The sequence below is a fragment of the Schistocerca serialis genome, chromosome 7 (genome assembly GCF_023864345.2).
Source record: "Schistocerca serialis cubense isolate TAMUIC-IGC-003099 chromosome 7, iqSchSeri2.2, whole genome shotgun sequence".
Taxonomy (NCBI): domain Eukaryota; kingdom Metazoa; phylum Arthropoda; class Insecta; order Orthoptera; family Acrididae; genus Schistocerca; species Schistocerca serialis.
The window spans coordinates 450,714,977-450,859,155 of record NC_064644.1 but is presented as its reverse complement, the minus strand read 5'-3'; positions in this window follow the sequence as shown (position 1 = coordinate 450,859,155).

Sequence of the window (144,179 nt, the reverse complement as noted above, 5' to 3'; positions counted from 1 at the left end):
AATGAAGGCACCAGAGGATCAAGTAGGTAAAAAGAAGAGGGCTAAGCAGGGATTGCTAGAGGACAAGTGTAAGGATGTAGATGCTTATCTCACTAGGGGTAAGATAGCTACTGCCTACAGGAAAATTAAAGAGACCTTTGGAGAAAAGAGAACCACTTGCATGAATATCAAGAGCTCAGATGGGAACCCAGTTCTACGCAAAGAAGGGAAAGCAGAAAGGTGGAAGGAGTAAATAGAGGGTCTATACAAGGGCGATGTACTTGAGGATAATATTATGGAAATGGAAGAGAATGAAGATGAAATGGGAGATATGATACTGCGTGAAGAGTTTGACAGAGCACTGAAAGACCTAAGTCGAAACAAGCCCCCGGGAGTAGACAAGATTCCATTAGAACTACTGACAGCCTTGGGAGAGCCAGTCCTGACAAAACTCTATTATCTGGTGAGCAAGATGTATGAGACAGGCGAAATTCCCTCAGACTTCAAGAAGAATATAATAATTCCAATCCCAAAGAAAGCAGGTTTTGACAGATGTGAAAATTACCGAACTATCAGTTTAATAAGTCACAGCTGCAAAATACTAACGCGAATTCTTTACAGACGAATGGAAAAAATGGTAGAAGCCGACCTCGGGGAAGATCAGTTTGGATTCATCAGAATTGTTGGAACACGTTAGGCAATACTGACCCTACGACTCATCTTAGAAGAAAGATTAAGGAAAGGCAAATCTACGTTTCTAACATTTGTAAACTTAGAGAAAGCTTTTGACAATGTTGACTGGAATACTCTCTTTCAAATTCTGAAGGTGGCAGGGGTAAAATACAGGAAGCGAAAGGCTATTTACAATTTGCACAGAAACCAGATGGCAGTTACAAGTGTCGAGGGGCATAAAAGGGAAGCAGTGGTTGGGAATGGAGTGAGACAGGGTTGTAGCCTATCCCCGATGCTATTCAATCCGTACATTGAGCAAGCACTAAAGGAAACAAAAGAAAAGTTCGGAGTGGGTATTAAAATCAATGGACAAGAAATAAAATATTAAGGTTCGCCGATGACATTGTAATTCTGTCGAGACAGCAAAGGACCTGGAAGAGCAGTTGAACGGAATGGACAGTGTCTTGAAAGGAGGGTATAAGATGAACATAAACAAAAGCAAAACGAGGATAATGGAATGTAGTCGAGTTAACTCGGGTGATGCTGAGGGAATTAGATTAGGAAATGAGACACTTAAAGTAGTATAGGAGTTTTGCTATTTAGGGAGCAAAATAACTGAGAATATAAAATGTAGACTGGCAATGGCAACGGAAGCGTTTCTGAAGAAGAGAAATTTGTTAACTTCGAGTAGTGATTTAAGTGTTAGGTAGTCGTTTCTGAAAGTATTTCTATGGAGTGTAGCCATGTATGGAAGTGAAACATGGACGATAAATAGTTTAGACAAGAAGAGAATAGAAGCTTTCGAAATGTGGTGCTACAGAAGAATGCTGAAGGTTAGATGGGTAGATCACATAACTAAAGATGTGGTATTGCATAGAATTGGGGAAAAGAGGAGTTTGTGGCACAACTTGACTAGAAGAAGGGATCGGTTGGTAGGACATGTTCTGAGGCATCAAGGGATCACCAATTTAATACTGGAGGGCAGTGTGGAGGGTAAAAATCGTAGAGGGAGACCAAGAGATGAATACACTAAGCAGATTCAGAAGGATGTAGGCAGCAGCAGGTACTGGGAGATGAAGCAGCTTGCACAGGATAGAGTAGCATGGAGAGCTGCATGAAACCAGTCTCAGGACTGAAGACCACAACAACAACAACAGATACTATACTGACGTGCAATACTTAGAAACGAAAGGTTCTTTCGTATTATGTGTCCATGCTAGGTAACATAGCTCGATGAATTTTCGGCCATACATAATAAGTGCTACAGTGTAGTACAGAATGGATGAAAATAAGCGGCAACATGGAACAGCGCAGTTGGAGGGTCTCTTGAAAGGAGAGTGTATTCAGCGAATGGAGTAGCCTGCTTCTCCCCCCAAACTCAATCCCATGAATCACGTGCGGGAGATGCGTTGGGGACACACATCACATCATGTCTGCATGCTTCAACGAACATCCTGCTGTTGTCAATCGGACCATCCAAAAATTGATTTCATACGTCAATGAAAACAAATTCTGTGCACTAAAGGTGAATTGTTAGGTCACTCTTTTACAGAAATCGGGTACAATGAACTGAGGAAAAATCTCAGTGCGCTTGAAGCTGAAACACACTGTCTAATGGGCAGAGTGAAAGATGAATATCAAAGTTCGGTTGAAGTGTTGACTATATATATGAAGTGTTTGTTCTTTCGGTCATGTCCAGAAGAACACACATCATTTTGATCCTACAGCTACAATGAATCAAGATACGAACGAATTAAAGACATTAGCGTATTTATTTGTGCCAATGGGGCAAGTGAAAAATATATGCTGGACCAGGATATGAACCAGGTCTCCTGCTTATTAGGCCAATGTGTTGACCACTACACCAGCAGGATACAGTAGTCAACACAACTGCGCATAGACACACACACACACACACAGTGATCCCTTCAGCGGAAATCCGCACCAAGATCGAACTCCTATGGGAATATGCCAGATGCTGCGAGTAATAAGGCTAATGAGCAGCAGAACATCAGTAGTGTGAGGATAACTCGAGATTTGGGTCTGGTGGGAGGCATGCTAGGACAGTCAGAAGTGTTGTTTTAGCCACTGTGCCCGGATGGCGTTGTGGTCAGTGTAACTGCCTAAAAAGCAGGAGGCCCGCCTACGATTCCCACTCCAGCACAAATTTTCTACTTCCCTCACTGATATAAATCAATACACTCTAGCAGCTGATATCTTTAATTTTTTTGTGTCTTGATTCATAGTAGCTGCAGGATCGAGATGGTGTTTTTGGATGTGACCAAAACAACAGATACCGTATAAACGATGACAGCCAATGATTCCTTCAGTGCAGATGCACAAGCTCGAAATCTTACGGAAATCGGCGAAATGCCGCAAGTTAATGAAGCTAGGTAGAGAATTTTAGTCTGATGTGGGCTGTGCTAGGGTAGTCTGTGCCGTTGTGTTGACCACTGGTCCAGACGGTGAATTGGTCAGCGCACCTGCCTAGTAACCAGGATATCCAGGCTCGAATCTCGGTCTGGCACGAATTTTCATCGTTCTCCATTGGTATAATTCGATGCTCACTGGCAGCTAATGTCTTTAATTTCTTTGTGTCTTGATTAATGGTGGCTGCGGCATCAAAATAGTGTCAGTTCTTTCAGATATGTTCGTAAGCACGCACACCACACATTCAGTACATAATTAAGGCGACGACGCCCAATGATACCTTCAGTGCAGACGCACACCAAGCTCTAACTCTTACGAGAATCGTCGAGATGCCACAAGTAATTAGGCTAATGAACGTGGACACCACATCAGTAGCGTGTGGCAAGGTTAGAATTTGCGTATGAGATGAGGCGTGCTGTGGTGGTCCGTGTAGTTACGTTCATCGCTCTGTCCGGATGGCGTAGTGGTCAGTGAATCTGCCTACTGAGCAGGAGATCTGGGTTCGAATGCCAGTCCGACACAGATTTTCATCTTGCCCCGTTGATATAACTCAAAGCAGCTAACATCTTTAATTCCTTTGTGTCTTAAAGCGTTAACATTTGATGATTAATGAGGAATTGTATGTGTGGTGGGTGTAAAGGCGATTGTCCCATTACAGTGCACTCAAAGCAACATACTTTACAATAAAAAATGGTACAAACTGACATTATCTGCAGTGAGACGTGGTACTCACTGGAATTAAGGGAAACGTGGAAGAGAGGACCAACAGACCAACCAATATAACTTTCATTTCATACAATCTGTTTATTTAACGATACATAACCACCATTGTTTTCTACAGAATGAAAAAAATTGTAAAATGAATAAGCTTTTGCAAGAGAAATCAAAACACCAAACAATGTTACAATAGTTACAAGACGACCCGACCTGCAGCCCACCTGCAGGGGGCTGTGGCCGAGCGGTTCTAGGCGCTTCAACAAAGATGGGACTGGATCCCAACCCATCCATTTTGGCAATTTTGTTTTACCTACAGCCCTGTTAATATTTTCCGAGTTAAGCTGATTGTCAGTTATTAAGATCGCTCTGAAGGAAGGTCTTAAAACGTTATTTGTGAACACTTATTACAAGAGAACTCACTCGGCGGAACCACAAGATCCAATAAAAATACACTAATAATGACCCGGTCTTTCAAAGACAGCAACGTAAAGCTTAGTACAAGAGCTTGTTCAGATTAAAACTAATGCAGCTACAATCAAAGAACTGAACCGGTTTACATCTAAGTCTAACCACAAGATCGCTGTTTTGTTTAACGACAACCTGTACCTTAGTACAGTTGTTACGGCTGTACTTAAGACCAGGAGCTATTCATTAGAACATTAACGATCGAGTATTAACCAGAAACGAAACGCAATATAATAGGTGGACAAATTTTTAAACCACAACTAGTGTCTTAGTGCAATACTACGGTCTATATTTACGACCAAAGAGCCAATCGATATTCCATATTTAGTTTGTTCAGTATGAGATACTACACATTATTCTTGACCATACAAATGAATTTCACAACCTGACCGGTACAAGTCCATGCTACAACGCCATTGCCTTTCAGAAACAAAACTCCTACAAAATTGGTCGCAGATTTACATAGATGTTAAAGATTTTACTTTCACTACCATAAATGTTAATCTATAAATAAACTATTCAGAATCTAGAATCTTTTATGTCATTAACCTGTATTCAAACGTATGTAAACAAAAATGAGGTAATTATGCAAAACATTTTCATTTTACATTACAATTCGAAAAATGTAAGGAATACTGATTTTCGGTTCAAATGCCAAGGAGACGTAAACATAAACTTTACTTATTCAAACATTGCTTCCAAAGGTTATCTATTAAAATGCAACTGAATACATAAGAAAATAGAAAATGAACTGATTGGTACCACACTACGACACCAAATGAAGGCCTCATACTCGACTAAATGAACTCCCATATCTCCACTAATTTTACAGATTCGGTAAAGACACAAATCTGAAGCACTCCTCTCATTTGTTTTCAGTCGGAATTGATAAACCAATTTCTTTCGGCCGAATTCAAGCATTGCCTGCAGGAAACTATTCATCACTCAGAAGATACGTTTTGCTCACTGTTGTTATAGCAGAAGGACACAGTTGAAGGTCGCAACACAGTAAGACATCAATACTCAATGACAGACAATAACTGGTATTTTCAGTTGTCTCGTTTTATGTGTCATACCTCGTAGACGATATCTATTCTTCAGTATAAGTAAGTCATTTTCTCCGAGTATATTTGTGACATGGTAATATGTGTAGGTAAGTTCTACAACCAAATAATGAAGAAAGTTGCCTTTCTTTATTGCGTATTGTTGTTCAGAATAGTTTGTTTTAACGTTTGTGTACCTTTCTACCATATATAAGAATTGGCTTGAATGTTAGATTAATTGATAGATGACCGATTTATTAAACATATCAGTCTTATTAGTAGTTGCGTATATTAAAATTTATCGGTATAAGATTTGCCTTTCAGGTATACCACCTGCATACTCCGGTGGTATTAGAAGTTGTGTATATTAAAATGAATTGGTATAAGATTGCCTTTCAGGTATACCACCTGCATATTCGATTTTCTTCTGTTTTCCCAACCCTTACTGTAAATAGGAACGTATTAATTACGTTTGTGTGTAAGGTCTTGTTCCTTGTCGTCGGCTATGTTAACGTTTATCCCCAACTCTTCTGAGATATTACTGTATATTGCGCTGTGTCAGCCATCCGCGTTGTGTCGTTAGCGTACCTGAATATTGCAACAGGCACAGAAGTTTGTCATTCTCTGATTGCAGCACGCTCTTCATTATGCGGCGTTTGCCATTGTATTGCGATTGAGTTTACCGAAGCGCCAAGTCACGGTGTTCTGAAGGCAATACTGCAAGCGTCGCATGTTGATTTAACTGTGCCCGTATACATTTTCGAAACTTTCTCTGAGCTCAGATTTCTTACTTTAAGATATCCACGTGGACTCTAAATTTTGAGTATAAGCGGAACGTGTACAATAGTTTATAGTATATCGTACTTCTACAGCGTTAAGCGTTTTTTGTATTCGTAAATAGACGTTCATTGTGTATTGCACACGTCTATTAGCAAAATTCCCTAATGTTCTTCTTAGGCAGTTTATGTAATTTATTGTCACATACAGGAGAAAATCACAGATGACTCTTTGTAACGTATGGAGTCAAACTCACACTGGATAGTTTCGAAAACGTGTCAGATACTGCCATCTAAAAAGAACGTATAATATCAGTCACAGCGTCACTTGATACTAGGTATATTTGTAGTAATTTTTGGTGTTTCATAGTAATTTTGCATGTCATTTCTTTTCTAGAATTTTAGTTCCGATGACAACTCAACCGACTCGGGACCGGTTGTCTATAATGTATCAAACAAATGTGAAGAAGGCATTTCTGAATAAAAGAGGATTTTGGGAAAGAAGTGTGTTTCCTTAGGCTGTGCACACAAGCATGAAAAGCTATGCTGCATAATATGCATGAAGCAGCAAGTAATGTGGGCCAAAGAAGCGTAAATTTTGTTGTACGCTGAATAATCGTAATTTTTAATGCGTAGCAAATCGATGAATGCGTTGTAATACACTCAATCAAGCAGTATTAGAGGAGAAAATTCTGTAGTAAGAAATTTTGTATAGTGGTAGGAGGGAAGACAATGAACAACATACTAATAATCCTGACCGACGGCGTGCGGGCGTGAAGGTGTAAGGGGGTTTAAAGGCAACTTTTTAATTTTTCCTTAAATAATACGAAAACAGCGGTTTACAAAAATTACAGTACAGTAAAGATACTTCCAGAATGAGATTTTCACTCTGCAGTGGAGTGTGCGCTGATATTAAACTTCCTGGCAGATTAAAACTGTGTGCCCGACCGAGACTCGAAAGGTCCCGAGTTCGAGTCTAGGTCGGGCACATAGTTTTAATCTGCCAGGAAGTTTCAGTAAAGATACTATTTATTTTTTCTCGAAGACTACTGGTTTCCGCATTACAGGAGATGGAAAAATCAACATAACATTAAAAACAGTTTTTAGTGATATAAAATTAATGTTTATAGGTAAATGAAGTACAAATATCTAGTGTCTGTGGAACATCTAAATACAGTAGAGTCGCATAATTAAATGAAGTAAAATATCTAGAGTCTGTGGAACATCTAAACATAGTAGAGTTGCATAACGGGTAAAACCGTGTGCTAGGGGTGTAACATGGTTGAGGGGGGGGGGGGGGGGAGGTTGAGGAGGGGAAGGGAGGTGGTGGAGGGTAAAAGCGTTTGTGAACGAAGGTCGCCGGATTGTGATAATCTATTTCCCTTCTTCATAGGTCTGCAAACTAAAGAGCGATGAGTTGATTCCCCATTCTACCTATCCAAGTACGTCACGGGAAGCAACTAAAGGGTATTTCGCAAAGTTTAACGCAGTCTTTTATATTCAATTTTTAACTACTGGCTAGGTAATGAATAAGAGTTTTTGAACTGGAATTGTCTTCTGAATGTTAATTGCGACGTCATAAACGGAAGTTAATGAAATATTTTTACGGCTGGCTCCTGAATGGACGCCATGAAATACATTTCAAATAAACTTTCTAGGAAATTTAGTAGTATATGGTCTTAGTTGTATTTTTTTCTCAGTAGGAAACGTTACCTTTTTCTTTCTGCTCCGATAGCCGCCTGGAAAACAGCCGTCGTAGAAGTTGCTAATTGTTGACTGTATATCCTTATGAAGGAGTCTCATATATGGATGCGATGAGATGAAATGTTTCTGAAATAAATAGTCAGACACTGTAATTCACTTCATGTTATTTATGTTAATCTAAAATCCAATACTATTAACAAAACTGTTAAAATAAGAACAGCGTTAAAAATTTTGGCGTCCTCTCTTCATCAAGATACATCACAGACTCCTCTCTTTTTGCTGACTTTAAAAAAAGGGAGAGTCACATTACTATCACTTAACAGCATCTCTGCTGCAGAGCATCGCTTCATTTTTTTTCTTACGTATACCCCTTTGGAAACGTCTACCAAGTGTCATTACAACAGTGCACAGACATGCGCAGGGGGGTATTCATTTTCGGTAGAGTGCATCAACACAGCGTCGAATGCAGATGTGGGTTACAAATAATAATGACGCAAGAAACACATATGGACAGAATCTATATAAATGCCTGCAAACTGGTTTACACTATTATAAAGGAAATTAACTCTTAGGCGTCCTTTACTGCAGTTGTAACGTTCTTCCAGGGAAGGTGACTTTTCCCACTACGAGCGCTGCTTGCTTTTCAGTTTACAGATAGCCTGTACTTCGAGAGCATTCCCTGTCCAATTCTCTTACGCGATTAGGCCAAATAAGTACATGGAGCTCGAGCTTGTATAGTGATTTTCAGTTTATTAAATGAGTACTTATTTGCAATCGTTAAGTGAGGTGTTATGTAAAGGGAGCTCAACAACTGGCGCTGTTAGCTGTCTACCACACTGAATAGCCTGACCCACTTGTTTTCAGAATGTATTCGACAATATCGTTTTCATTGTCTCCAGTACAAATATCTAAATACGTTTCACAGCATGAGGTGTATCGAGTTCATCTCCCCAACCTCAGCACTTCCAACACCTGAAGGAGCTACATGTCCCCCTCAGCAACAGATGCAGGTCATCTACTTGTTGAGGAAATCCATATACTTTAATGTAAGTCAAGCAATGGCCTAACGCAGGTTAATGTTGTAGATGTGAACAAGATCACTCCCATTCCATCACACATATTCACACACACCTGCGGATTTATGATAAGTGATTCGACTCAGTTCGGCCCACTCTACAAGTGCCAGGAATTCCTGAGCTGAAGAGACTGATGTCATCTACCAGTGACGCAATTAATAGTCACAAAAATGCTCTAATTTTTTGATAGTTCATCATTTCACCACCAAGTGACTAGGTTTCAGCAATATGCTGTCAACGATAGGCAACAGAATGTTGGCACATTTAATAATCCCATCCATTTCACGCCAACACTACATAAGTCATACTTACAAATTAAACACTTCCCAGCCATCGTTTATAGGGACTTATTTTAAACAAAATTTCGCTTAATAATTGCAAATGAATACTGTATTAATAACCTGAAAATAATTTCTCTATGTATAAGTGAGCTAAGTGAAGCTATTTTCCCTATTCAAATAAGGGATCTGAACAGGAAATGCTGTCTGTAAACTGGAAAGTGAGCATCCGTAGAGGTGAGAGAGATCACATTTACTGGAAGAACGCTACACTTGCCGTACAGGATGACTAATAATCAACTTCCTGTTTAGCAGTTTAAAACATTGACTAGAGATGTACGTAGAACCTGTCCACATGCGTACCTGTGTTGACGTTATTAGTAACTCATACCCCTGTGTTCATTATCGGGTACATGCACTTAATTAAAAATAAACACACCAGGTGTGTAACCACCCTGCGTAGCCAGTGTTTCAAGAGGCGAGATACAAAAGGCTTTGTATAACTTTGTGAAGTGGTAGGGTAGAGAAAGTGAGGAATCGTCTGCAAGTTCCTGCTATTGCAAACCTGCGAAGGAGGGAAGTACACGACCAAAATCCGGCGAACCACCTTCCCTCATGTGTCTATTCTCCACCTTGCCAGCCTACCACTCCCCCAGAACACAGTTCATTCCTTCAAACGGTTCTACTACACTTAGGTGTGTTACATATACTTAATATTTGCTCACAGTCAACTCCAGTTGACAATAAACAATAAACTGAACAACATATTTGAAGTGAAAGTGTGTAAATTGCATGATTTTGAGTTAGTAATGTTTATTTCAGTATAAAATGATGCAAAATCATCATCTTCTTAAATATTTACCTCTAGTTTTTTTAAAGAGTAATCTGCATTTTTGTATAAATAACTCACTAACTAGTATACCTGTTATCTGGTCGTAGTGCACAAGACAACATGGAGTCGCCAATCAACTCACTAACTATATATGCATTCATGTTCCAAGATTCAGCAGAACATATTTTAAATGTATAATTTCTTGAATTATGTGTTATACAGTGATAAATTTCTGTGCCTTTCTGGAAGTAGAAAAGTAAAATTTTAAGAAAAAACTAAAATAATATTACATCAGTGAGAATACTTTCTAAGTCTACTTTGTACCAGAACTAATCACAAAATAAAATATATAAATTAACTGGTCACAAACATATATAAAGTAGTAGAAATGTTACATATCCATTCTATATGTACAGTATATGCAATTACATATTTTGTTCAGAGATGAATTCATGCATCACTTAAGTAAGGGAATTTTTGCCATAAGTACTTAATCGTATCACCATCTTTGTTCTAAGAAAGTTTTTCATGAGACCCAACATGATGTGCAAGGGCAGGAGCAGAAACTTTATATGGTTTACTAGAGGTTCACTCTTAATGCTCTTTATACCTGGTTGAAGAGATTTTCTGGTGGGCCATTCATGTTTACTGTAATAAGATGCACGAGCTTGGCTATCCCATCCACAGAGAAAGCAACAATATCTAGTACACCCTAACTGCATACCTAATAACAGTGCAACCACTTTCAAGTCTCCACAGATCTGCCATTGAGAGTCATTATACTTGAGGGCTTCTAGTAAAATATTCATCTTTTGGTATGACTCTCTCATATGCACCCTATTCCCAACTGGAATAGGGGAAAGCTCATTGACAGTATGTAAAAACACTGCTTTTAAGCTGAACTTTAATGAATCAATAAAGAATCTCCACTCATCAGCGTTGTAATTAATTCTGAGAGTCTTCATAGACCATTTATGTCCACACATATCACAAGACTATCTTGTACGTAAGGAAAGCGGTGAATTGTTCCTCTCTTCTGTGGTAGAATGAAACATTTACATTTCTTTCCAGAAATTTTGCGCCACTGCAATCTTGATGATAAAAGCTCAGGCTTATCTTTAGAGAGCTCCAAATTTCTAATGAGTTGACGTAACTCATTTCGAGACAATTTTTATGGATCATCAGTTGATGATTTATTTGAAAGAAACTCTGGATCTTGTGATGTACATGGTTCAGGACATTCAGAATCCCCATCAGAAGTAATCTCGTACTCTGTAGGTGATTCAGGTATTGGAAATCATTCCCCTTGTGGAACTGGACATATGGCAGATGGAATGTTAGGATAGATCACTGTCCGCTTTTCTTCTCAAATATTCCCTTCTTGATAGGAGGAACCATACAAAACCATGAAAAAGTCACTGTCATGGTTAGTTGGCTCACGCCAGATCATGGGCACTGCAAAGGGCAGTGAATGTCCTTCCCCATGCATCCAATTCCTGAGGTTGCTGGCACGAGTGTTGCAAATCAGATGTGGAGCCCAGGGTTTTTCCTGATCACCTACTTTTGTTTATTGTAGTACATTTATACTGTAGTTTCTGCTTAGCGTTTCATTTCTGCATATTCAAGTGGGAATTTGTGTGTTCTGGTTACTATTGATCAGTATGCGGCTTTTTTGAGCTGTGTGCTCTGATTATTGAGCAACTTTTCGAGCAGAGTTGTGTGTGTAGAGGAGATTGGTGTATTGATCTCTGTAGAGGTAGGATACCTGTCAACACTGATAGACACTAGCTGGTTCCGTTTTGGTACTTACATGCACAGAAAAGTTATGTATTGGTCTCGTCATTGTCGATGGTAAAATTGATAATTTTATGCAGAATAATCAAGTTATTAACAAGGTTTGTTACTTCATCAGCTCTTACACGAAATAGAATGAAGGTGTCATCCTTATGCCTCTTACAGAATACAACGTTGTTTATGACACTGCATTTTAGTGTCAACAATTTATTGTGTCTGTGATTCATGAATAATTTATCTATTAGAGTCTAAGAAGTCATCCCATTGCCAATTCTAGGTCTTGATTCTAAATTTTGTTGGTGAGAGAGGAGTAACCAAGTGTGAGTACTAACTCAGCTACATCTACAAACTTCATTATTTCTGATCTGCTTATTGTCTTAATTTTCATGAGGTTCCTTCTTATTACGACAACTGTCTCATCTACAGTTATAATACCTCCAGCTATACTGCTGTGTAAATTTACATAGAGAATAAAATTTAGGTTGAGGTGATAAATTTATATTGGCAATTAAATTTAGCTTGAGGTGGTACAGTAACTCTTTTGCGCTGTTAACAAGCTATAACTACTTGTTGCAGAATAATAATATTTGAATGTGTATCTCATAACTAGTAAATCGTGTACTTCCATCAGTAATTTGTAGGCTGAACTATTAACTGAGTTCACAAGAAACTTAATAACAAGTGCTGAACTTACGAACATTTGACTTTCATCTAAATTTAGGGGTTGTGTAATACATTTAATAAGACACTATACTTCATTCTTTGTGAAGAAGCTACTGTTGTTGAGGAAATTTCCTATTGCAGTTTGGAATTTTGCTGTGGAGACAACATAAACCTCTTGTATGTCGTTATATGAAAGGAATCCAGATATTTTCGGCATACAGTCATGCCAGAGTGTGGTTATGGATCATTTACCAGCTCTTATTGGTAGTGTATCATGTCTTTTTTTACTTTTTATTAGTGGATTTAAGTACAATTATTTCAGCATTCTTTGTTTTTGCTGCTTTAGTGGCAATATGTTTTCATGTAAACTTGTTATTCTTGTAGCCTGGTAGTTTTTGTTCAATTCTGTTAATTTCTGCATCATCTGCAGCTACCTGTAGTGGGAATATGTTGTCATCTTTATTATTTGGATTTAGATTGAGCTTCATGCCCTTACTTAGCAATGTGCATCTTTTTTATTGAACTGTATGTCAATCGTATTTACAACTTGTGGAAAATTTGTAAGGTACTGTCCTTGTTTACGTATGCTGTATGTGCTTTCTATTATATTTGTGAGTGTATCATGAAGTAATAAGATTTGTACTGGGTGTCCTACTAATATTAATTGCACGTAGTAGGCACAAGATAGAGATGTTATTTCTTCTTATGGAACCATTTTGCTCCACAACTGAGCCAGAATTTCTCAACCCGAAGTTAGCAATTAGTGCTAATGTTAAGTCTGCAGTTCAACTTTATGTTTACATCGAATAAACATCCGACTACTTGATGATATCCTTGAACTCATAATGCAAATTATAACTCTAATAAAAAGGATGTAGATAATCTGAGAAAGAAAAACATATACCTATAAATAAATGTGAATAGTAGCCCCACAAACATTTTCGCAAGAGCTGTAAAAGAAACCAACACTTCATTAAATTTGAATGACATGGCACTGCCAAATGAAGTTATGGGGCATAGTCTACAGCCACATAACCATCAGAATAAGGCAATACATGATCAATTAAGAGATCTGTAGATTTTGCAAATTTTAACATCGCTCAACAGACAGTACTCGGCCCAATGACTATTAACAATACACATAAACACATAGTCACTAATGTGACATAATTAAGCAATGGTGAAATACATGAATCCATTAACACATATCTACAAACCATGATGACCTAGCAGTAGAGCCGAGATAAGTTCCACAGGAGTTATTACGCTGTAAGATGATTATATAACAAAGCACTTCATTTCTTTACAAAGAATCACATACAAGAAGTTTAAGTTGACACCATCTAAAACTCCAAGAGAAGAAAATGCCTCAACAAAAGTGACTTCCTCTTAACTAAAAATGAAGTGGAGAAACTTATTGTAATGTGTTCCAAAACCCCTAAACTTAGAGCACAGCCAAAAGTTCATAGGATCAACTGACTGATCAGGGCTATTTTGTACTCAAGCAATAGGCAAGTCTACAAATTAATGAGAGGCTATTCGAATTACTAGCTGAAAAATACGCATTCAAAATTTCTTATTTTGTAACAAATAGTGATGAACGTATAAACAGTGTGGATGGTATGAGTGTACCATCTCAAACTCAATTTCAATTCTTAGACTTTGTAATTTTATATAGCTGTATTCTGTAGGTGAACTAGTTGAGGTGATAAGAAGGAACCTAATATACAACAAGACAATGAGCAGACCAAAGCTAATAGAGTTTACAGGCCTACTTATGTTATTACTCTCGCACAGTTACTTCTCTTCCAACACCTTAAATTACGAGCAAGACCTTAGGCTTCCAATGGAAAACATTCTAAGTTCTCTAATAGCTTAAATACTCATAAACGATACAGAGAATAAACTGCTGACACTAAAATATAGTACCAAGAAACTACTCTAAGAGGTCTAATAGCTTAAATACTCATCAATGATATAGAGAATAAACTACTGATACTAAAATATAGTACCGAGAAACTAAGTTAAATTCTGTAAGGGGTATGTAGTTGATACCATCATTCAACTTGGTGGAACAGATGAAAACATAATGACCCATTTTAATAAACCAAACAGTCTGCATTAAATTATCCATTACCCCTTTGAAAATCAAAATAACTAGACTATACCCTTTCATCCTAGTTGTCCAGACACCACTGTACAAAACTCCTCAACACATCTCACCTCCCACAAGAAAGTACATGTGTATCATTGCTACACAGAGCCCACAAGTTTCCACTTTAACATGCAGAACTGCAGCAAAACAGAGAAACCATACAATGTATTTCAATAGATGATGTTTACCACCTTTCACGCATTAACATGTTGTCACAAGAGCTAAAAAAACGAATTGAACAAAAAAACAACTATTTACATTCACTTCTGACAGCACCACAGCTGTATGCTATGTAAAAATACCGTGAAGTAGTGCCTGATAAACTCCTACGTTATTCGGAACCAGAGACGTAAAAACCAGCATTAACACCATCAACTTCCTAAGTAGGAGACTTATTCATAACTTAAAACCGCTGGATACAAATGTTGAAGAATCTGGAATTTACAAAGTAGTCTGTAGTCAATGCAATAAGTGTTATATAGGTCTGACATGTAGAAATTTCAGAACTTGATTTATAGAGCATAGAGGTTGCTTCAAATCAGAGAAATGTAACAAATCAGCAGTAGCAACGCGTAATAATTAAACAGACGACACAGTTCGACTTGAAAATCAAAGACAACCTCGAAATTTGGCCAAAAATCGGATAATAAAAGTTTTGATGTCATGGAGGAAAAGGATTTTCCAGCATACGAAGAGCAGTGAGAATATTCTAAATGTGATATCTGAATTCAAAAAGTCCGAATTCCTTCATAGCCTTCAACCAATATTAATAGAACAGATTTAAGATGTGCCACTGTGAAACAAAGGAGTACCAGACTGTCAGTATTGCGAATGTCTCTTGAAAGAAACGATAACTGATACACATTCATATGCTGCAGTACCACCGTATTCTATTTACGGCATACTCTTTATAGCTATGGAGAAACGATTGTGCAGTGAAAGTACGGAAAGAACAGTGTTTAACCAAGCAGTTCATTAATAATATTGAACAAAACCTCCGCCGTTTTTACAACGATGGAGATGAAGCTCGGAACATCGAAATCGTTAGTAAAGACTCAACATACAAAAAGTATATCAAACTATTATCACCCCATAAAGACTGAGCCAAAGCTGTTTGCATACGGCACAGGCTGTGTCAACAATTACAACAGTCAGGCACAGCTCCACACCTGCATAGGACAACACTATACACCGATTCCGTGCCCTCTGCCTACCCCTACGTACCCCGCCGCCAAAATACCCTCAAATACTCCAATAGCAGAACAGTGCACATAACAGTTGTACGTAAATTTATACTAAGACATTTTATCTGTAAGTTAGCATGTCTGTGTATAAAAGCCTGATGATATGCAAAATATGCTTCAAACAATTTGCAATTCTTCCAATTAAAAATTAATTAAATAAATCTGAGTAGTAGCATAAATACACAAGTTCTCTGTATTTAGGGTTTGCCAGTCAGAAAGTCGGCATACAATGAAGGCTTTCGCGACCGGATGTTTCAGCTGCCGAGGATTCTTCCGGGTTGTATGGCCATGGCCCATGGAACTCTTCTATCGCTGACGTTTCGTCCAAGGCTGCGTTTGACATCCTCAGAGGTACTCCTGGTTTTGCTGAGTCGTGCTGACTGACTCAGCACAATGAGATAGAAATCAGGGATAGAAGAGTTCCATGGACCACGGCCATACAACCCGGAAGAATTCTCAGCAGCTGAAAGTCGGCATAAATAGTGTCATAAACAGTTGAAATCAGTGTAGCACTTTGTTGTTGAGAACCGGAAACGAGTGCACTGCGTCCACGGATTCAGCTTCGGAAAATGGCGGGTGAGTGATGGTCAGAAGCAGAATTCTTAAAATGATATGATTGTGGAGCGATTTGCAAGAAGTTCGCTGTAACGTTGTATAATCCACGGCGCGATCGATATGTTTGTCACCCCACATTCAGCCGAAAGATTTGTTGAGTGAACAGGATTTAAGTGCCTCAGTTCAGAGAGCATACGTGTGTAGAGCATCAATGGGAAGGTAAAGTGAGGCTTTTGAGAATGGAATGCCTACGTAAAATCAAATGTGATGGTACCAATAATATAAAATTCCACGTTTCGCTACGATAAATTAAACTGCTGGTTACAGCGACGATATCTTTATGCATAACTGGCGCTGTTCCACTCTGGACATATGCAAATCCTCATCACTCCACTGGTAAGAAACCAATCCTGACAATGTACAAAGTGCTTATTGGCTTCCTGTAAAATATATCCCATCTGTTATTGCAAATCAGTTGGTAATTCGGTGATAGTTAACTGAAACAGAAAATTGGAAGTTATATTCACGACCCAAGTGGCAAAAGTGCTGGAATTGCGGAAGCTAATTTTCTCATCAAACTGCATACAAGACCCAGGCGACAGCAACTGCAAAGCATACAGAATTTACAAGATTATCAAAGTAATTTGAATTTCTGTGTTACAGTACACTGTACAGTATCAGTCCAAAAAGGTAAACAACGAAATTCATAACCAACAATTATTTTTTCAGCCTATTAGGTTACAAGAATTTTACACTGAAGAGGCAAAAAAAGTACGTTTATCTAATATTGTCTAGGGACCCTGCGAGTACCCAGAAGTGCTGCAACACGACATGGGATTGACTCGACTAATGTCTGAAGTAGTGCTGGAGGGAACTGACACCATGAATCCTTCAGTGCTGTAAGAGTGCGAGGGGGTGGAGATCTCTTCTGAACAGTACGTTGCCAGGCATCCAAAATATGATCAACGATGTTTATGTCTGAGGAGTTTGTTAGCCAGCGGAAGAGTTTAAACTCGGAAGAGTTTTCCTGGAGCCACTCTGTAGCAGTTCTGGACGGTTGGGCTGTCGCACTGTCCTGCTGGAAATGCCGAATAATTTCGGAATTTTCAATGGATGTGAATGAATGCAGGTGATCAAACAGGATGCTTGCTTACATGTCACCTCTGAGAGTTGTGTCTAGGCGTATTAGGGGTCCCATATCATTCCAACTGCACATGCCCAACGCCATTACAGATCCTTCACCAGCTGTAAGAGACTCCTGTTGACATGCAGGGTCCATCGATTCATAATGTTGTCTCCATACCCGTACACGTCCATCTGCTCGATGAAATTTGGAACGAGACTCGTCCGATCAGGCAACTTGTTTCAAGCCATCAACAGTCCAATGTCGGTGTTCACTGACCCAGGCGAGGCATAGAGCTTTGTGTCGTGCAGTCATCAAGGGTACATGAGACGTCCTTTAGCTCCGAAAGCGCATATAAATTGTGTTTGTTGAATGGTTCGCACGATGACACTTGTTGATGGCCCAGCATTGAAATCTGCAGCAGTTTGCGGAAGCGTTGCATTTCTTTCACCTTGAACGATTCTCTTCTGTCGTCGTGGGGACCGTTCTTGCAGGATCTTTTTCCGGCAGCAGCGATGTCGGAGATTCGATGTTTGACCGGATTCAAAAATTGTTCAAATGGCTATGAGCACTATGGGACTTAACATCTATGGTCATCAGTCCCCTAGAACTTAGAACTACTTAAACCTAACTAACCTAAGGACATCACACAACACCCAGTCATCAAGAGGCAGAGAAAATCCCTGACCCCGCCGGGAATTGATCGGATTCCTGATATTTACGGTACACTCTTGAGTCGGTCGTACGGGAAAATCCCCACCACATCGCTAGCTCAGAGATGATGTGTCCCAGCGCTCGTGCGCCAAACTCACTTAAATCTTGATAACCTGCCATTGTGGCATCAGTGACCGATTTAACACCTGCGTCAGACTCTTGTCGTCTTAAATAGAGGCGTTGCCGACCGCAGCGCCGTATTCTGCTTGTTTACACACACTATGTGATCAAAAGTACCCAGACACCTGCCTCAAAATGGATTACAAGTTCGTGGCACACTCCATCGGTAATGCTGGAATTCAGTGTGGTATTGGACCACCCTTAGCCGTGATGACAGCTTCCACTCTCGCAGTCATACGTTCAATCAGGTGCTGGAAGGTTTCTTGGGGAATAACCCGTTCTTCGCGGAGTGTTGAACTGAGGAGAGACCTGGCACGAAGTCGGCGTTCCAAAACATCCCAAAGGTGTTCTACAGAATTCAGGTCAGGACTCTGTGCAGCCGGCCGGTGTGGTCGTGCGGGTCTAGGCGCTTCAGTCTGGAACCACGTGACCGCTACGGTCGCAGGTTCGAATCCTGCCTCGGGCATGGATGTGTGTGAATTCCTTAGGTTAGTTAGGTTTAAGTAGTTCTAAGTTCTAGGGGACTGATGACCACAGATGTTAAGTCCCATAGTGCTCAGAGCCATTTGAACCATTGTTTGACTGTGCAGGCCAGTCCATTACAGGGGTGTTACTGTCGTGTAACCACTCCGCCACAGTCCGCGATTTATGAACAGGTGCTCGATCGTGTTGAAAGATGCAATCGCCATCCTCGAACTGCTCTTCAACAGTGGGAAGCCAGAATGACCTTGAAACATCAATGTAGTCCTATGCTGTGATAGTAACAGGCAGAACAACAAGAGGTACAAGCACTCTCCATGAAAAACACGACCACAACATAGCGCCACCGCCTCTGAATTTTACTGTTGGCAATACACACGCTGGCAGATGTTCACCAGGCATTCGCTACACCCACACCCTGCCATCGGATCGCCACATTGTGTACCGTGTTTCGTCACTCCACACAACTTTTTTTCACTGTTCAGTCGACCACTGTTTACGCTACTTACACCAAGCGACGCGTCGTTTGACATTTACTGGCGTGATGTGTTGTTTATGAGCAGTGGTCGACCATGAAATCCAAGTTTTCTCACATCCCGCGTAACTCTCTATGTACTTGCAGTGGATCCTGATGTAATTTGGAATTCCTGTGTAATAGTGTGAATAGATGTCTGCCTATTACACATTACGACCCTCTTCAACTGCTCGCGGTCCCTGTCAGTCAACAGACGAGGTCAGCCTCTACGTTTTTGTGCTGTACGTGTCCCTTGATGTTTCCACTTCACTATCACATAGGAAACAGTGGACATAGGGATGTTTCGGAGTGTGGAAATCTCGTGTACAGACGTATGACACAAGTAACACCCAATCATCTGACCGTGTTCGTAGTCCGTGAGTTCCACAGAGCGCCCCATTCTGCTCTCTCACAATGTCTAATGACTACTGAGGCCGCAGATACGGAGTACCTGGCAGTAGGTGGCAGCAGAAATGCACCTAATGTGAAAAACGTTTTTTTTCTGGGTGTCAGGATACTTTTGATCACATAGTATATCTCTTTACTTGAATAAGCATGCCTATATCATTTTCATTGGCGCTTCAGTGTACGTGGCACAGCTGTAGAAAAATGAAAACCCTGCCATTGGTATCACAAGAGCCTCTTGGAAAAGGGTCAGACCATGGACAAACAGATCAGGAGCGACCTGTCGATAAAACAAGTACTGGCAAACTGGCGCTGAGAAATTAGCACCTAGACGTACGTAGCAGAGCATCGAGTGGTAAAATCATCGAGACAGCAGGTAGGCAGAGCGGCTGTGGCATGTGTGACGTCATTGCTACGTGTCCGAGTTGAGATTCGTTTTTGGCCTACTTCGCAGGAACTGATACCTTGGCAAAACATGGAAGGGCCAAGCCTACATAAAAGCTATTTGTTTTTAGACAGGGTTGTTGCATCTGACAGATACCAGCTCCAGGGAATGGGAACGGGGAAGGAAAGCAGGGAGACACCTACACCATTTTGCGAGTCAGCATTAATATACTAGATGCCCCTCGAGATTCTATCGCCGGTAGCTGTGGCTCTGCTATTCACAATGTGTCTGATGTTGCTGAAGTAACAGCCTCTAGAGCAGGGATGGCCGAGATCTCAGTTATGTGTCCATGCTCAAGCCAAGTGCCAAATCAGTCAATCTCACTTCACATTTGCCCCACCATTATGCCCTGCTGTCTGAATTCAAGGAGGGGAAAGAGGTGATATCTGGGAATGTGCACCAATTAAATCGCAGTGCAGCTGCACTGTGCGCTAGTTGGCTTTATGTTTCACGTTTATCAGAATCATAGGATGAAAGTATCATGGATAAAATTTTCTTTAAAAGTGAAAGTATCTAACCCAAAATTGTTTCTTTTTTAATCAGTGAAAGTATCAAAGATAAAATTGTTCCAAATTAATTATTCAACAAACCTGCATCTGACTGTGTCTTTGAACTTGGCTGTTGCAGTCCTCCGTTTTTGTCGGTAATGAAACATATATTGAACTCAGCTATCAAGTTTAATAGAATAATGCCATTTGTGCAATCGCATTAAGATGGTACTGAAATATAAACTTTTTGCCCTGACGTTTACTTAATGAAATTATATCTTGCCTTGGATAATACCAGTTGTGCAATGGCATAAAATAAGTTATTTGAAATAACTTTGCTCTGATAACATTAGTTATACCAAAATCCATTTCAAACCGTGAACTGCACATCTATATGGCATAGAGGCCTCATTTTCTTTACATTCTTTCATTGGCAGGTAACTTTACTTTACTAATCATTTTTATATTGAATATTATTCAGGCTGTTAGATTTAAACACAATTGTTGGTCTCTCTCTCTCTCTCTCTCTCTCTCTCTCTCTCTCTCTATATATATATATATATATATATATATATATATATATATATATATATATAGTCAAAATTTTAAGTCATACACAAAAACTACCATTTCCAACATTTTTGTAGCATGAATGACTCTTACAAAAAAAATTATAAAACGCTTACTGCGTCAAACCTTGGACATACAAATCCTAACTCTGAACAATACCTAACAAAAAGCATTTTGAAGTCATTATATAGCTCAGTGTAAACTGTGCAGCGCGAATCCTACGTTAAAGCTGTCACCACATGTCAGCTTCCTCCGGACACCCAGCTCGACCCTCGAGTTGTTTACTGCTCTCGCCCGGGTCTCTTAACCATCAAACATCCTCCTACTCAAAGATATACTCATTCCACCTTGCGGTTGGCAACTATCAACTTTATATTCTGGATCTACCCTGATCAGACATTAGTACACACCTTTCAATGTCACAAAGAAACAAAAATAATTTCAGTATTATCTAATTATTTTTGGCCTTCTGAAGACGTAATATACTTCTTATCTCCTACAAACTGCTAGCATACGGACAGAAACAGACAGTTTCACAGCATTTCACACTCACATTGCCACATAGTCGTGATTTGTTTAGTTTCATAGCACAAAAAAGGTCTTATATATCGATCGAAATATTGTAGCACTTCTGAAAAGTCAGTAGCAAGATGTGGAAACTCTACCTGAGGAAAGAAAGGTGGACGCCTGGACAGTTGAAACAATAATATTTTCCATTGGTGGAATTACCTTGCAGGCTAATCAGTCACATCTGCACATTCACAGGGGCTCTTTCAATTGAAGTGGCAAATAGTCTCGAAAGCAACTAGGAAATAGATGTAACATTGACAGTGTCCTCGAAATCACTATAAAACTGTGCTTCTAATTCTTTCTAGCCCACATTCAGTTTTTCGAACTTCGCATTTTCTTTAACGACAGTGACTTTAGGGAACTGGACTGCCTTTGACGTAATGTGTCCCTTCTACAACGCGGTTTGCCTTGTAAATGCATCCCATCAAACCAGAAAGACGTTACTTGCAATGTCTTACTGTGGGCAGTGTGCACTCAAGTCCACTTAAAATGTGAAGTCTGCATTCCATTCCAATTTTATAATTTACGTTCCTGCATTCCTTTTTCCTTCAAAAAGTAAACAGTGTCCGGTTTTAAATGGAAATATTGTTCAAGGCATGCCCCTTAACTTAACCTACGTACTTTTCAGTAATATACAGAGTGTCCTTCAAAGGACTCCCTGATTTCAAAATTAAATATCTCGAAAACAAAGATCGATAGAGGAATGCAGTAAACGGTATGTTTATTTTGAAAGCTGTAAGAAGTTTATACAGCAGTTTGAAATAATAGTTACAAAAGCTGCTAACAGATGGCGCTGCAATCGCCACGCGTAATGCCTAGTATAAATAGTGATCCGAAGCCCAGGGCGATCAGTTCCACTATTGAAACGTGAAAGGAGGTTAGCGTACCGAAGGAAGGGATTAAAACCATGTACTCCATTGAACAACGCGTTTTTCTGGTGCTAGAGTACCACAGGTTAGAAGAGAGTCCTACGGCAACAAGGCGAAGTTTTCAAGCATTATTTAATGTTCCAAAAGGACCCGATGCGAAAACCATTCGTACGGTCTTCGCAAAATTTCAACGAACAGGCAGCGTAACTGCTGATCTAGTGGGGCATGTTGGCCGCAGGCAAACCGCAGTTACGCCTGAAAATATCGCCGCAGTTTCTGGAATTATTCAGCGAAATCCAATGTCATCCGTCCGTAGAATTGCATCTGAGACTGGTTTGAAGCGTTCCAGCACGCAGAAAATACTGAGAAAGAGCCTACACATGTTTCCATTCAAAATTCAAACGCACCAGGCCATACCCGTACGAGCTGTGCAACAAAGGGTTGCCTTTGCTAATCAGATGCTCACAATGATTGATAGTGAAGGATTTGATGTTGGCTGCATCTGGTTTACAGATGAAGCACACTTCCACCTGAATGGATACGTGAATAAGCAGACCTGGCGATTTTGGGGTTCCGAAAAGCCATATTGGTGTGAAGCGAAACCCCTGTATTCTCCTGAAGTTACTGCACGCTACGTTGCAATTTTGGAACAATTTGTCGCCACACAGTAAGCGTTAGAGGATCGACCAGGTACTGAATGGTTTATGCAGATGGAGCCTGACTACATGGGACCGAACAAGTGTTTCGCTTTCTTGAGGAATACTTCGGGAATCGAGTCATTGCTTTGGAATATCCCAAATTTACTGGTGCAGGCATGGATTGGCCTCGATATTCGCCGGATTTGACTCCCTGTGACTTTTTTTTGTGGGGCACAGCGAAAGACATGGTCTACCCGAAGCATCCCACCACACTGGACGAGCTTGAATCGGCGATGTCTGTGGCATGTGAATCCATTTCGGCTGAGACACTACGAAATGTGATGGCGAATTTCATTCTTCGTTTGCGCCACCTCTGTAGTGCCAATGGTGAACATTTTGAAAACATTGTGATGTGATTGTTTGCAAAGATTGTTTTCATATGATTATTTCACTATGTATGCTGATATGAGCTGTACAGCGCACAGCGCCATCTGTTAGCAGCTTTTGTAACTATTATTTCAAACTGCTGTATAAACTTCTTACAGCTTTCACAATAAACATACGGTTTACTGCATTCCTCTATCGATCTTTGTTTTCGAGATATTTAATTTTGAAATCAGGGAGCCATTTTATGGACACCCTGTATGAAGTTTCCATACTCTACATTGAGTCCCACTGAAAACTGTTGCTACTGACAATGCGTGTCACTTCAGAAATTTTACTATCGGTACCACCAATTCCTTCACGTGCTCCAGGCCTGCAAATTTAGCACAAAGTGCTTTTTCATGTACAGAACAATGAACCCCATCTATCGGTCTTCGTATTTTTTTGCTCTTTCATTCTAATCTGAATCTTTAAATTGTTGCTGCTTGGTACTGTAATGTACTTTTATAGAAAATACACATTACGTGTCACTAACACGAACTGCGAATTCTGATCCATCTCTCCTGTCATTGCCATTCATTTTAAAAGATTCCGAGGGTAAGTCGCCAGACTGCCTCCTTAATGCAGACTGAATCAGTGAAAATCCTTCAGAACACGAACAAATAACAAAGATTAATCAGCTCTGACAGCACTATTCTGCCGAACTGGACTTGTGCCGACGAAGGATGCCACACCGCAGTGCTAAGTGAAGTGTCGACCTGTTCTGGGTACTTCCGAGAAGGACCTAGGAAAGCCGAGTAACAGGCCGGACGTGCCCCGCCCATGGCCCGCACACATGGTAGGTGTGAAGTTTGCCATGCCATGACCAGCCTTGCTGTAAACGGTGGGCCTCCTGAGGGCCTACTTCAGCTGCTGCAGGCCTCCTTCCCCAGTGATCTACAGTTCGTGCCAGATACCACGTAGCCATTCAGCTGCCATTGCATTTTTGGGCAAACTCCTTGATGTCTGCCTCCGTTTGAGTGAGCAGCCACTGCTGCTGAGACCAACCCCACCGCTTTCACGTTGAGTCCATGGTATGATTCTGCGAGACTTGACACGCACTGCCCCCAGTTGCGTGGTTGCTTCTAACTCATGTGGTCGTTGTGTTGGGATGCTGTCCAGTGCTTGAGTCAGTGCCTTTGCTGAGTCGCTGAAGTCATTAGTTCGCAGCTGTGTGCTGCTGCGAATGGCCAAAGACAACAGTCTGCTCGCTAACTGCAACATTTTACCGCTAATCATGTAAAGGTTATGCTTTGGGGGCGCTGATTTCTCTGCGGATCGTCACGACCATTGTAGTTTGATGAGCAATAAATGAATGCCTTAATAATGCTGATTTCTTGCCGAAAGTGGGACGACGGCCAAGGTTCACTCACCGTTGCACCCTTATGTAACCTTGGCTTTCTGACCTTTGACAACCCAGCTCCACGAACCACCACTGAGTCTACCCGCCCCCGCTTCCTAGAGGATAGTTTGACAGTTCTCTTAATAAAATAAGAAAAAATATGTTTCTTTAAAAACTCATGTCACTTCTCTACATAGTTCCCTTTGGGGGATACGCACATGGTTCGTCAATTTTCCAGTTTTTTCATCCCATCAGAATATCAAACTCTGCAAAACACTTTATGACTGCAACTATCATTTCCTCAATTGAGGAAAAGTTCTTCCAGCAAGCCAAAGCTTCAAATTACAGTCACTTGGAGGTATGCCTGGTAAACAGGTGAGCGAGGAAACAATTCAAAGCCAAATTCATGCACTTTCGCCATTGTTATTGCTGATGTGTGCAATGGTGCATTATCCTAGTGTAAGAGCAAATTTTGTGTGCCAACCTTGCTTCTTTTTCAGCCGACGTACGTCTCAAATGATCCAACAATGAAGCGTAATAGGGTGCACTTACGGCTCTGCCTCTTTCCATGTAATCTATGAGGATTATTCTTTCGCAATCCCAAAAAACAGTGGCCATCACCATACCCGCTGATGAAATGGCCTCTGCCTTCTTCAGTGCATTGTCATCAGCTTTCTTCTATTGTTTTGATTGACAGTTTGACTCCAGTGAGTAATGATGGATCAAGATTTCATCAACAGTCATAAATCGACGAGAAAATCCTTCGAGTTGCAGCTGAACATCAGCAGACATTGTGTTGAAGGATTGTGCCAGATACGCAGTTGAGATACGTACAGTACAGTATCAAGAGTTCCACGAGTTTTTATTCGGCGGTTTTTCGTTACTATCACACGGATTTTGTCGATGTTTTCATTTGTGGTGACCTCAACTGGACAGCCAGAGCACACTTCATTTTTGGTGCTTGTTCGACCACGTTTAAGTTAAATAACCCAAAAAAATGGTCTTCAATGTCGATCGTCCAGTAGTTCAAATGAAAATGTTTAGTAACAGCATGAAATTCGGTTTTATCCATCTTCAATCACAGTCGACACCCTGCCGAATTCAGCTGACTATCAAGAATAGTAAGTACACTGGTGCAGTTTAGAAATTCTTTTACTACCCTTGGAATAATCAAGATTACCAACCACGAAGGCACAAAAAATGTTCCCTATTTTCATGGAAAGTTACCAGACTTATCAAATCACCCTTGTACGTTATGTGACAGAAGCGGCTAGTAGAAATGGAATCAGGATTTCTTTTCCAGCAGTAATGCGATGTTTCAACGGTGTTAGTATGCTGAATGAGTATTTTTTAACTTTTGTGTAATATTTTTTTCTTTTGTAAACAACGAGGGTGGATAGAACTGATGCAGATGGAAACATAAAGCTACCATTTGTGGAACCAGTGGGACTTGCAGATACGTCACGGCTTAAGAGACGCTGCAGTGAGTCAGATGAGATGCCAGCAGTGTAACGTGACAGGATGTGAACCACCTTGTATGCAATCGGTACCAGCTGTGCATAGTACTAGCCCACATTATGACGTGAATAATTCTGAATCTAAATGAGCAAGAATCAGAGGTAGAAATTTATATGGTTCCTTGTTCTTAAGCCTGAGAGTTAATAAATGGCTCTTAGCACTATGGGATTTAATTGCTGTGGTCATCAGTCCCCTAGAACTTAGAACTACTTAAACCTAACTAACCTAAGGACATTACACACATCCATGTCCGAGGCAGGATTCGAACCCGCGACCGTATCGGTCACGCGATTCCAGACTGTAGCGCGTAGAACCGCACAGCCACTCCGGCCGGCTGAGAGTTAATAGTTGCTGTCCTTATTTCATTAATTTGCGATACTGAGACGCCCGCTAAACCCAATGAGCAGAACAGGTGATTAGGATTGTGGAAAGGGCCAGATAAGGTTGGGGTCAGTTTCACCTTAAAACTGTAATTTATTGTAATTTAATAACACATTTACAACCAAAGCAACACATAGCCGAACTTTTACAACTACGAGTTTCAAACTCCACTGCTGGAAGTCCTACAAACACGAAATCTTAAAGATCAACAAGGTAAATTTCAAGTGACTAAAGACACGCAGCTACAACTACAAATAAAATAATTACAATATATATATATATATATATATATATATATATATATATATGTATATATATATCACAGCTAGGCTGACAGTCTCAAGGCAAAAGTGGATAGACAAACGTAAACAAGATGCAATACAAACTGCTGAAGGCCCACAATAAAATTTTCAAGATTTTATAATAAATTACCATAACCTTTCAAAGGCAAAAGGCCGCAATATGTTTGCTTGTAGGGTAATTTTAAGAATAAGGTTCCAAGGCGCAATGTTTAAGATTGAAAGGTAATTTTAAGAATAAGGTTGCAAGTGGCTGAAAGCACACAATTAATTTTCCAAAATTTTTAAAGAATATAATCACAAGCCTTAAGTTTTAAGTAGCTGAAACCGCACTAAAAGAAAGATAACACAACGGCAAAAACCTTTCAGCAAATATCCACTTGCTGAAATTCAAACTTACTTATAAGCGGATGATGACCTTTAATTTAGATAAAACACAGTAAAACCAAGAATTTTTTAATCATTGGCAATAATAAATTATAAACAGACGATTAAACACCGGTGAGAAAGACAGGTTAGACAACGGCACAGAAGCCTCCAGGGGTCGCTCTGCCCTTGTTCACTTAGGTGAGACAGGTGGTGAGCACAACTATACTTGATCCGTCGGAACCCAACCAAGTGACAGCCATGACCGACCGACAAACGACTTGCTTGCCACCAGTCGGTGCATGACAACTCAAACACAAAATATTACAGGCGTAATCATCCACAATCAAATATGTATATGTATTACGCTGTCAAAATTACACACCATGTTGGACAGTGAGAACAGGTGAGGAAAGGACACTGCCTGATATTACGTTAGTGGTCAGGACAGGTAACCGGAACACTAACGGCCACAAGGCAGGAAATTCCGCTGGTGCACTTGAATTGTAGTCAACCAATATAATTAATTCCACCGCATGGCGGCTAGATTTCAGCAATACAAACACTCGGTGTTGCTCACAGGGAAACCACCCCAACAACGAACCACCGAAACGAAACCCCCAACATGAATGGACGTGGCTTGGGTACTTAAAACACCAGTCAACTTTGACGTCCTGGGTCGGTGAGCCACGAAGCCCGTAGCGATCGGACAGCTCCACACACAGTCCGACACTAAGCAGGGACCGCAAGCGGATCCAGCCGACTGCACCGCGCGGAGGTACCTTCTCTGATCCGCACCGACCGACCGACTACCCGCAGAATGCCAACATCTAAAATAGTCGTCAGTGGAAATAACGCCAACTACACACACAACCTGACAAACACTGCACGAAGACCTGAACGGTACCCAACAGTAACTAAGCACACACAAATACGAGCCATGTCGAGGTAGACTTCACTGCTGCTCCAACCCGACTGCCCTAGTGCCGCATTGCAACTCTCCGACTGGCAAGTCCGGACTGCGCTCCAGACGCGTTCCAACTGACTGGCAGACTCGAACTCGCGACCCGAACTTGCTTACGACAGACAATGACCGGGAAGTAATAGCAGTCGAGCAAAGATACTACGAGAGAGGATATATTGATATGCGCTGCTAGCGCCGCTCACGATCAGGCAAAGCAGCAACTCAGTGACACCACTCATTTAAATTAACGTAGTAAGGTGGAAGTACATTAAAAACAGGGTGTAAAATACACGAAGGCAGGAACATGAGCTACGCGCGGCTCAGATATACTTAAAGTGCGTTGTGATTTGCTAGACAGAGACTGCGCAAATGCCAGTATCACAAGCACGAGGCACGGCGACTCTGCAAGCAATTCAGTCTTAGGTGTAAGAGGAAGCGAGACTGAAGGACAGTAATCTTGCTTTGCAAAGGCAAGTCAATACTGTAACGGCAAATGACATGTGTAGACTGGGTGAATCGGCTGGGCAGTTGCACCTACATGTAAAATGTACATCAAACTATTGTCACACTATAGCAACTAATATAAAACTATGTGCGTCCTGCACAGGCTATGCTATAAAGCACAATAACGAGGCACTATTCCCCGCCAGCAGGCGGGAACATTGGACACCGATTTCTGGACAACCAGACAACTACTGCCTACTCCTTGCACATCCCCCCCCCCCCCTTCTTCTCCAAACAGCCGCAAATACTCCAGTAACTGGTGGAGCTCCATTCTGAGCATCCGCTCCTTTTGTGGATTCAACTCCATCTATTCCCCTTTTGGGGAATACGGCTGAGGACGTGTCAGTATTTATCGACAGTATGTAAGTCTGGGTGGTTCGTCGGTTGAACATTTGCACATACCGAAGTTATGATTGGTGGGTGTGGCAAAAACATACGTTCTGTATCCTTTGGGGTTGAGCAAGGCACACACAATCAAACTAGAGTGGACTCTTGCATCGGTACCACAAGCAGAACCATAGCAGGTTCTCCACGCTGCAGTTCAGTGGTATGCCAGAAATGAAACGAATAGGTGGAAACTTTGTTGGGTAGAAATAGAAGAACTAATGCACAAATATATGAGACCCGCTTGGAGTGACCGCTTGGTTGAAGGCGCCATGCCACAGATTGCGCAGCCCCTCCCACTAGAGGTTCGAGTCCTCCCTCGGGCATGTGTGTGTGTGTGTGTTTTGTTCGTAGCATAAGTTAGTTTAAATGGTGTGTAAGTCTATGGACCGATGACCTCAGCAGTTTGGTCCCTTAGAAACTCACGCACATTTGAACATTTTGAAATATATGAGATAACACAGAATGAGAGATGGATAAAATTATCTTGCAAAAGACAGAACACTGGCATTATTTGGGTTTTTTGGTTTCTCCCATCCGATACGTCAAGAAGAGTACAGATGAAGAATAGTTAGGATTCGCCTGTTGCCGCTAACTTTACTACCCAGCTAGAGATAGTGGACATGGCAGCAGTGGTACAGGAAACCACAGTGTTTTTCCCTTAGTGGTAAAGAGATTTAGGTGTGGACACGTTGGCCACATCCATATACATTGCTGCCAGACGCAGTCCTATATAGGCAGGATTGCCAGAATCAAAGCGGAATGGGCGACATCATGGTAAGCGTTCGTTAAAAGTTAACGGGAAATTCTCAACCACAGGACGGCATCTCCGGTAAAACGCAATGCTACAAAGGCATACGCAATGGCAGAGTGTCGTTTAGTGGGAACAGTAAATGGAATGGAACAGAAGTTTATGGTGGACGCATGGGCACATGTGTTGGGAACAAGTCTGGACCTTTTGTGTAGCAAGATAATTCTCCATGATATAGAGTATGTGGAGTAGGGAACAATGACGTGGCACCATTGGGGGTCACTGCCGCTTAATTTCCGTATTGGAGCAGCTACTTTTCAATAATATATACAAGTAGTGCGTCATGATGGTGATGGGTTCTGTACAATCCTAGGGCTGGATTTTCTGAATTAGCATCATGGAAAACCTAATATTTCACACCACACTATTAATCTCAGTGGGAGATTGCTCTGACTAGGTACGACCACTGCAATGATCCATTGTTGTAAGGCTGGCTGATCATGAAGTTGAAACAAGAAACACTGTGGATACATTCATTAAAATACTGTTCGCATGGTATTGTACCCAGAGGAGCAGGAAAATTACTCTTTTTGAATGTAGGCATTGACCTGCTAAACGATGTTTTGTGTATTATAGTTCCATTGGACACAATGACAAACTGCATATTTCACACTGTTTTCCACATAGGAGAACGGCATGTCTGCAGGATGTGATGGAGGTCATGTACTTCTGGTTAGCGTGGATAATTTTGGCTCTGATGAAGTAGATCTGCCAAAAGGATTTATGATCGCCAGTTTAGACATTGTAAACTAGGACACTTTATATAGAGTGGAAACCTTTGCCAGAGTGAAACCATTAGTTCACATGTATTACATGAAAAATTACAGGACTTTAAGGGAAAGACAGGGCAGCTATAAGAACTGTTGATGCAATTGGTAGATTTTTTTCACTCCCAGAGGACCAGCATAAAAACCCGACAGGGGAATACCCTCCTGTGTATAAGAAACCGTATAGTGTTACTCAGTACTTACAAATGATAGTGGAGGAACTCATCAGTTAGCAGCTGGCTGATGGATGTTATTGAGGAGCTTCTCAGTCATCACCAGCTAACTCTTGAGACGGGCGCCGAGACACGAAGAAAACGCGCGAGGCGTCCGTGCCGCTGCTGTGGCTCACGGAACGCACCGGCGCGCTGTTCACGGCGGGAGGGGGGGGGGGGGGGGCGGCTTCCCTGCCGCTGTCACCGCCCACCACCTGCGTCGCACACAGATGTGTGGCAGGCCAAGAAGCCTTCCCGCCATGCCCCGGCCGAGATGTCTGCGTCGCAGGCTCAGCTGTTGCCGCCCAGCTGCGCTGCCCCCCTGCCGCCGCACCGCCCAGAGGCGCCGCCCTCGTTCGCCGCCGGTCAGCTCCCTATTGCCAGCTCCGTTAGGGTCCTGGCCTCAAGGCCCAGCGTACGCACTTACGCGGCCGTGCAGCCAGCCACCTGGAAGGCCATGCCGCTGCTAAGCGGGTACCGCATGCGTATGGCCCATAGTATTTTTCTATGTTCAAACTAAACGTTCGTTGTTTGGTGGGATGGTCAGTTTTTGAGGTGTCGATTACATGAGACTATCCGAATACCAGAACCGTTCCTAGTCTAGAAAACTGTTTTCAGTCTTTTCTAATGCGCGTAGAGTTTCACTTATTTAACTGTTTCTCTTGTGGTGACATGCTATACCATGTGCTTCACACACAGACGATTATGTGCTTTATTGTAGCCATTAATATGCTTTAGGTGAAATAATAATCACTTGAAATTGTTGAGATTTATTTGAAATCCCTTGTCAATGAAGATTTTATTATTTTGACGGTAGTATATGGACTTTACAATCTGCATCGACTTCGTAATGGAATTTCGCCCACAACGAGGTTATCACTCTTAGTGAGCCACTACGACCGTCTGCATGCTGTGGCACTCCTTTTACTAATTTTGAGCAGTTTAGTACTGTTAGTAATTACCTGATTTTGCGTGTGTTAAATAAGAGGTATAAAATCTTCGAAGTATCGGCATAGTGCCTTATATGACATTGCCATTTACCAAAGAAAAGGAACCACAATCTAAAGAAACTATTATGTAATGTTCATTATCGTACCGAGTCTGTTTTTCATGCAATGATAACGAAACTATGATACATTATCATTTCTCTCTCTCTCTCTCTTTCTCTCTATCTCTCCAGTCTCTCTCTCTCTCCCTGACGCTTCGATCTGGTACATGTAATCCTTTTGCAGTCGTAAGCTGCCTTATTTCAATAATACCGTAAAAAGAACCTCGTTTTTCATTTTTAAGTAATCTGATCACTCTGAGTTGCCTTTCAAGTTGAAGTCATTTTAACCACTGCGTTGGACCTTATTAATTGTACCAACTGACGCTTCTTGTGGAAGTGTGGACGATCGGTCGGCATTCTTGACCGAACGTAATTTCAGCACTTGCAAATAATAATCTGCCTTATTTGTTAGTAACTTTAAGGGTTCGATGTTTTTATTGGTGACGTTGAACAAGTTTATTTACACATTTCGACGCGGTCTTATTGCAACCACACGGAACATATACTATTCAGCATACAGTATTCACTATTGAAAGACAGCAACCTAAAGGGACAGAGATCCCATTAAACTACAATATCAGGTTAAACAATTGAAACAATATAAATTTTCCTCCCGTAGTATTACACGAAGGCGTGTCACTCACGTAAGATATGTATTAGGTAGGAGGAAGTTACAACACGCGTTTCTCAAAATTGAATCGGTAGTACGCTTCAGCCATTTCTTTGCATGTTTTGCAATTCAGAAGGTAATGTCATCACCTGGAGATGTGGAGATGTGGTGCATCAATTTATGCATGTCATAATATCTATGTGTCTTTAGATCGGAGGATTCTAAAACACATAAGATTAGAGTAATGGATTGAGCCAAGTTAGTACGATCACACGATTCATTTAAATGTTCATTCCTGCCCGCTATTCTTTCGATGCGCAAAGTAAGTTCGCATAACCTTCATCAAGTTCTATACCTGTTAAAATTTCAGTCATCTGGTGTTGTTACCTCATTTTTTTGGTATAAAATTTTGTAGCGGATGCCTTTTGTCCTGGTCATGTTCCAGGTTACATATTTGCACGTAATCCAAATAAGTAGCACAAGGTAGGCAGCTTACAAGGTTTTTCATATCAGTTACTGCTGTCGGATAGTAAAAGGACGTTAAAGTCTTCTGCATAAAAAAAGAAAAGAAAAGAAAAACGAGAGCAGAGAGCAGAATTGCCAAGCACCAAATAATCTTCCATCGGGTCAACGTGACTGCTGAGTAAAGTTCTTTGTCAAAGAAAAAAATTAAGAAATTGAGGGATTTAAACACCGACAAAAAGTACTGGTGGGAAATATTGCGATACGAATGAAGTGGTTACGGGTGTCGTACATGGTTATTTTACCTCCTTTCCGGAGTTACATTTTTTTACTGTAAATACGTAGAACTAAAGAAACAAGTTATCAATGCCAGGTCGAGAATTGTTCACGTTGAATTACCCAAGAACAGCAAGAACAGAGAACCTATTTACTAGACGAAACTTCTTTCCAGCAAGAGATTAGAACTCATCGGTATAGCCCTCCACTATTTCGCCCAAAGTTATTTGGTGCAACATGTTGTATGGGATAATTTCGTTTACTGGTTGCTGCCTGAAGATGGTTGTAGGTGACTGTGTTCAGGAACAACATTTAATTAGGGAGTTCACATCTGTAATGCAGGTACTTTTCTAGTTTCCTCTTTAGATCATACATACACTTTTCAAGGAAAACGTAATTTTCACTAAGCTGTTAGAGACAGAGCCCAAGAATACGGAAGGAAAGTGGACGATCACTTCCAAAAGAATTTACGGACTGGGGTTAGAGTGAGATTTCTGCGCCACGTCGCTCGGTAAACTAGATGTAATTCAGTTTACAAAAACTTAATATGATTTCTTGCAAAGAACAAATTGAAATTAGTTTTACAGAGTTCTTAAGTTTCAATTAACTCACGCTGCCCTACTGGTTTTCAAGTTGGGTTACTAGATGGGTTAGGTATGTTATTTGTCGTATTGTCGTTGTTGTATTTAATTTACTCCTGTAGTGGGACCAAATAAATAAACGGCAATATTTTACTGCTTATGTTGTTTTATAATTTGTCTTTCAAGCATCTTTAGGTGCAAGAGAAGCAGATGTTATGTAATTTAATGTTTTACAGCATTTTCATTTAGTGCAGTAAGTTTCTGTGTGAGTCATATTTCAAACTATAACTTTCAGGAAAATCAGAAGTCCAACTAGTATCAGAAGTTCAACTAGTATCATTACTATTCGAGAAATTTTAGAGACTGATACTGTGATCCACATTGCCACTCAAACTGGGAAATGTCACCATGTTATATTTCCACGCGTGATCGCGTTGCGATTTGTATAGCCGCAAATATGTGTCATACCTCGTTAGCTGGTTTTGCCGATGTCAGCAGCTCTCAGCTTCCACTCGCTAGCACTCTGCTGACAGCGCATTGGCACTTCCGTTTCAGTCTCTGCCGCTGGTTCTGTAGTACAGCTAGTTCAGCAGAAGTACCGTGCTGCTGGTCGTATGTTTGCTGCGCTCTGTGGCAGGGTACATGCACTTGTACCGAGTGCTGCGGGTTTCGTATCCGTAACGTGAGGGCGCCACTGTGGAGCACGTGGTCCCAGCGACCAATAGCGACGTACCCTGTCGTGTATTTAGGTGGCTGACTCTCAGTCAGCGAGTCAGTCTGGTATTTGCGCTGTGTCGGTTCGTATCTCGCTTACAGACATCGTGTTTAAGTTGCGTGTACGTACTTCTCGGTTACGAGTGGACGATGTTTTGATTTCGCGAGGTTATCTCTTGTGGCCCCTTTACTTAATACTTTGTTGTTGGTATTGGTGTCTTGCTCGGCTGTCCGTCGTCATGCTTGTCCTTCCGTTCCCATTCGTCCGTCTTGTTTGTTCGTGGGCCGCTCTCGTTCGGTCCCGCCGCGTTTTCGTTAGCGGCAATCCCGCGACCATTCCTGTCGCAGTTACAACGTGCACCACTGTTTGAAGCACTCCTCTGAAAATTTCTGGCTCTACAGAATGTTATTTTTGGCATATTTAACTAACTTGACTTCGATAGGACCTGGTATGATTTTCGATCCAGTGACGTCTTCTGTGCATTGCGTCAGTTTCAGATACACGATGTCTAAAAAAAATGTTTCAATTACTTTAAGGGTTTATTTTTGACATTTGATTGTTACAAAAAGTTCATACGAACACGGGTTCGAAAATGATTCGTTAGAGTATTATGAGACGCATTCCCTGCAGTGGCTCCTAGTTGTGTGGTTTACCCCAAATGTGCATTCTTATTTCTTTACGTTTTCCTTTGTTCCTAAATGGTCTTACGATTCGTTTTGTTTGGTTTGATATCCGTTTGTTCTGCGCTAAACGAACTTCTATAACAACAAAACACAACGAGACATTCCGAGTACGAATGCGCTACATGAGTAGGTGAGAATGCAGACAGAGCATTTCAACTTTATGCTGAACGTTATCCAAGAAGGCTGTTATCCTATGCATGAACAATTTTACGACTTCACGAATGCTTTAGACAGGCAGATTCATTTGAGAAGAAATTAGCAGACTGTGAGAGAACGCGAGATGTACGCATGCCTTAGCTAGAAGGGTGGATTCTTCGTAGCATGGATGAAATTCCATAAACTACTACAAGAAGAGTAGCGATAAAACAAGGTTCAAATGGCTCTGAGCACTATGGGACTCAACTGCTGAGGTCATTAGTCCCCTAGAACTTAGAACTAGTTAAACCTAACTAACCTAAGGACATCACAAACATCTATGCTCGAGGCAGGATTCGAACCTGCGACCGTAGCGGTCTGGCGGTTCCAGACTGCAGCGCCTTTAATCGCACGGCCACTTCGGCCGGCGATAAAACAAGGTGTCAGTCACATAACAATCTGGGGCATTATGCACGAAAGTCACTTGTACTCGTCTCACATTCAACGGGTGTGAAGGTTCAATGGGGCAGACTTTCTGCCAAAAATAACTTTGTCAGCACATATAAGGATAATGTGCTGTGTTCTAGTAGTCCTTATCGTGTACATTATTCGCTGACGAGGCAGTCTTTTTCTCGTTATGGGGTCTTCAATTATTATAGTCTAACTATGAAGACTGGGCTCACGGGAATCCTCATGAAGTGTGACAAGACAGATATGAATAATGGAGTAGAATGGTTCAACACCATCTCACTGGCCACTACTTCTTTCCTCTACGTCTAATTGGACGCACGCATTTGTAGATTCATGGACAGGAATTGTTTAATTTATTTCAAGATATACCTGTCGACCTCATCCGACGAACGTGATTTTTGCATGATCATGCTCCGCTCATTTTACGCGTCGAGCTAGCTGGTATCTAGGTAAGTAGTTTCCAAAGAATTGGTTTGGTCTTCAGAGATCCAGTACATGGCCTGCCCGATCGTCAGATTTGAATTAGTTGATCCTTTTTTTCCTATAGAGACATTTAAAATCTGTCACATATTCAACTCCTCGACTCAAAGTCAAAGATCTAAGTGATCATATCCAAAATATATTTCATCAAGTATGGAATACACCAAGAGTTATACACAATGAACGACGAAGCATTGTGTAAGCGAAAGGAGGTCACTTGGAGCAATTTCTGTAAATTTAAATTCTTCAATAAATGTGTAATTTTTGTGCCCAGAATAATAAAGCTTTTCATATACACAAATGTGTTGCTCAATGCATCTCTCTTGTGCTACGAATAAAAAACCTCATATCTACCAAATGAACGATTTTCGCTCCCATGTTCATGTGACCACTAGTCATGTCTGGACACACGTGCGGCTACAGCATTAGCCGCCGACAGACAAAGGTTCTCGGTTAGAGTCCCCATCACGCATACAGAGAGTAAGAGGGGATTTCATTAACACATTTTCTGTTGCCGATAGAAAATTCATTCTACGTTATCGTCATTGATATTAATTCATACAAGTGTGTGACTGGTTCTGATCTATCTTGCTACCATTATTCCACAACGACGCTCTGTGAGTCTGTTAGAAATGTGGTTTTGAACCTATGGCCTGCAAGGTAGGAAGACACCGTGTCACACATACAGATTGCAGAAGAGCGCAGCAGTAAGGGCAGTCATGTAATCAGACAATGATCTCAATGTCGGTTCCACTACACTCCCTGTAATGGAAACGTTATCACTAACAGAAATTATGGTATAGGTTCAGCAAAAAATAAAAATTTTAATTATTTCTTATTAACGTTTAGTTTTACTCTAAGCATGACATCATGACATAGTAATGTTAACAAAATTACGTACAGGATGCTAAAATATTGATACTGGCTGTTGCCAACACTGAAGCGAAATTCCTAACTATTATAAAGTTCTTTAATGTTAAGATGGTTGGTGACCATGTCTGGAGGTCGTTAAAAAACAAACAAATTAAATACAATTGGGGCCATAGATAGTAACTATACTAAAAGGCACAATGAAAATGCCAAAAATTGAATGGGTGTTGGTAAAGAGCAATCAAAAAGAAGTACGCAATTAAAGCAATTCATAACTCTACAGTGGCTGATCAATTGACTTCGTCAGATCGGACATCTAGCATTTCTGCTTCTATTAGTTTCGACAATCGTGAATATGTTTGACTACAGGTCATGGTTGAATGTACAAAAAAATAGGAGAGATGGAGGTGACCACAGTTGTGAGTGTCAATTGAATATCACTAGCCGGCGTGCCATGGGCACGCGTGTGTTTACCTTACGTCGGTGGGGCCAGTGGTGGCTGTCAATGCGAGCTGTGAACCTGATAATCGCTTCTAAATCTCTCTCTCTCGACTGTTAAATACCTGTCAGATATATTTCCTACATCTTCGGTGAAGTCGAGACTCCTAGTTGTTCCTTACCCATGTTAACTGGCATGGTACACACTATTTGCCTGGAATAAATTAGATTAGATTAGATTAGATTTACTTTCATTCCAATTGATCCGTAGTGAGGAGGTCCTCCAGGATGTGGAACATGTCAGAAAAACAACAATACATGACAAATATTTAAACTAAAACAAATAAGCTAATGTACCATTCCACAGGTCCCAAGTGGAATGATCGTCATTTTTTAATGAACACTAAGAGTCATTTTACAAATACTATTGCACTGAATTTAAAATAAAAAAGTTTTATATTTATTTATAAGGTAAGAAACATGTAATACAACTACTGTAATACTTATTTACAATGAACACATTACTGCACTGAAATGGTGCAGAAGTTAGATTATACTTACTTACACACACACACACACACACACACACACACACACACACACACACACACAAATTTTCAGTGAACACATTACTGCACTGAAATTGTGCAGAAGTTATGTTGTACTTATATACAAATCAGTTGGTTTTCCTCAGAAATTCATCAATGGAGTAGAAGGAGTTGGCCACCAATAAATCCTTTAGGCTTCTCTTAAACTGAATTTCATTGGTTGTGAAGCTTTTTATGGCTGCTGGCAAGTTATTGAAAATGTGTGTTCCTGAATAATGCACACCTTTTTGTACAAGACTAAGTGACTTTAAATCCTTGTGAAGATTATTCTTATTTCTAGTATTGATTCCATGAATTGAGCTGTTGGTTTGAAAAAGTGATATATTTTTAATGACAAATTTCATTAAGGAATAAATATATTGGGAAGCTGTAGTTAGTATCCCTAGTTCCCTAAACAGGCTTATGCAGGATGTTCTTGAGTTCACACCACATATAATTCTTACTGCACGTTTTTGTGCCCGGAAAACTTTAGCTTGGCTTGATGAATTACCCCAGAAAATAATCCCATATGACATTATGGAATGAAAGTAAGCATAGTATGCCAGCTTTTTCATTTTTATATCCCCTATGTCTGACAAAATTCGCATTGCAAACAGAGATTTGTTAAGACGCTTCAGCAGTTCTGTGGTGTGCTCCTCCCAGTTGAATTTATTATCAAGCTGTAATCCCAAGAATTTAACACCGTCCACTTCTTCTATCTTCTTGTCATCATATGTTAGACATATACTCTTGGGACACCCCTTACAAGTTCTGAACTGCATGTAGTGTGTTTTTTCAAAGTTTAGTGACAAAGAATTGGCTAGGAACCAGTGATTAATGTCTACAAATATTTTATTGGCTGATCTTTCTAAGACTACACTTGATTTGCTATTTATTGCAATGTTTGTATCATCAGCAAACAAAACAAACTTGGCATCTGGTAATGTTACTGATGAAAGGTCATTGATATACACAAGAAAAAGTAAGGGCCCCAAAATGGAACCTTGTGGGACCCCACATGTAATTAGTTCCCAGTTGGATGATGCCTGATAGCTTGATACATGTCTCTTTCCTAATAACACCCTTTGTTTCCTGCCAGAGATATAAGATTTGAACCATTTTGCAGCATTTCCTGTTACACTATAATATTCTAGTTTACTTAAAAGGATATTGTGATTTACACAGTCAAATGCCTTTGACAGATCACAAAATATACCAGTTGCCTGCAATTTTTTGTCTAATGAATTAAGTACATTTTCACTGTAAGTGTAGATAGCCTTCTCAATATCAGAACCTTTTAGAAATCCAAACTGTGACTTTGACAGTATGTTATTTGAGATAAGATGGTTATAAAGACGACTGTACATTACTTTTTCGAAAATTTTTGAGAATGCTGGCAACAGTGAAATCGGACGGAAATTTGATGCTATTTCTTTATCTCCCTTCTTAAACAGTGGCTTAACTTCAGCATATTTCAGCCATTCGGGAAATATTCCACTGATAAACGACTGGTTACACAGATATCTTAATATGTTACTTAGCTCAGAATCACATTCTTTAATTAACTTTGTTGATATTTCATCATACCCACTAGATGTTTTTGATTTTAAAGATTTTATGATGGACATTATTTCTGTTGGGGTAGTGAGGGTCAAATTCATATTATGGAAGTTACTTGAAATGTCTGGTCTAAGGTAAAGTGTACGTCGCTGCCCTCAAATCGTTCGTAAGCATTAACTGTCAGTGCTCGGTTCGATTCTCCGTAAAGGAAGACTTTACAGTTTAACTCCTTACAAGTTAAGACGATTCTGTGACCAGGTGTTCACACAATGACTCTCGCAATCGTCTCAGCATAGCGCGAGTCACCTTGCTCAAATACTCGAAGATTTCTGCAAGGGAAGAGTCAATCACTCTGTCTGCAATTTGCCTGTATAAAATAGCTGGTGGCCACGCATTTTCTTTGTGGGCAATCAGAGTGAGTCGTGGTAAAAATTGTTGTTTTGAAGAGCGCGCCGCAGCCTTTAGTGTGAAGCAGTCGCCCTCCGTTTCTGGCGGTGGCGCCGCTGTGGCAGTCGCAGCTTTGGTGTCTCCCTCTGGTGGGAAACGGGAAAGGTTACCTGTTCAAGTGCATTTAAGGGGTGCTATGAGCTTGCCAGTCGAGCAGTCTGGATCAGTCTGGGGTCAGTCTGGGGTCAGTCTCTCGTCCCCAGCTTGCTAGTCTGTCCCTCGTCCGCATTTGTTAGGCAGTTAGTGTCTGTCTGTCGTCCGGAGTGCTAGTATGTCTTTTGTTCGGACCTACCTTTGAAGGCCGCAAAATTAGAGTCTTTCCACTCTTCCAGTAATGAACTCAGCGAGTGGTCGCCCGGTCGGAGCTTAGTTCCTGCATCTGAGTCTGCGCGTCAGGCCGCCAGTCTGCTCGACATTGCTCAGGCAATGGTCATTGTCGGTTGGATCGATCGGTTGGTCGGTCGCGCACTGAGACACTAGATGACTTGTCCGTCTTGAGCGTCGGCGCATGTGAGGTCGCCACGTGAGTCCAGTTGGCCGCGCAGTGTAGTGGGGGGTAGTGACTTCGCGGTCGACACGAGAGCAACGGGAATCAACCCACGACTGCGGTCTGGCCGGTGCGAGATGCGACGCCGTGAGACGGGGGATCGGTGCGCCTTCCTGCGTCCGTTAAAGCGGCTGGCAGCGGACGGTTTGGGAGAGCGATTTGGGGGTGCTGCGCCAGGTCTTCACGAGAAATCGCAGGTTATTAGAAGTGACTGGTGATATGTTGTGTGATTTACTCTTGTTAAATTCTACTTGTTTTCTTGGTCAGTCTCTCGTCCCCAGCTTGCTCGTCTGTCTCTCGTCCGCATTTGTTAGGCAGTTAGTGTCTGTCTGTCGTTCGTACCTACCTCTGTCATTTGGTGTGTTAACGAATTTATTGCTTGGAGTGTAACGGCCTAAAACCTGAAATATGTTTTGATCTGACCTATCATCTTGAGAGGCGGTATCTGTGTAGTGTAGGGCATCTTAACTTGTTTGGTCAACCTTGTAGAATTTTATATAAGGTTGCATTTCACGGGCTTTTATTTAAATGATCATTCTAGTATATAAAGCTGCCACCCTTTCACCATAAGACTTTTCTTGGAAATTAAAATCAAGATGCACTTTCTGTGGCAAAGTCAATATTTTAATTCTTAGTGTTTTGTGCGATTTCCACCCTCCTACGGGGGTGCATAGTTAGTGTGCTTGTGTAAATTGTTAAAACTTTTAGTTTAAAGTAGTCTGGTGTGTTGCAGATTTGCACCAGAGTAGTCTTTCAGAGGCTGCTGCGAGAGGTCGTAACTACGGCTGTATCAAAAGGGAGCGGCAAGGTTTTCTGCCCGAAAGTTCATACAGTTAAAACTTATTTCCTTCTGCCTCTGAATATATTGTAACTTGATATTTAGAGGGTGCTTTCTGATTATAATTTTAAAACTGTTTCTTGTAAAAAAAAGGCTTTTAGGCCCTAATACAGTGAGTAATAGTCTCATTTGTTAACAGGAATTTGATTATGATTTCATCAGTTACTCCCTGGCAACTACTTCCACTCTTACATAGTGTGATTAAATGTGTTAATGTTTTTGATGAATCACTAGTAAATAAAATAAATTCTTAACAATGTTCTTTGAAAATAAATCACGGTTCACAGAGCATTTGTTCATAGTTAGAACTCCATCCACTACAATTTTTGTAGGCTGTTACAGGCATTGTATCTTTTGAAGGGCAGAGTTTAACTTTTGCTACGTAATACTGAGATAAACAGCTTTTCCTTTCATGTGAGTTTTTAATGCAGGTGGTTACAATGAGTCGCCTTTGTTATGAGTTGGGTTTCTCTGGACGTTTCATATCCAGACATTTTATCGGGAATCTCCCGCCGTGTTACTGTTGAAAGGCTTTCTGAAAGGTCATCACTGAAAGCAGGGACAAGGGGCGACGTTTGCCGACGGCCTACACAGTGGCGACAGGCATCTCAATGGGGCCGCTGGATGTCCCGTGGCGAAAGGTGACGGCCTACATGGATGGGCGTTGCCGTCATAAAATTCTCTTTCCATCAGAGCTTCCTCTCATAGCTCGGTTTGGGAAAGTTATTTGCGTGAAATTGCTAGCGTGAGTGCTAGTGGTTTATATTCACAAAATGCTGGCTCATTTATTACATCAGCATTTTAATAAGATGCGTTCAGTTTCATGTAACTATGTCATGGGACATATCGAATTAACCGGGTGGTTTCAAGAATTCAGTGTAAGGTGTATTATTTGTTTGACACCTTACTGAATTATAGGACTGTGGATGACAAAATAATCCCTCCTGTGTCATAAAAAACCGAATAATGAGAGCATAACAGCAGAGTTAATAAAGATCACAGCCTTAACTCTCGTCTTCATAACATTAGCGTTAGCCATGGGCACCAAGAATTTGTACACGTTTGCACAATCGTTGAGTCCGGGCATGAAAGCTAGTTTATAAAAATTCGTGACTTTGCTTCTTGATCCACGTTTTTAAAGCTGTTGTGATCTCATTCTTGAAGCAAGTGTATGTGGAAACTGTAGTGGACGTTAGCAACATGCGATGTTCGCGAATAAGTTGTTAACGGAGTGGCGGAATTTGTAGATAAAGTACTCAGTGGCTGGCCTTCAGCACCTGTCACAGATGGCAGTCAAAATCGTACTGATGAAGTGACTCGAGGGAGTGGACGTGTTAGATTTTACAGTCCACATCGAAAGCTGTATAGCACGCTTAAGAATCTTAAGGAGGGGCCGGCCGGAGTGGCCGTGCGGTTCCAGGCGCTACAGTCTGGAGCCGAGCGACCGCTACGGTCGCAGGTTCGAATCCTGCCTCGGGCATGGATGTGTGTGATGTCCTTAGGCTAGTTAGGTTTAGCTAGTTCTAAGTTTTAGGCGACTGATGACCTTAGAAGTTTAATCGCATAGTGCTCAGAGCACCATTTGAACTTAAGGAGGCGATAATGTATGCCCACAACATGTCATTTTTCACAACTCAAGCAACTGCAAAAATGGGCTGGTCACCAGTGCCTCCTGCACATTACAGTCCTGATTTGGTCATGTATGACTTCCACCTATCTGAAACTATGAAGGACAACGTTTGTGGTTACAAAGTCAATGAACTTGATGAAGTTCAAACAGCTTTAAAATCACAGGTCAAGAAGAAAAATCCTAACATTTACCAAACAGGTTTAGATACCTGGCTTTAGCAATGGCGCAAATGTGTAGAAACACATGGCGCTTTGTTGAACGTTAGTAATGTGTACAGGACAGTACACACTATGATTCTACAAATGTCGCCTTTACATGTTCACAGCAAAAGATTTTATGACACAAGAGTCTTTAATTGCTGATCCACCCCTATACCTCCATCTTCTGGAATGCAGCATTATATACACATGAATCAGAATCATCAGGATTTCAGAGAATTTTGGAGTATTTAATCAACTAAGAGTACACACAGGAATTATAACATAAAATATTGGTGTACGAGTATGTATCATAGATTACTGAGAGTGGGTGGAGTAGGACTCAGAAACCGGGGGGTAGAGGATGAAGGAAATCTGGTGGAAGACTTATGATGCCTCAGGATTTCACTGCTTCCCCTCTAGAGATTTTGTAGTCCTTTTGTAATCTTGTCTCTGAGTGGCGTATCATCGCCTAGTCTAGTGGATACGCCCATGTAAACTCTGGAGAGGGCAGGTGACATCCTCTTATTTGTCGCAGTATCTCATGTGAAAGGAGACTGCACTTCCTTCCTAGCCAATATACGTTCTCTTATGCTAGGAGGAAATTGAGACGCGAATAGCGCATGTGGCGCGGCACAGCGCAGTGCGCAAATTTGTAACTTTGCAGGTTCAAGAGCGACCCCGCAAACTGGGACGCGACGCTGTGGGGACGCGACACGTGGCTGTGCCAGGTCGCATGTAATGCCGCGGGCTACGATGGCACCGAAGGGGAGGTGAGGCTGGGAGCGGGTAAGCAGTCCTCCGGTCGCTCCCCTCGGCACCGTGCATATGGCAAGTGGTAGCATTAGCCATCCCAAGAACTACAGTAGGAAGTAATATTATAAAATAAAGTGTTTAAGAAGTAAGGCCGGAAATTTTAAATATTACACAGTGAAACGAGGTTGTCTTCGTGCTGCCTGTGTTGACATTTCTGTGCGACCTTTTGGGAATTTCCATACCTGTATCAACTTTGTGCTCCTGCTAAAAAGCTTCCAAGATCTGAAGTATATGTGTATCAGAGTTTCACTATGATTACTACGATATGGATGTAATGAGAGACTTCATGCTGCGCCGGCCGCGGTGGTCTAGCGCTTCTAGGCGCTCAGTCCGTAACCACGCGACTGCTACGGTCGCAGGTTCGAATCTTGCCTCGGGCATGGATGTGTGTGATGTCCTTAGGTTAGTTAGGTCTAAGTAGTTCTAAGATCTAGGGGACTGATAACCACAGTTGTTAAGTCCCTTAGTGCTCAGAACTATTTGAACTTCATGCTGCATGCATGCAGACATCACATTTTCGCTGTAAGTTAGAAAGAGTCGGGAAACTCCCATGAATGACGGTGTCTTAATTGGCGCGTAGTGTAGAGACAAAGCATTTCAGTCCTTACATATCATACGGTATCAGAATCGATAAACTAATTACACAACAGGCTACCCAAATGAAGAGTACAGTCGGTACTATTCAGACAGTACGAGTACCCTGAAAGTCTCTGCTGATATGAAGTATTTAATTTGCTGATATGTTTTCCTGACAAAGCTAGGTCTACATCCATTACAATGTTTGTTCGATAGACGTGAACACATTGCTACACAAAAAATGGCTCTTAGCACTATGGGACGTAATATCTGAGGTCATCAGTCCCCTAGAACTTAAAACTACTTAAACCTAACTAACCTAAGGACATCACACACATCCATGCCTGAGGCAGGATTCGAACCTGCGACCGTAATGGTCGTGCGGTTCTAGACTGAAGCGCCTAGAACCGCCCTGCCACTCCGGCCGGCTCGCCACACAAGGCACACCTGTCTAGCTACTGCATTCGTGTCACGCAGCATTATTCTCAGCTGCAGACAGTACACTGCCTACTGTGTTGTGTGATGAATCGATCGTTTACTTTTCTCGATAACTATTTCATTCGCGAATCAAATACTAATATTTTGGCAAGCCGTAGGTGAGTAACCAGCATCTGTCATGCGTGCTTCGCTCTGCCTAAAGTGCGCAATCGCCACTAGTTCCATATTGTTCAGAAGGAGGACAGGACGAATATCCTTTGGTAATTTTCAATTCCAGTCGTTCAGTGTTAAAAATACGATGAGTTACGAAGCTTCCACCAAAATCGCACCAGAATTGGCGCTTTATTTTTGTGTCAATTGTTAACCTTTTCTCATTCTAAGAAGCATCAACAATTTACGACTAACAGCTACATTTCTCTTGCTGACAGAATAATTGTGCTGCTTTTGCCAAAGCATGGTATAATTTGCACGAACTCACCTTGTAGCAGATATTACGACAGAATTCTGAAACAGTGTCCTATTTAACAAGCAATCGGCGACCAGAGAGGTCAGTAGCTTGCAGAAAACCTCATTGCTTCGGTTTGGAGGAACATAAGAGAAGAAGTTTCATATTTATTTTCCTAATAGTAAATTCTTGTTCCACTAGCTGTCGATCACTTCCAAGAAAATTAGTCACTGGAGTAAAAAAAGAAAATAAAATGTATAACTTCTGATATATCGCCATACGTAAGAAAGCTCAGTGTGTTAACGATGTGTCGAAATATTTCCCAAAATCTCATTTCTATAGCTCGGGTGGCTTATGAGATACGAGGGATGTTATGAATATTTCATTCTCGCGAGATATGTGAGGGAAGTTATGGATATTTCATTCTCGCGGGGGAGCTATCGGCAGTGAACGCGCTACATTGATTCATTGCGCCGAGATAGGAGACACAGACCTCGTCCCCATTCTACAGAAAAATTCAATATGTTAGCTAAATCTCCGAGGAAACAACATATGGTGTCATATTCACCAAACGCAAAGTCATAGTGACCCTTGTTTTCATTACAAACTTTTCGGATTTTGCGCTGTGTCTTCCTAGAATGTGTAGGCCTATTTCACAATGAGTATGACCATTAGCCAGATGATGAGCACCTCACGATGAACCTGACATATAACGCTACAAGTAACGCAAAAATGAATAGTTGCTGCAAACTCGTTTGAGAATGATTAAAGGGAGCGCTCTTCGATTCTGTCATCGCAGCGCGTCGCCAACAGGTGCGGGCAAAAAGTGTTCACGCGTCTCAACATGTGGCAGGACCTGCGCGGTACATCCAGAACGTGCGCGCCGCTCTACATCACATCACAAAGTACGCGTCATAATTTGCTCTTAGCCTTACAATAAGAAAAAATCAAGGTGGTCGATGCTCAGCTTACGTCAGTCAATGGTCCTGCTGAATGTCTCATGATGTACCTGCTGCTTTTGCTGTGGGTATCGCATTCGAATGGCTATACCGTCTTACTCTAGCTCGTTGCAAGGGGAACCAAAACAAACTTACGTAACGCAATTTATCAGTGAGTAGTACCATTTTGTTTTTGCGTCTGTAGCGGCGAACTATAATACGACGAGGCGAAGATTTCACTGTCTACCATGGATGCAGACATGTACCGTACCTGCAGACAAACTTAATATTAAACACGAAAATTCATTTTTCGAAGTTTATAAAGAAAACATTATGACTAACCCTCTTATATACTCAGTCCAGTCACATTAGTGTGGGCACTGCCTATGTTCGACTTCACCATAAAATAACCACTTACAGACGCAAGTTAGCAGCACTAGCAGTGTAAGGTAGGCCTATATAAAGTGTGTAAGGGGATGTAAAACAGTGCAGTCGTCCTCTACAGGTAGAAATGAGCTATCTGACGTCCAAAAGGGAATGATCATTGGCTCTCGGGCCAAGGGTGGAAGCATTTCCGAAACGGCTGAGTTGGTAAACTGTTCACATGCCATCGTCGCTGAGGTACACCGAGCATGGCAAAGTGGTGCAATCCCAAACAACCGCCAAGGCAACTGTGGTGTACCATGGACCAAAGAAGACAGGGGTGAATGATGTTTGTGGAGATGTGTACACGCGAACAGATATGCAACTGTTGAGCACATGGACCAAGGGGCTTCCAACAATGTCTCCTCAACGACCGTTCAGTGAGCGTTGCTGCATATGGGCCTCAGCACAAGGTGCCTGAATCATTCTACCATGCTGGCTGCTTTTCATGAAGATGAAGGTTGAACTAGCACGCCTGTGCCGAAACTGGACGACCACTGAGTGACGACAGGTGGCCTTTTCAGATGAACCACGTTTTATGCTCCATCGGACAGATGGCCGTGGGAGTGTATGGCGTGAAATGTGTGAAAGCAAGCATCCTGCAATAATCGTTAGGAGGATCGAGGCCGAAGGTAATCCCTGGAAGACATCATTCTGGAGGGCACAATGGATCAACACAACTGTGCATCTGTGCATGGGGACCATGACCATTCCTACACGGAGTTCCTTTTCTTCGGGCATGTACCAGCAGGACAATGCTACGTGTCACACAGCTCACAGTGAACTATTATGGGGTGTGTTGATGGGGGTGGTCGAATCCAGAACTCCAGATGGACGAGGTGAGGCCTGGACCCACTGCGCTGCCTTTTGTCAGAGGCCGAGCAAGTTCAATAGCGTCCAGAGGCAGTGCAGAGTGATACAGCGGTATTTGGTGGCATACTTTACTCTCATAATTTATAGTGCTTCGATGAGTGCAGCGTAGTGTCGGCGGCCGCCCGTGTGCTGTGCCGCAAGTCCAGCCAGTTCAGCAACTCTTGGTATACCGACACCGCTGCTGGTGTCAACAAGGCCGCCCGCCGCTGTAAGTCGACCGCGCTCTTCCCGGTCGCCGCCCGCCGGACGTTGTGCTGCCCGCTATTCCGGAGACTGTTATAGTCCCTGGTCCTCGCCGCCGTCTGCCCCGTTTGGCCTGCTCTGTCCCACCATAGGACGAAGGTGGATCTACTGGCCACCCGTGGCCCTAAGGCCGCCGCTGCTTCCAGAACAGGACCGGACTCTAACCCGCGCCCTTCTGGATGCGATGCCGCTACTTGCCGCTAATGATGCTTGCCGGGGGCAACACCCGCCGCCGTCTCCATTGCTCACCCAGAGCCTAGTACGCCATGTGAGAAACGAACGTGGCCCGTCCTGGACCCGCTGCAGACCGCTGTCACTGCCCTCCTTCAGGCAGACCGTGCAGTCTCCGAGTATCCAGCTGCCATTCCGTCCCGCACCAGTGTTGAGTCCCTGGAGGCGGAATACAGCCCGAACAAGTACATAGAAATAAAGAACATCGCTGCCAGACTGGCCCCTATAAGTGTAGACCAGCACAGGTCCGACCCGACTCTCGACTGACCTGACACACACTTGTCTCTAGCTAAAAGTACCTGATTATTTAAACTCCTTTTCCTCCTCGCTTGTGACGTAGTGTCAGAGAGAGACAGAAGCTATGGCAGGGATAATTTCCCACACGTCAGCCATCTGCAAATTGCCACTTGGCTCTGGCCTAGTACCTCGTCTCATATCGCAATAAATTCAAGCAACGGTGCGGTTTGCTGCCTCGTTGTTGCTTCACACAAAGCAAATCGTGCGCGCGATACCAACGTCGCAGCATCACGCTCGCGAGTGCCATGTTTGCGTTGCCTGGCCTATTAGCTCTCGACTGTTACACAACACTCTGGCAACGGCACCAGATTCCATCCTCCAACCGCGCCTTCATTGATTTTCAATAAAATTTCCTCTTTCCTACGACTAAGATTAATACTGGCGCAGCTGAACGTATGTATTTGAAGAGCACCTGGATGCGTTTGCCTTACTTCCTGGTCAACAAAACTCCCCTGATTTAAGCCCAATCTAGAATCTGTATCAGCATGTAACTGTATGGTGGGAAGGATACAAAATTGCTCAATTCTATATTTTATAAATTGAGCTCAGTAACCAAAATATTGCACAAATTGAATTTTTTTGGCCTATAAAAATAGATGAAAGTAGAAACTCTATAAATATTACAGGTTACTCAAGTTCCCAATATTCTATATCCTTCCAATTCTGTCATGAGTGAAATTATCGAGCCAGTTTTTAAAAGGGGGGAAAATGGAATTTTTTTTAAATGTGTGTCACATTAAGCCTATGAAGGTAAAACACAAATTCAAGACGTGCTGTTTGTGGAATATGCGGCAGGCACACCAGTGTTGGACGAATTGTCCCTTGCAACTTTTTCCATATCGACGTATTTTGATTCCCTGTTATTAACATTAGAAATCAGCTAAGAGCAACACGGTTTGAGAGATTCCAAAGCAATCAGAATCCTTTACCCTCTTCCAAAAAAAAAAAAAAAAAAAAAATATCTGTTTGTGTTCATCCTGATTAATAGGACCTGTCAGTGGTTGCAGGAGGAGCTCTTCTCCTTAGGTTAAGACAAACTTTTCTGTCTATGAAAATGAGTATGAGGACCGTCTGACATATTGGTGACCCATCACCTAAATAGAAAACGGTGTCTCTTAACATACTGTGAGAATAAAAGTGGCCAGAGTTGGTTTTTTTGGTTCACTTAATCTCAAAATGCCCAAAAACGCAAAAGTAGGCGTAAATTTCACAAAAAGGTCTAAAACTCATCAAAATCATTAAAAATACACAATATTATCAAAAAGTCAGTTTTTATAAGAAAGCACAGTGAGACAGACGTGTACAAAGAAAAATATACACCTGTTATCAATTCTTCACCCTTATTACAATTTTCCGACGGTTTTCATCATTTTTCAAGCACTATTTACTATTTTGCGACCGTTTCTCTATTAATTTGGAAGCTTTGCATCATTTGTCATATTCTTTTTTGTACCTATATGTCAAAGAATGCAACATATGTGCCAAAGATTTTCTGGAAAAATCGTAATAATTCAAGCCACATATCTAGGTATAAAAGTTTCTAATAATCTTTTCTCTTGAACATGTGGATAATAAAAGGAAAAAACTCAGCAAAACTAGAAATCATGTTTTTTCAATTCTCTCCCTCATTTATTAGCTAAATTTGTAGCACTTAATATGAAAGAAGCAAATGTTGTAATATCTCAACAAAAACAGTATTATAAATTCATTATGTTCATCCCATTTATTTATTCTTTTGTATATTAATTTAATATTCTCATTTTTAAAATAACTGAAATTGTAACCACTAACTAATTTATAATATCTGTTTGGCAGAATAAAGTGAAACTAATTAATAACCTCCATACAATTTTTTCTCCACATCTACCATTCAAGAACTCACATCGAGTAATGCTATACAAAACATGTACTTGAAGCACACTAATTTTTTACACAACTTAGAACTACTTGTGTTGTTGAACTTCTTCAGTAGAGCTTACATTTATACAGAGAGATTTCTTAACAGGGTCAAAAGAATTTATTCCAAAGAGTAAAACCTGTCCTATCAAATACCTTCCACTGAATCATCACCTATGGACCAAGTTGTCAGCCTCTTACCACCTATATGTCACTGCATTGTGGAGACTAACTACTGAATTAACTGAAGAATTCTGTTTATTTGGCCTGAAGGACACAAATCCTTCATCAGGGTAGGCCTCAAACCCACATTGGGGACGGTAATGGAAGTGAGCGTAGAAAACGTTTTGTCAAATGGCTAGCTCTGCCCAGACATATGATACACTATATGACACTACGAGGTAGTGGCCAAAATAGTGAAAGTCTGCCGTCTACCTCCTTGCCTGGGGACGCCAGATGAAAGTTGATGTCATCAAGCCCTGAATCAAAATTGCGCAATGGATAACTGGGTAGAGGAGCTTGAGAGCGCTACCTAGAGAGCGTGTCCTTTCTGTACGATACTAGGCAAGGGGCTGGAGGGCTCACACGCTGATGTGTGGGACCCTGTATTCTATAGCTTTTATTTCAAATAAATTCCTTTAACTTGACTTGTTTGTGAGTTTTAAGGTATGTTAAAGATTTATGACAGTTGATTTCCTATTTATTTTAAATATTATCACTCGACTTTACAGCGATAGCAGCAATTGTTTCAGTTTATGGATATTACAATTTTACAACTTATAGCTCGGGTATATTGTATACTAATCTGCACGCACATTTCTACGGGTAAGACGGAATTGCGTTGGCCAAATGTATACCACAAAGTCTCCCATTATTTTACATAGGACATTCGCTATGTGAGGAGGATAACAGGCAAACTGGGGACCAGATACTTTAACATAGGGGTTAAATTTTCGGAATTAAACGAGCACATTCATTACCTTATACAATCCGAAGCTGGAAATAAAATAATTAATACAAATATTCAAATACCTCTCTTCCATGCGTGAACATTGAGGCAGACGCACTGAAGGGACGTCTGCTCACTTACCCATCTTCTGTAACACCTCCAGAATATGGCGGGCACCTGGAGGTCTTCCTGGTCCCCGGTGGAGGGGGTGGTCGAACCACTTGGCCGTGACCAACCTCTCCACCCCAAATCTTGTACACTGGAAAGTCTTTGACTTTAACCTGCCTGTGCTGTCTCTCTGATCCACTAGCCAGGAGTAAGGTTGGCACTACTATTCTACAGAACTACTTCCCAACAAAGATTTGGCCACACTTTACGGAAAGGTGTGAGGAGGATTAGGAATGTTCATGTGCAGATTCACATCCACGTACAAGACATGCATAATACACGACACATATAAATACGTATTATGGAGCCTGACACATTTCTTTCCACCCATCCACATGGGTTCTGAGGCACCCGCGGCCGGCCGCGTCGTGTAATAAAATTGTCTGCGGAGCCGCCTCTGTTTCTGTTTCCCAGTGCGAGCGAGCAGCGAAACCTGCTGCTTATAGAGCGGAAACTACTGTACCGTTTCAATAGTTCAGTCGACATAATCGTGTACAGTTTGACACAGAAGAGAGAATTGTAGCTGGTATATATAGTTGGCATTCGAGTAACAAACTTCATTCAAATTACTGTTTTCCATCAGTTTATTTTGGATGAAAATACCTTATTTGCGTCACATTACTACTTTTTTTGGAAGAGATGAATTGTAAGTAGTATACACATGTGAATGTGAACCTGTCAGTCAAATTAGAAAAGAATATTTAGCATTTAAAACGACATTTGTTCTCATGCTAATTTAAATGAAGGTTGCTGCAACGCCATCTGTGAATGGAGCTAATAGCTGCTTCCTCGATGTATGCATCTAAAACAGAGAACTGTGGAAGAGTGACAAAGATAAGGAGCCAGAGGGAAGCTGAACGTATGATTTGCTAACAAGAGGAAGTGCAAGTGCTACATACGCTGTGCCCACCTCCTGCTTCAAACACTCTGGATATTAAGACATCCAAAAAAACAACAGAAAACATTTGTGAGGGTACTTTCATGAGTAACTGGTTAACTGAGAATGTGAATGTCAAGGAGTACACCATAAAACTGTGTCAGGTATTGTCAATGCATCAGAGGTCATACTATCCTTTGTTTTCCCCTGCTTAAGAGATAGGGTCCTTGGTTGTTCTGACTGACATACTATGTATGTATTTCAACACTCTTATTTAGACTTACTTCATAGATTATGGTTTTGTATATCGCCTGGCCATACACCTGATATCCAGCAGACTTGTCACCTCCATGAATACATTATTATGTCCTTTTCCATATATTTCAATACTTACTGCTTAGTGGGAGTTCATTATGGAAAATTGCATTGGATTCATAGTTCAGTTCATTAAAAAGGTTTATTGAATAGGTTCTATCTTATGAGTCTATGACTGATAAATTGCATGTTTGTAGCTTCATTTCTCGTTTTGTTAGTTATTATCAGTTATTATTTGTGTATGGAATATGATGATATTGATAGTTACGGGGTTGACCTCCAGTAAGTGGTTTATGTAACAAGATGTAATAAAATATTGTAATTTCAAACTGTATTCATCGCTATATAACTATATTGTTTTACTCCAGTTCTTTCATGGGCAACAAATTAGCGTCAGGCTGAGATTACCTATGCATGACATACAGTACTGACATCTGTTTAGTAGGTTCTGTTTTATGATTATAAGACAGATAAATTTTGCTCCTAATTTCATATTAATATGGTGTGCAACTGTTCTCTTATTTAAATCCTTTATATACCTATAACTTTGATGTAACTTCCTGCACACTTTGGTACTGTTACGTTACTACATATTGCCACTGTATATAAGACTTGCCCCACACCTTTCTGCTATCTGTTTCATGCTGTTACCATTGTTGTCTGTACACAGGGACCAGAAGATGGTTTAATATTTCGCCAAAAATAGTAGACCAATAAGATAAGTTTGGAAATTAGATGGCTGAAAGACATTTCATTTGACACTGATGTTGAAAAATAAATATAATTGCAAGAACAATAAAAAGTATTAAGAGACGTGGTGGTGACATTTTTGGATTAAAACCTGTTCCTATGTGTAAATATTTAGTAACTTATCACTAATATTTGATTGGTGAAAGAGGTACAGATGGATCAATTAATCTTTTAACAAAAATAATGTATTACTATAGATGATATAGATTCGAGATATGATTCTCTCGATTTATCAAATTATGGTGATATATTTTTTGATTCAGAAGCATTTTATTCTGAAAACAATGCTAATTAAATAAATGAAGTAGAAGAATTAAATGCAGCAATTTGATGAAATAAAATGTGTAGTTTATTTTCCAAAATTAGCAGTAGTGTTTACAAATGACGACAAAGTAGATGAAGTATTAAGAAAAGAAGAAAATACACAGAGAAGACAGTTAAATATATTTGGATGAAAGATGTCAGAGGTTTTATGAGCAGAGTAGTGGTTAGTCAATGTGAAGAACTGGCTGGAAATAATAACTATCGTAATGAAAAAGTAGGAATACTAGAAATGTTAATTATTAAATTTACTGGACTCATTATCAGCAATCCAAAAGGAATTGCATATTCGATGTCGTTTCTCAACAATTTTTCGCACACACTTAAGAAAAGTGAAAACTGTGATAAAGTCTTGTGAATACATTTACCAATAAACTTCCATCCGAAATTTGTCTACACACAGAGACGGTATCTGATGCTTCAGTAAGAGAAAAATTAGCTGCAACTGCAGTAAGATGAATAATACATGGCAAATGAAAAATATGAGTAGGTTGGATAAACCTGAATGACTGAGTATTAAGTATAAAATTATTGGTATCACTAAATGAATAACTTCAGCATTGACTGTAGTTAGCTGTCTAGCAGTAAGACAAAAGTTAAATCAATTATAATTAAATTCAATAATAAACAATTGCATAATAGAGATAATTATTTGACTGATGCTCAGAAAGGAAAAAAAGGAACAAGACAATTGGTGGAAATTTGCTCATAATGCCAGGCATATCTGTGGTGAGAAAAACTTGTGAATATCTAAGAAATAAGGAAGAAATTTCTGGACTAACAAAACATGATAGAGGATTTCTTCCTTTATTATTGCCTGCACTAGTTGCTTTGGCTGCTCCAAGCTTGGTGCCTGGAGCAGCAGCTGCTGTAGCAAATATAGTAATAAACAAGAAGAAACATCTTCAGGATTTTGCAGAACAAAAAGTCAGAGCATAGCCATAGAGAATAGTGTTTCTGAAACAAAAAATTCCCAAAAATTTAAAAACGGCATTAAATAATCCAAATATAGGAATAATTCCTAAACAGAAAATATCAAGTATTTTCGTTGTAGTTTAAAAATTTATGAATTATCTAATGAACCAAAGAAATTTGATGGTGGAGTAGTTAATATAGAGATATTTAGGATGATGTGGGCCCACATTGGACCTGCTACTGTAAGAGTAATGATAAATTTTTTTTTTGTTTGACTCATTTGGAAGAAACATTGCAGAAGAATTGACTAAATATCATGGTTCGTGACAGCTCTGTAATGGATCAGCAAACACAAAATTTTAATGCTGTGAAAGGCCATTTTTTTGTTTATCTGTGCTAAAGCTGTTTTAGATTATTATGAATTGAATAATACTTTAAATCTAATAATGGAAATTTTTGGAAATAAAACAAATGAGCAAAATGCTGTAAATATAAAATCTGAAAAATCATAAAAAATAAAAAACAGTGGAATCAGATATTAAATAAGAAGTTTAATTCATGAATCAAATATATAGTTAAACATCTTAACAATGAGTAAGGTAAAATTCTTAAAACCACCGTATAATTAAAGTCATCAATAGATCTAAAAATCAGAATGTGTTTAACATGTTTGTAAAGACTTAGTAAATTTCTAAAACAACTAAGAGGTTATAAATTTTAAAGGTGCAAAATTAGTAGATATAAATGATATTGATGCCAAAAAAGATGTCACAAATGAAAGATATTTACAATAATAATTAAATCTTGTTACAAAACCTGAATATATGCAGGTGACCTATGCATTCAACCATTATGTTACCAAAAAGCATTAAGCAAATATTACATGAACAAGGTAATGCAGAAGGTGTTTTCATATTGTCACACAAGAATTAGCTCTATATATTAATCAGACAGACTAATTAGAGGGAAATGGTAAATATGTTTTTAAATACATTTATAACTGTGGATCAAATAATGCATCATTTTGAGTAAGTTTGATGTATTTTAAAAGTCATTGAATGCAAAAATATAGATAAAGATCTATGACTAAATAATTTTAAGTATTTCACTAAAAGTGTTTGTTAATCTGTACCAGATGACTCCTGCCATCCAGTCAATAAAAATAGAACATAAATGAAATCTTATGACCATAAAATTAAAAGATACATTTCAAACTTTACCAGTAGATTTCTAAATAACATTATTTTGTGAAAATAATGAACAAAATGTACAGAAACTCATCCTCAAAGAAAAGTATGATAAAATGGCCATTGGCCCCTAGGACATCCAGGGCCTGTTGAGTTGAAGTTTAGAGGATAGTACTGGCTTGCGATTAAAAATTAATGAGTGTATTCCATTATGAGGCTCGTCTTGTACTGTATTCCCAGAAAATACAAACAAATAATAAAGCATGTACTAATGCGAATAACAGTTAGTAAGTATAAGGATGTGAGACTTGTAAGATATCAACTGATGTTTGATCATTTGATGAAAAATAAGTAGCATATCTATCAAAAAAAACGAAATGTAATGAGGAAAATTATGTAAATTTATTATATTTTAAAGAAGTTGAATACACTCACTATTGCTGGATAAAGATTTCTCTAGAATTTCTTCAAACCAAATTATAAAACACTAATAAACGTATTCATTGGTGGTATATGTTTGTTATTTCTTATAATAAGGAAAAAATTGATAATCAAACATCAAATTGTTTATGTAACAAAGCATTAAATAATAGACTTACCAGAAAAAGGAAAAAAATGCATGTTTTAAAAATTATTGCTGTACTCAAATAGCTGCTTTGTTCTCTATACAGATTTTGAAAGTTTGTTTTTCGAATCGTTGGTTGCCAACCAAATCGAAAAATTAAAATTTTTTAAAATTAATTCGATATTAACAGAGACTGGTATTCACAATGTTTTATACAAGGAAATTTTAAGAGGTACGTATAAACTTACCAACAAACACATAAATATAATTCAATTAAAATAGTAAAAGGAATCTGATACTGTGAAATATTACAAAGATGAACCAAGCGTTTTAATTATTATTACATGAAGTATAATAATGGACATTATAAATGTCCTGCCATGTTTAGAAGGCTAAACTATCATTAAAAAGTTAGTGAATGTATAAAACCTGAAGAACAATCAAGTTAAAATAAATGTAAAATATGATCTTTATGTTAGTTTCATTATTTAAAAAACAAAAAAGGTCATCAGCATTATATAATTCCACTGTGTAATGACTGTAATGTACAATTAAAGCAACCAAGTTTTGTACCAATTCACTCATAGAGCTCATTAGGAGTTGTTTCTCACTTGTTTCTATAAGGTCTCTGTTATTATGGATAAGAAATAGCTTGTGACACGATATAACGAAGATATATAAATGTTTGTTGGAAAATAGTAAAACTAAGAATAATGTTTATTGAACATAAAAACTTATGATTTCAAGTCCCGACAAACTTTCATGAAATTTAAAAAATGGTCAAATGACAAACATTAGGCGTTTTTCCAGAAGCTGTAGTAAATCTAGTAATTAGAAAAGGAGTTTATCCATATGATTACATGGGTACTTGGAAGAAATCTGAAGAAGAGTAGCTTCCATCAAAGGGAGAATTTTATGATACATTGAATTAAAGTGATATATCTGATTAAGCTTACAAAAGTGCCATACTAGTTTGGGAAAAAATTAATATAAAAAACCTTGGTGAATATTATGATTAGCAAATAAAAAATCCATGTTGGTTCTTCCCTGATATATTAGATAATTTCAGAAAAACATCTATAAGGGTTTATGTCTTCCATCTGTCTTGGAATTTTACAGTGCCTTGTTTGTTCCGGGATACAGTGTTAAAAATTAAAGGACAATCACTGCAATTATTATATATTTACGATTTGACTTCTATGATTAGAGATGGAATAAGCAGAGGAATGTCACAATGTAGTAACATAAATGTAAAAGCAAATAATAAATATTTTGAAATTTTTGATAGAACTGAGGTACCAAATTATTGAGCATATGGAGACGCAAATATTCTAAATAGATATGATATGAACGTATATTTACCATATACATTATTTCAATGGAATAATTTTACAAAAAACAGTGAAATATCAAATACTGTCGAAGTTGGATATGTATTTGAATTACACCTAGAATATCTTAGAAAACTAGATAACTTGCATGAAGATAAATGTGTTGCTTCTGAAAGTAAAACTGCATCTCAGACTAATGAAAACGAACTTTTTACCACATTAAAGGGAAAAAATATGCATCCTATTACAAAACTCTTATGCAATATTTATTTCTAGGAATGAAGGTAACAAAAAAACGCAGGTTTAAAATTTAAACAGTTTCAACCCAAATGGTTCTAAGCGCTATGTGACTGAACATCTGAGGTCATAAGTCCCCTAGACTTGAATCTATTTAAACCTAACTAACCTAAGGACATCACACACATCCATGCCTGAGGCAGGATTCGAACCTGCGACCATAGCTGCTGCGTGATTCTAGACAGAAATGCCTGGAACTGCTTGGCACTAAACAGTTTCATTGGTTGAAAGATGAATAGATATTTGAATGGCAAATGAGGACTAAAGTGAAATATAATTTAGGAAAAGATTTCAACAAATTGATGATTAATTCCGTATTTAGAGAAACAATGGGAAATATTAGAAACTAAGTGGGTGTAAAATTTAGTCTGAGATACAGATAATTGTGACAGATTCCTAGCAATGAAAAACTCCAAGGGAAGAACAATATTTAATGAATACTTGTGGCAATTGAAATCAACAAGTGAAATTGTGGTTCATAGACCTGTCTATATTGGCATGAGAATACGTGATTTATCTAAAGAACTGATGTATGCATTTCGTTACAAGGCTATGAAATCGAAATATGGAAAAAATGCACTTTGTTGTCAGTATAATGTAGTATTTAGCTGTACTTATAACATAAAAGACCAGTTATCTTGTGACGACATGAAAGAAATTCTTGATAAATTAGTAACTGAGGGTTATCTAGCAGATAATACTTATTACTCAGATAAATGAAAAAGAATAAGGTAAAATGAAAGACAAGCATAATGAAAAACTAAGGGAGAATTTTGTGGTTTGAGAGCGAAATGTATTTGTGTAAATTCAGTGTCAAGGTAGAGAAAAAAAGCTAAAGAAAACGTTGTAAGAAATAAGATTAGTTTACCAGATTATAAACATTAATTAATAATATTGAAAAATACAGAACTATGAATTTGATATGAAGCCATAAACATTAAATTTATTCTTGAGGTAAACAAGAAAGTGATGACTTCTTATCATGACAAAATATATATTTTGGAAAATAAAATAGTTACATTACCATGGGTCGTTATAGAATTTTATAATTACATATTTTTTTTATTTTATATTTTTTAAAATCTGACTCATACTTAAGAAAATAACTATGTTGTTGTTGTGGTCTTCAAGTCCTGAGACTGGTTTGATGCAGCTCTCCATGCTACTCTATCCTGTGCAAGCTTTTTCATCTCCCAGTACCTACTGCAACCTACATCCTTCTGAATCTGCTTAGTGTATTCATCTCTTGGTCTCCCTCTACGACTTTTACCCTCCACACTGCCCTCCAATACTAAATTGGTGATCCCTTGATGCCTCAGAACATGTCCTACCAACCGATCCCTTCTTCTGGTCAAGTTGTGCCACAAACTTCTCTTCTCCCCAATCCTATTTAATACCTCTTCATTAGTTATGTGATCTACCCATCTAATCTTCAGCATTCTTCTGTAGCACCACATTTCGAAAGCTTCTATTCTCTTCTTGTCCAAACTATTTATCGTCCATGTTTCACTTCCATACATGGCTACACTCCATACAAATACTTTGAGAAACAACTTCCTGACACTTAAATCTATACTCGATGTTAACAAATTTCTCTTCTTCAGAAACGCTTTCCTTGCCATTGCCAGTCTACATTTTATATCCTCTCTACTTCGACCATCGTCAGTTATTTTGCTCCCCAAATAGCAAAACTCCTTTACTACTTTAAGTGTCTCATTTCCTAATCTAATTCCCCCAGCATCCCCCGACTTATTTATACTACATTCCATTATCCTTGTTTTGCTTTTGTTGATGTTCATCTTATATCCTCCTTTCAAGACACTGTCCATTCCATTCAACTGCTCTTCCAAGTCCTTTGCTGTCTCTGACAGAATTACAATGTCATCGGCGAACCTCAAAATTTTTATTTCTTCTCCATGAATTTTAAAACCTACTCCAAATTTTTCTTTTGTTTCCTTTACTGCTTGCTCAATATACAGATTGAACAACGTAGGGGAGAGGCTACAACCCTGACTTACTCCCTTCCCAACCACTGCTTCCCTTTCATGTCCCTCGACTCTAATAACTGCCATCTGGTTTCTGTACAAATTGTAAATAGCCTTTTGCTCCCTGTATTTTACCCCTGCCACCTTTAGAATTTGAAAGAGAGTATTCCAGTCAATATTGTCAAAAGCTTTCTCTAAGTCTACAAATGCTAGAAACGTAGGTTTGCCTTTCCTTAATCTTTCTTCTAAGATAAGTCATAAGGTCAGTACTGCCTCATGTGTTCCAACATTTCTACAGAATACAAACTGATCTTCCCCAAGGTTGGCTTCTACTAGTTTTTCCATTCGTCTGTAAAGAATTCGTGTTAGTTTTTAGCAGCTGTGACTTATTAAACTGATAGTTAGGTTATTTTCACATCTGTCAACACCTGCTTTCTTTGGGATTGGAATTATTATATTCTTCTTGAAGTCTGAGGGTATTTCGCCTGTTTCATACATCTTGCTCACCAGATAGTAGAGTTTTGTCAGGACTGGCTCTCCCACGGCCGTCAGTAGTTCCAATGGAATATTGTCTACTCTGGGGGCCTTGTTTCGACTCAGGTCTATCAGTGCTCTGTCAAACTCTTCACGCAGTATCATATCTCCCATTTCATCTTCATCTACATCCTCTTCCATTTCCATAATATTGTCCTCAAGTACATCACCCTTGTATAGACCCTCTATATACTCCTTCCACCTTTCTGCTTTCCCTTCTTTGCTTAGAACTGGGTTTCCATCTGAGCTCTTGATATTCATACAAGTCGTTCTCTTATCTCCAAAGGTCTCTTTAATTTTCCTGTAGGCGGTATTTATCTTACCCCTAGTGAGATAGGCCTCTACATCCTTACATTTGTCCTCTAGCCATCCCTGCTTAGCCATTTTGCACTTCCTGTCGATCTCATTTTTGAGACGTTTGTATTCCTTTTTGCCTGCTTCACCTACTGCATTTTTATATTTTCTCCTTTCATCAATTAAATTCAATATTTCTTCTGTTACCCAAGGATTTCTACTAGCCCTCGTCTTTTTACCTACTTGATCCTCTGCTGCCTTCACTACTTCATCCCTCAAAGCTACCCATTCTTCTTCTACTGTATTTCTTTCCCCCATTCCTGTCAATTGTTCCCTTATGCTCTCCCGGAATCTCTGTACAACCTCTGGTTCTTTTAGTTTATCCAGGTCCCATCTCCTTAAGTTCCCACCTTTTTGCAGTTTCTTCAGTTTTAATCTACAGGTCATAACCAATAGATTGTGGTCAGAGTCCACATCTGCCCCTGGAAATGTCTTACAATTTAAAACCTGGTTCCTAAATCTCTGTCTTACCATTATATAATCTATCTGATACCTTTTAGTATCTCCAGGGTTCTTCCATGTATACAACCTTCTTTCATGATTCTTAAACCAAGTGATAGTTATGATTATGTTGTGCTCTGTGCAAAATTCTACCAGGCGGCCTCCTCTTTCATTTCTTAGCCCCAATCCATATTCACCTACTGTGTTTCCTTCTCTCCCTTATCCTACACTCAAATTGCAGTCACCCATGACTATTAAATTTTCGTCTCCCTTCACAATCTGAATAATTTCTTTTATTTCATCATACATTTCTTCAATTTCTTCGTCATCTGCAGAGCTAGTTGGCATATAAACTTGTACTGCTGTAGTAGGTGTGGGCTACATATCTATCTTGGCCACAATAATGCGTTCACTGTGCTGTTTGTAGTATCTTACCCGCACTCCTATTTTTTTATTCATTATTATACCTACTCCTGCATTACCCCTATTTGATTTTGTGTTTATAACCCTGTAGTCACCTGACCAGAAGTCTTGTTCCTCCTGCCACCGATCTTCACTAATTCCCACTATATCTAACTTTAACCTATCCATTTCCCTTTTTAAATTTTCTAACCTACCTGCCCGATTAAGGGATCTGGCATTCCATGCTCTGATCCGTAGAACGCCGGTTTTCTTTCTCCTGATAACGACATTCTCTTGAGTAGTCCCCGCCCGGAGATCCGAATGGGGGACTATTTTACCTCTGGAATATTTTACCCAAGAGGACGCCATCATCATGTAATCATACAGTAAAGCTGCATGCCCTCGGGAAAAATTACGGCTGTACTATCCCCTTGCTTTCAGCTGTTCGCAGTACCAGCACAGCAAGGCCGTTTTGGTTATTGTTACAAGGCCAGATCAGTCAATCATCCAGACTGTTACCCTTGCAACTACTGAAAAGGCTGCTGCCCCTCTTCAGGAACCACACGTTTGTCTGGCCTCTCAACAGATAACCCTCCGTTGTGGTTGCACCTACGGTATGGCTATCTGTATCGCTGAGGTACGCAAGCCTCCCCACCAACGGCAAGGTCCATGGTTCATGGGAGGGGGGGGGGGGAAATTACTCTATGTTACAAATATTTTTTCATGTATGTGGAAGCCAAACTGAAGAAGCTCGACAATGCAACCAATTCTATTCGTTAGAAACAAATACAGAGCTAGAGATTAATGTTTTTATGAAATTACTATATGTGAATAACTGAATATTTGATATGGAGAACAAATTTGTATGGAGCTCAATCATAAGTCAAAAATTATATTGCCAAACACATGTCAAAATTGGTGTTACAGTTATAATTACTTTGAAAATGGGAATATTAAACTAGTATGTACAGGAGCAAGGAAATGGAAAAAGTATAATGAATATAATGATATCGAGTTTTCAGTTCAAATCTGTCAGCTCTTTGATCGTCTTTTTTAACCTCATAAAAGTGATAAATGGGTGAGAGAATGAAAAACTTATTACTTGTTTTAATCAGTTGTTAAATTTTCTTATCCACATTTTCAATAAACTAAATTTGGTGCTTGAAATATTGTAATATTTTCTGAAAATCTTAGGTCCATAGTTTGAAATGTTTGAAACACTTCAATAAAACTATAGCAGATGACACAAAGGTTCGAAATTGATACAGAAATGGTAGAAAATATATTGAAACCTTCTTGAAGAAATGATAAAAAACGTTGTTATTTTGTACACGTCTTTTTCACTTTATTTTCTAGTTAAATACGGCTTTTTGATGAAATTGTGTCTTTTTTTGGTTCTAGATGAATTTGAGACTTTTCTTGTGAATTTATGCTTATTTATGCGATATTGGGCATTTTGTGGAAGAGAAAGCTAGAAACCCCAAATACTACTAGCCTACTACACCAGAAAATAAACTAACTTCTTCTTCATTATAACTCATAATCGATGCTCATGTAACTCTATCTTTAAAGTTAGATATTGTGTTTTGCACGAGACCTGACAGTGATACATGACACGTTTACTTTTTAAAAAATTATTTACATACGTTTCGCTCTTTGAAAGCCAGCATAATACGAAATTTCCTTGAAGTATTTGTTAACTTTAGTGCAATATCTGTATTTTAATGATCGATGAATAAGCAATTACTTTTCACTATTTTGCTGAATAACGTTGTGTGCCAAAGTGTAATTAAAATCAAATTTTCTTTTGTCGGGCCAGTACATCTTGTCTTCAAGCATGGGCATGCAGTGTTTGTTTCCTGCTGGTGCGTAGCTGACAACATGAATTTTGCAGTTTCTCATAACATTTGGAGAAAAAACACACAGAAAACCTACTTCTCACAAAATGCCACCCGAAATTCTCATCCGGCTGCTGGGACGGAGAGCACATTTGATTCCTGCCGAGAAGGCACATGCTGTGGGCGGGGCTGTCACGTTCACAGCGCGCGGAAGAGGGCGTGCAGACAGACGTCAAGCAGCTACCGAATTCATGTCAAGACCCATGTCTGTGTTTTTTCGCGACGATGTCGCAGCTTGTGATTACCTCGAGGATCGCACCACACCTGTTCCTTGAAAGCATCCGCATCCCTCGTGGTAGACACTTTTCAACGTAAACATTAGTCTGTTAATACGGCCATCTGGATCCGTAACTTGCCTTCAGAGCAGTTGCAGAGCACGGTTGACCACAGAAGATGAGTTCTGTGAGATATTTCATACTGAAGTTGCTGTAAATAAACGTGAAAACGAGATGACTGTGGAGAATGAAACGTGATAGCAACGTATTTGTATATTAATAGTGACAAATAAATCATATACTGACAAATAGAAAAATTACCTCCGGCGCTTCCCAAGAATAGGTGTTTTACTGTCTGTGAGTCCTCGCAGCTCCTAAAAGCATGTGGTTCAAGCACAAAGAAATACCGGGCTACTGTCTCGACAGCGCTCGTTATGCCTCAGACTTTCATTTTAAATCACCGGTAACCGTCCGAAGCACTATAAATGACCATAGTAATCCTGCGAAAGGCAGCAGAAGACTAGCCGCACCAAAACTAGCATTAATATCGTAACGGAGAACAAATATAGGGTTCAAGAGAATGGTCTCCAGAGCGTGTGGACGTCTTCACAGCTGCAGTTCTCTGAGAAATTTGAAGTTATATAAAGGTACTGCGTCGGATGTCTGTCACTTTCTGTCGTGTTTGGGCAGTGCAGATAGAGCGGTTTATTTTGATCTCAGTAGCTTCGAGATTCGGTAATGAATGAATAGATGTGTTTTCCAGAGATCAAGTCCTATAAGTTGTCAGAATTGTTATCGTCGTGTCGGCCTCCAGAAGCAAATTTGTAACCTATAAAATCACCCGAATTTCAAAAAAGAATGTTTCAGTGCTGTTGGTGGGAATCTGGTCCTAATGAAGAATCGTGTTAGATGGGTGTAGTGGATACTCTTAACAACTAAGGGTACCTTGGCCTCACACTGCAAGGACATGAGCCTCGTGTCAGAGGTGCATCAGGTCCAGACTTCCTCTATATGGACGACAGCGATTGGCTGCATGCAGCAGCTTTGAATGAAGAGCATCTTGCCGAGGAAGATATCGACCGCATTGGGCTGCTTCCGAAATGCACTTAGTTGAATCTAGAGAGCATATTTTGAATGAACCGGGGATGCCATGAATAGCCTTTCCGGATCTCTGAAATGGTTCCTTTCAGTGATGAGGTGTACTGACGATGGAGCTTTGGCACACGCATAGAGAGCATATACGCAAACATGTCCTCTGTGCACAGGTTTGCTGTTGTGAAGTGGTTGTGACCTGAGAAGAAACGGTGTCACTGGCATAAAACCAATAAGTTGGCTGAAATGCATAAAAGAAGTCTGCATCACTGACCGATATACTCTTCTTATTTAAATGCACCGACGGAGCATATAGTTTCACTTATGCAGCGAAACGTATGACATGAAAAAGAAAGTTTCTTAAGATAAACTTAATACTGACTGCTCCAGTGTATTATATAAATGTAACTCAGATGCGACCTTTGCATCGACTGACACTTTGCCCGTTTACCACATATCCTTTGGAGTCTTCCATTAATCTTGTTCTACATAATAATAATAACGACTGATTCACAAAAAAGTCATGTCAAAGTAAGAAACGCTGCAATCACGACCCACAGTGACGCCTGTGGTAGATTTATCCGAAGGTAACAACATGAACAAAACGAGCAACTCTCCGTTGTCGATCATGCTGCTTATTTTCGGAAGGAAAGCCGACGTAATCTGAAACAGTTCCCGAAAAAAGTTACAAACAGCAGTTATCCTCGGTTGTACCACAATAATTTATGAAAATGAATTCAAAAGACGTAACGCAGCAGACTAATGAATCTTAGGTTTTATTCAAATTAGGCTACTGCTATTCACCTCGGAGAGCCGATCTAGCAAACACTTTGAGCAGCTTCCAGTCACAGTTGTTTTATGCATGTCTAGCTCCAAAAACCAATTTAAAGATTTACAGTTATTTGTCTACTACGTTTCTCCATTTTTGGTACATGTCGATTGGTCTGGAACATACGGCGATAATTTGTTCTGTTTTCTCTACAAGCGAGTCGTGAGATATGCTATTTCTGTCTTTTCTGTCTTTTCACATTTGGAAAATTGTAACCTAACTGATGAAACATCCAGCGCCCTCAGATGCGCCTGTCAATTTTCCTGACATCCAGTCCTGCCCGAGGCAGGATTCGAACCTGCGACCGTAGCGGTCGCGCGGTTCCAGACTGTAGTGCCCAGAACCGCTCGGCCACTCCGGCCGGCTTCACCCCTGGATAACGGTCTCTTCTACCAAATGTATCAGAATCATCAACTTTACACAACCATGTTCCTGTTGCAACAGTAAAAATCAATATCCATCTCCGATTAGTTGTGTGGTCTTCTCGGTCTTACCTCATGAAATACAACAACTTTTGCCTAGTTACATTTACTGTTCACATCAATTTCATTTCCATTACAGTAATAGTTACCATTTCAGGCTATTGTCTATTTTTTTCTTAGGCCTCTGCTAAAAATTTTCTCTTTACAGATGCAAAACCCGTCACATACCTTTACTTTTGTTCGTTCTCTATGTGATTCTTCTCTTATACGTTCTGTGCACATACATTCGATGACTAGATTACGAGTTGTAGTAAGCATATTTGAATGCAATAGATACTAGCGATGCTGAGCAACGTATGTTAATAACTGTTGAGTACCAAATCTCAACACATCAGTTCACTGAGAAGCAGAAATTTAAGCTGACGAGACCTAGTATATTAGGAACACGCAGCTTTCATCGAGCAACAGAAACTGATGGCGACCAGAAGTCGTGTGGTAATGACATACACACACACACACACACACACACACACGTACACACACACACACACACACACATATATATATATATATATATATATATATATATATATATATATATATATATATATATATATTGTATCAGAAATCTTGGAAAACCACTTTATAATTTCCAAGTAAACCATTTGCTAAGCACATGCTCTGCTGATCTGCTAAGTAAGCCAGGTGGTAACCACGTGCATTACTTTCCACCGTAATGTACACATATGTAAGCAACACAACAGACTATGTTCCAGATGCTGCAGGAAGGACTGAAAAAGTGTCACTAACCGTAAAATGGGTCATACATATCTAACTTTAGTTATTTAATGAGGTCTGAATCTGTATTTTTCGAATAATAACTGCATGTTCCACCAGTAATTATCGCAATTAACTGTCCGAAATAAACATGAGAGCAGTTTTATTCTTTCTCTTCTTTGCAATACTAAATGTAGCAGAAAACGTAATATTGCGGAGGTTGTCACGGTATTATTTCAAAGTAATTAATGTTGTGTCATAAACATAGCACTTCCATGTAATTCCCAAGTGAGTTACGGGATACACTGAGGTGGTATCGGGGACAGGCACGTTTAAATCCGAATTCTTTCCATGATCTCATTTATTTCCTTAAATTACTTCAGGGAATGTAAGAATATATTCTTCAGAAGTGCCTCGCACATCCCAGACAGTTTTTTCTTCGTGTTTAGTCAATTAATTGTTCAAGTAATATTCAAATCACTCTCAAATATTTCTGTTTCAATTTATTAAAGTACACAAAATAATGATGATTTCGATGACAATGTCCTTAGAAATTTCAGAAACTGGATATTTTTAAGTATTTAATTGGAAATCCAGTCTAAATTGCAGTATCGAGTATATATTTTTTGATTTTTAACTTTATTACCCTAATTGACTTTCACCCATCTTTCGCACCTAAGAAAGCGTATATTATCGGTTTATAAATGGTGAACATTTGCTGTCCGAGTGAATCCTTTGGGCAAAGACAGTTGGAGGGGGTGATTTCACTCTTTATGGGGCAATAGATGATAACATTAAAGCATCACACGCTGTTTTGTCCTCTGTATTGTCTCTCCTGATAATCGCATGTATTGTGAACACTGTCTATATTATAGCGATACTGACAGATGCACAGAGTACGTGTCACATATCAGAATTCAAACATACAATCTCTGTCTTACCGTACACTATAGATAAAATGCATCAAATTTTTTATTCTACGTTTTGCTATATTTCCAGCAAGAAGCAAAGTAAACAAAGTAAGTTTACGTATTATATACTGAAATAAATAAAAATACCCGGAAGTAGTTTTGTAACATAAGCAGAAAAAAGAAGAAGAAAAAAAGACGTATCGGAATCGTTGCGGTGACATATTGTATGGAAATAATTAGTCATGGAAAACAATTTGTTGTCAAACTATACATAAACGGCTCAATGAAGAGAAAGTGGTAAAATTTTTAAGATACGCCAATTCCTACATAAATGTAAACGAAAACACATCATTGATGCAAAAATTTAGTGGAAAAGAGATAACTGACGTTATGACACCCACGCAACTCGCTCAATCGGAATTGAATGCTGTTGAGTTACGCGGATAATACTGAGATTACTGAAGCTAATATCCTCACTAATATACCTAGAAATGCTAAGCGTACAGCTTGCACCTGGCGGAAGTACAGAAGGAATACTAATAATGCATGAAAATGCATTGGCTAATACTGACTGCGAAATAAACAGCTGAACAGTAACCGGAAGACCGCGATATATTGTAAAAGCTTAACATGACGTCCAGGGAAGATAAAAGCATGACAACTGAATTATTATTTTAACTGTTGTCGCAATTGTCCTTAGAATATTTATGGCTGAATACCAAAATAAGACAGTATACAGGATAGCACCATCATCAGATTCCACCATATTTCTGAAGAGGATCACCAGATTCCACTAGTAATTCTTCCTGAAGAGGACCTCTGAAAAGTCCGTCGGAACGTTGGTATTTTATTTGTTTTCGTGTTTCATAATTACATAGCCTAACGTCGAAAGTGATTTATTTATATTGACGCTAGTTGTGGAAGCTATGAACTTAAGTTACTAGATTCGTTCATCTTATGAACATCTTCAGATCTCTTAAAACAAATAAAATGCATGTTAAATTTGATTCTACACAAATAATTTGAAACATATGTATGACAAGTATAATACTGCATACGGCTAGCTTTGCAGTTGGCCAGCAACCCGACAGTTTTATGTTCTAGCAGAGCCGCAATAAATCACTGATGTTCAGATATTGTACCATCAAGACTTTTTAAGGAATGTGGGCAGGCGTATTAGGAGGTGTAGCCCTCCGTATAAGGTTCACAATGATGACAGTTATTGCGTTAAAGCAAAATACACTCCTGGAAATTGAAATAAGAACACCGTGAATTCATTGTCCCAGGAAGGGGAAACTTTATTGACACATTCCTGGGGTCAGATACATCACATGATCACACTGACAGAACCACAGGCACATAGACACAGGCAACAGAGCATGCACAATGTCGGCACTAGTACAGTGTATATCCACCTTTCGCAGCAATGCAGGCTGCTATTCTCCCATGGAGACGATCGTAGAGGTGCTGGATGTAGTCCTGTGGAACGGCTTGCCATTCCATTTCCACCTGGCGCCTCAGTTGGACCAGCGTTCGTGCTGGACGTGCAGACCGCGTGAGACGACGCTTCATCCAGTCCCAAACATGCTCAATGGGCGACAGATCCGGAGATCTTGCTGGCCAGGGTAGTTGACTTACACCTTCTAGAGCACGTTGGGTGGCACGGGATACATGCGGACGTGCATTGTCCTGTTGGAACAGCAAGTTCCCTTGCCGGTCTACGAATGGTAGAACGATGGGTTCGATGACGGTTTGGATGTACCGTGCACTATTCAGTGTCCCCTCGACGATCACCAGTGGTGTACGGCCAGTGTAGGAGATCGCTCCCCACACCATGATGCCGGGTGTTGGCCCTGTGTGCCTCGGTCGTATGCAGTCCTGATTGTGGCGCTCACCTGCACGGCGCCAAACACGCATACGACCATCATTGGCACCAAGGCAGAAGCGACTCTCATCGCTGAAGACGACACGTCTCCATTCGTCCCTCCATTCACGCCTATCGCGACACCACTGGAGGCGGGCTGCACGATGTTGGGGCGTGAGCGGAAGACGGCCTAACGGTGTGCGGGACCGTAGCCCAGCTTCATGGAGACGGTTGCGAATGGTCCTCGCCGATACCCCAGGAGCAACAGTGTCCCTAATTTGCTGGGAAGTGGCGGTGCGGTCCCCTACGGCACTGCGTAGGATCCTACGGTCTTGGCGTGCATCCGTGCGTCGCTGCGGTCCGGTCCCAGGTCGACGGGCACGTGCACCTTCCGCCGACCACTGGCGACAACATCGATGTATTGTGGAGACCTCACGCCCCACGTGTTGAGCAATTCGGCGGTACGTCCACCCGGCCTCCCGCATGCCCACTATACGCCCTCGCTCAAAGTCTGTCAACTGCACATACGGTTCACGTCCACGCTGTCGCGGCATGCTACCAGTGTTAAAGACTGCGATGGAGCTCCGTATGCCACGGCAAACTGGCTGACACTGACGGCGGCGATGCACAAATGCTGCGCAGCTAGTGAGATTCGACGGCCAACATCGCGGTTCCTGGTGTGTCCGCTGTGCCGTCCGTGTGATCACTGCTTGTACAGCCCTCTCGCAGTGTCCGGAGCAAGTATGGTGGGTCTGACACACCGGTGTCAATGTGTTCTTTTTTCCATTTCCAGGAGTGTAGTTACAGATACAAATTAAAATTATAGTCAGTATATGAACTAAAACTGTAATGGAGGCCGATCCCACTGTTCCCGTCTCATTTTCTTCAGCCTAAACACCTAAGTGTAGTTCTTTCTGCTAGAATTCCATCAGAAAGACGTATTGATTGGCTCTAGAACGTGTACTGCTGCTGCGCTGGTCTCGGTGTCACCGAGGTGGCAGCAGTGGCTGGTGTGAACACACAGCTGCAGTAACTGTTCCAGCATGTCCATAAAAATCTTTAAGTTAAAAGGAGCTATGTATCAGGATATCGTTTTGTTCAATGAATAGTTCATGTGGCACTTTCAAGTGACGGACGATGATTTCGATTTTCCCGTATATCAAGGTGTTGTCTCTTTGGGGTAACGTTCATTACTTCCACGCGCTCACGATGCCTTATGCCTCGCCCAGAGAAGAATTGCTCACGAAATTATACGTAACCTCACTCGGAAATCACCACTATACACCGTAGCGAATTATCCAGACGCTGTCGTAATCTGCAGGACAACCAAACAATATTTCGTAATGCTGTTCTTAGACCTCGACAACACATTTGATCGCAATAATCAGTACATGCACCAAACAATGACAAAGTTAGGTATAAGTTGAGATATCTGTGACAGGATATAAGCAATATTGTGTGGAACTATCGAATTATTATCAATAGAATACTGCTCAGAACAATGAAGATGAAGCCTTCAGTAAGTCTGTATCTGGGGAGGAATGAGGACAGCCTGAAAGGTTGCCAGATTTCTGATATCACTGTTAACATTGCTAGATTTTCCCTCACTCACCCCTCTGTCATCAAAGTATAATTGACCTATCAGTAAAATGGAGGAAAAACCCAAAATCGGCTGGAATTTCAAAACAATCCGCTTGCCCTAAGGATAATATTGCTGAAAATTAGAGAATCCAAAATGGTAAACGTAGTCCACCTATCATAAGCGTAAAATCGAAGATAACAGCCATTATGATGTCAGAACGCAAGAGAACGATCTATGTGGGCCTGTGAGGCCGGCCCCTATAAAACCAGAATCCAAGATAGTGATCCAAGCAGGTTGACCTAGGCACACAAGAAAAGAGTGCATAGTTGTCAGGTCACTTGGTCTAAATGTAGAATACAATAAGACAATCCAAGATGGCCACAGCATTTTTCCCTGCCGTATGATGTCAGAATACAAGATGGAGCTTAGTAGGGAACGGCAGACTCGAACTAAACCAGTAGAAAAGTAACATAGAGAGAAAAGAGTCTAGCTGGCGGGGAGTGGTTACATGAAAGGTGTAAGACAATTGGGACAGGAAATGCTAGGTGTAGAATAACAGATGACAAGCACTGTGAAACGTAGTGCCATGACTTACTAGGTGAGCGACAACATAGGGTCCTTGTGCAGAGATTTTGACGGAGAGGAGAAGGTGCTCATTGTAGGACGAGCAGGAAACAGCCTGGTTAGCAGCTTAGAATCTCATGTCTATGCCATGCCTGTTGCTGCGATTGGGGGTTGTGTAAGGTCCTTCGGATCTTCGGTCTTGGCTAACACTCAGCGGTAGAGCAATGAGATTGTTATTTCGTATGTATCGGTATCGACGTTACAAACAGAACATTGATGAAGTGAACTCGCGACTTGTGCGAGATATTTATTTCACCGAATGTCGTAATTAAATCGTTTATAATCGATGGTTTATCAGTTAGTATTTAAATATTAATGACAAGTTCAATTTAGTTCCAGTGACACCAGATTCCCTATAGACTGGTTGTAATCTCAAATCTATAATCAGTCGTAAAAATGTTATTAATTCCTAATGTTAAGGAGTTTCTATATAAGCGCCGAGCGTTTCAGTCAAATAATATCGCAGCACGTTATCTCTATAAATAATATTGTAAAGCTTGAATGATAAATGCGTGAATTGACATGATATGCTGGTTAATTACACAATATTAGTCACTTCCTAACAGAGCCGTGAGGAAGAAGCTTTCCCAGGTGTTGGGGGGAATAAATTATATGCTTCGTAACTATCGCCAAGTTCCATAGTCCATTAGTTATTACGAACGAAGTTTTCTATGTGTGTTCACTTCCTAAATAGAGTTAACTGCAGGTTATCTAATTAAAAGTCACTTCTGTCTAATATATGCTAGTCCTCTATCTGAATTGTAAATAACGTAATATTTGAAGTCAAAGTATCGTTTCACTGTGTCATAGTAGATAGCAATAATCAATTCTGAAAAAAAAACAATGTAATTGCGCCTACGTTTACGAGCATTCAAAAGTATGACCTGCTTCGTCTAACTCTCGTAACGTAGTGACAATGGATTGAATTATCCTTAGCCATTACTCACAAATCTCAAAGAGTACTGACACGGAGTATTCTTTGGGAAAGTTTGCTCTACTTAGCGAACTTTAATTATAATGATTTTGCGATTTACTATTATTTTGAATTTTGAGTTTTCCTTTTACTGGAATCCCATCTTTCTTTCGTATTTTAATAAATTACTAAGTATTAAAATCCTAATTCAATTACTGGTTAAAATCCAAATAATTGTGTTAACTGGAAATTTGTTTGCTTGTTCATTTTTCATGCAATTTGGAAATTGTTTTGGGGAAATCTTTGGTAATTTTGGAGCTAATTTTTGATTTTCATTTCTCGTCCGAGGAAGTGGAATTACATTTGGGTACACTAATCATGGGTGCACCAAATAGGAAGGGGAAGGAAAGATTAGCTGAGCCTCTTGCAGAAAGTATAACGATGAACACAAGCACTCTAGAAAAAATCCCTGTGGTTACTGGAGTCAAAGGGGCACATTTTTATGCGTCAGATTAGAGATAGACAGTACTGAAAGAATTTACAGCAGAGTTGGACCATTGTACGTGTAACAGTGTCCGGGAAAATAAAATAAATTTGTTCCGTCACAGCATTAGAGGGTAGAAAAACAAGATAGATGAGCTTCTTGTGCGCCTATAAGACATGGAAAATTGTGAAGCGATCGATCTTTTCTGCCTCTCTGAACACTACACAGTGACAGGGGTAGAGAAGCTAAATATCAGGGATAATACACCTGCATCATTTTCATGTGGAGTCGACTTGGAGGAATTGCAACATATGCAAAACTTGGACACAAAGTAAAATATACTGAAACATATATTTTTAGTGTTGATCAGAGCCTAGAAGCATTACATGTGAGTTGTTACTGCAAATTACTTGTCTGATAATTGTAGCTCTTTTCAGATCCGCTCCGTGAATGTATCAGATAATTATGAGAAATCTACACGGATTATTGAGCTAGCTGTCAGCCGAGAAGTTTGTGGAGAGACATGGATAGGAAAAGTTAAGTAAAGCTATTATTTGGATGTTTCAGTCTCATTTCAGTAGCGTCTTCCAGCTGCAGCAAGATAGTAGGACACCATTTGATATCATTTTCATAAACAGTGCTCAGGCTGAAACAATTAATGTGCGCCTACTTACTAATGCACTATCTGATCATGATTAATAATTAATAGAAATAAACACTGTGGCATCTTACAACCATGAGGCAGGTTCATACAAAGCAGTGAGGTTTAATGAGAGCACGTTACATTGCTTTAAGAGGAAGCTAAACAGGGTGGTATGGAATGATATATACATAGAAAGAGATACAAGTATGGAATTTAATTTATTCTACAGCAAATTAGTGCCAATGTTTGAAAGTTGCTTGTCAAAAATATTATCCAGATGATGTATTAAAAAACAAGCGAATTGTGGATAATAGAATAGCCTCAAAAGAAAACTGATTAATACGTCTGAAGTCCTACAGCCTGATTTAAAAAAAAAAGTCTTGTAAGTATACCATCTGGCAGACTATTCACAAACAGCACTCTGCTAAGAATTGTCAAAAACTTCAGCACTGCAAGATTTCCTGCAGTGTTAATGTAAGGTACACTACCTAAGATTATGAGGGACTCCAATGAGTACGAATTGTAAGTTACACGTTGAGGGAGGACCTGGATCTCGCTCAGAGGCATACGTTAAAGTAATAAACCGAAATAGCACCTATTACATTGATTCATTTGGTGGCTTTTGGGCACCAGAAGAATTTTGCGGCTACGTCACCGATAAATATATATTCTAAAGTATTAAACCCTGCAAAAAGTTATGCCTCGTGTGTACCGACAGTTAGAGAGAAGATATAAAAAAATAGAGTAGTACATCAGATCATTTTTTGAGGTTGAGGAGAAATCTTGTATAATTTCACTTTTAAAAAAAGCAGTCGTTGATTTCATGCCTGAATTATTTTGTGCTATTCGAATAACGCAAAAGGGGAGTGGAGTATTGCATTGATATGGATAGAAATGTACAGCATCTGGTATCATTCAGAGATCGTGACGCCACAAGAAAATCGGCAACACATATAGGTACCACAGACATTACCAACGTCTTGCTGTAATACGCAACGACTAATGGGAGACACTGAAGAAGACATGTCCACTCTCTCAGCACATCAGCGCCCTCACATAGAGATTATAATCTAGAGCCGAGAATGAAAACACTCTGCCCCATTTCATGATCTCAGCTGAAGCAGTCATCATGATCGAGTAGCAGTAAAGAGTTATTCAAGTCTCAAATGGAAATGTAATTTTGTAAATGTTCAACACTGTACGTTAAGAGATGGGTGACAATTGTATGCATCGAATTATGTTTTAATAGTCAATGTCAGCTGCAGATCATCAAGTACTCTTGTGGCGAAGTACTATATCAAGTTGAGTATTTCTATTTGTCATTCATGTAATAAAATTCAGATAGTGTATTTCAGATGAGCCACCTCCCAGAGCAAACAAAGAACTCTCAGGTTTTGGATGAACGATTGTAGTTTCGTCTGGTCATAATAAATGGATCCTAGAATTGCGGCTTAACATGTTAGTCTTTCATTCTCGCTGCCTGCGCTCTGCATGATTTACCCACGTTTTTCTGGCTGTTGCCCTGTTTATGTTCTGTTACATTAGTGTATGTCCTACTATATTTAATAATATCTGAGCGGGCTCGGGAAATGTATCTAATAGATCTTCCACAGCTTCTGGCGCAGCGGGTTGAACGGCTGTTGCTCACTGCTTGCTAACTGACGTCTTTACTGAACAAGCAACCAGTGCCATCGCTGGCAGCTACGCCAAAATTTCGCCGATTCCACAGCCAAGACGAAGAGGGATTTGATTATAGGGCGCAATCAGATGCACACTTCCCCGCCTATAAGATAACAGGTGTATAGTGCAATGCTTACTTGCTGTTCGCCTTTGGTTCCAACGTGCATCGACTCTGTGTCAAATTATGTGCTGAAGCTTTTCCCAAGAAAGTCACATGCCTGCTCGGCTCTCTGGATGAAAATTTTGATAGCAGCTGCACAGATTAAATTTTTTCCTGTGACGTGGCAGCCTGGTCAGTAAGTCAAACAGTGGATATGAGAACTGAGAGGTCTCGCCAGGTACTGCAAGTTTATGTGTTAGTGTGGAGATAACTATTGTGACGACATGATACCTGATGCTATCACAAAGTGTGTATCCAACGTTCACATACGCATTGAAATTCTAAAACAGACCAAAATCTAAAAATGGTTCTTTCTATACTGGAATCATGAACAGTTGTGAACTCAACAGAATTTGAAGCTGAGGCTCATTGTATTTCTTTTGTTGGTAGTGCACCAGACAGTCAGTTTCATGTTCAGTATAGTGTGCAGGTAATTAACAACAGTGATCAGACTATAGTAAGAACAGTAAGAACAACATAAGTAAAAACCTAAATTCTCATGGCACATGACATGGGTTTCAACACTATGGGAGAAAATCATGTCCACAGTGCTTTTGAGGCATGATGGGAAAGATTGTGCTTGTCATAACGCAAATTACTTTCACTTTCGACGTGAAGACCACATTAAGTCTGTTTGTCAACAGATGCAAATGGAATAGTCCATGTCACTCACTCAGGCAGAGGCCGAACCAAGCACTTCCATATTGTGGGTGTCTTCTGTTGCGGTACGCCGGAAGGCGAACTAAAATTTTCTTCATTTAAAGGTGGTACAAAAGAGAATTAAGTTACATCTGGACACTGATTATTCTGCTTCCTGATCAATAGATACATTTACGGCCAAACCAATACTGCACCACTACAGCAGCCTACTCCTATTTTATCTGCCAGCAGTGGACATGAAATTTCAGACCTGTGCGTGTGAAACTAGAAACTTTTCAGCGTGTGACAAAGTGTGTTTGATTTCATGTACTCAATTACAAAAACAGTGCAAATATTTTTGGGGTACATTTATTTAATTCGTTCAGTTTGTGTACTCAGTAGCCGGCTGGAGTGGCCGTGCGGTTCTAGGCGCTACAGTCTGGAACCGAGTGACCGCTACGGTCACAGGTTCGAATCCTGCCTCGGACATGGATGTTTCTGATGTCCTAAGGTTAGTTAGGTTCAATTAGTTCTAAGTTCTAGGCGACTGATGACCTCAGAATTTAAGTCGCATAGTGCTCAGAGCCATTTGAACCATTTTTTTTGTACTCAGTACAACGTGGTACTAGACAATGGTTCTTTGCCATACACTTACAATTCTGACTTGTGTAGTAAGTGCAAGAAGCTTTTTAACCAGGTATAAGGAAGGCTAAAGACACTGAACCACACATAACTGTGAAGGACACTGTACAGCAACAATTTTTTCACACTCGACATGTCCTCCATGCCTTATATGACCAAGCTGCTCAGGAACTGCGAGCATGGCAAGATAATGGGGCTACCCTATCCATTTCTGCAAGACAAGGGAATAACCTTTGATCATGCTGAAGAAGCGTTAAAGCGCAGTGAAACTACAGACAGCTTGAAAAACAGGCTCTGGCCATAAACTATGGTGTTACGAAATTCCACCATCATTTATGTCTCCACAAATTCTATTTTATGGCAGATCATCGGCGTTTGACGGTTGTTTTCAATCCTGTCAAGCCTGCCTCTGATGTTGTCTAACTATCAGTATGAGCTGCCGTACAGGCCCACGGCTGAGCATTTGAACGCTGACATATTGTCTCAGTGGCCAGTCGGTACCAGCCTAGCGTTTGATTCATATGAGGAATCAACTTTTCAAATGGATTTTCAGGATTTTGGACATATTCAAAACTTTTTCGATTGCCAGCTTGTTGCCACTGCCATTGATTTTTACGCTGTTTTGCAGGGTGTTTCGCAATATTCGAGCCATGAGTGGCCACGCAGTTAGAAAGAAATTCCCTCCAGTAGGGCGTCAATACTTCACACACTTTCCATCTGGACAGGTATTCTGCTGTTGCACACAGAGAGCCATGATGGGCGTGTTACGATTTCTCAATCCCGACAGTGGGAAGTCTTCTCTTTATTTCACCAAAGTCTTTGGGGCGTAGTCCTTACAAAGCAACTTCACGGCCATCGTTGTACATGGCAGTGTATGGAACTCAGACTGAACACATGACCTCTCGTTGCACAGTTTGTGCAGAAAATGTCAGCTATGCAGCAACGTGTTTTTGTTTGGCTACGTCCGTCTAGACCGTGACCGTGCTTTCATATGGATTTTGTTAGTGCTATACGGTCACAGCAGGTTTTATTTCGTTGTCTCTGTGGCATTTACCGTTACTGCAAGTATGATATCAGCAGTCTTCTATTGCCATGTGACCAATGCACTCTTCCAACCACGTTGAGGTTCAATGGTTCATTACAACATCCAAAAGTTACACAGAGAAACACCATTCTTACCACAAGTTTTCAAACCATTTGATCGGAATACCCTATCATGTTACTGAAACAAGTAAACGATATTCTATATTCTATCCCCAAGTACATCAAATCCCAACGGCCTTGCCGCTGTGGTAACACTGGTTCCCGTCAGACCACAGAAGTTAAGCATTGTCCGGCTGGGCTAGCACTTGGATGGGTCCAGTCTGCCGAGCGCTGTAGGCGAGCGGGATACACTCAATCGTTCTGAGGCAAACTCAGGAGCTACTTGATTGAGAAGTAGCGGCTCCAGTCTCGTAAACTGACATACAGCCGAGAGAGCGGCGTTCTGACCACATACCCCTCCATATCCACATCCAGTGACGCCTGTGGTCTAGGGTTGACACGGCGTCCTGTCGGTACCGTAAGCCCTTCTAAAGCCTATTCGGACGTAGTTAAGTTTAGATGTATCACGTATCACTGTGTGCGGCAATCGTAAGCAACATACCTGATCCACATTGTCACTAAAAGCCAGAGAGACTTCAAAATGCAGGACACTTCTAAGAGCTTACCCATATTCACTTTCTAGGAATTCAGAAAATCTATATTCAGCTCAGACATTGAAATTTTTTATATTCTCCTACCACTACCTGTCATATGATGGGAAGTTGCTAGAAGAATTGTCACATAGTCGAAGGCACCATACCCTGTTCCACCCTCTGCAATTGTCCACAAAAAAAATCACTTCACAAGGTCGGACAAAGTTTCAACCACAGTATGAAGTGTTTTACAAAGCTTTTTGGAAAGAAATAGTGTTACGAGCCTGGAGTGAAACAAAAATTGAATGTTCGTCATATGTCATCCATGTTTCTGCTGAGCTACGGTGACGCCACAAAAACAAGTTTCACTGTGAATACTAGTATATCAGCGATTCTACCACAGAATATTCGTCTACATAGCACGTTGCTGGGGTCCTCATCTGCTGCTGCCTCTCCACCAGTCGTGGCCAGCACCTTCCACTGTGGTGCCCATGGAGATTGATGCGCTGCTGCCACCGCCAGTGACATCACTGGCGTCAGTTCGTACCCTGCTGCCCAAACCACTATCTGTGGACTAGCCACACATGGAACATGATCATGATACTCTAGATGATCCTCCTGCGATCCAGGCAATCTCAGTGTCTGTATCTCTTGATGTGGGTGTACACCCTGTCGCTGGTTTTTCAGCTAGTGACCCTAATCCTTGTGCAGCAGATACCATGGGGCAGGTTGGGAGCTACAGCTACCATTCCTGCATCGTCATCTGCCCCCACACTCAGTCCTCAACTCCCCCCCGCCCCAGCCCAATCCATCCTCATATGTGTCAGCCCTATACAGAGATGGGACAGTGCAGAGATTTGTGGGAGGATAAGAGTGTGGTATCACGCAGAGATAGTGGACCCGCTCATTCATACCACAGGCAGTAGTGGCGTCTCGCTGAAATCCGGTAATATGAATGGGAGAGGCTGAAGGAGACACATCCTCTCTCTCAGTACAGCAGTGCCCTCACACAGGTCAGTCTAGAACTGAGTGCTCTGCCCAATCTCCTGGCCTCAATTGAAGCAGTCACGATCATCCAGTAGTATTAAAGAGTTATTCAAATCTCAAACGGAAATGTACTTTTGAAAGTGTTGAACATTGTGCTTCAAAAGAAGAGTCTTAATTGTATGCATCAAGTGATGCTTTAATCTCCAGTGTCAGTAGTAAATTACCAAGTACTCATGTGGCAAAAGGTTTTATCAAGTCAAGTAAATCCTTTTTATCGTTCATGTAATAAAGTTATTTAATATTTCATATGTTGTTTTGCAGGTGGGCCATCATCCACAGCAATCAAAGCAATTATGGCCAGATGACTGTAGTTTCATACGGTCATAACACCTAAGCATTCTCAATAACACAGTATCACAGTCTAAATTACACAAAGGAAGTGCCACAGTTGTGTAAATACCATGGAATATGGTACAATGACAATTTTAAATTCGTATTTAAAATAGGCAGATCTCGATGGCAAATTGATTCATATAATCTACGGATTCTTTTCTGTCAGCCCAGCGTATGAAACTGTCGAGATGTTCAACAATGCCATTCACCTCCCACTGATTTCTCTGATATTACCTCATCTTAACTTGAATATTATGGGTCACAATGGGCACACACAACAAGTTTGTGGATCTTATGAGTGCCCTACAGCGAGGTCATCAGTGTCCTTAGACTTATCAAAACAAACTAAAATTATTGTACACTCATTCACTCGAAGTGACTAAAAAGGCACTCTATCTCACATGCACTAAAACCAATTAGGAGGAAAAACAGCCGGCGGAAGTGGCCGTGCGGTTAAAGGCGCTGCAGTCTGGAACCGCAAGACCGCTCCGGTCGCAGGTTCGAATCCTGCCTCGGGCATGGATGTTTGTGATGTCCTTAGGTTAGTTAGGTTTAACTAGTTCTAAGTTCTAGGGGACTAATGACCTCAGCAGTTGAGTCCCATAGTGCTCAGAGCCATTTGAACCATTTTTTGAGGAAAAACAGCTGTACATGAAATTAAAACACAGAGAAAACAAAACACATAAGAGCTAAAAGAAAAGCACCGGGAAATGTGGTTGGCTAACACCTGCAAAAAAACTTGAGTGAGCCATCCACCATGTTGGCACGTTAAAAACATCTCCCTAAAGTCTTGCTAAAAAGTTGGACAATTCACAAAACTTTAAAATTTGAACCTCCTTCGTCTGAACGTTACTTAAAACGAAGGGCAGAATTGTTGGCAAATTCGCAGCAGTCCGCTGGTCAGGAAATGAAACGCAGCCCAATAAAATGTGGCGCAAAGTGGTCAGCAAGCCACAAGCACCGAACATTGAGGGGTCCTCTCGCCAGAGTAAGAATCCATGTGTGCGACTTACAACAGCCACTCTTCTTCCCATTGAAGCACGACCCTGTACCTCAACAGCGAGGTGATAGCATGCAGGAGAATAGCACACTGAAGTACCTGAGAATCACGACACACCTCATCTCTTGCGTTCCCCAAAATTCACACGTGCGGTAGTACCCAGCAGAAAGACATCTCTTCTCCAGTCGTTTTAGTTGCAGGAAGGCATGCTGGATGTTCTGGATGGCGTTATCTGCTGAGTACAAACGTTGGAGAGAGTAAAGGACGCTCAGAGAACGTGAACAACAAGAAATTTAGCACTTGAAGAACGTCTCATTTCCTCCATTGCTCGCAAGATTGCTTATAATTCTGCGTCGAAGATGGTGAATTCTTGAGGTAGTCGGACCATGAGGACACGATACAGGAAACCGACAGAGCAACCAACGGAGTCCCCCTGCTTAAACCGATCCATAAAGGCCATTACATAGTTGTGGTGCTCATAAAAAAAGTCTGAAAATATCGAATTAAAAACAAAAGCAGGAGTGCAATCTCTTCTGTACTGCATTAAATCTAAAATGATGCTAGTCGCCTGCAATAACCAGGATGGCAGACGGCTAAAATCCTGTGTTTGGGGTTGTATTTGCTCAACACTGTGTGACTGCAGCACACCCTGTACGTGAATGCCAAACGGCATTTTGGCTCTTGGACGGTTGGAGAGGAGCCGTTACAGAGGCAGACCAGCAACATTATGGTGTGCAGATGAAGTCCGAACTGTGTCGATCTTACATGCCTGATGCACCATGAAGAGCTGCCGCAGGATGATAAGCGGCGGTTCTCTGGCCTCACTACAGAGGGTGGGTATGGGACTGGTCCTGTAAACACCTGTAGCCGGCACAGTCCCCTTATGGTGGACAGTAACAATGATTTTCAGATAATAAGGCCTCACTGATCCATACACCGCGCCCCATACCCCAGCTACGAACACCCAAAAGCCCTATTACACTGGAGGAGACGTGTTGTATCCGCTCACAAAGACCTGTGACTAAGGTACTTGATTCAGTGCCTTTACGATTCTAGCTTTCAGGTCTCTCAGATGTGGCAACCACGACAATTTCGAGTCAAAAATGAAGCCCAAAAGCCTCACTGAGTCTGTAAAATTTACGATGGTGTCCCCCATTTGCAAGGCAGGAAACTTAAAAATTCGACGAGAACGATTAAAATGAACACACACACTTATCTGCAGAAAACTGAAAACCTGTAATTGCAGCCAACTAATCTAACCTCAGCACTGTACGTTGGAAATGAGGGCTTACTGTTGCAGCACTGGAGGAGGAACAGAAAACAGCACTGTATGGGACACCTTACTGTAGGCACGATACAGTTTATGGTAATGGCAAAGAGGGTAACACTCAAAACACTTCCCTGAGGGACACCATTCTCCTGTTCAAAACTATCTAACAGCGATCACCAACTTGAGCGATCACCAACTTGGGTCCAAGAAAATCGTTGCAACAGGAAAAATAGTATGAAGATGGGGAGGTGGCCACAAAAGCCCCATTAAATCAGTTGTGCAAGAATACAGTGTCTCCAAGTACTGACATATGCCTTAGTGATACCGAAGAATATACTGACACAGTGATGGTTGCATAGGAAAGACTGCTGGATAGCCGCCTCTAGTGGTTATCGACAGTGAACCAAAATCTCCGGAATCCACACTCAGAGCGGCTACGGCGTTGCCTGGTCTCGAACACCCAGGCCAGGGAACCGTTAGCATTTCGCGTCAGGGTCTTTCCTTTGCATCTCTTTAAGGCGGTGCGTTTGTATCTACTGGGATATTTATGGTCCTTTCACGGCATCAGTGGAGAAGAAGAACAGCCTCCCTACACAATTTGGGGAAGTTGCCAGTATGCCATAAAAGATTAAAGCATTTGAGGAGGATTTCCTTTGACACCGCTGCGAAATGTCGAAGCATGCAGTATTGGATTTGGTTATGACTGGGTGCAGTATTACGAGTCTCAGACAGTACCGATTCGCGTTTCCACATGGAGAAACGAGATTTGCAGGCCTTAGAAAAGTTGGATCTGAAGTACAAATCGCCCCTCTCTGAAGTTGCACGGTAGTAGCGAAAAGCCGGATTGTGGCTTGCATCGCCAGCAGTTTTTGCAAAATGTTCAGCCAGTATCTGAGTGATGTCTCTGGGCGTCATTTGGAGACACTCCTGTTTCAGCACTGCTGCTGTAGGTAAACGACTATGTTTGCCAGAAATCTTCCAGTTGGCTTCCCATACTTTTCTGGAACAAGTGGAACGGTTGTTGGTGTCCAGGAACCCTTACCATGACCGTCTATTGTTCTTCTTAATGACAGGTCGAACCTTGGCTCTCGCTTCTCGTAGGGTTGTGAGGTTGTCCGCAGTTGGACGGCATTTAAACCGTAGTAGAGCTGTCGGCCGGTCCAGATAGCTGGAGGTCACTCTTCTGTCCCCCAAGGTACTGGTCGCCTCGTAAGAGGACAGGAAAATAGTGGTATGGAGTTGTCAATGGCATGATGGATCACACACGTTGTGTGGTCCACCCATTCCTGGATGCTGTCACGGTGTTCAAACACAGGCAACTGGCTGAGCAGCGCCCAGTTAGCCCTGCCAATTACCCATGTTCGTCGCTTCTGTTCCAGCAATCCACCATCCAGTAGATGAATGCGGATTGGGAAGTGGTCATTGTAATGAAGGTCGTCAATGACTTCACAGTGAACATAGTCAGCGAGGGCAGGAGAGCAGAGAGATAGGTTGGCGGCCGAGAAAGACTCAGTAGCAGCACAGAAATGAGTGGGAGAACCAGTGATTAGGATCCACAGCACTTGAGATGTGAAGAGGCTCTCCAAAACAAACCCTCAGGCAAGTAGAGGTCGAGCCCACAGGACATGGTGAGCATTGAAGCTCCCAAGAGGAGAAATGGACACGGTAGTTATTCTAAGATCTGTGAGGGCCTCAAAATCTACTGCATCCATCAGAGTTAAATACAGAGAGCAAACTGTAATCCTCCAACGTGTATGAATTTCAACTGCAACGTCCTGCAGGTCAATACTGAGGGGGAGAGTAGAGGTGTAGTGAACATTATTGACAAAAATGGCGCCTCCTCTGTTGGCCCTTTCCCCAGACAGGTCATCCTTGCAAGAGGGTGTGCAGCCCCATAGGACAGGAGCATCAGATGCCTTAAAATGTATTTCCTCCAAACACATACACAGGGGCCATCCTGTACCAGGAGCTTCTGTTCCTTCACATGTGTGCTGAACCGATTTACGTTCAACTGGAGGATGCATGCCATCTATTACGGAGGTAGCACTTTTATCCTAACTTTCTGCCGTGGAGTGGAGCCCACAGTGGGTGGACAGATTGCCCCAGTCTGATATCAAGTTCTATGACCTCTAAAGAAGAATCGAGAGGGATGTCAAAGAGGTTGACGTCTACGTCGTCGGGCTCTTCACTGCCTGATTCCACCTGTGATGGGTGTTTTGCCTTTGATTTTTTTTCCCTTCGGGTGTGGTTGTGACGTCATTGGACAGCGTACCAGACTGAACCTTTGGAGGGGCAGAGCGCCCACAGTGTCAGCAACCACAGCTTTTTCTGCAGTTTTGGGGTTAGGGACAGGCTTAGAAATGACTTTGGCAGCACAAGTGCATGGAATAACGCAGATACTAGAGAGGGCACTCCTTTTGTGTAGCAATATCAGCTTTCCACTGTGGTTGCTTAACAACCAAAGTGAAGGAGGAAGCAAACGTTGGGGGCACCATAGCTTTATATATATTTTTGGCTGATTTGTATATGATGCACTTCACAGTTATAAGCTGTTGTATCTTCTATTCTTCCAGACACACGCTGCAGTCCCGACTCTAGACAGAGTGAGCTCCAGAGCAATTCACACACTTCACTGGAGACAAACAAGAGACACCTCTGTGGGAAGCCTTACTGCATTTGCTACAAGTAGCTTCTCCACTACAACGAAAGGTAGTATGTCCTGGCATCTGAAACACTGAATTGGGATGTGCAAGTAAGGCCGCGCACTTGGGCGAAGTAAACCTGCCTTAACATGTTCAGAAAATTTTGTGTTACTAAACATCAGAATTAAGCAGTAGGATGTCACGAAATCCCCACCTCGTTATGATATTTTGCAGGTCAACTATTCCTTCTGGAGCCCACTCATGTTTCAGTTCCTCCTTCGGAATGTCTACCAGATGCCTGCACATCAGAACACCTTTCTTGTAATTCAGGATGGTATGCAGCTCGTTTCCAATGGCCTATTCACAAAGGTATTGCGCCTACTGTGGACTCTTAACGTTTTGGGAACCAGCGGTTTCCACCAACATGTCCCATTATGCAATCGCTTAACATGTTTGAAACTGCCAGCAATTCCTTCTAGCCCTTTTAGGATATAAAAAGGTCAAACCTTCTCGAAGCTGCACTCTTTCCTTTAAGATTGAAATCACTTTCTGACTGCCAGCATATGTTCTGCTACTAGGCCCAAAACTCTTACATTTCACTCCTGAGTCAAGAGGACTGGTTACACGAGCCCTCTTATTTGACTGGTTGTTGATACGTACCACTGGCCCACCCTTTTCAGCTGGGAGGGGTAAAAGAAAATTTCGGAGGATCCGTTTCGCTCTTGCGAACAGCTAGGGAATTAAGGCTCCTGTGAGTAAGTCTTATTCAACTTAGGTGCAGCAAGTTCCACAGAGGCTTCCCCCAAACGATTGTTCACCTCAACAGCCATGCATCCCATCATCCCATCAGCGCGCAGCGAACCTGAAGATTGAGGGGATTTATATAGATGTTTATTTCACCGTAGTGGACTAGGTAGTCAAGCCAAGATCCCCATTGCCTGAGGTACACAACGTTCTACTGCTGATCCGCACAGTGCCCGCTGAAGCATGCCCAGAGCTTACGGTGACAGGAGAGTAGCGGCACTTACCAGCCCCAGCTCAGAAACCCTGGGGTCGCCAAGTACTTACCCAGCAAATGAATGCTGAGCCCTTGAGGGCTTGGAGAGGAAATTGTGGTATGAATATATTTGAAGCTGAATGGATGTCTAGTGTTAAACCAGGACATGCAGCCAACAGCATGTCAATTTACAACGGTAAAACGATGTGTTAGCGCCAAAGAAACGCCAGTTCCTTAGATCATTGAGCTAGAAAGAGTACAAGAGCAATGACATCATTCAACATAACATCCCAGTCGCAGATGTGAAATGAATCATTTGTCAGGAATGCTTCTCACACAAAACCTTATTCTTCAGCAACATTCGACAACAACAGTGATATCAGATTGTGTCCACCACCAAAATGCTTTAACCCTTCCAAGCAACAGTATACGCCTCTACCTGGAGGAGAAAACTGAGACGTAGGCCCATGGAGGTTCTACAACAACATGTTATGTTACATTTAGTGTATTGACTCTGCTATTTTAGGTAAGATACAAGCTGAGTAGAGTAGAAATTAACTACATTTGGAATAGAGGTACCACATCAGCCTTAAAGACATGTGTTTTAATGTCAAAACTCGGCTTGAAAAGTTCAGAAACTGCAGGATGGTTCTTGGGAAAACCGGCATCAACAGACAAATACAAACGATTTAGTGCATCCATCTCCTCATGACGTTGATTATTTATAAATATCCTCTACTACCGATCACATCTCAGTCATTGTCTGTTAAAAATTCTGTTCAATTACAGAGCCCTCGATTTATAATACTTGCATTTCAAACCAACAGGAAAGCGAACGTGAAAATGAGTCAAGTAAATTCCACAATTATAGTTTAGAAAATGCTAAACTTTACTTTCATTCAGAGTTTTACACATGTGTGAATTTACATAATGATTGTCTTACTAACATTCAATATGTACGCAAGTTTTCGTCCACTATACTTTGAGGACGAAGAACATGGGGGCTGTTTGAACAATTCAAAGAAATATAGAAAGTTAACGCGAGTTACATTGCTCGAAATTGAATTTCCACCTATATTGAATATGAGGCCGCTGAAGACTTCCCGGCGGTATCTGCAGTAGTACTTCATGATCGCACTATTACCTATTTCCTGCAGATTGGAAACCTGAAACTGTGGGCATTATAATTTACCTTGAAGGCTTTCACAGTGTATATTGGCAGCATCTACTTAAGTACATCGTCTTCATGAGCTCCACAAGTGATGGAAGAGCTGCCACTACCATCCTGAACAATCGACAGTCTGAGAAAACTTGTCTCAGACATGACATGCATCAAAAGCGTAAAAGTACACTGTGGTAATCTCGGAATTATCATGGAGTTCATTGGGGTGAATATTGAAGCACTTTAGAACATATGATGACGTCAATTCTAAATTTTGATCATATTGAGTGGATTACTTACATTTAGTGATAAATCCTTATCGATATGGAATATTTACAAGAACGCTGTAGAGAGAAATCTAGGAACATATCGATGTCCTCCATTACACCTCCTTGGGATGAAGAAAAATTGTTGTCTGTGTGAATTCGGTAATATAAAAACACTGTTAAATTGGGTGACATGTAAATCGTATTTATTTTAAAACATGATCTCATGTCTTAATATTTCATACACCTCGAGTGCTCACGCTTTCTCTCATGCCACAAGCCGCAGCAACTTGTAACCACGCCTGGTGAAAGTTGTGGCGCGAATGGACAGAATTTAACCCCCTCTTCCCCCCCCTCCCCCCACAGTCTGGGACTACGTAAGGTGGCCCAGCATCGCCAGTGTTATTTAAATTTGCATGTAAAATCTGTATCTTCAGCATTATGAAAAGCTCCAGCACCAGCAATAGAATTCTACAGGACCGCTTTACTCTCTGTTTGTCAGTCAGTCTGACTGTTCAGTACCTTTTTCTGTAGGAATGTGTAGACTATCAAGTTGAAATTTAAGTCACCCACTGAGACCCATAGTCCCGTGGAAATATAAAACTCTGAAGCTTCTAAGTCAGTACAGTCAAAAAATACGACCGTATTACATATTTTGATGCTCGCAACCTGGCTCATCAAAATCTATACGGTACTTCCCGTTGGTCTAGGTTCATGAAATTTCCCCGGAAGCAGTATTTCCAATAGAAGCAAATTAAAAATTCCATTACCTGTAAATGTTAAATTGTATCACACCAAAAAAATTTTTTGGCATTTGTTACAAGACTGTTGATTTTTCAGTCTGTCTGTTAGGACCACTTTTTCCCAGGAACGGGTAGACGTATCAAGATGAAATTTATGTCTCATACTGATGTCTATGACCTCTTGTCGGTGTAAGAAATTGAACTTTTTAAGTCATTGCAGTCAAAAGGTACGGCTATCTATGTCACATATTTCGGTACTCACAAATTCAAACATCGAAACTTGTAAGGTAGTTCTCATTGGCCTAGAATCATGAAATTTGGAAAAAAGGAAGGTTTCACAGTACAACGTCAGTTAAAAAGATCTGAAAACTACAAATCAGATTATATCATAAGAAAAAATTTCTTTAGTCATTTCTTATCTGACTGGCTATTCGTCGGTCTGTTGAGATCCTTTACTTTCATGAAATTTATGTCACATACTAAAGTCTATAGGTACTTGGCGGTGTAATAAATGTCAGCTTCTAAGTCAATGAAACCAAAAATATCGCCATTTAGGTCACGTAATTTGATACTCGCAAATCCCTCATCAAAACCTAGAGTGTAACTCCCGTTGGCCTATAATCAAGAAATTAGACAAGAAGCAATGTATCACAAAGCAAGTAAATGAAAAAATCGAAAATTGTTAATTTGTGAAAATATAATGTGGAAAAAATGTTTTCTCGTCATTTGTTAACCGATGCCAGGCTTTAAATTAAAACAGTCAGTAGTTCTGTGTTACGTTTGACTTGGTCGCTGTTAAAAAGTCAAACTTCGTGCAAGAAATGGCTTCATTGCTCATATGATGCGCTTCGGAATTTATCCATCATCAGATATTCTGGAGCGATTAATGCACAAATATATGGCGTTTCGAGTTGTATGTGAAACAGACATTCACAGACTAGTCATTCCTCGTCAGATGTTTGACTTCTACCATTGCGACCCAGAGATCCTGGCTGGATAACTGCTAACTATTATAATAATGGTCGCCTGCCTCCAGCGTGACTATGTCACATTTATAACAGTCTCGAAAATTTTGGTATCTTTGGGACCGGTACCTTGTCGGAATCAATGTCGATAACAGGCAAAAAATGATAGAAATTCTCGATTCCCTGAATGGATGAACCGTCTGTATATGTAGATCAGTAGATACACAACCATCAGTCCGTGAGATTTACTCGCAACTGGATAGTTTCTTCTTTTCAGAACTCGTGATATTCCACCACCATCACATGCACTGTGACCATCAGTGCCTGCACCAGGGACTCTACGATCGGTAGCACCAGCCTCTCCACAGTCACACGCAACCGGCCTTTGCAAGCCACAGCACTACCGATGGCAGTGGTAAGACATTCTCAAGTGGCACCTACTGTGTAAAAGTCTGTGCCACCATGGTCCATAACTGGACCCTCAGTTTCGACGTCTGCACTAGTGTCACTGACAGCGGGATGGTCGACATCTGGATGTAGATGTTAGTAGTAGTGGCGATCATCTATCTGCAGCAACAGTCTCTCAATTTGATAATGTTGATCATGTACGTTGCACAGCATTGGTGTACTCAGTGAACTGAAGTGCTCTTGGGGATAGGATATCGTCTACTTGCATTAAAAATGAGGTTAGGAATTGTGATGCAATCCTTTCCTCAAATATGTGTCTACCTGTCTCGGAAAGGGGACGTTCCAGCATCCTCAACTCTCTCCGGTATCCTGGCACTAAGTGTTGTGCTATACTACATACAGCAAGTCTATTCCACCATCAGAGAAAGATGTCTACAAAAAGTCAATCGCACATATGTGGTGTGATAATGGCGTGGTATTTCGAGGAAATTCAATTGTTCAGCGGTTTGAGAAATTTGCTCTGAACCCTATAAAGAACTGACTTTATGAATTCCTAGAACGAAATTACGGATAAGCTCTTTGGAGAGTCCTGTTGCTTGAAGTTCATGATCATGTATTTGATGCAGTACTTGGAGGTCTCCCTATATCTGGATTCGATCTAAAAACTCATAGAAGCCATGTTGCGCAACGTAATCACATTCTCCACTAAACTTACAGACGGTGTCATAATACATGTGGAATATACACACGTGGTGAGTGTTTGTCAGGAGCTTTACATCTTTAACTTAGGGGATTATTCATATCTTTACATGAACAAAGACGTAAGATTAATTGGTGACTTTTTTGAACGACTCCAGAATGCATGCCTGGAAATACCCTTGCTGGATCTTGCGTTTTACTACAGAGCTCCAGGGATATTGTGAGATATCTTGCTCAAACTCTCAAATTTCAACATCGAATTATTAACTGATGCTGACAAGCTGCATGTAATTCACAGGGGACTTGGGGATGAATGGTCAAATAAAACATCCTTTGTTTCAAGATACATCCCATACTTCGATGTTGTTGTTGTTGTTGTCGTCTTCAGTCCTGAGACTGGTTTGATGCAGCTCTCCATGCTACTCTATCCTGTGCAAGCTTCTTCATCTCCCAGTACCTACTGCAACCTACATCCTTCTGAATCCGCTTAGTGTATTCATCTCTTGGTCTCCCTCTACGATTTTTACCCTCCACGCTGCCCTCCAATGCTAAATTTGTGATCCCTTGATGCCTCAAAACATGACCTACCAACCGATCCCTTCTTCTAGTCAAGTTGTGCCGCAAACTTCTCTTCTCCCCAATCCTATTCAATACCTCCTCATTGGTTACGTGATCTACCCACCTTATCTTCAGCATTCTTCTGTAGCACCACATTTCGAAAGCTTCTATTCTCTTCTCGTCCATACTAGTTATCGTCCATGTTTCACTTCCATATATGGCTACACTCCATACTTCGATGTAAACAACTAATAAGGGCAGGCCATGCAACCAACTCCACCTATTGGAGGGTTTCGTTGTCTGCTTAATGAAGAAATAATTGGACTGAGTAATTTCTCAGCTGTTGCGACAACTTATGAAACTAGATATGGTATGAAGGTACACTTAACGTATCTTAATAGTTTTATGACAGCCATATGTATTTTCAGCTATGCACAAAGCTCCCAATTCCAGGAAACAATTCCCACCTTAATTTTTTGATAATGTTGGTGATAAAAACAAGCTACATAATTAGATTCTCGAAATCAGTAGGAATACTTCGTTTTGCAGTTACAACTGTATAGAGTCATACACATTATTCTTCAAGCAGTGCTCCTTGTTGAATAAATACACTATATGATCAAAAGTATCCGTACATCCCCAAACTCATACGTTTTTCATATTACGTGCATTGTGCTGCCACGTATGCCAGGTGCTCCATATTAGCTACCTCATTAGTCATTACACATCGTGAGAGAGCAGAATGGGGCGCTCCGCGGAACTCACCGACTTCAAACGTGGTCAGGTGATTGGGTCATACGTCTGTACGCAACATTTCCACTCTCCTAAACATCCCTAGGTCCACTGTTCCCGATGTGATAGTGAAATGGAAACGTGAAGGAACACGTACAGCACAAAAGCGTACAGGCCGACCTCGTCTGTTGACTGTCAGGAACCGCCGACAGTTGAAGAGGATCGTAATGTGTAATAGGCAGACATCCACCCAGACCATCACACAGGAATTCCAAACTGCATCAGGATCCGCTTCAAGTACTGTGGCAGTTAGGCGTGAGGTGAGAAAACTTGGTTGTCATGGTCATGCGACTGCTCATAAGCCACATATGACGCCTGTAAATGCCAAACGACGTCTCGCTTGTTGTAAGGAACGTAAACATTGGACTATTGAAGAGTGGAAAAACGTTGTGCGGACTGACGAATCACTGTACAAAATATGGCGATCCGATGGCAGGGTGCGGGAATGGGGAATGCGCGGTGAACTTTATCTGCCAGCGTGTGTAGTGCCAACAGTAAAATTCGGAGGCGGTGATGGTATAGCACTATCAGAGCACAGACCCATACATTGATGTTGTAAGGACATTCTTGCTTCCCACTGCTCAAGAGCAATTCGGGGATGGCGACTGTATCTTTCAACACGATCGAGCACCTGTTTATAATGCATGTCCTGTAGCGGAGTGGTTACACGACAATAACATACCTGCAATGGACTGGCCTGCACAGAGTCCTGACGTGATTCTATAGAACACCTCTGGGATGTTTTGGAACGGCGACTTCGTGCCAGGCCTCACCGACCGACATCGATACCGCTCCTCAGTGCAGCACTCCGTGAAGGATGGGCTGCCATTCCCCAAGAAACCTTCTAGCACTTGTTTGAACGTATGCCTGCGAGAGTGGAAGCTGTCATCAAGGCTAAGGATGGGCCAACACCATACTGAATTCCAGCATTACCGATTGAGCGCGCCACGAACTTGTAAGACATTTTCAGCGAGGTGTCCGTATACTTTTGATCACATAGTGTACGTTGGTATAAATACACATAAGAGGAGTTCCGGAATGTGTGATTTTGGGGAAGAATTTAAATAATTAATGGATGATGAAACTTTGGACACACTAGGGATAATGATAGAAACGACCATGATTTTCATTTAGTCACCTGTTGGGATTGTCATTATGGCGCAAGAGAATATATAGGCAGGTCGCATTTTAAACTGGGCACAATCTTCAGTACAGAATTCGTGAGTCTGGAGGTTGTGAAGATTTCGATAGAGTTCACGAAACTTGATTATGTGGATATGTTTATATCAGTCCTCTCCGAATTAAACGTGTACCAGTTTCAAAATGAGCTTGTGAAATTTCATTTTGTCGACACCAACTGGTTCACAAATTGGGTAAAGTATTGTGAGGCTGTCCTCATGTCGGCCAGCTTGAATTTTGTTCTGAGAACGATTAGACTGGATCCACACTCTTGGATTTCTTAATTTTTCACAATTTTACACTTATCACAATTAGGTTATTTGAATCTTCCGATAATTTCTAAATTTGGCTCCGTTTATTACATGGGCCAATCAATTTGCCTGTGGCATCATAGGGGCGGTGGGAGTGGAAATCTGGCATTGTTGCATAGTGAAATCCTCGATGATGTCACAATAAATTGCCAGATCTAGTAGCAATTCTGACTGCCGTCTTTCTCTCTCACCTACACCACTCACACTGTCGTAGGTAGAAATAAGTAAAATTATATGGCACCACCCACCTAGTGAACGGAATGCCAAATAGATGTAGAAAAAAGTCATCAGCCGAGGCTGCCCAATATCGATGACTTTTCCACTGAAGGTGGGTTGCATTGTGTTTGTTTGTGGTGTATGTGTCGTACTATATATCCTTCAGCTGCATTCTCCAAACACCTTAGGGATATGTCAGTTAATTATTCATTCACCCATTATTCTCAGTTGAACACTTAGTTAATAATAGCATTGACCGGAAGGAAACCTGCTTCATTTCGTGTGGCACTAGTATAATGAAATTAGCCTCAGAAATTTTGGTAGGTATTCCACGACATAAAATGCTAGCACAGAAAGGGGAGGCAATAATGAATCACAGAGAGACCACCAGCGCCCCAACATTACTGATCTGGACCAAATAACTGAATTGGATTAATTTTGCTTTGAGGTAATTTAAATATAAAAAATGACAGGACTTGAATGTGCTACGCCTTCCGAGTAATGATCATCGACGAAACATCTACGATGCAAATTTGCTATACCATTCGCATTTACTGGTAGTACAAACTAACAAGAATAATACCATTTCAGTATGACATACGTTGTGAGCTTGGCACGTGACGGTACCCTCATGGAACTCATAAGCACTTACAATCTATTATACAATAACAGCACATGTGTCCCTAGTATGCGTATTTTGAGCCTAATTTACACAACAGAGGTAACCGAAAGAAATTGGAGAGCGAACCCATGGTCACAGTAAGGCATATTCAGAGGAGAGGTGACTCATACACGCTGACTACACAGTGCGACCTACATTCCAGCTACGGGAAAACTGTCCAGCCTTCAAAATCCAGGATGGTGTTAAAATAGTGACGCAGAGAAAATGGTCCTATGTTGGCTGATCGATTTAGCCCTCGAAGATCAATCGATATGGCGAAATATCTGCAAGACTATGGCATGAAAATGAATAATTTTTAAAATGAATCGCCCCGTTCAAGAAGAATATACGTATAGATATGTATTACACAGAGATTAATGTTATTAAATATACTAAACTAATACTCACTCGATATTTATTGCAATTAATGCACATATGCGTTGTTAGGTCCGAGACTATTTTCCATACTATTCTCACTGTTGCAGATACTACAGCACACTATACTGAACGCGTAAAAGGTGCACTGACATCTATAATACTCGTTAGCAGGGCAACGTTGCCCACATGCAAGTGAAGGCTGCCTACTGGAGGTGGATTCCAAGTCATTACAAAAAAGAGATACTTTATATGATGCTCGAATTTACGAAAAATAAATAAATGGTGGAACAGACGTCACCAACCAATTGTATGAAATATAACGAGTTAGACACGTGAACTACGCTCGAAGAATCCCAATCTACATGGTAGATGACTGACACACGGTGGAACTCGAATCATTGTAAACCAGAGAAATCCGAAGTGCAACGATTTCTAATTAGTGTCGAAATATGAAAGCACAATTTCACAGTTGTATCAGAAAAACAAAAGAAGGACACATAATAAAAGTGGTTAAAATATACTCAGGATAAATATTCCAATGGCTAACGCTTGGGGCGAATGAAGGGAGGGGGTCTTACCTTGGAAGATGGGCTGTAGTGTCGTCGTGAGCACTTTAGCGACCCAGGTGTACGGGCCACGACACAAGTGACTGTGGATAAACAGCTTAAACCGCTTAAGTTACAGCGGGGAAAATTTCTTTCTGAACCCTACACAGTGACTGCCGTCCTTAACAACGCTGTAATGTACCTTGAAGTTGACAGTAACGCTAGTTACTTGAAGGCAATTAGAATAGGAGGGGTAACCTATAGACTGCCAACCGTTCGAAAATTCTGCGACAGTCTCAAATGGCAAACACACCATCAGGGTAGCTTTTCCATACATAGACAGCTGCGCGACAGCAAGGAGAAATATTTTATATTGCTAAATTGGACTACGACGTCTGTTGCAAAGGACGTGTCAATTTAGCGGACTTTCGGGACTTTATAAACACATCGTTGATGAACCGCAAATTACTGCCAGTTTTAACTACCACAGATTCACTGTATTCAGTAATGAATAGAAATGACACTGCTATCCTGTTTCTTAATAATTAGTTAATAAACTATATACCTGTCAGATTTAGATAAGCTATCTGTATAGTGTGAAAATTGACAACTGAACCTAAATAATGAAAATTGTGTGGTCATCCACGTGAGTGCTAAAAGGAATCCGTTAAATTTCTGTTGGACGATAAATCAGACAAATCTAAAGACCGTAAATTCAACTGAACACCTAGTAAGTACAATTACGAACAACTGAAGTTGGAGACAACACACATAAAATGTGAAGAAGACGAACCACAGACTGCGTTTTATTGGAAGAACACTTAGAAGATGCAATAGTTCTACTAAAGAGACTGCCTACGACCACGCTTGTTTAGCTTCTTTTGGAGTACTGTTGCACGGTGTGAGATCCTTACCAGACAGGATTACCGGAGTATATCGAAAAAGTGGAAAGAAGGGCAGCACATTTTTCATTATCGAGAAATTGGGAGAGAGTGTCATGCACATTATACATGATTTCGGGTGGAAATCATTTAAACAAATGCGTTATTTGTTGCGATGGGATATTTTCACGAAATTTCAACCACCAGCTTTCTCTTCCAAAAGCGAAAATATTTTTCTAGGGCTGATCTACATAAGGAGAAACGATCATCAGAATCAAGTAAGGGAAATCAGAGCTCACAGAAAGATGTTGGGCTCGTTTCCTCCGACCGTGTTCAAGAGTGGAATAACAGAGGATTATTGTGATGGTGGTTCGATGAACCCTCTGTCGGGCACTTAGTGTGATTGGCACAGTAGCCGTATAGATGTAGAGGTAGTGCAGATGACAGGACAGCATTACTCCAGATCTGTGAAGGCATCGCATGTGCGACTCAGCACGGTCTTGCGTTGCTGGCTGTTCCGGACGCGAACAGAGGTCCATACTGTCACCCTTTACAATTCTCCAGAAGGGAAGTTACGTATCTAGTTTTTTCTGTGTTTTCTTATTAGTATTGATCGACAAGAACATTATTTTGTACCTAGCAGCGAGGACGCTTCGGTGGATTTATCGTAAGCCAGTTTAATCGGGCTTGCGGGTAGAAGGAACGACTAAAGCTGTGCAATGAATACTTCACTCACCTTTTTGATGACGGTTATCACGTGACGTCCTTCACACAAGCGGTAACGCCAAGTTCATATCTGCTATGTCTGTTTCACCTGAATCCGTTCAAATTTAATCCGTCGGGTCAGTTCCCATACCACTGTCGTCGTCATGTGCTGCATATTCATCTTCACTCTCCACACCAGATTACTATATTCTGTATTGCTTCTGCCATTAACCCTTCTCTGCGCCGATATTAAGTATCAGTTCTTTTTACGTGTTTGCAAATTTTTAATCGATCACGCTGGGTAATCTTAGACAAATACTCTCTGATTATTTGTTTTGTGGTTGTTAAATTAACAGAAAACAGTTTTTCTTGCAATTTTTTGTTTCGCTGTATTCCATATTATCTGGAAGGTAGTGTGGTGGGTGCCTCAGGGCGGTAAATCCCCTATGCTTTCAAACCACATCTCGTTTAAAAACAGGCTTTGCGTTATTGTAATGCACAATTTGAAAAGCTCATTTATAGTTCCTCTCGGTTCAGAACTGATTTTGGTCTGAATGAGCCATTCAGCTATGTCCGTAAAGCTAGTCGCATTAGTGGCAGCTTTATTTGTCTGAAAACAAAGGCACAGTGCATTATTCAGAACAACAGCAGTGCCATCTGGGATGTGAGGAATCGATTTCTCTTCTAACTATTTGTGATAATTACCCATCCATATCATCGTCACAATCATGGGATTTGCATTTCGAATCACAAATTGATCCATCTCGCTCTACGAAGCCCTTTGCTCCTCCAGCCTGGACAATAATGGCTGCCTCGCCTTCGCTCCTATTGGTCATTACACCCGGAATTTCTTCGCTCTGACAGCGCCTCTTCATGGTATAATACGTACGCACCTACATTTCTTTTCATAGTTCTACTGGTTCATTTGGGCCCTTTTCGTTATTTACGATTGCTTTCACGTATTCAGCACGCTTTGCAACAATGTCGGAATGTTCTGTTAGACTAGACCCTTCATTTTTACATTTAACTGAAACCCATCTTTTCCAAAACTTTCTGAAATGATTTTCTTCCCCCCTGACAAATTAATCTCCGTTCTTGAAAATATAATCAGCCTTTTAAACGTTGGTGATTTCGTTTGCTCCTAATACTCCAAAAGCTTTCTTCGTGTAAGTGCTTTATCGAAGCCATGTACAGAAACTGCTTTTATAGAACGCTTTTGTTTTCCAGGAGTTTTAACTTTTTCCTCGGTTTCGTCCGCTTACATAAAGTCTCTCAAAATGTATTCTACTTTTATTTCTGACTTCCCTACCACTTTTGTCGCCCGTATGGTTGCTTTACGTAAGCTGCTATTACCCGATTCTGCTACTTTTCTTCTTGAGGAAATTCTACAGTTTTGAATCAGCTGAATGTTTTCCCTTCTTGATATCTCCTTTGTTTTCCACGTCCGCAGCTCGTGGCCTGGCGGGCACGTTCTCTCTTCCCGAGCACGGCGTCGCCGCTTCGATTCCCTGCGGGCTCAGGAATTTTCACGTGACTCGAGATGACTGGATGTTTGTGGTACTCATCGTTTGATCATCGAGACTGGACTGAGTATATGTTCGGAATTTTTACGGGCGCTGATAACCGAGCAGTTGAACTAGCGCCCCACAATACGAAACATCATCATCTTTGTTTCTCACACTGGTGGATACCCCTGATTGTGGATGAGACCGCACTGTACTACTGACGATATTTCTCGAGGGCGAACTGAACCACTTGATTTATTTAGTTAATAGTATGGCTAGGGCCCCCCGTCGGGCAGACCGTTCGCCGGATGTCGGTCTTTCAAGTTGACGCCACTTCGGCGACCTGCAGTCGATGAGGATGATAGGGTAATGATGAAGACAGCACATCACCCAGTCCCTAGGCGGAGAAAAATTCCCCGACGCAGCCGGAAATCGAACCTAGGCTCAGGGGACTGACAATCGATCACGCGTGTGTGCACAACTGAAATGAATGCACTGATGGTGCGCCGCGCTTTCCTTAATCAAAACTGCACTTTGACGGCACCACGTATTTCCAAAAACGGCTATGAGAGACCAAGTTCCGTAATATTAAGGTTGTGTAATATATTCCTTAAATTTCGTGCGTGTTTTTCTAGGTAAGAGCTTTAATCTCGAGTTTTGTAGTTGTACGTGTAAATTCATTCAGTCTGTAACAGACTACTTGCTAATTTTATTACTTTGGAGACAAGTGTCCGGCCGTCTGAACCGAGTAAGCTATGTCTTCTGTTACACATCTCCAGAGCGGCAAGTTACATATTTAGCTTTTCCAACATTCTCCTAGTAGAATAGTTCTTAAACTTTGTGCATTTTTTACTGTTTATGAGGTTTAAGCTCGCATTTTAACTGTAAGTGTTGATGCAGGAAGCTTGTACCGCTGTTTTCATTTCTTCTGAACAGACAGATGTACAGCTCATCAAGGCATCAGCGTCCAATGGTGACACGTCAGGAAGGTAGCGAGTTGCACACCAAGGTTTATACCTGGTTTTATAGTTTACTTCTTCCGTCTAGGATGGATAGGATATGTGCCTGCTGAGTGCAGTCACAGGAGCCGCTGGCTACAGTTCGCGAACAGTTGAATGCGCTTTTGGGTACAGTCAGTCGCATTCAGGGTGCAGCGTCGCGGAACAGCGGGAGCGGAGAATGTAACGCGTTGTCCTCGCACCGGTTTGAACGGCTGGTGGTAACGTGTTTGCGTCGTTCAAGGCCGAAGGCCAATGTTGAGACTGGCCGTGTGGCCTCAACTATTCGCCCTGTGAGTGAAAAAGTTGCTGTTCCTTCAGAAGGGTCTGAACAGGTACACGTGGGTTGCAGTTTGCTAGCCCTAGAACGTAAGGCGCGTTATGTAGCCTCTTGGGAAGAGAGCGTTCAAGGATGGACGGTAAGCCAATGTGCACTCCGTAAGTCAGCCGAAATTTTCGTTTTAGATGGTGAGGTAGCCTTGCCTTCGACTATCGAGCGTCCAGGGTGCAGTCGTCTGCAATCTTGGTTCACCTCGGCATCAACGACGCCTGTCGCAGGGCTTCTTACGCCATCCTCAATTCAGCACAGGAGTGACTTATTTTCAGTTATCTGTGTAATTACTAGATTATTTTGGTAATTTCTTACGTGTTTGTGTACTTAATGTGGCGTAGACTACCGTAGCTTGTTATCGACCGTTGTATCGACCCTCATATCGTACAGGGTTTAGTTTACTTTGGTTAGAACAGTTCAGTGTCGGTTAGACCATCAGTGAGAGACCACCACCGGTTCCTGCTACTAATAAGGCGAGTACTCGGTTCGATTATTACATATTTTTATGAGCTTCGAATAGGAGTGATTCCAGTAATGCTGTGTAGAGATTCGAGCTGGGTTGGTGAACCTTCACTCACAGCTCCAAGCTGTGTTGGCTTCCGTCACACAGATTGACACTGCTGCCAAAGGGCATCACTGTCGCGTGTCGGACGCAGGTATGTGAGAGACGTCGGGCACGTCCCACGTGGACATCGAGCGCTCCACTTGTGCACTGAGGTTGATCCCTCAACCGTGGTCGGGTGGGAGATCATTCCAAAGTCTCACAGGCAGCGAAAGACTTTCCGAGCGGACGATCGTAGGGTCTCCCCGGTTCGTTTGCTGGCGAAGTCCCTAAACTGGAAACAGTCGTCTACCCTGTTCCTGAGGAAGCTTCTCGGCCCACAAGATCTGGGCATTATCAGAGGGTGGGTTTGCTGGTAGTTGGGACCTCCAACGTTAGGCGCATAATGGGGGTCCTTAGTAACATTGGTGTCAAGGAGGGGCAGGAAGCCAGTGTGCACTCCGTGTGTATACCGGAGGGAGTCATTCCTGATGTGGAAAGGGTGCTTCCGCATACTATGAAGAGTACAGGGTGCAGCCAACTGCTGGTGGTGGCCCATGTCGGTACCAATGAGGTGTGTCGCTTTGGATCGGAGAAGATTCTCTCTGGTTTCGGGTGGTTAGCGGAAATGCCAGACTTGCTTGCGACATTAAGGCAGAACTCATCAACTGCAGCATCGTCGACAGAACCGGCTGTGGTGTTTTGGTGCAGAGCCGGGTGGAGGGTATGTAGCTGAGTCAAAGGCGGTTCTGTGACCGTGTAAACTGCAGATTCCTTGACTTGCGACATCGGGTGTTGGGTTGCCTGCATCCGCTTAATACACATAAAAAAATTAGCATCACCCCGGTTACGAGAGTTCCGGGACCTGTACAGAAAATTGGAATTGAGATCAACCTAAACATCATTTCCGCCCTTTTTATTACCCATGAAAAATCACACTTTGCATGTTGTACCACCATGCACCGAGACCGTCAGAGGTGGTGCTTCAGACTACTGTACATATCGGTACCTTTAATACCCAGTCGCACGTCCCTTGCATTGATGCATACTGTCCACACGTTCATCAAGGCACTGTTGGTCTAGATTGTCCCACTCTTCAACGACGATTCGGCGTAGATCCCTCAGAGTGGTTGGTGGGTCATGTCGTACATAAACAGCCCTTTTCAATCTATCCCAGGTATGTTCAATGGGGTTCATGTCCGAAGAACATGCTGGCCACTCTAGTCTAGCGACGTCGTTCTCCGGAAATTCACAAGATGTCCGCGATGGGGGAGCGAATTGTCGTCCATGAACACGAATGCCTCACCAATATACTGCCAATATGATCACACTATCGGTCGGAAGATGGCATTCACGTGTAGTACAGCCATTACGGCGCATTCCATGATCACCAGTGGCAAAGATGGACCTCATCGTGGACGTCGAGAGTGAATTTGCGCATCATGCAGCCTACTGCGCACAGTTTGAGTCGTAACACGACGTCCTGGGGCTGCAAGAAGAGCATCATTCAACATGGTGGCGTTGCTGTCACGGTTCCTCCGAGCTGTAATCCGTAGGTAGCGGTCATGCACTGCAGTAGTAGCCCTTGGGCGGCCTGAGCGAGGCATGTCATTGGCAGTTCCTGTCTCTCTTTATCCCCTCCATGTCCGAACACTATCGCTTTGGTTCATTCCGAGACACCTCGACACTTCCCTTGTTGAGAGCGCTTCTTGGCACAAAGTATCATGCTCAAACAGCGGTACTGACCGTCTATGCTTGGTTGAACGACAGACAACACGATCCGTGTTCCTCCTCCTTCCTGGTGGAATGACTGGAACTGATCGGCTGTAGGACCCGTTCCGTCTAGTAGACGCTGCTCATGCATGGTTTTTACATCTTTGGGCAGGTTTAGTGACGTCTCTGAACAGTCCGAAAGATTGTGTCTGTGATACAATATCCACTGTCAACGTCTATCTTCAGGAGTTCTGGGAACCGGGTTAATGCCAAACTCTTTTTGATGTGTGTAGGTCAGAAGACCACTACACACAGGAAGCGGCTACATGGGTAGCGGGGTCTGTGTGGAAGGGACTGGGCGCTTTTTTAAGTTAGAGGGTCTAGGAAAGCACAGAAAGGGCGGCCGTCTAAAAGGGAACAGGTAAAACACAATAAGGTAGGTCTAGAAACTATCTGCATTGTATTTGTAAATTGCCGTAGGTGTGTTGGGAAAGATCCATAGCTCCAAGCTCTAATAGAAAGCACTGAAGGTCAGATAGTTATAGGTACAGAAAGCTGCCTAAAGCGGGAAATAAATTCAGCCAAAATTTTTTCTAATGACGTAACAGTGTTTAGAAAGGATAGATTAAATATAGTTGGTGGTGGAGTATTTATTGCTGTTAGAAGTTGTTTACCTTGTAGTGAAACTGAAGTCGATAATTGCTACGAAATAGTATGGGTAGAGGTTATACTTGACAATCGGACTAAACTATTGGATCGTTTTATCTACTCCCAACTCAGAAGATACAGTTGCCGAACAGTTCAAAGAAAATTTTAGTCTCATTTCAAATAGGTATTCCACTAATAAAATTATAGTTGGTTGTGACTTCAACCTACCCTCCATATGCTGGAAAAATTATACGTTTAAAGCCGACGGCAGGCAAAAAACGTCATCCGAAATTGTACTGAATGCTTTCTTAGAAAATTGTTTTGAACAATTAGTTCATGAGCCCATTCGAAACATTAATGGTTGCGAATGCATACTTGACCTCTTAGCAACAAATAATTCTGGATAAATAGGGAATATCATGACGAGTACAGGGATTACCGACCACAAGGCAGTCGCTGCTAGACTGAATACTGTAATACCTACAACCATTAAAATGTAACGCAAAGTACATATATTTAAAAAAGCTGATAAAAATCCTCTTGACACCTTTTTAAGAGACAATCTCCACTCCTTCCGATTTGATCACTAAGTGTACAAAAATGCGGAATGATTTCAAAGGGATAGTATCGACGGCAGCTGAGAGATATATACCACATAAATTAATAAGTGATGCTACTGATCCCCTTGGTACGCAAAAAGGCTCAGATCGCTGTTGCAGAAACAACGAAAAAAGCATGCTAAAATTAAAAGAACGCAAAATTCGGAACATTGGCAAACTTTTGCAGAAGTTCGATATATTGCACGTACTTCAGTGCCAGATGCTTTTAATAATTTCCGCAAAGAAACTCTGTGTCGGAATCTGGCAGAAAACCAGAAAAGATTCTGGTCATACATAACGCACACCAGTGGCAAGACGCAATCAGTACCTTCACTGCGCGATAACAACGGTGAAGTCACTGATGACAGTGCCACTGAAGCAGAGTTATTAATGAAGACGAACTAAATATTCCTGAATTCCAATCAAGAAAAACTGCCAAGATGAGAAACATAGAAGTTGATAACCTCGGTGTAGCAAAGCAGCTTAAATCACTTAATAAAGGCAATGCCTCCGGTCCAGACTGTACACCGGTCAGGTTCTTTTCAGAGCATGCTGATACAATAGCTCCATATTGAGCAATTATATATAATCGCTCGTTCACAGAAAGTTCCGTACCTGAAGACTGGAAAGTTGCTGAAGTCACACCAATACCCAAAAAGGGAAACAGGAGTAATCCGCTGAATTACAGCCCCATATCACTAACGTCGGTTAGCAGTAGGGTTTTGGAACATTTACTGTGTTCGAACATTATGAATTACCTCGAAGAAAACGATTTATTGACACATAGTCAGCAAGGATTCAGAAAGCATCGTTCTTGTGAAACACAACTAGCTCTTTATACTCATGAAGTAATGAGTGCTATCGACAGGGGATATCAAACTGATTCCCTATTTTCAGGCTTGCAGAAGGCTTTCGACCCCGTTCCTTACAAGCGTCTCCTAACCAAACTGCCTGCCTATGGAGTATCACCTCAGTTGTGTGACCAGATTTGTGATTTCCTATCAGAAAGGTCACAGTTCGTAGTAATAGACGGAAAGTCATCGAGTAAAACAGAAGTAATATCCTGCATTCACCAAGGAAGTGTTATAGGCCCTCTGTTGTTCCTGATCTATATTAACGACATAGGAGGCACTGTGAGTAGCCCTATTAGATTGTCTGCAGATGATGCTGTCCTTTACCGTCTTGTAAAGTCTTCAGATGACCAAAACGAATTGTAAAATGATTTAAGTAAGATATCAGTATGGTGCGGAAAGTGGCAGTTAGCCCTGAATAAAGAAAAATGTGAAGTTATTCACTTGAGTAGTGAAAGAAATTCGCTTAATTTCGATTAAGCGACAAGTCACACAAATCTTAAAGCTGTAAATTCTACTAAATACTTAGGAATTACAATTACAAATAACCTAAATAGGAACGATTACATAGGTAACGTTGTGGCCAGAGCAAACCAAAGACTGCGATTCATTGGCAGAACACTTAAAAGGTGCAACAGGTCTGCTAAAAATACTGCTTATACCACTTTTGTCCGCCCTGTTCTGGAGCATAGCTGTGTGGTGTGGGATCCGCATCAGGTCGGACTGACGGATGATATCGGTAAAGTTCAAAGAAAGGAGGTTCGTCTAGTGCTATCGCGAAATAGGGGAGATACTGCCACAGACATGATACGTGAATTGGAGTGGTAATCATTAGAACCAAGGCGTTTTTCGTAGCGACGGGATCTTCTCATGAAATTTCTCCTCCGACTGCAAAAACATTCTGTTGGCACTCACCTACATAAGAGAAATCAGGGCTTGCACAGAAAAATTTAAGTGCACGTTTTTCCCGCGCGCAATTCGAGAATGGAACGGTAGAGAGACAGCTTGAAGGTGGTTTATTGAACCCTCTGCGAGGCACTTTATTTTGGACAGCAGAGTAATCCCGTTGACGAGATGTAGATGTAGATGGCGTAGGGGAATTGTATGACTCCTTTTGATAGGTCAACCGTGCACTGTACAAAGGAAGCAGCTGCTCGGGTAGTAGAGTAGTTATGTACTACATATGTGGTTTTTTTTTATTTGTTTGGTTAGGCGGCAGTCCGAGACACTATGATTAACATTCTCTAGATAATACACAGATAGTGAAACCAACTGCGATCAGAGTGAGGAAATTCCGACAGTTAAAATTTTATCATTAAATAGTCGAAGTATTCGTAACTAAGTTCCCGAATTTACCACACTTCAGGGAAGTTCTTGAGCACAAGTTATTTTCGGGAACGAGAACGAAATGAATCCTTAAGTAAAAATTTCTGAGATATTAAGCGAATCATGGAACGCGTATCAGAAGGACACATTATACGCCATAGGAGTTGGAGCGTTCATTTCAGTTGACAAAAATATTGTCTCTATTGAGGTCCAAATTGAGTGTGACAGTGAAGTCATCTGGTCGAGTGAAGCAGGCGTAGGTGAAATCGAGTTAACCGTTCGATGTTTTTATCGGCCCTTACGCTGTGACAGTTTTTAGAATCATTCAAGGAACGTGTAATACCAGTATCGCCTATACAGGGTGGTCCGTTGATCGTGACCGGGTCAAATATCTCACGAAATAACCGTCGAACGAAAAAACTACATAGAACGAAACTTGTCTAACTTGAAGGGAGAAACCAGATGGCGCTATGGTTGGCCCGCTAGATGGCACTGCCATAGGTCAAACGGATATTAACTGCGTTTTTTTTAAATAGGAACCTCCATTTTTAATACATATTCTTGTAGTACTTAAAGAAATATGAATGTTTTAGTTGGACCACTTTTTCCGCTTTGTGATAGATGGCGCTGTAACATTCACAAACATATGGTTCACAATTTTAGAGGAACAGTTGGCAACAGGTAGGATTTTTAAATTAAAATACAGAACGTAGGTACGTTTGAACACTTTATTTGGGTTGTTCTAATGTGATGCATGTACCGTGGTGACTGGGTGTTGTGTGATGTCCTTAGGTTAGTTAGGTTTAATTAGTTCTAAGTTCTAGGCGCCTGATGACCTCAGAAGTTAAGTCGCATAGTGCTCAGAGCCATTTGAACAATTGAAAGAATGGGAGTTCCTATTCAAAAAGCGCAGTTGATATCCGTTTGACCTACGGCAGCGCCATCTAGCGGGCCAACCATAGCGCCATTTGGTTTCCCCCTTCAAGCTAGACGAATTTCGTTCTTTGATGTTTTTCTCTTTGATACTTATTTCGTGAGATATTTGGCCCAGTCACTATCAATGGACCACCCTGTATATCCGGATCATGCAACACTAATTCGAGGTTACATTAACGTAGCAAGTAAAAACGGCGACTTCTGTGGATTCATATCAGGGCGTACAGCCATAGGTTCTTGCGAAGTACTTTTGAACACATTTTCCGAAAATTAGCTTGAACGGCTGGTTCAACGGCCGGCAGGCAAAGGACATATTTCAGACCTCGTAGCTCCAAACAGGCCGGACCTTATCAGCATAGTGACGGCGATAACTGATCATGTTATCGTAGCGACTAGAATTACTCACGTTAATTAAGCATGCAAGGGGGCTAGGAAAGTGTTTCTGCTCAAAAGAGCACATAAGCAGTTGTTAGCATCTTAGAAAAGGAGTTCACATCATTTAGTTTCAGTATGATGGATGTAGAGGAATTGAGGGCAAAGACTGAACAGATTGGGAATAGTGCACTGGAGAAGTATGTGTCTAGGAAGTGGGTGAAAGAGGAGAAAAAAAACCGTTATTTAAAACGAAATTGCCGGCCGAAGTGGCCGTGCGGTTAAAGGCGCTGCAGTCTGGAACCGCAAGACCGCTACGGTCGCAGGTTCGTCTCCTGCCTCGGGCATGGATGTTTGTGATGTCCTTAGGTTAGTTAGGTTTAACTAGTTCTAAGTTCTAGGGGACTAATGACCTCAGCAGTTGAGTCCCATAGTGCTCAGTGCCATTTGAACCATTTTTGAAAACGAAATTAGCAAAATGATGAGGAAGAAAGGGCTGTTGCACTCTCTCGATTCAAAAGAGAATGTGCAAAAAATGACAGCCAAATGTTAGTAAGTCTGTTACAGTGTCTGTAAAAAGATCTACGCGCTAAGCATTCAACAGCTACCACTGCCATACATTAGCAGAAGATCTGACCGAGAACTCGAGAAAATTCTGGTCCTATCTAAAAGCCGTAAGCGGATGTAAGGCTACCATCCAGTCCCGCGTTAGCAGGCTGATGTGGTAGAAGAAGAACAACAAAAAAAGTTGAAGTTATAAACTTCAAGTTTAAGTAATCGTTCACGCAGGGAAATCGTAAACATACCGTCGTGTGATTATCGAACAGACTAAAGGTTGGCTCACTGAGAAAATGATATAATTATTCTTATTATAGGTTTGAGGTCCTGTCTCACAAATTAGAATATGTACGGTCGCCGGACAAGGAAACATCAGAGCTCGATATTTAGAAGCTACAGGTTGCTGGTCTGAAACTGCCTATATTAGAATACGAGATCGCTAATAAAATATTAGTTAAGCCCATTTATGCTTCATCAATTACCTTCGCTCATTGCTACGAAATATTAATATACAAATACAAAAGTATCGGTATTCTGTCATTTTAAATAAAACACCGATACTTAAGACGATTTAGTTTATCAACTAAATAACTGTATATCGTCTGCTAGATTACCCTACAAACTCTACCAGACAGACAGAACCATAATTATTGAAGTTTTTGTCTTTTGTTTTAGAAACAAAAATTATCTTAGGTAGTATCTCTTACACCTGTCACATGTATATAAATTAATTCTTTGCCACTACTCGGCATATTCCATGAATAATTTGTTTAAAGTTATGTATTATAGGGCGACATAGTAATAGGCATCCCTGGCTTAGAGAAACAACTGGAGTTGAAAACGATTAAGCCACCAAGTCCGGATGGAATCCGAATTCGGTTTTAAAGAGAGTGTTCTGTGGTTTTGGCCCCTTACTTAGCTTGCGTTTATCGCGGATGTCTCGCCCAGTGTAAAGTCCCAAGAAACTGGAAACAAGCACAGGTGAGCCCTGCGCATAATAGTGGTAAGAGAAAGAACCCTTAAAACTGCAAACCAATATCCCTAACATCGGTCTGCTGGAAAAGTCTTGAACATATTCTTATTTCGAACATAACAAAATATCTTGACAGAGAAAATTTCTCAACGAATCAGCTCTGTTTAAGAAATCATTGCTCGTGCGAAACTCAGCTTGTCTTTTTCTCACTTGATATGCTGTAAATTGCGGACGAAGTGCATCAGGTCGATTTCATATCTCTAATTGTCGAGAAGTATTCGACACCGTGTCTCAGAGCAGATTGTTAAAGATACGAGCGTAGTTACTATACAGGGTGCTAATGTGATGTATTCTTGAGTACTCTTCGAGTGACTGGGTTCACTACCAGATCGGATGAAATGATAAAATCGAGGCAGTTCAGAGGCGGCAGCTAAAATTGTTACGGGTAGGTTCTAACAACACGAAAATATAGAGGAGATCCTCTGGGAACTCAAATGGGAATTTCTGGAGGAAAGACGACGTTTTCTTCCAATAACTATACCTAGAAAGTTTAGAGAACCGGCATTAGAACGATTCTGCTGTCGCGAACGTATATTTCGCACAAGGACCACTAAGATAGGACGCAAGAAATTACAGCTCATGCGGAGGCATTTAGACATTCGGTTTTCCCTCTCTCTATTTGCTAGTGGAACAGGAATGGAGATGATTAGCAGTGGTACTGGGTAGCCCCACCGTGCACCGTAGGGAGTCTTGCGGGATATGTATGTAGATGTAGATGTAGATGTAGATGTAGGAGGGAACGACTAGAGAGGGTGGGGGGGAGGAGGCGACGGACAGAGGGACGGGAGATGACGAGATGGACAGACACGTGGTTCTGAAATGACGAAGAATACATATACCGATGTGACGGTACACCCCAAAAGTTCAGACTACGTAAGGAAAGTCCTCACAATTGGGGAGTTCTTCGGACAGCGTTCGACTGTGAAGCGCTATTGACTACAATATCGGAACTACATCCATGATCATAGCACGAGCAGCACGAGGCGTTTCCATAGAAACGTCAATATAGCACCAGCAACACTGAGACGTTTCCATAGAGATGTTCACAAATTCCCATTACCTCATGTCGTGGGGCAGTCCTGCATACTGCATCTGTCCGTGTTCTTCTTAAGCGCCGCGACAATAGGACTTCACCTAAGGTAATAGCAAACGGATCACTTTCACTTATTTGTTCCAACATGGCACTCCTGTACCAATACGAATTTTGTTCATCCCTTACAGATTTCAAGTAGTGAACATAACTGTACTGTTAGAAGCGAACCAATGGCCATCCACGAATCTCCGGCAACACTGAAGCGTTGTCACTGGGGCATGCACAAACTGACGTCTCTTAATTTGAGGAGGTAGGCGTAAAAGCAGTGCCAACCTACTGCAGCTCCAGCTCTTTCACTCCATATTACGTCAACGCGACTACAGGAAAATACGAGGTAGCAACGTACGGCTACCTTACGCTTATTTTTGCAACATTCCCTTTCTTGAATCATTACACAGTATGCTACCGTCATAATGCATATGATCAAAAGTACGGCAGTAAGCTGAGAATGTTAAAGCACATTTACGGTGTCAGTGACTTCTGTGTAACGTGGTGACATTCTTAACGGTGTGGTGAAGCAGGAGTGAGATACAGATAGCCAATAAGACTGTTTTTCTTCATTTCTTGGGTTTCATAAATCACTTTAGTTCACCTTGTTCCTGTTTGGTTAGAATTTCCAGGTCTAGAGGTTGTTTGGTACTAGTCATCGAATTTCACCTGTGACGTAATGGCTGCTGTAACGTCCCGTTCCGGTGTGTACTTTGAAGAGAATTTCTGTGTAGCCTTACATTCTATTGATCATAATCTCGTTGGTTTATACGACAGTAATTAGTTAATGTTTGATGTTTATCAGAAATGGAAGTCTGTTTAAAGCAGCTTTTGAAGTATTAGCAGTGTCACGAAACCATGGAGGCAGTTACCGGGCCTAGTTCGGTCTCTAATTTTGAACATGTGGCAAATAGTGGGAGTGGGGAACAACATATTTCTCATATTCGTTTCACCTTTGTGAAATTGTCTGATGAATGGAGGCAATCAATGAATGTCATTAGTTTTGCAAGTCAGTAGAACTTAGATGCTTGTAATTGCAAGTACAGTTTCTGCGCCACCGGCATGGCATTGGCCAATGTTTCGAAGAAACGCATGAGTGATTTTTATATATGACGCTTTGCAAATGATGGTATGGGGCGGTCTATTCGCAGAGGGACGTGCTTGACAAATCAAGCCTTCCTATTAATAAATTTTATTACTTTCTCAGACTTTTGTTTAAAATCTCCTGCTTGGTTGCCGACCGTGAGACAGAGGCAGACCGTAAAATTGTTATATTCTGGTGTTCCTTTTGCCGGGAAATTGATGAATCGCAGTACGCAAAGAAGAAGAAGAAGAAAAAGAAAAAGAGAGACAGAGAGGGAAAGTGGGGGGTGGTTGTTTCAGGGAATCATTCTTCTCCAGTCATGATTTTTTATGTACTTAAGGAAATAAGGTAATAAAATGTTATATAGCACATGGGCCTGTCATGAAGTGCAATATTTGGGCTAGTTATAAGGGGTCAGACAAATTTCGGTACATGCATTGGGTTGTCAATTATTCCTTTGATCTTAGTGTCAAATAATGGGGCATATACAGGTACAACTAAAGGGTACTGGTGGAAATAAAATGTATTATTGGGCGCAGGGAAAGGAGAATTTTACTGCTACAAAGTTATTTTGATGATTATGTCTGGAGGGAGAATGTACCACAAAATCGGTGCTTGTTCGAGGTTTCTTTGGAAGGTGTGGGGAGGTTCCAATGGTTTAAATGGCTCTGAGCACTATGGGACTTAACATCTTTGGTCATGTCCCTTAGAACTTAGAACTACGTAAACCTAACTAACTTAAGGACATCACACACATCCATGCCCGAGGCAGGATTCAAACCTGCGACCGTAGCGTTCGCGCGGTTCTAGGCTGAAGCGCCTAGAACCGCTCGGCCACACCGCCCGGCGAAGGTGAGGGGAGGATCTACACGCTAATGAAAGAGAGTTGTCTGTTTCACAGTGGTGGCGGATGTTTTTATTTTAATTTTTGTAGTTGGTTTTGTTTCGTTAATATTGTTTTATGTTGGGTTCTGAAGTATTAGGATGTCTTTTTAAGTACTTTCGTATATAGCCTTTCTTTCTTGAACGTCATCCCATAGGGGGCAGTAATCTGCTATTGGTAAGTATCGCTGTATACCTTACTAGTGCCATTTTTATTTTTTATACTAGTTTTCTGTAAGAGTGACTTGGTGTGTTGTGATGATCCTTGCTTTGTGTGCTGATGTTGGCAACTGTTTGAGGTTGGTGTTAGTGAATTTTTAGACAGTAATTCAGTACACGTGAGGAAGAGCTGGAGTGAAAGGAGGGATGTACTTTTGGAAGTTATGGAATAAATTCCGAATTTATGAGCGTGTGGTTACTTTTAGACACAGTAGAAGGACCTGATGTCAGGATTGGCTTAACCAGAGATTAAGATTAGGATGGGATGGGATGATTTGGATGTGGGCTGGCAAAGCCAATGAATCTTTCAGTGGTAAAGGTGTCTCTGATATGGTGAGGTGTAGATTAGGAAGGAAAGCAACAGTTCGGTTGGCCGGTCGGAGTGGCCGAGGTGTTCTAGTCGCTTCAGTCTGGAACCGCGCGACCGCTACGGTCGCAGGTTCGAATCCTGCCTTGGGCATGGGTGTGTGTGATGTCCCTAGGTTAGTTAGGTTTAAGTGGTTCTAAGTTCTAGGGAACTGATGGCCTCAGATGTTAAGTCCCATAGTACTCAGAGCAATTTGAAACTTTTTTTTTTTTTAATCAGTTCGGTTGCAAGTTGGCGAGGACAACGAATCTGACAGCAGAAAATATATCTGTATTGACAAACTGATCTGTAGCATACATAGCCCGAGGTCAGGGTTAGTTTGGAACGCAAAAATTTCGCCGTCAGTTGGCGAAACTAATGAATCTGACTACAGAAAGAGTGTCTGTGGTAACAGACTGATCTGTAGCGTAACTTGCGGGTTATGTTAGCTTACAATTCAACTGTTACGTCGTGGAAACCAAGAGAATTACATGTGTTAAGAGATTCGCCTGTACCGTAGCATGAGATCTATGTTAGGTGTAATGTGCAAATTTTGTTGAGGTGTCAAAGGTAACGATGCCTGGTTCATTTGTATCGCATGTCGGTATATATATTACCATCTTTCCAATAACCTACTTGTGTTTACGACTTTCCCGAATTTTTGGACTACGTGGTTATAGTACGACTTAATAGTAGAAAAATGCAGATGAGGTTATGTACAAACGAGTATTATCTTTCGCTGACAACATACTAACGATTTAACTTAATCAGTTTGTTCGTTATGACGCTTTATGGCTTAGATCCGAATATGTCTCAGTTTACGAGTAATTATTTATGAGAAGTATTTCACTTTTCCAACACATAAAGTAAGCTACATTTATTAGCGAACCAAATATAATTTCCGAAAATCATAAGGTCCGTCATGAACACGAGCTGATTTTGGAAAAGTACTTGAAACTGGAAGTGCATTCCTAGTTTACTTTTTTGTGTGATATTTTTGTCTCTTTCTTTTATTGGCATGTGGGCTGAATCTTGCAAAAGTTAGAATGTATTCCTTATTTTGGTAGTTCCTGGAGTTTTCAGCTGTCGGTTACAATTCGATTTAATGTCCAATAGTTGTAGATTCGTAATTAAATGTTGTTTTGAGATATATATGTAATTGGAATGTATCTTCGAATAATTTCCATTTCCACCACAATCACTCCTTTCTATTTCATACTGTGCGTTCTGTAGTCTGGTACAGCAGTAGTGTGTGGTTTTATGATATTCGATTTCTTTTTCTTTCTAGAAACTGTTTCTTTTGGCTCTGAGCACTATGGGACTTAACATCTGTGGTCATCAGTCCCCTAGAACTTAGAACTACTTAAACCTAACTAACCTAAGGACATCACACACAACCATGCCCGAGGCAGGATTCAAACCTGCGACCGAAACTGTTTCTTTCTAGAGACTATTTCTTTTATTACATTCTTTGTAATTCGAAGTATTTGTTTCGTGATATGGTTAAATGATTTACTCACTGTTTCTGTTTATTACGTTCATGATATCCAAATTGGTATAACGTCACGTTCAGCATAATATTTATGACTTTTGCCACTCCCCAAATCATACGACTCCTCTCTATTCGGAATTTCCTTCTGAATGCAAGGTTTGGACATTACGTACGCTCAATTGTTTATTACGGATTTGAGGATTGGTTAGATATTTACGTATTTGTTGGTTTGTTCGTTATTATTTTTGCAGTTATTGGTTTGATCAACTGATGTTCTTCACCTGTATTTATCTATTGCACCCGCAACAGCTTACTGCTTTGAATTTTTTAACATTCCAGTGGCCGGTATTTATCTTTGGCTTTAAGCCATTTATGCAGTAGGTAAGACTAGTTATTGGTTTGATCAGTTGATATTTTGATCTGTAACTGTGTGTTAACAAGTAATACCACATGGCTGTTAGTAAGTCTTGCTGAAGCTGCTTCGTACTTTAAAATATTTGGTGATTTTATTTTGTGCCCGCCAAATCGCGGTGATCTTGGTTTTCATTTCTTTATCATCACCTTGCATTCGTGGATTTCAAGAATTGTACTAAGTGATATGATGGGACTTGGCTTTATCTGCCTGATTCACTAGTAACCACTGATCCTCCTATTAAACTGTAAATTATCTACAGTAGTTGTAAAGAGTTCAATTGTTTTTACAATGACCTCCTGTTGAATTGTACATAAGTTTTTAAGCGCAGTACCTTACCATTTCCCAACTAGTCCCTTCGCTTCAGTGGTAGCAAAGCATGGTTTCACGTGAGTTACAGCTTGCTGAACCTAATTAGTGTAGGACAAAATAATTTTGCTGTGTACTGTCTTTTACGATGTTGGTGTTTCAAAATACAAGCAAGAGGTGAAACGTTATGGATCCGGGAGGAGTCCTGAGGATATCCTGTCTTACCAAATCCGAACTAATATGCGAACTGGCTATATGCTTTGAGGAAACAGAGGGCAGCATTGTGGAGCTGGAACAACGCACTGCACAGTGCACTGGGCTCTGGTTTGATGATTACACCTAAGGCCGTGGGTGAGGTAAGTGACATCTGCTAAGTTTGTGGCGGACTCATTGCTGACCTGCAAATCAACAGTGTCTTCTTGCAGGATACTCTACCCACCTGCGCTCAGGTGCTCAGATTCCAGGTTCAACTCAATCATTTAAGCAATCTAATCAGCTATACAGGTAACCGAGTCAACTGAAACATTTAGGAAATCTGCTGCAAGTTCTCACCTTAGTTAATTCAGATCCTAAGAAAAGGCTGGAGTCGAAAAATTGTGCGATACGATTACCTGTTTGGAATTTGAGAGTAACTCTCTCAATTAGCAGGACTGCATTGGTCAGGATGAGGGTTCCCTTCCTGGGCAGGCTGCTTAGCAATACACGTTCGAAGTCGCTGGGCGAGACAGGTAGAGAAGTGGATATTATTTATCAAATTAGCAAAGACTCTCTGGTCCACGATGTAAGATGTCACCAACTTATCTGTTGACACTTATGAACAGGTGGTGGCATGTTACTGTTAGCTGTGCACTTGCGAGACCAAAGGGCCCTCTTTCACGTTATTGAATTTTTAATTTTTAGGGTTCCATGCATCGATAGGTATTAATGGAACTCTTACAGGATCGCTTTGTTGTCCGTCAGTCTGTCCGACTGTTAAAAACACTTTTTCTCAGGAACGGTTGACGTATCAAGATACAATATTTGTCATATGCTAAACTATATAGTCCCATTTCGGTATAATAAACATTAACTTCTAAGTCAATGCAGTCACAAAATATCACCATTTACTTCACATATTTCGATACTTGCAAGGCCAATCATCAAAATCTTTAGAGTACCTCCCGTTTGACCTATAATCAACCAAATGGGCAAAATGGATGGTTTCACAGTACAATCTGCAACTATATCACAGTAAATTTTTGTCAGTTATTATCTCTCTGGCTCTCGTCCGCCTGTTAAGGCCCATTTTTCTTAGGAACGCTTAGACAAATCGACTTCAAATTTACGTCACATACTAACGTCTATTTTGATACTCGCAAACTCACTCATCAAAACCTACACAGTTACACAGTGTAACTAAAGCAAAAAATCCGAAAATTGTCAATTCGTAATTATCTTACACAAAGAAAATACATCTTTTGTCATTATTTTCCGATGTCACACCTGAACTTAAAACCATCAGTAGTTCTGCAATCAGGCTACGTAGGTCGCAGTGGTAAAAGTCAAACATCAAGCAAAGAATGATTTTATTGCTCAAATGACACGTTTCGAAATGTAGCCCTCATCAGGCGTCCAGGGGCGATTACTGCGTGTAGTCACTTTGTTTTAAGTGACACAAATATTCGCAGGCTAGTGTGAATTCAAACCTGAAGTCATTTCTTGTCTGATGTTTGATTCTTCCCATTGCGACACAATCAGCCTGAATGGAGAACAACTGATTTTATGATAATGGTGGCCTGCCTCATTCACGACTTTATGTCACATTTATGTGACTGAAATTAAAACGTTCTTGAAAATCTTGGAGTGCTTGGAACCGATATCTGATCAATATTAGTAACATGCAAGACGATAGAGATCTCGATTCCCGGAATGGGTGAACACTCTATACTACAAAGGGCGTTAAAAAGTTTTGCACAGTCATTTCTATTTTTTTTCTAACTTTTAGCAGGAGGAGAATGAAACTTTTTGTGAACATACTTGGAACATTTAGCTATACATTGAGCCTACTCAATGTAGCCTCCATCAGCTGTGACGCATCTCGTCCAACAATCTTCCAATGATGTAAATGCGCTTTGGTAAAATTCTGGGGATTGAATTTTACACCATCCCTTGACACAAGAAATAAGCTCATTCTCACTATCAAATGTTTTACCGCGCAGGTGGGCCTTCAGACGACCAAAGAGATATAAATCAGACGAACCGAAGCCCGGACGGTAGGGAGAATGAGGAACAATTTTCCAACCTATTTTCCTGATTTTGTCGTTCGTCATAAGGGCTGTATGGGGTTTGTCATTGTCATGGTGTAGTCTGATGAGCTGATCCTGAAGCTGTGGTCTGTGGGTCTTGATGGCACGTCACAGCTCATCCAATGACAAACAGTAACTGTCCCTGTTAATTATGGAGCCAGGTTCCAAAAAATAAATGAAAATGACACCACACTGATCCCAGAAGAAAGAGGGAATCACCTTTCGGCCTGCTGTTGGTGAAAGTCTTGGTTTCTTCTTCCGAGGAAAACTCGGATGACGCCACTCCATGGATTGGGTTTTGCTCCCAGGCTCAGACCAAAACAACCACATTTAATTCTGCGTAATGATGCCGTCAAAACACTGGTTCCACTCTTCAGTAAAGGTCTTCATGAGACCCTCGCACCCATCGTTCCTCATTGTTTTCATTTCTCTTGTCAATAATCTAGGCACTCAACGTGCACAGATTTATCAGTACCCTATTGACTGTACCCGTGATACCACAGTACGCAATGACAAAAGAGTCAGGTCAGTAAGGTGTCGTGTCGTCACACATCCGTCATTTTCGATGGTTTGATCAACGGTCTCCTTATTCACATCACTCACTGCCGTCGATGGTCTACCACATGAATTGTCCAGTTGAGAGAAATTACCTTCTTTAAACCTCTGTAACTACCGCTGGATACTGCTGCGATCCACTGTGTCCTCTCCATCAACAGGGGGCAACTTTTTGTGAATCGATGTGGCAGAGTCATCGCCGATTTCGAAGATGAACTCCATCACCGACCGTTGTCGCAACCTGACATCTACTTCACGGTCCATTACGGCTCACCTGTAAATAAAAGAAAATACTTTCATATCCCAACTTTTAGCTAAATGTTCCAAGTAAGTTCACTAAATATTTCATTGTCCTTCTGCAAAAAATAAAAATACTAGCGACGACTGTGGAAAACTTTTTGAACTCCCTTTGTATAAATTCGTACGGAACCCTCAGTGCACGGGTCCCACTCTCACCCGGCCAGTTTCTCCGGTTGTCTACACTCTGACTCGTGGGAACCCTAATACAGCAGTTTTGGAAGCTCTTAGCGTGGAGGAAACTTGAGTGCATTCCGACGGAGGTTGTTAGAGGCAAACCTGTCTAGTCGTTGTTGCTTTGACTTAGTGAATCAATATTTTTTTGGGTTCGAAGATATGATGAAATTTTGTGTGGTTTATTGAAGACGTCAGCATAGCAATGATCACTTTGTGCCTTGAGGTTTTTTCATCTCCATCTGTGAAAAAAATTTTGCAAAGGATGTATCCAGAGGACAGGATGCAGATTTTATTTTGTAGTAAGTCCCAAACCTTTTCTGGGTTAGATAGGTAGAGGTCCACCATCAAATATGTCTGCTACACTGATGAGCAGTGCACACTGGTACCAACTCTTGTGGAAGTGTCCAAGCCAGTTACTCTATTTTGTACAGACTAGAACCTCTTCAAGTATAACACAGTTCCGTTTGAGTTGGCTACAGAAATAGCCATACTGTCGCCCTTACTAGATTCTGTGGTGGCTGCCCTAATGTTTTAGTGTGTACAGCTATCTGGAAGACATGGTTATAGCAGAACCTTCACTGAGCACCAGAATCATACACATCGAGCCCTTCACTGAATATGGGAAGCCGGGCTGACTGTAAAACCTACTAACTTCAACTTAGGTTGAAAAGAGATTCGTTCTTTGGTAATCTTGTGTTCAGTGAAGGTGTGATAATGGACTATAAAGGAACTAATTTGTTCCTTAGGCTTAAAGATAAAAGTGGATAACTAGATTCGTAGACGTGGTGAATTTTTTCCACAATTTAATACTGAACATTGCACTGCGAGATTCCCATCTTAATCAAATGTGTAGGAGTGGTGAGCATTTTCAGTTGGATTCTTCTACGGAAATGAGGGAAGAATTGGCTTGTGTACCCATCATAGCTGTGACATATTTTGACGTAGAGTTTGTGTTCAGGACGGACGCCTCCAAGTCACGTGTCACAGCCATCCTCCCACATCTGATGAGGGGAGAGAGGAAGCCTATCGGTTACACCACCAGGTCATTGTATGTGGCGGAGAGAAAGTACTTGACATAAGAACTAGAAGCTCTAGTCCTGTTATTTGGACTGCAACGATTCAAGTTTTGTTTTGAACATAAGCCATTCCACTTAGAGACCCACAAGTAGGGCTTAACGTGCGTGCTGTCTATGCTGGGGAAGATGAAGAGAACAGGCCGGCGGACTGTGCCGATATCTACCTTCCGTTTTAACGTTCAGGATAAAGTTGGCACGGAGAACAGCGTGGTTGACGCCCTTAGCAGGTTGTTTCACATCAAGTCTGAGTCAGCAAATCTCCTCAAGGTGAGGAAGCAGCGGTTTGTGTAATGATAAGACCTGGAGAGATTTCTAGAGCTGTTCCGAGGGTTAGCCGATAAACGGGATCCTGTTCGTCGGTTATGGAAAATAAAGCAACAGGCTATGGAGGGGAAGGGGTATTCACTTCACAAGAGATTGCCTAACTTCCATGCACACTATGATGGGAAATATAAGATGTGGCTGCCCCTGGAGCTGATCGCTCCAGCGATAAGTTCTTTCATCATTCCTCGTGTGGAGGGCACCTGTTGATATATTGGACCTTATGAGGTTTGATGAGCACCTCACTTGGCCTACATTAAAAGATGACGTCATAAATTAATGGTTAAGTGCCAGCAGTGCTTGACAGCGGAACCCAAGCCAACATACAGGTGATGAAGCTAACGTCTGATATTGCTGAGCACCATAGGGACAAGATGTTCGTCAGTAACATAGGTCTCTACTTTGTATCAAATGAGGTGGTGGTGAACACATTCTCCAATTTTGTTTGGCTAGTGGCTAGTAGGGCAGGTACATCCAGTATAACTATTAAGCATCTCAGGCATATTTTTCTGTATCAATGGGACCTCGTAAGTTCTGATTATTGGGAATGTGCCAGCTATTGTGTTCACTGAATTTAATAGGTTCTGTTTTACAAGCAGCATTTCTCATGTAACCATCATTCCCTACTATCCACAAACTTCGTTCAAGTTATCTGTGAACTACAACCTTGAGTCGGCGTTTATCATTTACCACAGGAATTTATGTTTAATTTCTATTAAAATTTAATGGTAGCAGTTTTTTCTAAATTTCGCCTAAATAAATCTAAGCAATACCGTCTAGAGATAAATAGTGGTAAAAGTTATTTTCTGCTATTTGTAGTGCCATTTATGTCCTAAGCAATTTTCCCGAAGCTCTCATGAACTTCACGTCTTGCACCCAGTGCTTTGATTGACCATTGCGCCGTAAGCCTCAATGGATTTATAAGCCTGTTAATCTGCCTGCCCACACAGTCGTGTTTAAACGTAAGTTTAAGATTCTTCAAAATAGGTACCAGGATTAATACAGTACATAGAAGAGAGTAAGGTAATTGAAGTTTTCCTGCTTTGGACAATGTTACTTTCAGATAGGGCAACAAGAGGCATCATACTTTCGGTGCCGCAGCATTTCTACAGCCATGGAATTTTTTGTGTTATTAGATAGATTTTATGATGAAGTGTTTTGTTTTATGTATATGTATTTTACCTGAGAATGTGCAAAACACGTTAGCCAATGAGGAAGCCACACCATTGTACATTTGCTGACTGCCAGTTGGGTGAGACTGACAGATGACTAATCTGAAGGTGGATGAATTTCACTCTTGCGGTATGTTAACAGTTGTCTGGAGGATATCATGTGGGTTGTTTCTTTTAACTGATTGTGTCCTGTTAATATAGTGAATTGGTGGTTTGTTTTACGTTTCAAAAAACCTCACGTGACAATAGACTGTCTTTGTTTATTTTGTAGTGTTAATATAGTTTATGTAAAGAATAGCTGCTCGTATGAGTATTTTTAGGTAATACGTTTAAATCGAATACTGGAAGAGAAAGTAACAGTTGGAAGATGGTGTATCGTTAGTGACTGTGGCAGTAGAATCATTCTGAAGTGTAGTGATTTTGGCACATCTTCATTTACACAAAATTTGGGCGAATTAGTTTAAACGAAATTTTACTTACTGCACTGAACCGAAAGGATCGTGTATTTATGATAGCGGATTACCTGTGTTGATGTCATTGGGAGCAGCTTATGATAATAATGGTGTTTGAAACTACGACTAGCACATGCAAAATGCAACTATTTCAATGGAGAACTGGCAAGGGATGTACCGGCCCAGCACTATTTTTGAAGTATTACTGTCAAAAACATAGCCTTTCTGAATGACGCCCTTTACACCACCATAATAAATTCAATCGAAAAGTTAATGGCAGACAGAATGGACGTTTTAGTACAGAACAATTGTTCCATCATATTCAACATTACCAAAACGAGTTCTAGAATCTGGTCACAGTCATGAGATCTCGTGCTCAGGAAGTTTCCTAACGCTGGTCGTCAGTGGCATTAATTATATCCACTATCGGCGAAGAAGTAAGCTCCATCCTGATCTCCCAATCCATTACGTGCCAAAGCAACGGTTCGCCCAGCACATGGGAAGTGAGTGTGGTTCACCAAAAGACATTGCACGAGGAACAGTGATTGTTAACAAGACGAATAAAAGCACAACGTGTACGTAATAGATAAGGGGAAGCAAAATGTAAGTACGCTGCTGTGAGAAATTTATGAACGAGATAAATAAAGTAACATAACATATTAACAACTTATAGAAACGAACGAAAGCTCGGTGTCATGTTGCCACGGGCCTCTCAGTCGTTCAGAAACATCTGGACGTCACACGGTGTGAGGTTAGCGTGACTGTAGCGCCAAATGTGCGTCACACGAGGAAGTTGAAGGAGGGGGAAAACACAGTGTGTGTGCGTGTGTGTGTGTGCCACTCAGTCAGCAATTATGGTGCACCGTGGTTGTCTTCTCTTCTACAACGTGGCCTGGAAACTACATCTAAATGGCTTCACGTAAAGAAGGATCATTGAGAAACCGGAAAAAGAACGAAGTGTGACGATTGTAGCCAAGGAGTCTTGGTATTGTTCACAGCGTTGTTTCACTAACATGTGGAGCGTTCTGGACCACACACACTCCTGCCAAAAGATGGGAGGTGATCGATCAGGGCCATCTACAGCAACTGATGTCTGCTGCATTGTGCCACAGGAAAGCAATGTCCATGTCAAATAGTGGATGCAAATGCAACTACACTACTGGCCATTAAAATTGCTACACCACGAAGCTGAAATGCTACGGACTCGAAATTTAACGGACAGGAAGAAGATGCTGTGATATGCAAATTATTAGCTTTTCAGAACATTCACACGAGGTTGGCGCCGATGGCGACACCTACAACGTCCTGACATGAGGAAAGTTTCCAACCAATTTCTCATACAGAAACAGCAGTTGACCGTCGTTGCCTGGTGAAATGTTGTTGTGGTGCCTCGTGTAAGGAGGAGAAATGCGTACCCACCACGTTTCCGACTTTGAGAATGGTCGAATTGTAGCCTATTGCGATTGCGGTTTATCGTATCGCGACATTGCTGCTCGCGTTGGTCGAGATCCAATGACTGTTAGCAGAATATGGAATCGGTGGTTTCAGGAGGGTAATACGGAACGCCGTGCTGGATCCCAACGGCCTCGTATCACTAGCAGTCGAGATGACAGGCATCTTATCTGCATGGCTGTAACGGATCGTGCAGCCACGTCTCGATCCCTGAGTCAACAGATGGGGACGTTTGAAAGACAACAACCATCTACACGAACAGTTCGACGGCGTTTGCAGCAGCATTGACTATCAGCTCGGAGACCCTGGCTGCGGTTACTCTTGACGCTGCATCACAGAAAGGAACGCCTTCGATGGTGTACTCAACGACGAACCTGGATGCACGAATGGTAAAACATTTTTTCGGATGATCCAGGTTCTGTTTACAGCATCATGATGGTCGCATCCGTGTATGGCGACATCGAGGTGAACGCACATTGGAAGCATGTATTCGTCATCGCCATACTGACGTATCACCCGGCGTGATGGTATGGGGTGCCATTGGTTACACGCCTCGGTCACCTCTTGTTCGCATTGACGGTACTTTGAACAGTGGACGCTACATTTCAGATGTGTTACGACCGTGGGTCTACCCTTCATTCAGTTCCTGCTAAACTCTACATTTCAGCAGGATAATGCACGACCACATGTATCAGGTCCTGTACCGGCCTTTCAGGATACTGGAAATGTTCGACTGCTGCCTGGCCAGCACATTCTCCAGATCTCTCACCAATTGAAATCGTCTGGTCAATGGTGGCCGAGCAGCTGGCTCGTCACAGTACGCCAGTCTTGATGAACGGTGGTATCGTGTTGAAGCTGCATGGAGAGTTGTACCTGTACACGCCATCCAAGCTCTGTTTGACTCAATACCCAGGCGTATCAAGGCCGTTATTATGGCCAGAGGTGGTTGTTCTGGGTACTGATTTCTCAGGATGTATGCACCCAAATTGCGTGAAAATGTAATCACATGTCAGTTCTAGTATAATATATTTGTCGAATGAATACCCGTTTATCATCTGCATTTCTTCTTAGTGTAGCTATTTTAATGGCCAGTAGTGTACATTTAAAAGAACTACAAGTCATGTAATCTCACGCCCCACGGTGACACGGAAACAAGAGGGTGGTCCCTTTGCCCGATGACCGATGTGTTTTGATCTGTTGACACCCGCACATCCACAGAAACATTTGTTCAAATGGCTCTGAGCACTATGGGACTTAACATCTGAGGTCATCAGACCCCCAGATCTTAGAACTAGTTAAACTTAAGTAACTACTTAAACCTAACTAAGCTAAGGACATCACACACATACATGCCCGAGGCAGGATTCGAACCAGCGACCGTAGTGGTCGCGCGGTTCCAGACTCGAGCGCCTAGAACCGCTCGGTCGCAACGGCCGACGGAAACGTTTGTGATGATGCCACGAGCATAAGGACGGGACCAACGAGAATTGGGGTTAGTGCTCTCCTTGGAAGAGAGCAGATTAAATCTGAGTAGTGAATCTGGATGTACCGTGGTATGGCGAGTGGGAATACGTTTGTATCCAAGAATGTTGTCGAATATCATTGTTTGTTCTTAACCAGGTGGCATGATGAGGGGAGGCATAACGTTGCACGACCACAATGATCTTAAAATCTTTGGGAACTCGACCTTATTTTTCAACGTTACTGAGACACTGCGCTTCTTCCACATGCATTTCTTTTTTAGCGGAACTTGGTTTATGGACAGCAGTGGGAAACTGCATCTAACATTACAGATGGAGGAACTCTTGGAACGAGAGATTATTTGGCGAATGGATTGGTTTGCTTGTTCTTCGACTTAAATACCATTGAGTCCTTGCAGAATGCGTATGGTAGATGTGTTGCAACGTGTCCACTTATACAAACGACCGTACTCCACTTGTCACCAGCACAGTTGGGGGACTGGAATGCTCTATCACTATAACTCTGTACCAACCTTTTAACTAGCTGGGAACTCGTTGCAGAGTATACCTACGTGGCGATCACACTTCAGATTAAGACCCATTTCCTGCCTTTTTAATGTCCAGCGGACAATCATAAAATGCGCTAAATTCTGTATAGTTATTGTATCTGAATTATAGAGTCATATCCGTCCGTCTCACTGCATATTTCCTTCAATTACCTTCTGTACTACACTGTATCAGTTCTTTCTATGCATAATCTATGTTTCATCGAGCTTTGTTACTTGGCGGTCACACATATGGCGAAAGTTACTTTCGTTCTTAAGTCTTGCATACCCTTGTGTAATATAATGCTATGATTATAGTAAGGTCAGATCTTTATCGGAAGAATAGAATCTGCAGGATCGAAACACCCCTAGGATGGAGGAATTGTTTTGGCATTGGCTCGAGGTGGCTGCAAGTAGGCTCCCAGCCGGTGGCAGACACTGGAGTACTGTTACCTGAGCTACCTAGACTTTGCAGGCTACCTTAAGAGGCGATGATCTGCGTCATAAACTGTACCTGGGGCAGTACGTTTGACGTGGATGTGACAGCAAGTGAGCGTTTTCTGCAACAGTACACACAGACAGCTATACCTCGGCCTCCAGCACAGCCAAAGGTCAGTTTCACCACAGGGGACATGCATCTCGCCTGCCGACATATGGCCAGTACCGCCCTAATGTCGGTATGGCCCTCTTATATGTCCACCAATTGCGTCACCCCGCATAAACTTCAGCCCTGACTTCAAACCGAGCCGCAGCACCAATGCAGTTTCAGAACCAAATGGCTGCCTCCGTCATCAGCACCAGGAAGTAGATACAGTCAGAGGCCTGATGCCCCCATGCATCGACTCCAGTCCATTCTGGTGAAGTTACAAAGCACAAGCCAGCGCCTAGCACTCCGTCATGTCCAGACGTCCTGGGTTCGTCCCGGGTCTCATCGACTCCCGCTCAGCTGACTTCACTGCTAACTATTACTCCACAGTGGGTGGTGCTGACACAGCCCACCTCTGCAAAGCCACCGCGCCCACCTGGGACCAGCAAAGCCGATGTCGCATACCGCCACCTCAGCGGTTCCCGATTCTCAGATGACTGATCCTGAACATTACACTCGTAATTAATCATTCAAAAGAATCCAACATCGAAGTAAATACACGAATATTTCCTATCTGGGCCCTACATATCGTAGTAGTGCCATAAAATGGACATATATGTGGCAGCAACATGAAAACCGAACACCTGTCACAATGGGACCAAGGCATGGCTCTACTCAACAGTAATCACCAGACGCATTAAAACATTTATCCACTTGGAGAAGAGACGATCAATTCCTGTTTCTGAGTTCACAGCCAGTAATGTGCGAAATGACTTCGAAACCCAATTGTTATATATATATATATATATATATATATATATATATATATATATATATATATATATATATATATATTTGGTTTTTATTATCATCTTAGCAGAATGCGGGCTGTCGTTTTCATGGAGCAGTATCCCTTCACCCCGTCTTCCTGGTCGTTCTTCTGTGACTGCGTTTGTAAGACGTCTCAGTTGTTGACAATAAACGTCAGCAGTGATGGTTACACATTGGGAAAACAATTAGTAGTAAGCCATACCTTTGCTGTTCCACCAGAAGCATAAAGTTACCCCTTGTGGATGCGCGCAGGTCTCTATACGAGGAGTTGCTGCTCTGTTTGAGCTTAACCATTCCTTTATTATACAAGCATTAGGACATCATCTCTCGCCACCAGCAACGGTACAGACTATGAACCGTTGCTATTGTTTACCTGCCAACTGATGATGAGGAGAGATGTACATGTGGCTATCCACTGGTTCTTGGATTTTGGCTTAGAACGTGCAGTATGCATACACTTGGTTTTTTATCCTTTCCCACTGCATGCAAATGTCGCACAATGGTGCAATGATAACATTTCTCGAGTACGCTGGCGTAGATTATTGTGGATTTATGCGTTTAAACGCTCTTCATCAAACTCCCAATGTCTTCTTGAACATGGGGTGTCACTAATGCCAAATACTCCTCATTAAAATGAGAAAACAATTTTTTTGCATAGCTTTGTCCAATGGAATTATCACCATACCCGGCGCAAATGTTTTTCGCTGCCTTCGCTGCTGCCATCCCTCTAGTGAACTGAAACAAATGAATATGTCCGAAAAGTTCCGATTTGCCCACGTGACACTCCATTTTCTAGCGTCCACAGCTCCACTCACTACTTGCTACTCACAAAAACACAATATATAAATTCACACAGAAACAGTGAACTATAAATAAAAAATGACAATCCATAACTAAACCCATAGTAACTGCAATGCCAACAAGCAAAACAAATATGCTGTGACGGATGCTCCAACCTAATGGAATTAATCGTTTGACCCACAGGCATCGAGTTGTTTTGGAAGATATACTGTGTTCCAGTGTTAAGAAAAACTTCGCAAGAAGCCGCCTACTGACACATTATCAGTATGGATTTATAAATCATCGTCGTGAACCACAACTGTATGTTTTTTTCGCACGAAGTGATGAGTGCAGTGAACAGCTGATCTAAAATTGATTGCATATTAATAGAATTCCAGCTATCTTTTGACGCAAGTTGCTTGTAAAGCAGGAAGCAATATGTGCAGTCCAAAGGTGATTTATAGTTGAAGACTGTTTTTTGTGGCCCTACTGTGAAATCTTATCGTTCAAGTGTTAGTCTGATAATCTGAATAATTTCTTGCTCACTTTCTTTCAATATGTAATAGACTCTTTTGTCAATTTATTCTGCATTTCACTGTGTCCCATCCAGGCTTTCCTAGACATGGAGTGGCGTTTTTGGGCATCACACGTGCTCCAAAAAGGCCATTTCCAACATTTTGGGAAGTCCATTTTAGAACATACATGAACCATTTTGAATTACGAGAATTTTTTTTCTTAGTTGCTCCAGAGTTATTCTGAAGTTATGTAAGGTTTCAAGCTAATTGCTCGGCAGTTTGGCGATGAAAAGTCGTCATACTTTAAGGTGGCCTTATTTGGCGCATGTACCTTTGTCAGAAAAATACATGAATACTTGGGTGAATTTGGAATAAATAAGGGAGTACCACACCTCGAAGCTAGACGTCAAGTGTAACAGAAATTGATGACTGTAGAGGTACGTCATTTCATGTTGATTCAACTATGTCTCACAGTTCATCAACCGTACTTGCTGGTCGGTGGTGCCATGCCCCTACCTCAGCAAAACATGACCAGTTATTTTCAGTGGGTGACTCGTCTAGAAAATGTGCTAGCCAGGACAACACCATCTTAGTCGAGGTACATGCAGACTGCATGGTCAAAATTCTGGTACTGCGTTTTGTTGCTGGAGGGAAAAAAGGATGTAGCCACCAGTCTTAACATGTCGGAAACATAATGGCTGCTCGAAAAATTAGGAGCTATAGGAACCAATGGCCCATCATAGCAAGACGGCAGGTGGCAATGATCGTTGTCCTCATAGTAGCTTTATATGGCAGTTTCTATTGTGTCAAGTACGCAGAACACGGAATCGTGTAAAAAAATGACAAACTGACACCCCTGTCTCTACTGTTGTCTTTGGCACACCACTATCAGGTCGCCTCTCTCTGTTGACATGGATCTCCCTGCTGGCAGCCTGTGGTACAGGGCGCGTAGAATAATGTGGCCAGTAGGTACGCAGTTTGGAGGGAAGCATGATGTGTAGGGGCGGGGGCGAGGGATGCTGGCACAACGACTGCTTGCTGTAAGAGAAATGCAATGTGCTAGACGGGGGAATGCCATTCTAAAGTGAAGCCATTCTCACAATTTTTGTGAATGTTAAGTAGAGTCACTCCATCCTCACTCTTGCATGGTGGCCATCCAGAAGTGCATACTGTCACCTCTGTTTTGGTTGGTATCTAAAAAGGAAGCTGCTGAAAATGCGATAAAAGCATCAATTCATTTTTGACTGACTTGTTAACCATCGCTGGTATACAGAGTCATGATGTGGAGAAGCAGCTCCTATGTTATACTGAAATAACGGTTTATTAAGTTAATCTAGTGAGTAACTGAGGACAGGTAAGGTCAATAACTTATGAACAAGCACAATGTCAGTACAAAAAGAAGCGTGCAGTGTCTTCTCTTGTGATTTTCCAAAACCCACAGTATTTCTCGTTTCACCAGATATACATACATCAAAAAGAGTTTTGCATACCTCGGTTCCGAGAGTTATGGAACCTGCATAGAAAATTGGAATATGGATGACCATAAACATCATTTCCCCCTCTTTATTGCTCATGAGAACCAAACATTGCATGTAGGAGCACCATACAGCGAGACCTTCAGAGGTGGTGGTCCAGATTGCTGTACACGTAGTTACCTCTAATAACCAGTAGCACGCCCTCTTGCATTGACGCGCGCTGTATTCGTGGTGGCATACTATCCATTAGTTCATCAAGACACTGTTGGTCCAGATTGTCCCACTCTTCAACGGCCATTCGGCGTAGATCCCTCAGAGTGGTCGGTGGGTCGCGTCGTCAATCTATCCCAGGTTCATGTCTGGAGAACATGCTGACCACTATAGTCGAGCGATGTTGTTATCCTGAAGCAAGTCATTCACAAGATGTGCACGATGTGGGCGCGAATTGTCGTCCATGAAGACGAATGCCTCGCCAATATGCTGCCGATATGGTTGCGATATCAGTCGGAGGATGGCATTCACGTATCGTACAGACTTTACGGCGCTTTCCATGACCACCAACCCCGCATAATGCCACCCCAAAATAGCAGGGAACCTCCAGCTTACTGTACTCGCTGGACAGTGTGTCTAAGGGGTTCAGCCTGGACGGGTTGCCTGCAAACACGTCTCCGACGATTGGTTGAAGGCATAAGCGACAGTCATCGGTGAAGAGTACGATATGCCAATCCTGAGCAGTCCATGCGGCATGTCGTTGGGCCAATCTATACCGTGCTGCATAGTGTCGTGATTACATAGATGGACCTTGCCATAGATGTCGGGAGTGAATTTGTGTATCATGCAGTCATTGCGCACAGTTTAAGATGTAAGACAGCATCCTGTGGCTGCACGAAAAGCATTATTCAACTTGGTGGCGTTACTCTCAGGATTCCTCCGAGCCATAATTTATAGGTATCGGTCATCCACTGCAGTAGTGACCCTTGGGCGGCTTGAGCGAGGCATGTCATCGACAGTTCCTGTCTCTCTGTTTCTCCTCCGTGTCCGAACAACATCGCTTTTGTTCACTCCGAGACGCCTCGAAACTTCCCTTGTTGAGAGCCCTTCCTGGCACAAAGCAACAATGCGGAGGCGCTGCAACCGCGGTGTTGACACCAGCCGTGTACCTGTTCCTGGTGGAATGACTCGAACTCATCGCTTCTCGAACGCCCTCCGTCTAATAGGAGTTGCTCATGCATGGTTGTTTAAATCTTTGTGCGGGTTTAGTGACATCTCTGAACTGTCAAAGTGACTGTGTCTGTGATACAATATCCACAGCCAACGTCTATCTTCAGGAGTTCTTGGAACCGGTGCGATGGAAAACTTTTTGATGTGTGTAGATTGCCCTTAAAACTTTCATTTTATCTTCGAAAATGTCTGTAGTTAGTGGAATAACATGGTATATAAAGAGATTTCACATTACAATCATATGGCAAAATTCCTTCCTCATTGTGTGCTATCATTTACCAAAATCTCGTTTCGGTATCTCAATGTGTTTATAAGATGAGGAATGTTACGGATATTTCCATTCTGGCTTTATTGCTGGCACAAGTAATTTTAAATGAGTTCACTGCATGAGCTCAATTACCCCAACATTGATCACAAATAACTATCTCAATCAAATATACAGAAAAATTCAGTCCGTTACCTAAATTTCATATGCAGCAACATATAATGTAATATGAATGAATTTCAAAATTGGAGGGTCCCCTATTCTTCATTGCAAACATTTCGAATTTCTCGCAATGCTTTACTTAAATACGAGGGCGGTTCAGAAAGTAACCTCCGATTGGTCACAGTGCGGGTTGTGGGGGGAGTAGCGACGCCATCTGTGCGTTCACGCACTCAACAGGTCAGTCGGCATCAAGCCGTGGTCGAGTGAACGTCGTACCTGCGCTAGTTTAGTTTTTGTGGCAGTTTGAAATGTGTGCTGCAATAGAAAACCCCGCCAAATGTGAAGTGCGTGCTGTCATAAGGTTTTTTACAGCCAAAGGATATTCTGCAGCAGCTATTCATCGTGAGCTTTGTGCCGTGTATGGACCAAGAGTTATGAGTGAAGGAGTTGTCCGTGAATGGGTACGTTTATTTAAAAGTGGACGAGAAAACGTTCATGATGAAGAGAGGAGTGGTAGACCATCATTGGTGACTGACGAACTCGTTCAGACAGTTGATGCAAAAGTTCGTGAAAATCGACATTTCTCAATGTCGGAGTTGTTACTGGTTTTCCACAGATTTCTAAGACTCTCTTGTACGAGATAGTGACAGCAAGATTGGGTTACCGTAAGTTCTGTGCACGATGGGTGCCCAAAATTCTTACCGACCACCACAAAACTCAAAGAATGGCCTCTGCATTAGACTTTCTGTCACGTTATGAGGACGAAGGAGAACCATTGTTAAACAGAATCGTGACTGGTGACGAAACCTGGATTAAGTACGTGAACCCTAGACAAAAGAACAATCAAAGATGTGGGCACATTCAAATTCGCCTACCAAACCAAGAAAAGCCTCGCAAGATTTTTCTGCCAGAAAACTGATGGCAACGGTGTTTTGGGATGCCAAAGGGGTGTTGTTGGTTGAATTCATGGAACGTGGTACGACCATTAATCAAGACGTGTACTGTGAAACAATAAAAAAGTTACGACGGGCTATACAGAACAAACGCCGTGGTATGCTGACTTCCGGTATCGTTTTTTTGCACGATAACGCCCGTCCTCACTCTGCTCGCAGAACAACGGCCCTTCTTGAGTCCTTCAAGTGGGACGTTATCAACCATCCACCTTACAGCCCAGACCTGGCGCCAAGTGATTATCACCTCTTCATGCATTTGAGGAAATGGCTCGGGTCACAGCGGTTTGATGACGACGAAGAGCTCAAAGATGCGGTCACAGGCTAGCTCCAGGCACAAGCGGGTGATTTTTATGCAGAAGGAATTTCAAAGCTTGTGAAGAGATACGATAAGTGCCTCAATCGCTATGGAGACTATGTAGAAAAATAGTGCAAAGATGTAGTTGTAAGATGTATATATTAAAATATTTTTATTTAACTTGGTGTATTTTTTTAAATCAACCGGAGGTTACTTTCTGAACGGCCCTTGTAGAAATATCCCAGTATCTGTGACCGTTAGTGAAATGATGGGCTTACATCATGAATCTGACATATAAACCTACAAGAAACGCAAAATGGTTCTTAGCAATAATCACTTTAAAATCGTTTGGGATAGATCGCGGAGCATGCATTTTGATTCTGTCACCAGTGGCCGAAACTGGCAAACAATATTGGCCTCCCTTGTCTAACAAATGGATGAACTTGCTAAGTGCTTCCTAGATGAAAATCGATCACTGTGCACCGGCCCCCATACGCTCTGCGGGCTCTCTAGTCCTGAAAATATATTCTTTGTGTGACTATTCATCTTGCTGCAAACTAGCTCATTTCATGTGCCGATGGACCTGTAATTTCTGTAGCAACCTACATGGACTAGGGAACAATGTGTCTGCCATCTCATGTGGAAGTCACATTGGATTGCTGGGATCCTGCATGGCTATGAGTTAAGCCATCCTCAACTCATCGATTCCAGATTCGCGTGACAGTCGTGAAATTCTGATCAACTCCAGCAGTAATATCGTGGAAAGGTAAACCGCGGTGGGAATAAGCCACAGTATTAGCGTTGTCAAATACCAATGTGTACTTGTTAACCTTTATCGTTTTTACCTGAGGCGTAGTAATAATGATAATGCCTGTTGCTAGGCTGGGAACTCCACGTGTGGGGAGTCCATCTGCCTGGTGCTAGTCGTTTTAGTCGACGCCACATCGGCGACTTCCTAGTCGATGAGGATGAAATGATGTTGAGGGTAACACAACACCAAGTCCCAACCAGGGTAGTTCCCCGATCCAGCTGCGAATCGAACCCGAGGCACTCGCATGGCATTCTGACGTACTTCTGACTCAGCTACGGAAGCGGACACCTGAGGAATAACACTGACAAACAAACAACAGTGAAATGGGAATTTTGAATGAGAAACCCTCTGTGTCATTCTATTACACAGAGTGAAGCAGAAGTTCATCGACAAAATTAAGGATATTGTTCAGGGATATTAGCTGAGTATTTTGCTATAACGGACTCGTGGTCTCCAATGGTTGTTACGTAGTAACTACATTTACTTTAATTTCTTGGCATCGTACCCTTTGTATCTGAATTGTACAGGAAATGCACATATCAAAAGAAAGTTTTGCATCGACCCGTTTTCCAGAACTACTGAAGATCACAGACACAGGCCCTTTGATTATTCAGAGATGTCGCTACCCCGCCCAAAGATGTAAACAACCACGCATGAACAGCGCCTATTAGACGGAGGGCGTCCGACAGCCTATCAGTTCGAGTCATTCCACCAGGAAGGAGAAACACGGCTGGTGTTGTCTGTAGCTCAACCATGCCTAGACTGTCAATACTGTGGTTCGATTGCGTCCGCATTGTTACTTTGTGCCAGGAAGGGCTCTACCAAGGAAAGTGTCGAGGCGTCTCGGAGTGAACCAAAGCGATGTTGTTCGGACATGGAGGAGATACAGAGATTCAGGAGCTGTCGATGGCATGCCTCGCTCAGGGCGCCCAAGGGCTACTACTGCAGTGGATGACCCCTACATACGGTTTATGGCTCGGAGGAACCCTGACAGCAAGGCCACCATGTTGAATAATGCTTTTCGTGCAGTGACAGTACGTCGTGTTACGCCTCAAACTGTGCGCCATAGGCTGTATGATGCGGAACTTCACTTCCGACATCCTTACGAGATCCAACTTTGCAACCACGACACCATGCAGCGTGGTACAGATGGCCGGAACAACATGCCGAATGGACCGCTCAGGATTGGCATCACGTTCTCTTCAATGATGAGTATCGCATATTCCTTCAACCAGTACTGGCCACACCCGACGATGCTGAACTTCGGTGATTTGACAGGAAACTGTGTATCCGCCTTTTTCCCCCCAAAGGAGCCCTCCTGGTGCACAGAGGGATGGGTGATGAAAAAGTGGGCAGGGGTCGCAACCCAAGGTCTGGCCACAATATCCCGTTCCCACTCACAGGAACCAAGAAAAGCGTAGAGGACGTGGAACAGAGATACAATGAACGTCAATAGTTTATTTATTTATTTTCCTTTTTATTTATTGTTTTTATTTTTGTTTTCATCTTTTAAAATTAAGATTAATACCATCAAGAATAGCTGGAAACCGACGTCACGAGGAGGAGGGCGTGGCAAGAAGTCAGGCTCAATGAGACTATCGATGCATTGTTATTTGGAGAAGAACGTTCTGATGACCACCGAATATACTGGTTCCAAGAGTGGCATAGGCGGGAATCAGTTCCTCATGGCAGGAACACCGAGCTCTGGTGTGGGTAAAGGAAGACATTACAAAGAAAATTGGGTACAAATTATCTGTATTTGAGATTGCGGACAACTGTACAATGGTGTTCATTAAGTAACTGAAAATACTGAAGGATATTTTTCTCGCTATCACCAAGCAAGTAGTGTACTGCATGTCCACAAATAAACAATGTCCAAAATAGGCGACAAACGATGGGATGTCTACGAGGTGAATCTCCTGAAGGCTTGACCAGCATATTTGCTTCCCATTGATGGTAAGGTACCACGCAGACTGGACGTCTGTGTCAAGGTACGTAGCGCACACCGATCGCTAAACGGCACGCCAGTCGACTTGGGGATACTCACCCTCAATTGCATTCAGTGACGTGTGCTGCTAAAGAACGTCATAAATCGCCTTTGTGGATGTCAAGTGCGTTGGCAGTATCGCAGTATGGACATAGCTGAGTTCTAGCAAAAAGTGGCGCAAGTAAGAAAACCCGGCGGGATGTCGGAAAGCTGGATAGGTAATGAGAGACGGTGCTGATCAAGGACCTCCAGCAGTAGGAAGGCGAGGTACGTAGGGCTACGATGCCACAGCCCATGTGAGAGGCGACAAAAAGGGCTACAGCTCTGTCAGGTACACTAGACAGCAAAAAAAGTGGGTCACTGCCGAATGCAACCAACATAACGTAGCTGTGTTGCAGGTCCTCTAAACACCAAAACCCCATGGGGTACAGTCGTTTGGCTACACACAATGGGTACCGCAAGAGACTACTAATAGACCAAAGGTCTTTATGGCAGTCAGTCTAAGCGTCAATTAATATCGTCATAAAATACATATTAGAAAACACATTCTTAGCGATGAGAAACCCCATAACACTCATAAAATAACTTTAATTACAACAAGTGACATTCCAAAGGTTCTGAGAAAATGGATTATTTTACATATATCGTACAGTAATCCTTAGTCAAAATTAAATACTTGAGACAATATATGGAGTTACAAAGCTGTACGGCAACTGGAAAAAAGTTTTTTGCTCTCTAAAAGGTTTTCCATCCACGTGCTGAAGGTCGCTCAACGGCGAGTGGCTCTGGAAACTGGATATTGGACGACAATAGAAAAACGCGATTAATGGCAACAAGCACTCTAAGGAAAGCTCAACATTAACAGTGAATCGTCAGTAATATCACAGTTCTCGTAACACATCAACAGCTTGGTGTACACAAATTTGAACTTTAAATCACATGACCAATGTCGTCGTTCTGGACCTGGATTCAAACCCAGCACCTATAGCCATTGCCACCTAAGCTAAGCTTTGTTTGTGCCTTATTGAGACCGGATCACTAGGCACAAAGGGACGTGAAGTATAGATGATTGCACCAGTATCAGTTATCAATTCAGATCCTGATAATAACTGACGAAAATGTTTGTACTGAACTGGGAATCCTGTCATAACAGTTACTGTCCTGGGAACCACCCCCAACGACGTTTAATATGGTGTCATTGACAAGGAACAAGGTATGCTCATGTTTAAAATTGAATTGCCAACATATAAAGCTTGTGTCAGGGATGCGAACCCAACACCTAATCGGATTGTTAACGAAGTTCAGGCATGCTCAAAAGTATCCGAACGACCTGGATTGCATTTCGCCTGATTCCCATGCAACCCACATAACACATCTGTCTAGCAGGTCCTCTAATCGCTCCTTGATACAGTTCGTTTGACTATTGAAAATGGTTCCAACAAGTCACCACTGCTCTGTATCGCAATAACTCAGGATGTAAAGTAATACCACGATACTAAAAATATCAAGGAACACCTCATCACGGATAAGACTGTCCTTAAGGCTTGTAAGCTCGTATTTATTGGAATAACTGACATACCTGAAATGTTATCACTCTCATTATTACGTCAGATAGGTAATGCACGTAGTTAGTTCGTCGTATTCATGATTTCCTCTTCAAAGTAACATACCATACTTGTTATTTAACACAAAATGTCATTAAAATTTACGTAATTCACGAGCAGCTAGTTGAGAATATGTATGAACTTCAAATGACACGACGAACCGACTCGTTCTGCATATGGATTCAAACCCAGGTCATCCAAACTAAGATTTCGTGACTGACGGAAATTAACAGTCATTCATGACTAGGCATAAAGAGAGTGATATACCTAGATTTTAGACAGTATCAGTTAACAAATATCAACTTTAAATTACATAACGTAACATTTTTAACGGTCGCGAATTTCTACCCAGCATCTATTGTCCCTGTTAACGAACTACGAGAGATGTTAAATACTGCTTCTTCACAAGTAACTTACTTGAAATACAGTGAGGTAAAGCTTTGTGTTGGACAGGGATTCGAGCCCAGAATCTAATCGGATTGTTATCGAAGCACAATCAACTTTGACATACAGGATTATCTCGGCAGTAGCTAGATGTATTAAATGAAATGACGAGACGAAACATTAATTTTTCCTTTCCAGGACTCCAACACGGCACATATCGCTGTTATATTCTAGAGAAAAGGAACGTTAAGTATAGGTTTGTTACACCAGCAGCGACATGTGAGCATGTTTGAACCAGAAATAATATGGCGAAATGTTCAGTGCTGACTGAGAATCCAACCCCAAACATATCGTTGTTGACTACACACAAAGAGACGACACTTACCCAATTTTTCCCCACCAGCAGCTCGGAATAATATCCCTGAACTTACAGTAATCTCGTAAATAGTTCTGTGTCTCACTGGGAGTCAAAAACATCAGATATCGTTAGTGCTGATAACGAATGAAAATGCATTAAAAATAAAAAATATCATCCACCAGCAGATAGGTGTTCTCATACTAGAGCTTGAGAATACATAGTGAAAAGTTTAGTGCTGGGCCAGGATTCCAACCCATTCATGCGCAATATGTGGAGATATTGAGGAATCTGCAGTTTTGGACAAACAACAAGTTGTAGTCGAGTTGTATTGTCACGAAGGGATCAAATTCCGCGTTAACGGCGGTCTGAGTTGCATTCCCAGTTCAGAACCAATTTTATCGACATACAGAAGCTCAAATAAAAGACGGAATAAGTGTCCTGTGACCATACACAGGGTTTGTTTCGTCACCAGACGAAACTAGTATAAGAAAAGTTACAGGTGATAGGGTTTCTACATGTCGCCACTCCTTACTTTATTGTGGTTCCACCTAACGTCTACTTGGTAGAGAAGGAATATCATGTTCAATGTGATTTTCAGACCACAATGCCATTATACCTTCTTCACTTGGCGTAGCCAGAAGAGAATAGAATCTGCCTCTCCCTATAAAAAAAGTTCGGCAGAAGTTGGAATCGAACCGAGACCAACATCATATGAAACTATCAACTGACCACCACAGCCACTTCTCTACGGCTCATTTCTATATCATAACACCGTTGCGGCACACAAGATGAGAATTCCGACACACAGGCTCCCTGTAGTGATTTGCAGGATGTTCAGTACATTCATTTACTTAGTTGACCGAATCGCCATGAACTACCTCCCTTGCCTACCCAGTGCATACATTCGACTCTATTTTGTAATCACTGAAATAAAATAACTTAACTGCCACCTCCACAGAATTGCCAACAGTGTAGGATGCAGAAATTTAAATAGGAAGTGTTCCTTTCCATTTGAGCTACTCTATTGCGCTATCTGTTTGTTGAAACCATCATGCAGTGCAAAAGAAATGCTGCAACTGTCTGTCTCTCAGAAGTCTATACCGGGCCATATGCATTATCTCACAGCACTGCGGAATGCCGAAGTTCTGGAGGCACTTTTGTTCACTTCCAGACGTGCTGTAGCTGCGTCACAACTAGTAGCGTAACGGTAAGCGTCGCATACTGTTGATAACACATTGCGTGTTCTATTACATCCGCTGCTACATTTTCTTTAAACTCAGTTCTGCTGTCTGCTGAAGTTATCAATTTAATGGAACTTTGAACATAATTCTCTTCACTTCTCAACCCAAAATAGTCGCATGTGGAAAAAGGGCTAACTTCTGCGTCATTTTGTTCTTTTCAGGTTTAATAGACGGCCAAGCAGCAGATGCGCTTGAAGCTTTTGAATTACGTATGGGGAGAGCTCATCGTGCAAAAATAGTCAGAAAAGTATTTTCTACATTAGCCGTCGTCTGGTAGTGGCATTTTCTTCTTCTTCAAACCTTATTTGGCAGCTTTAACTCAGAACAAGTTTTCTACATGCATGTAATCAATAAACTGCATGTGCATTGTCAGACTGTTATAGATAACATCAGAGTATTCGCATATATCGTTGATGATTAATTTCTCTCTCATATTTAGCATTGTTTTAATAACACTAAAAGAAACCTTACGAAAACTGTGCACTGTATTGTAACAAATGAAATAAAACACTCCACGATAACCTTACGACGAAAGTCTGTTTTAACAAAACTGAGTATCTGTACACAAGCGTGCCTCTATCTGCACGAATTAGTAAAACAGTATTCACTTAGATTACGATTGGGTCTGTGATTAAACAGTATGCTGTGTCATAGTCAACAGGTATGCAAACGTGGCATTTCATAAATAAAGTTCCGTATTCCTAGAAACCCAAAATTTGCTTGTCAGCAGCGGAAAGAGGCGTTACCTGTTGTGCAGCATTGTAAGTTTTTCACCATTGCACTATGAGCTGAAAGTATTTTCTTACGATTTGCTTATCGATGTTTGATCTGACTCCTTGCAGCTCTTACGCAGAAGGGATAAAAACGTTAGATTGAGCGAGGCTGGAACCGCGAACCATAACAGTCGCTTTTCCACAGGTCAGCACGTCAACACAGAGCTAGCGGATAAATATGGCGCTGCAGTCTGGAACCGCAAGACCACTACGGTCGCAGGTTCGAAGCCTGCCTCGGTCATGGAAGTTTGTGATGTCCTTAGGTTAGTTAGGTTTAACTAGTTCTAAGTTCTAGGGGACTGATGACCTCAGCAGTTGAGTCCCATAGTGCTCGGAGCCGTTTGAACCATTTTTTTGATAAATATGGTTTGGGCCATCCTCTTACGAGGTCAATAGTGGCTAGAACTTGTAAACCGCTATTTACAGGACGAGATTAGTTGCGATTGGCACGTTCAATGACTTTGCTTTGCTGAAAACCGTAAGTTTACAATCTTCTGTTACACCTCACGGGATAACAACTCAGGTTATTCAATGGAAATGACGCGAGAAATCAAATGAACTTTGGGGCTTAATTCCGTGCACACCAGGAAGTAACTCGTCGATCACAGAGTTGCCAAACATACCTTGCGTTGTTACCAAATCTCAGTTACATTACCAGCAGGAAGAAGACGAACCGATGTGATCCTACAGCGGGCTGGGAAGTGACCATAGCTGGCGCCTCAAAGACGCGGCTGCTACGGCCTGGAATACGTAATGCGTCTGATTCGCATTTCTGTAACTAGGTTTAGGGACTGGAGCTTAGTTGCTAATAATACTCAGAACTGACTGCTACTAAGCATCATAAATCAGTAACTCTCATAGCTGTTTTTATATTTCTTTCGCAACTGTACTCAAAACTAAGAAACTCATTCACGGACGTTTTCGTCACTCGCCGATAGTCGAGCACAACAAACAAATAAAAATAAAAAGAGAATGTGTGTGTGTGTGTGTGCGCGTTTGTGTGTGTGTGTGTGTGTGTGTGTGTGTGTGTGTGAGAGAGAGAGAGAGAGAGAGAGAGAGAGAGAGAGGCAGGGAGAGAGGGAGAGAGAGAGATAAAGAGAGAGAGAGAGAGAGTAAAAAATTGTTGTAAAGAAATTGAATACTGGTATGTAAAGAAATCTTTCATTAAAATAACTCGTTCCACATCATTACGAAATGTCGTATTCATGATCTATGGAACAAGTATTAATCTAAGCTAATCTAACCATATCATATTGCTGACTATCCATGATGAGTCATGAAGTACCGAAATTTTCGCCTATATCAGTAACCATATCTAAACTTGAAAATAAAAGACGACAGTTTTTGTAATAAACCGGGGCTCCTATCAAGACCCTTTCATCCCTGTTAACTAACCATGGAAGTGTCTCATATATCTCAATTCAGAAGTAACGAAGTGTGTATGAATTTAAAGATGAAGCGCATGATGTGAAGTTCTGCGACGGAGATACGAACCCAAGACGTAATCGGATTGTTAACTAAGTAAAATCAAATGTTACGTGTCGGTTTTTCTTGCCAGCTACTAGGTGTTTAATGTAAAATAGGGACACACCTTTTTGTGCCTCAGCGACAATCGAACCGCACTCCTATCGTTCTTCTTTATTGTCCACGAATGTTGCTTAAGTATCAATTGCTCACTCACCAACAGTAAGATGTGTGCGTGTTTGTCCAGAAATTGTTGGCAACATGAACAGACATTAAAAATGCACGTTAATTTTCAGTAGCAGGCCGGTGTGCATGTGATAGGGCTTGAAATGAAGTTATGAATATTTTTGTACTGGATCAGGATTCTGACCCGCATATTTACCTTTGGAGGAGACCTAGCGAAGACTGCAGCCTTGGGAAAAGGAATGAAATGATTGAACCATACTGTTCCGAGAGATTCCGATCCTCGAAAGAGCAGGTACGAATTCGAATCACATTCCAGCACCAAATTTTCCAACGTCTATAGCTCAATCAAGTACAAGTAAAATAAAAGCCCTGTTCCTTTAGGCGGCTATCAGTTCATCAAATAAAATAAAATTTTCTAATGTAAGTAAGTTTACTGGTGACAGTATTTCTGTTTACCCTGACCTCCACCTATGTCATTTTCCAACGTAAACCGGCTCTGCCCAGTTTGGAATAAAGGAACGTCATGTTTAATGCGGATTCTGGATTATAAGAGCTTTCTCTTGAGGTTACCAGAGGTAAAGTAAATCTGTTTGTGCCTCTTAAAAGTAAATGCCTGAACCCACGCATTGCACTTTGGATAGTTCGTTCCACCAGACCATTGTGGCCACATTTCCCAGCCCCAAGAGTGTGCTGTAATGGATGATGTGCTTAGCTTACTAAACTAGTCACGGTGGAAAAAACGCGAGTCTATTAAATGGTTATGTAGAAGCAAGCTTCTGACGTGGAGATTATGCTATTCTCATGTCAGCAGGATGTAAAGACTCTTCTAGGCGTCATAGCCTCGATTTGAAGCCATTTTGAAATTTTCACAAATTCAGGAAATTTCTTAGTTCCAGAAAATTCACTGTGAAGTGTGAAGTTACCGGATAATTCGATTATCACCGTCATTATTACTATCATTTTCTTCATACCGCTGCTGGAACACATGTGCTTGAAGATCATTTAAGTCCTTTTGGTCATTCTAGAAGTAGTTGCCCAAGAACAAGTTCTTTTCCTGTCTACGGAATCCTTTCCATGTTAATATCAAACATCAGCAATTACTCGTAGATCACATTAAAACTAAAGTAATTGATGAAGACCATACTTGATAACGAAAACGCGCTGTGTTTCTTCATTTACTTGCGCCTAGAAATGGCTGTCGAATTCTGCCAAACCAAAAGCCAAGGGATCATACTGCCTTCCAATATACGTCGCTGTCGGTTCTTCGATATGGTTTGGTCGACGTGGCCTGTTTCAAGTTGTGTATGACAAAGAATGTTTTAGAAAAACAATTGTTTTCCTTTGCAATAAACAGAAAGATTTTCATTCTAAGCTATCCAAGTCCCAAATTTTCGCAATATTAGTTAAAATTTAATATTCGCTTCCACAATGTAAGGAAAGTATTTCACAGTTGCAAAACCCGCATCCGACTCACTGTCCTTACACTTAGTCGCTGCTCATCAATTCTAGCTCAACGTGACGCCAGTTTAAGTAACCTAATGTAGCGAAGACTGTTTGCCAGTTCTCTTTCTCACCGGAAAATATGCAATTCACTCATTGGGCTCCATAAGTACACTGTAACAGCAATTTCTGGGTGTATGCAATGCATACGGATTGTAGAATTTAGTGGTGCTCTCTCTTCCAAATAATGGCTCTGAGCACTATGGGACACAACTGCTGAGGTCATTAGTCCCCTAGAACTTAGAACTAGTTAAACCTAACTAACCTAAGGACATCACAAACATCCATGACCGAAGCAGGAATCGAACCTGCGACCGTAGCGGTCTTGCGGTTCCAGACTGTAGCGCCTTTAACCGCACGGCCACTTCGGCCGGCTCTCTCTTCCACTTCTGTGTACAATATGCCTGACCTAAACGGGCCCTTTATCATTACAGGCCCTGGGCGGTGCAACATCATATTGACAACAGTAATGTGCTTATACTGACAACCTCATTGTTCGTTTTACCCGATTTTGTATTCATTTAAGTAAAACAACATGACTTTCGAGTGGGAGACATTTCGTCCCCCTTTTCCTTCTGTGAAATTTGTCAGTAAGCTTTTTGCCTTCGAACCAGCGAAATGCGGCAGAGTACCGCTGGTAAACGATTTACAAACCACGATTTAGTGCCATTAACACGATTTCTTTAAACATTGGCGTAGCTGAAGGAATTTGGTTTCTTCTTAACTCGTCTTATGCAGCAACGTTCACAGATATCTCATATAGGAAAAGCTCTTTATCCAGGTACGAAGGTTGTAAAACAAATTTCCCACAGTTTGCGACCTCATTTTAATACCTGGTGGGAGCAGGCATAATATTTTGCTTTTTGAACACCGAACAATAACACACAAAGATAGTAGATGGAAGAATACAAAGAAAAAATCAGACTCCTGGGTGTGGATCCAGTTCATCATAAGTTCATCATAAGAAGACTAAACAAGAGGGAAACATTACGAAAGCAATGAATACGCTGGTTAGTGTACATTATTTGTATAGATCTGAAGATGAAAAAGCGCAGATCTGCACAGTGCCCGCATCTGCACTTTAGTTTCTGTCTTAATGGCCATAATTTTTTGTTTCTTCTCTTCTGAATTATCAAATGAATTGATTATTACGTGGTACAAAATAATTAGGTAACTGTGTTTCTTACAGCTTCCGTTCGCACCAACATTTTTCTACATTCTCGTGCAATTCATGAAATTCTACTTGTATGATCACAAGACTGCACATAGATGCAATCGATTTCGAGGTGCAAAGTGTTTGTTATCTTACTTTTCGTGACAGGTTGACAAAGTTGATTTCCAAAGACTTTTTATTGTACTGAAATAATCTTTTGTAACAAAGTAACAAGGTAAGTGTTTTATTCGTATATATTTTGTGGGAAACTGTAATCGTGATGGAACATTACACACCTAAATGTTTGGTACAGATGGTAGGAGAAAACGCTGCATATTAACCAAACCCCGCGCCTCCTCTCCGTATCCTCCTATGACACGAGCACAGGATTTTCCTCCTATAACGCTACAGAGCTGTTCCTAGCACAGCTGAGAATTGGCAACATCGTCACAAACATTGGGCAACACTGTGACAGTGTAATTACTTCCGCGTATAGTACTGAACTGACTCGCTAAATTCACTTGGTATTCCCTTTCCATATGAATGACTCGTGGTATATAATCCTCACGAAAACTAAGACACTCAGACTGAAATTTCAGTTTTCTTCACATATGTGACAACTTTTAATATCTTTCACGATGCGTTATGAGGCTGAGCGACCAATACCATGACTAGAGTGGCGTGCTGGCAGCAGTGTGTCCGTAGCCTCGTGGTACCGCCCGTGTCTCGTGTTCCAACGGTTAAGAGAATCGTCAGTTCTAACCTTGGTAGGCACAGCTCGTGCGAGAATTCTTTGTGTATTATTTCATGGAGCTGAGAATTCCCAGAAAAAATTCTGTAACAGAATCAGAAGAAAACCTTTACACATCAAATCCTCTTGGCTGCTCGACTCAGTAAGTTGTGTTAATGGTCGTAGTTCTCGGCTTTCTGACTGCAAAGCTGCTATACAATACAAGCGTCTCTGAAGAAATCCGAATCGACCGTCAACGATACGAAATTCAGTAATATTCTTCACTTAAGACTCTGGTGCCAGAGTGATAAGTATGAAGAAAATAAATTGATTAGCAAATCGTAAGAAAATATTTTCAGCTCATAGTGCAATGGTGAAAAACTTACAATGCTGCACAAAAGGTAACGCTTCTTTCCGCTGCTGACACGCAAATTTTGGGTTTCTAGGAATACGTAACTTTATTTATGAAATGCCACGTTTGCATACCTGTTGAGTATGACACAGCATTCCGTTTAAACACAGACCCAATCGAAATCTAAGTGAATACTGTTTTACTAATTCGTGCAGATAGAGGCACGCTTGTGTACAGATACTCAGTTTTGTTAAAACAGACTTTCGTCGTAAGGTTATCGTGGA